Source organism: Medicago sativa, chromosome 5, assembly GCF_051527215.1.
Source record: "Medicago sativa cultivar Bolivia chromosome 5, Bolivia_mono, whole genome shotgun sequence".
NCBI lineage: Eukaryota > Viridiplantae > Streptophyta > Magnoliopsida > Fabales > Fabaceae > Medicago > Medicago sativa.
The window spans coordinates 16,739,605-16,883,783 of NC_140753.1; the positions used below are offsets into that span (position 1 = coordinate 16,739,605).

The window sequence follows — 144,179 nt, forward strand, 5'->3', positions numbered from 1 at the left end:
TGAAAGAGCTTGGTCCCCACAATGTAAAATTGGTATCATAGCTGCTCTGATCAATTTACTTAACACAATTTGGTTTGTGAGGAATGAAGCCAGATTCAATAACAAGTTAATTCACTAGAAGTCAGCTATTTCAATCATTATTGCTAACACATCTCTCTCTGGTAACTTCACTAGCAAGGCATCTAACAATTCTATCAGAGACTTCATAATTTTAAAAACTTTCAATGTCACAATTCGTCATCCAAAGGCTCCTACAATCACAGAAGTAATCTGGAAGCCTCCTTTGTTTCATTGGGTTAAGTGCAATACAGATGGAGCATCATTGGGAAATCCTGGTTTAGCCTCTTGTGGTGGTGTTTTCAGAAACTTTAAAGGTACCTGTATGGGTTGTTTTGCTGAAAGTTTAGGTATTCTCACTTCTTATCAGGCTGAATTATGTGGAGCCATGAGAGCTATAGAAGTGGCGTATCAGAAACATTGGAACTTTCTTTGGTTAGAGACAAATTCTATGTTGGTGGTTCAAGCGTTTAAGAACTCCACTCTGGTGCCTTGGCAAGTCAGAAACAGATGGAACAATGTTCAACTTATTTTAACTAATATGAATTGTATAGTTACTCACATTTTCAGGGAAGGAAACCTAGTAGCTGATTCCCTCGCAAACTTTGGGTTGTCTCTGGATCACTTTATTTTTTTGGATCATATACCTTTGTTTGCTAGGGAATCCTATGTTAGGAACATAATTGGTTTACCTGAATTTAGGTTTTCTTCCTGAGGGAGTTTTTTGGTTTGGTCCCCTCCCTCTTCTTTGTATCTCTTTCTCTTTTTATATATCCTTTGCGGGTTGCTAGCTTTTTGTTGCACCCTCTTTTGCTTAAAAAAAAAACTCAATGTTTTATTTAATGTTATAAATGTCTACATATATGTTGTCCCACTACGTAAAATTCTTGGATCTAGGGGTGGCCTTGAGGGTGGGACTGGGAGGATGGGTGTAGCAACTTAGGGTACTATTTTTTTTTTGCGTCACAATTTTTTTTACCTAATAGTTAGTACTATATAGATATTTTTTTTAATTCAATTTGATTAATTTTGTAAAATATATTTTTAGAGAACTTGATTATGAATGAATTCTTTTGCAATGAAAAATGCAAGAAAGACATTTGAAAAATTAAAAGGACACAACTTTATTGACTCACTCACAGTGGCGGAGGCAGGAAATTGAAGTTGTGGAGGCAATATTTACATGTAATTTTAAATTTTTTTAATGTGTTATGTAAATGTTATAATTACTATTATAAAAAAATGTTATTATTATTTTTTGGGCGCTTTTTAGTGGACGTCCCAAAATTAAGAAAATAAAGTAAGTATTTAAAAAAATACATCACCTAATTTTTTTTTGAAGGATTACCTAGAATTTTTTATTAACTAAAAAACATATAATAAACCAAGCAATTGCGATCAAGGGCTAAAATGAGTTTCATCAAAGATGAATCGTTTGGGAGATTTTAAGTTTGATTTTTTGGTGGAACAATTTTTTATCAAACTATCCTTACTTCACAACCGAACTCCCGATTATCAAGGCCCATTTCTTTTGAAAAACGTAGGGTTAACACCAAAAAAAATGTAATATTTTTATGGCATGTTCTCTCTAAAGTAAATTTAAATTAACACAAAAACAACACGGAGAAATGAATGGCTTTTTTTAGTGAATGAAATTAATGGCTTTAATGGGTAAATACATGCCGTTATAGTATCATTATACCTTATAAAGTTATAATACTTTATGCGAGAAAAGAAGTAGGAACCGAAGCAATTAGAGAGAAGAAAATTATATACATGTGGTATAGAGAAAAGTAAAATGAAGTGGGGACACGTGCCTGCAGAGTTGGCAACGTAGCTCCGCCACTGCTCACTCATGTCATTGAAAATTTTAGTAACGACTCTTCTGGATCCATCAATGTTGGGAGGTGATATCTCACCTTTGTCTCTAATAAGCCATTTAGCAGAGACTAATCGTTGTTAAACATTAACGATGGTAGATATAGTTAGTTAGTTATTATTTACTCCCTCCGTCCCTATATGTAAGCACCCTTTCCCTCTAATAAAATGGTGCTTAGATATAAGGACGGAGGGAGTAGTTGTTAGTTAGTGAACGTCTATCATTAGGCCTGAGTAGTCAATTGTGTTCAACTTTTCTCATTTGTAATATTTCACTTTGATGTTGAGAGAGAACAAGTCTTATTGTGCACAAATATAAATGAAATATGTTTGTACACACTTACATAAACGGAGAAAAATAAATGAGAAAGAATTTAGTCACATCTTAAATTATTTTTTCTTTTAATTTTTTTAACTTACATGTGTGTCTAACCATTTTTTACTTGTATTTGTAATCAATAAACATTTCTCATTGAGAGAAAGGCTCGAAAGTGCACTATGTTGATGAAAGTGAAATACTTGCTATGAAAAAACTTGAACACAATTGGCTACATCAAGCCTATTAATAGGCATTCACTAACTACTAACTAACTAAACCAAATAATTACTAACTAATTATATCTCCAATAAGATATTTGGTACATATAGTATAAAAAAAAATTTAATGAGATTCAGAAAGAAAATTATCCATTTTGAGCCTTTCTAGTAAATTAAGAATGTTGCATGGCCCATAGTCAACAGAATCTTGAGTGGAGAAAATTCTCAAAGAATCAACACAAAAATAGACTTGAAACTTTATTTGTTAGACCATACTACTCTGATGGTCCAGCACAAAATGAATAAAGTCTATTCCCCTAGTCTTTGAAGCAGTAGTATTTGACATATCGTTGTGACTTATGACATTCAATTTTAAGTACCGGTTAAAAAGTGGTGAATAGGTGCAAGCACACAAAGTAACAGTGAGATACTAATAGACTCTACAAAACTTGAAATCTAGGATTGGTAGCTAGAGCACCTTCTTTGCATGGAGGGAAGTGGAAATCATGCAACTCAAGATGGAAATTGGAAGTTGAGACATGTACAAAATGAGTGTTAGTTGTAATGTAACTCCAGGGGATGAGAATGGGCATGTCGAATGTTCATTCACTCTTCCAACCACATAACATTAAACAGTTACACCTGTGAAATAGAGACCCCTCTCTTCCACCAAATAAAGAAAAAAAATTCACCATTGAATCGCAACACATAAATTGGCCTTTGAACCCTTTAGGAAAGTATATGCGATCTTAATGTACGTGGAGGCCTAAAGCTAACAACACCAAACGAATAAGTGTGGATCTCTAGTTGGTTGAGACATGTAAATAGGCCGTGGTTGATAAATAGGCCTAAAGCTAACAACACCAAACGAATAAGTGTGGATCTCTATGAAATTGATTTTGACAAAAATCGTGTTGAAGGAAAAATAATTTATGGTTGGATACAATCGTGTAAACTTGTGTTTAACAATAATTGAGTGTAAAAATTCAATTAAAGAATTAGAAGCTAGAATATTTAACTTTATGTAGAATCAGTTCATGATGCAAAATCAGTTCGGGTCTTGAGGAGGCAAACATGAAAAGGTCAATTTTACACATTTACAATCAATTTTGGCTCCTTCAAAAGTGGAATCAAACATACAATAATTGTGAGCAATGAACTCTTGATTAATCACAATCACAATCAAAACCTATCCAAGATTCGTTTGATCCTCGACTATTAGGTCACCCTTATTGGACCACTCAGGTCAAACTGGATATTTGTGAGAGTGTGCATTAAGAATCCAAATTAAATGAGATATGACTTAAACATATGTTTAAAGGTGGAGACAATTTTCTAAAAGAAAAAGAAAAGGTGCGGACAATATGCACCTCAAAATTTGATTTTTGAAGGTTGAATTAGATTCAACATAAATTCTAAGACCTCACACAAGCCAAACATTTGAAACTCTAGCTAACTTTGGGAAAATATTTTTTTGTTTTTTTTTTTCCTTAAAATTTATTAATATAATTTTAATTGACATTTTTATATTAAAAACAAGAAAATAAAAAAAATACATTCGTAAATCAATATAAATTATAAAGCTAGAATGATATACATATTCAATGATAATGTGTTGTATTAAAAATATATTAAGTGAAAAATGTAAGTAACTTTTTTGAGAAATGTAGTAGTAAAAAAAATTATGAAATGTTTTTTACATGTAAGAAATATCAAAATACACCTGCTATTTGAAATGTATTTTTATCGAACAAAATCTTGTTCGCATATGGAAACAATGTAGGCTAACTTCAAACTTACAATTACTTATATTTAAATAGCTAAATAACAGACAAAAAAATAGTCAAATATAAGCAATCTTAATTGAACATTTACAGAGAAATCATATCATATAACTAACAAATAATAACATTTTGAGTAAGAAAACAAATAATTACATTTGATTTTAATCCTGTGGATGTAGCAATCAAGTGAGATTTGTCAAGTTGTTTGTTGTGCAACCAGTCATCATCAATATTTCAAATACTACTAGTAATACTTGTGTCTCAACTTTGCAAAAGGTAACAGAATCTGGCACCTTATTGCAACAATTACTTTAATTTGTAATAACGAACAAACATTTTGTTGCCGTTTGAGTATCCAGTATTTTCAGACCGTTTGAGCATCCAAAATGTTCTTCAAGTAATAATCCATTTATTTATGCACGCGTTACATCAATGAGTTTTTGTGCAATAAAGACATAAAGGGTCCAAAGGGACTAAAGCCCTAACAAAAAATTCTTATATAAAGATTAGACTAAAGCCTCAACAAATTAAAAAAGAGTAGGTTACATAAAATTGGCCTAACAAAATGTAAATTGTTCCTCTAAAAATAGTATAAAATAAAATTGCTTCTCTTAAGAAAAAAAGTTTAGCCAATGGGGTTCCTGTACCTCTAGACAAGCACCAGAGAGGCCCTAAAAAAAAGCACCAGAGAGCACGTAAGATCATTTTCAATCCAGCATGTATCTTTCATTTGTGTTCTTAATCACATTTGACATGTGTATATATCATTTACTCTTTTATTTTCTTTTAACTTTATCATATCGCTAGACTAACCCCCTCTATATCATTTACATGTGTATTTATCATTTACATTTAATCAACAAAATATTATTGTATTAAACACCCACAAATGAAACGTGAAAGATGGGAGAAACTCTTATGTGGACGCAAGATATTGGATAAGACAGATTAGAACACTCTCACTCAAAAGAGTAAAGGTAAAAAATAAATAATTAAATAATATATTTTTTTAAAATAATTAAATGATATATATTTTTATGTTGTTCATTCAAGTATTTTCCTATGCGTTAAGTGTATGGATGCCTATTAAAAAGTGTGCTCAAATTATACATATGCAAATGTGTGTGGTAAAATGGATTTACTATCTTAACACATTATTATGTACCCATGATGCGTGAAGTTTGATTTAGAAGTTTGATATTAAATGTAAAAGTAAATGTTTAATAACATATGAGTAATATGATTCATATGCACAATGTCTTTAAGTTTTTGGTGAAGATATACTATAATGTCAAATTCTCTGTGTTGTTGCTCTTAGTCGAATATCATGATCATTCAAGTTTCCTTCAAGATCCAACAATGATATTAGAAGTCTTCTTGACAATAGTGGTTACTTGGCTTCTTAAAAAAGTAGTTGAACTAGGTACTTCAATTTGCAGTGTTTATTTTTTAAATTAAGATTGTAGAGGTAACATTGAGAGGAACAATAGTAAACGATAAACTATTTAAAGTAGCTTATAAAAAAATACTACAAGTAAAAATACACAACAAGCTCGTGGGAAAATGAAGTTTACTAAAGAGCCTTTTATACACGTTTTTTTTAGTTATAGAGTTTATAAGTTATAGGGAAATGATAACTAGTGTCTCGAGGGCACTGATTAAGGAAACAAATATAGTAATATTTGCATTGAAAATTGTGTAATCAATGTATTAAAAACTTAAAAAGTATTTTTTTTAACTTACAATTTCTTCTTTTGGTTTCCTTAACCAGTGCCTCGGGGCACTAGTTAACATGACCCTAAGTTATAATTTACTCCTTCCGTTTCAAAATGAGTGTCGTTTTAGCCAAAAAAAATTGTGTCAAAATGAATGTCACTTTCAGTTTCCAATGTAATAATAATTTTTTCTTTTCAATTGTACCCTTCAATTAATATTATGTTACACTACTTCCAAAGTATTATTTTTTCTTTAATGAAAACAAACCAATAGTTGATTAGGATAATTTAGTAAAATTGCTATGACATTTGACTACTTTATTCCATTCCTTAATCTGTGTGCAATTGGCTAAAGCGACACTCATTTTGAAACGGAGTGAGTAACTTTTTGTGGTTGTCAAACATACTTGTAATACATTCACTTACTTGGCCGAGGCTTATTTAGCTAATAAAATTATTTTATTTAAATTGTTATATTTTTATTTTATTGAGTGCAATAGAAAGAGCTTAGTTTTTTTTCCCTAAAGAGTGGGGGGGTTATTTTAGTTCAATCAGACAATATTTATCTATTTACAGTATTTATTTAGTTTTTACAAAACGACACACACAGTTATGCTACTTTAAAATATAAAGAAATGAGTCCTTAATACTACCTCCGTCCCTAATTATAGGACCCTTTTGAAATATTTTTTTTGTCTCTTTTTATAAGACCCCTTTACTATTTTCAAGTACATTAATTAATTATTTACTAACATACCCTTATTTATTTCAAATCTTTTTCTTCAATTAGCATTAAATACTACATTGAAAACATACATTAACCCTCTCTTTTAAAGGGCAAATTTGTAAAAACAATAGTAATTACAAACAAATTTATTACCATTTTAAATTTTCTTAATTCCCGTTATTTTTCCAAAAAGGCCCTATAATTAGGGACGGAGGTAGTAATAAGTATTTTTTTTGCCTGAATACCTTGTCTTAATAGCTCGAGCTGACCTTGTCAAAATGTGGTTGATTAGAGTGGTAATGAATTCGACACCCTTAACCGAGTTGTTAGTGTTTGATCCTTGACTCTAGATATTGTGAAGACTTTATTAGGAGGACAAAATTCACCTTATGTGCACAACAAGTTTGTTAACATAGATTAGTCCATGTTAAATGATGTATACTTCACAGTTCATACACATGATTATTATTAAAAAAATTAACACATGTAAAAACACCTACTAAAAAGAAATAAAATATATCAAAATGGTAAAATATGACGTAAATATCGTTATACTCCTTGAATGTGTGAGAGGATATCACTATAAACACATCACAAAACATCTCCTTTATGAGAAAGTCTTAGTTGGTCACGCGACCAAAACATTGCATTTGGTCACAACCAACCAACACTTGACACCTCACACATATAGAGAGAGAGAAAATGAGATTAAAAAAAAAACAGAAAAGACAGAGGATGGATGCCTGCCACCGAGGGAGAAGCAGTGTGCACCAATGACCACGCCCGGACACGACGACGGAGACGGAGGCGGCGACATGATGGTCACGCCGGCAACGATGGTCATATCGGAAACAACTATGAAGGCGTCGGCGATGACAACGGCGGCCACTATCTTTGTCGCTGAAATACAGTCGATTCCGGATTCCCCCACAACTTGATCTCCCACCATATGATAATCCTAATTTGTTTGAATTAACCAAGAAGATTCAAATATATTTACTGAATCTATTCATCTTTCTCCATATTTTTTACATCTTTTATGTTAATGGGTGAAATAAAAGGACATGGAGAAAAAAGGGGAAAGAGATATAAATTTTCATTGCCATGGAAGAGAAACAAGGTTATGACCAATTAATCTCACTGTTGTTGTTGCCGCCGTCATCATCGCCGTCGCTGTTCTTCCGGCGAGGTCACCGTCCTCCTCTCTCTGTGTTGCATTCATGGCAGCCCAGTTTCTCTCTACTCTTTTTTAACACAGATTTTTCTTTTTCTTTTTTATGACAAATTCTCTCTCTTGTATGTTTATTTGGTGTCATGCCTTGATTGGTTGTGACCAAAATGACATTTGTTGGTCATGTGACCACTGAAGAATTACTCCTCCTTTATTACTAACTTTATGGACTAAATTGTCCAATAAAAGATGCTTTCAAGTACTAACACATGTACTAACATGTCTCTTTTGTTACTATCACATGTAGGAACACCTAACATAAATAAATAGAACATCCTTTCAAAAAAAAAAAAATAGAACATGTTGAAGCAGTAAAATATGAAGTAAATAATCATTTTTGTGACTAAATATGTGAGACGATATCACCGTAATCATTAAATATATCTAAATTATAAATACATCATAAAATATTGTTAGTATACGTGAAAATGAGTACATGGGATGCCTCAGTCAATACACACTCATTTTAGTTACTAGTTTTATGGACTGAATTAATTAACAAAAGATGGATACTAACTAAATACATATTGAAGCCTAAAACAACTTTGTGCCAATGCCTCATATATTTTAAGACCAAAACATTGTTAACCTTGTAAAATATAATTTGACATGTGTAAAATAAAAAAGATTTAGGGTGTAATACACCTTAATATTTAGTCTTGTTTTCTTTCAGTTGTTTTTGGAAAATGTTTGGTGAGCACTCGTTTAGAGAGAAAGAGATAAAAACGAGTAACATGATATATGTGATATGTTGGTGATGTGATAAAAAGAGAGATATAAAGATAAAATGAAATGTTGAATAAATGTATAAGAATATTGATTATACAAATATCATTGTCTTTAATTATTCATAATGAAAACATGTATAGTATAGACAATTGATATTTTTTATTTTTTTATTATGTTATTGTATATTATTTTTTAAACAGTAACTAGAATTATATTATTTCCTTTGAAAAGAAAAACTAATTGTAAAGGTAAAAAAAACAAATTTAATTTATTATTTTACACTCCCACATGGGTCTTATTTCTATTTTGGGGCCTGTTCCTATCATCATCATATTCTAAAAATTGATTCCACTTGAATTGAAGCAGGTAGCAGCATGCTTTTGCAAACAAAAGTGCATTGAAACGGAAAAGAAAATCAAAGAAATTAGTGTGAATGAAATCTATAAACCAGTTGGTAATCATCTTTTTAAATTTACACTAGTTAGGTAATTTAAAGAATAAATTATTCTAGATAATGTGTAAAAAGAAAAGAGACCTTACACTATAATATAAAAAAGAAAAGAGACCTCTTTACACATAGAAGAAACATGATCACACTAGCCGAAGAACGTTCCTTTCTTTGTAACGCCTTTAATAATGTCCCTACATTATATACAAATTTCCATGGGCCAAAAGAAGAAAATTAAAGTAAGATATAATGATGGTAACTACGTTAATAGATAAACTATTTTATTTAACATCAAAATACAGTATTATAAACCATATATGATAGTTTTTTATCTTCTATAATTTATACATGTTTTAAAATTACACACAAAAACTAAAAGATATTCTTGAATCAAAACGAGTGTGTATTCATTTTTTTTATAACTAAACTCTTTTTTATATTAAATAAAAAACAAGTACACGCTCATTTTAAGCCTCTAATATATATTGTGTGTGTGTGTGTCTATATATATATATATATATATATATATATATATATATATATATATATATTATAAGAATGTCTCTATTTCTTGTAAAAAAAAAAAAGAATGTCTCTATTTTTTTTTGAAGGAGTGTCTATTTTTTTAGGCAAAAGAAAGATTAAATTAATAAAAAAAAACAGATACATAGATTGGAGAACATTAGACCTAACCCAGGTACTCAAAAATGAATACATCGATAAAAAATATACCTAGTGGATCAACAACCTTAATCTATTCTAACAAAAGTGTCTAATGTTTTTTTTTTTGACAAGAAACAAAAGTATCTAATGTTGTTACTACAAATATTAAATGTATTGAAATTATAAAAACTTCTCTAAATATGTCTTCATTTAATAATTTGATTTTTATACGTGTCTTTTGTTTGTCAGTTTGATTTTCAAATATATTTTTTGTTAATGAGTTTAATCACATTAATTTATGAAATCACATATTATAAACACAGTTAAAGATGTTTTTATAATTTCAATACATCAAGGAGGAAGAAAATGACAACTCACTTGAAGAAAATAATTGCTTTTATTAAATATATGGTTAAATAATTACTATTAACCTCTACACTTTATCTCTATTAAAACTAAAGATAAAGGGTTAAATATGTTTTTGGTCCCTATAAATATGGCGAATTTTCGTTTTGGTCCCCCTAAAATTTTCCTTTGAATTTTGGTCCCCCTAAAATTTTCCATCCACAATTTTGGTCCCTGCTGTCAAATTTGGATAACGGCGCTGACGTGGCAGATGACGTGGCGATGACAAGTTGTCACTTTTTAATGACTGTACAGTGCCACGTAGGATAATTAAATATTTTAATTAATAAATATTAAAAAATTAATAAAAAATATTAAAAAATTATGGAAAAATGAAAAATTAATAAAAAAAATTTAAAAATTCTGGAAAATTGAAAAATGACAAAAAAATTGAAAAAAATGTTAAACAATTCTGGAAAATTGAAAAATTAATAAAAATGAAAAAAAAATATTAAAAAATTCTGGAAAATTGAAAAATTAATAAAAATGAAAAAAATATTAAAAAATTCTGGAAAATTGAAAAATTAATAAAAATGAAAAAAATATTAAAAAATTCTGGAAAAATGAAAAAAATATGGAAAATATTTAAAAAATCTGGAAAAATTAATAAAAAAAAAAATCTGAAAAAATACGGAAATTTTTTTTTAATCTTCTTTTTAAAAATTCCGTATTTTTTCAGAATTTTTCATTTTTATTAATTTTTCAATTTTAAAGAATTTTTTAATATTTTTTTTCATTTTTATTAATTTTTCAATTTTCTAGAAATTTTTAACATTTTTTTCAATTTTTTTGTATAGCCATACCCATAATCAATGAAACCAAACGGAATGAGAGAAGCAATTACACAACTCAATCCATCTATGCAATAAGCAAACTTGCAAATGAAAAATGTTGCACTATGGTTTTGCAAATGAAAAAAAAAAATTTTAAAAAATTCTGGAAAATTGAAAAATGAAAATAAATTGAAACAAAAAATTAAAAAATTCTGGAAAATTGAAAAATTAATAAAAATGAAATTTTTTTAAAAATATGGAAAAAATTAAAAAATTCTAGAAAAATTAATAAAAATAAAAAAAATACGGAATTTTTTTTAATATTCTTTTTAAAAATTCCGTATTTTTTCAGATTTTTTTATTTTTATTAATTTTTCCAGAATTTTTAAATATTTTCCAGAATTTTTTAATATTTTTTTTCATTTTTATTAATTTTTCAATTTTCCAGAATTTTTTTAATATTTTTTTCATTTTTATTAATTTTTCAATTTTCCAGAATTTTTTAATTTTTTTTAATTTTTATTAATTTTTCAATTTTCCAGAATTTTTAAATTTTTTTTATTAATTTTTCATTTTTCCATAATTTTTTAATATTTTTTATTAATTTTTTAATATTTATTAATTAAAATTGTTAATTATCCTACGTGGCACTGTACAGTCATTAAAAAGTGACAACTTGTCATCGCCACGTCATCTGCCACGTCAGCGCCGTTATCCCCATTTGACAGCAGGGACCAAAATTGTGGATGGAAAATTTTAGGGGGACCAAAATTCAAAGGAAAATTTTAGGGGGACCAAAACGAAAATTCGCTATATTTATAGGGACCAAAAACATATTTAACCCAAAGATAAATGCTCACATAGCCACTCACATGTAACTTAAAATCACATTTTAAGCAACTAAACACCACAACCATATTATCTTACATTTAATTTTTTAAAGTTTAAACACTATTTTTTAAATATAAATAAAACATTATTTTTTATATATTAACGGAATAACTTTTTTTTTTGTAAAAACAAAATTAAAAAATTACTATAATTTAATAAAAACCAAAATATATTTAACCCCTTAAATAAATGTACACTATGCCCTTAAGAAAAGCCCATTGACAGCCCTAAAAGGTTGAATTTACCCAGCTGTGTACAGTTTGCACATAAAAGTCACCCCACCCTACTCACTCTCACTACACTAGTGTCATATGCACCTTTTGTTGTTTTTCCTAAACAAAACACAAACACAACAAAACCCTCTCTTTTATTTTCTTTCCTCCTTCTTCTCTTACCACTGTCCTCTCACCATTACTCATTCTGACACCCCCCTTTTTCTTTCTTATTTTCTCTTTCTTCATCCCAATGAAAGAGGTAACCGTTGAAGCTGAAGGTGGTGTCCTTGGCCATGGACATGGACACGGTCATGGTCATGGTCAAGGTGGTGTAGCAGCTTCAGAAGTTGCTAAAGGTAACAACAACAATACTACTAGACCTGACTTACACAACAGAGCTGTGAAAATTTTGAGAGCTAGAGAAGCTTATAATGGTTATGAAGAAGTTGGTGAAAAACCTTCTAGATTTGAAACTTTTGGTTGGTATCTTTATGAGTTTTGCTTCTACTTTGTTCAAACTGTACTTGTTCCTGTTGTCTTTCCTCTCATTATCAGTCAGCTTCAAAGTCCACCTACTGTTTCACTTCAAGAATGGAACAAAACTCATCCTGGCACTCACTGCTCTCAAAAGGAATTTCATTTGTAAGTCCACATTTTTTCCCTAAGTTATGTTTTTTATATTTTTTTTTTCATTTTTCCATGACTAAATTCACTAGCACAAACCCTATTTGTAAGTTTATATTTTTATTTCTTTTTAACAATTTTGAATGTTAAGTTCTTTTATTATTTTCTACATTTTTTAATTGACCAAGTTCTCTAGCAAAAAAACCCACTTAGAGCATTCACAGTGATAGTTTCCTAAAAAGGACTCTTTAAATGGACCCCACGTGACACATCACTTATTTATAATTTTTTAATAAAAGTATCTATTAAGGACTCAATGACTCCAATGACAATACACTAATAAGAGCATCCACAATGGAGACTCTCATCTTTGAAGTCTTAAATGAGTCCCACATTGACACATCACTTTTAATAATTTTTTAATAATAGTACCTAATAGGTACTCAACCACTCCAATGGAGATCCTCTAACAAAATATCTAATTGAGTCCCACCAATATTATTTATTTAATAGACTCTCTATTTTATATTGTTAAAAAAAAACCATAAAAATTATTATTTTAATAAAATGGTGACGTGGATCCATTTAAGAATGAGGTCTTAATTTAGACCTTGCATCTTTTAAGACCCTTAATTTTTTTTTTCCTTTTTCCACAATGGAAGTAACTATTAGATACCAAATCTTAAATGTTCAAGACTCTCCCAAGATAAGGAGGTATGGTGTGACAAATCCAACATAGGGTTCCATAAAATAAGGTCATTTTTGTTTTAATTAAATTAAATTTAATGAGCCGTTTGTTCCACTATAGTTTGCAATCATGAAAAGGCGTGTCCTTTATGGCTTTGTTACAAACCAACTTTACTCTTACTCAAGGGTTAAGATTCCTTTTTTCAAAAACCACTTTCATTTACCCACCGAACATCAACCCTATTTATTAACCTTGGTACCATATCAACCATTGATATATACAACAAAAATTAAATTTAATATTGGCCAAAATATAAAACAAGAGAGAGAAAGATAGAGAGAGAAAGATAGAAAGAGAGTGATCTATGCTCACCTCCTAGGGAGTATACAAATGTTTGTCGGACTCTCCTGAAACTCCTGTGTCATCTTTTGAAAATTTAAAGACACTAGTATTAATATCAAGGGTTAATTAAGTAAATGGTCCTTATAAATATTCAGAATTTTGTTTTTAGTCCCTACAAAATAAAATCACACTTTTTAGTCCTTATAAAATTTTGAATCAACATTTTTAATCCCTATAAAATTTTTCCATCAACATTTTTAGTCCCTGTAAAAAATTTCCATCAACATTTTTGGTCCCTAAAATGGTTAAGGAAAATGTCACAGGGACTAAAAAGTGTGATTTTATTTTATAGGGACTAAAAACAAAACTGTGAATATTTATAGGGACTAAAAACTTAATTAACCCTAATATTAATATTATCCTCAACGGTTAAGTCTTTAATTAAGCACTAGTACTCCACTTGAGACTATAGTATTTTATTTTTTTATATTACTTTCAAAATTTTGTAATTAAATATTTACACTAGGTGTTTCTATGTTGCTTTTTATGTGATTTTTTTTTTTTTTTGAAGAAAATGCTTTTTATGTGATTTATGTACACAAAAAATGTACACAATAATTTTGTTACAAAAGTTTAGACCAAAATAAAAAAAAAGATTAATTTCTAATTAACTATATTTATTAACACATGCATTTAATCAAATCATGGGACGCGACAAAGATATTTTCTTAAGTTAGTTCCTTAAAGATCTCCAATAAATATGATTGGACCTATGTGTAAGAAACTTTTATGGTATAAATATATGTAAATATTTTTACACTAGGTGGTAAAAATTAATTATGTAAAAAGTGGTGTATACTTTTTTTAAGGCATGCTATGTAAAAAAAAAAAAAGGGCATGCTATGTACTTTTAATAAAGTGTAAATTTGAAATTAATTGTCGGCAGTTAGCACATCTTGGTAGTGATAGTGAGCCTAACGACAATGTATAGTGCCGACAAGATGAAGCTGTTTTTATATAAAAATAGATATGTTTTTAAACAATTATTGTCTAGGGAGTACATTTATTTTTCTTCAAGTACAATAATATAAAATGGAAATATTTCCAAAAGAAACCTTTGGAATTTTTATTTGATTTGTACCAAGAAGAATTATGATTTGATCAATCAATGTTTTGAAGGGTTTATACAGTTCAAAGTTTGTAAAACAACTGTTGAGTCCTTTCCATGTGCAATATGCTTGTTTTCTAAGTGACAATTAAAATCACCTCAGATATCCATTTAAAGGTCGTTAATATGCATTATATTTTGTGCTGTGAAAAACACGGGTCTCGATCGTCACATGTTAAGTGTCACATTTAAAATATTTACGTAAATTGCTTTGGGAACTATTAAACGATATGAAACGGATGGCGTAATGAAACCTACATTTATATTTTGTCATGATGTAACATTGGTATGATACTCTTTAGAATTGATTGAAATATAATGTAAAAGTTTAAAAAGTAGATCTTACTGTGTTGGTAATTTAAAAATTTGTATTTTTAATGCGTAAGTATATGTTTCATTTTTTTAACCAAAGTTTACATATGTGCTAATGTACTGGTGAATTGTGCAGGTATAACAAACTCACTGGACACACCATAATTTCAAAGTTTTCAGCATTGGAATGGACATCAATTGCTTGGGCTACAGGTCTAGCCATAGCTGCACCAATTCTTGGCTTCCTTTCCTTCCACCTCGACGGCAATTTCCCAAAACTCATCACAGTTGCAGCAACAGGTGTAGGAGTTTTCTTCTGTCTCCCGGCTGGATTCTTCAAAGTCACAGGCATCTTCATTCCCTACATCGCTGGCATCATAGCAGCCAGCACAGTCGCCAATGCAGCTCACACGCAGCATCTCGGCCTCATGATCCGCGCCTTCACCGGAACAACTCTCAAGAAAGCACAGTTTTTCATTAGACAAGGTGTTTCATCCCGCCTCTCACTTCATGCTACTGCTGCTGGTTGTTTTGGTGGTGCTTTGATTTCAGCTTTCACTTACCATATGATACACGAACTCGATGAAAATAAGAGCGATATTATGAGTCTTTGGGTTGTTTCGATTTTCAGTGGTTTAATTTGGCTTGTTGGGATCTTGCATTTAGCTACAGCTACAAGTAGAACCACTGATTCGATCTCATTTTCGTCGAGGCTACACCCTTTTTCCATCTTCAAATATCCTCATGCTATTGGAGGTCTTGCTAGTGTTTTCCTTGCATCATTCACAACAATGGCTATTTTCACGGGTGGTGTGATTTTCATTGTTGGACAGCTTTGCATTAGGCCATTGCATTTGCTTTTGTTCTGGTTAACCTATTTCCTTTTCCCACTCGTTTCATTGTCACTGCTACAACCTTTACTGCGCGTGGTTAAGATGAACTCGGTGAAGATGCAGATCGTTGGGTTCTTTTTCTCGCTTCTGTCTTCAGGGTTTGGATTCTATTACGGACACAGTCACTGGAAATGGGGACACTTGGTTCTTTTCGCTGCCATTCAGAGCACATCAACAGGGATTTTGCACGCTTTTGGAAGGGTTTTGGTGTTAGATTGTGCTCCATCGGGAAAAGAAGGTGCTTTCTCTATATGGTATGCTTGGATGAGAGCTGCAGGTTTGTGTGTCGGGTTCACAGTTGGTTCAGTTGGGCCAGGACGGATTAGGACTTCGTTCGGAGTTGCTTTTTGCACTGCTATTGCTGGAATTGTTGTGTTGCTATTTGGAAACATCAGTGATGCTGGTGGTGCTGTTGCTGCAGGGAATGTAAGTGACGATAATGAGAGAAGCTCTCCGGTGGTTTCTGGTTTAGATTCGAAAGAAGCTGCTCGAGTTTGAATAATAACTGCATTAATAAGAAGAAGAAGAAGAAAAAACTAATGAATGGATTGAGGGATGAATGGTGGTGCATGGTACATTGTCTATGCTTTATATGATTCTTTGCAAATGAGATGTTAATGCATGCAACAGTAGAAAAAAAGGGGGGGTTTATTTTGTATGATTGATTTTAGTTAGGTTTATTAGTTCTTGTGATTTACTGTTGTTGCAGCGTGCTTATGTTTTTTTTTCTTTTTTCTTTTTAATTTAAGTTGAGGATTTGGATTCTGACATGTGTAACAACTGTATTATAGTATTTTGTCATACTTGTTTCTCATAAACATCTTTTTGTACTTGATTTATATGCATAAAGAAAATGTGTTGGTGGAAGAGAAGTGTAGGAAATAGTGAAATTAAAAAAATCTGGAGATAGGTAAATTGGTAACTGAAAAAAGTGAAAATGTATAGATGACATGACAGTAAGGAAATAGAGAGGATGGACAGTAAAATGAAGAAATATGTTATCTGTTAAGCTAAAAGTAGTAGCTTCAGAAAAAATGCACCTCTATTGTCTCTTGAAGGTTGAAACAAACATGGTTTAATTGTGTATGTGACATTGTAATTTTGTTGAAGCTTAAAATGTAGTTTTTGTAAATTTACAATGTCCCACTTGATCCTGTGAAAGTTACAGTGACTATAAACAAACATTCATTAAGTGGTTGAATGCAACTTGAAAGTAGTTATGGCTGTATATTATCTCAGTTGTTCTGTGGCTGTGAAACAATTCTTTGTTGGAGGATTGTTTTTTCAAATTAGGACCAATAATTGAGTGTGATTCTGACAATTTATATACCAAATAGGCCAAACAGTCTGAAATGTTGTCTCCTGGGCCAAGTTTTTATGGTATTTAGAACTATTTTTATGTCCGGGTAATAGTCATTTTGATCGTCACTTGGTGTACCGAAATTTTAAAATAGTTGATGATTCTGCATTATGTTAATTAAAATAGTCTCTTACGTTAAATTGCTTTGTTAGTATTATCATGTTAGTCTTTCAATATACTTACTTTATTGTCATATCAGTTCTTATATGAAAGGGTTAAATATGTTTTTAGTCCCTATAAATATGTCAATTTTTCGTTTTAGTCCCTCTAAAATTTTCCTTCGACTTTTAGTCCCTATAAAATTTTGAATCACTACTTTTGGTCCTTATTTTTAATTTAATTTTTGTATTTTTTAATGAAATTGTGCAGAAATGTGTAAAGTATTCTAAAAGAATTTCCTAAAAAAATTAGAATTTTTTAACATAACACAAATTAAATATGAATTTTTAACCGTAAAAAAATATAAAATTCATATTAAATTCATGTTTTGTTAAAAAATTCTGAATATTTTTTGAAGTGATTCTTATAATAATTTGAATTTTTTTGGAAAATTTTATTAAATAATATGAATTCTACATATGATTTTACTTTAAAAGAGGGACCAAAAGTGAAGATTGAAAATTTTATAGGGACTAAAAGTTGAAGGAAAATTTTAGAGGGATTAAAACGAAAAGTTGACATATTTATAGGGACCAAAATCATATTTAACCCTATATGAAATGAGTTAATGTCAGCATCGATGAACTATTATTTTGACTAATGAAGTGCATAATCAACGACTCTTTCAAAATTTTGGTACATATATTGTGACTACTCATTACATATTTAAGGACTAAAATAACTATTATCTTTTTATTTTGAAAGTGTGTACACTACTTGCCACTTGTTGTGCCCTCATTCAATTCAAAAACAATTAAATTTTGTAATAAAGAAGCGGCAGGAAGGTTTGGTAAAGTTTCTAAAGCAAGGACTCACTTTGAGTTCTTACTATTATTAAACTCATGTATTCTAATCGATTAAATGATTAAGATTGAGTGAGAGCCTAAGCTAGTAAATATACATATCAATTAAGTCCTTAAATGATGATATATGATATCCCATTAAAACTCTACCAGCCCTAATGTTGAGTTCTTTACTAATGTAATGTTTGGTTTCGCGGTAGAATCACAATTCTCACATCCTGTGGCGGCTTATATCGTGATTTTATGAAGCTGAAAATTCTAGCTTCTCCTTCATCGCACTTAAAATCATTAAAGATACATTTACTTTTGTCTTTTAACTTACGGACATAATAAACTCTTTTTTAAAATCAATCAAATATGATTAAGTATTATGTTATCGTTTATCATGTTGCTCTTTCAATTGTTTTTAAATATCAAATATATTTTAAAATATAGATTTAGTCCTTCAAAATCTAATTCCCAAACATACCCTAAAAAAATTCAGCTCTAAGGTGAAATGATATGGATCATGTTGGAAAACTATAAGTCTCCTCCTGACACACATTCTTACCATGGTCAAAGGTACTACTATTGCTATAGGACTCGAAAATTGTTGTTGACACATTACATAAGGCTGGGACACACATGTAAAATACGCTTTTGCCCCCTCGGCAGTTAACTGCCGAGGAATTTGAAATCCGGCTGCAGTTAACTGCCGAGGAATTCCTCGGTAGTTAACTGCCGAGGAAAGCATTTATGCAGACAGCAGGTTCTACATTAATGCTAAGCATTTCCAAGCCATTTTTCGGCCAGTTTTTACCTGTAATTTTACCAGAGCATTTCCATATGCAATTCAAATTATACAACAATGAAACTCGGTCATAAACAAGAAAAATACAATATCTTTTACATATGTCCATAATTAAATCAAACCGACATTTGGTTCAAACCACACAAAAGTTTGAAATTCATCAAAACGGAACATAGTGTCCATAATCAAACAACACATTACAAGTCATTACACATCATTAAATTAAATCCCTACTTACATTCATTACAATTGCATATGGAACGAACATATATATATAATACATTATTTTCCACCATATTCCCAAACATAAATCCGACGTCGCTATCGTCTTTAATAAGCCAAGGCATATAGCTTGCCGTTTTCCATGTGAATTCATCTCTATCTTCTCCTAGGTCTATCATTGGCATTAGAGCAGACAAGTGACGTGTATATTGATTTTCACCAAGATGCTCAAAATAAGTGTTAAGTTGTGTCTTCAAATCATCAATAGAGTCCGTCGGTGTTATCATAACCTTAACCGTCTTTTTAAACGAGCAATACCTAACACGACCTTCAATTCTTGCAACCTCTGACATGTTTCACTTGACAAAAGCTTTAACAAAATAATCATAGATTAGAACAAAATTAAATGGAATGTAATAACGAATAAATCAAATGCGTAAACATTAATAAGCTATAAATAAGTATTGCACTAGTTTCAAGTCAATAAAAGTCATATTATCATATATATCAATATCATTTACATAATGTTACTTATATATTGGCCACAAAAAATTGGCATTACAATTTTGACCCCAAAATATACGTCGGTGTAATTTCTACCAAAAAAAAGGACTAACACCGACAAAAAAATCCCTAGTTAATTGCCAAGTGATTGGAGAAGATCAAGTGACATAAAATCTTCCTCATCTTCCGCAATAACTTCAAATTGTTGCTTTGGTTTTTCGGGAGTGTCCAACAAAATAGGCGCCGCTTTGTTTGATTCCTTTTGTGGTTTCGGCGGTTTGTTTCCACTTTCAATAGCCATGAGCTTTCGGAACAACTCATGTTGATCCAAATACTCATCTTCCCAAGTCACCGCATCTTGTTTCTTGTGATTGTGCCACTCCGTAGATGATGGAGGTAGTGGACAACCATTCCTCAAGTAAATAAGCACAAAGTGATTAGGAATTACCCCAAGGCACATGATGGGAGTTTTTTGCTTACCCGGCGGTGGTGGCCCTCTTAGTGGAAAAAAAGATTCCGAGTTACCAAGTTCAAGATTTGTCAACACAACCACACACCTTTTGTAATAATTGGCAACAATGTGCCCCATGTCCGGAAAAGTCAACCACTTATCAACAAGATGTGCACAACTTTTTGTATTTGCGGGAGGATGTAAGCCATTTAAAATGTAGTTATAACGATCCTCACCCGCAAATACTTCAACATAATCATCTCTATGATCTTTTAATTCTTGAATAAGATGTGTACGAATCATGAGATGATTTTGTTCGGTTAAGCCCATGAACTCGGCTATAGCCCGGAATCCACAATGTCCATCGCCAATAACATCCACCACTTTTTCAATAAATGGAAGCATGAAGCGTGGCATATAATCAATAGGCCTCATAACCGGGATAGCCTTAGGCTTTGGATACCGAGAAGGTGGTGGAAGTGGGGAAATTGGTGCTTTACCAAGACGAGCACCTTTTTTCCTTTTATATGATGATGTTGTTGGTGATGGTGACGGTTGACTATCCGGATTTTGGGAATCAACAACCTCCCAAGAAGAAGGGATCCGGCTAGTGGATGTAATTCTTCCTTTAGACCTCGCAATGTCCACTTTTTTCTTGGCTCCCTTGGTTGTTGCTTTTTGTGGTGGTGGAGACATCATGGTGGTTTCAGGAAATGCCAATTGCCGCAAAGCCTCCTTGACTTCAAGCTTCATTTGGAAAGGGAGTTTCTTGAGACGTTCTACAATACCCTTCAACTCATCATCCACCGAAAAACCAAGTTCATTACTTTCTTCTCCCATGCGTAACCTTTGCCAATGGTGGTGTATCTCATCCAATAAAATTGGCTTTTCTTCAAGGAGTTTAGTTGCAATTTCGCATGCACATGGTAAGCCATAAGATGTCCTTTGAGCACAACCACAAATTTCCTTGTTCATGCACAACGTTTCCCTACAACGTGACTCTTCCATAGCAATGTTGTCCAAAGCATATCTAGACACATGACCACCTAAGTCGGAGTACAAAGTGACATCTTTGAATCTATGTTCCAACACGGTAACGCTCTGACCAAAGGCTGTTTGTATCGCAGTGTGTTGAAGCAACAACATGTTATGTATTTTCTCCCAACAAGTACCCAAATCACCCACACTATTGTCTAAATATTTCTTCACCAAAGCATGAGCCGATTCTACCCTATTGGTGGATCTACAACCAAGATGCAACACACGGTCTGTCCATACCCTCACTATTTTCTCCTTCACTTCATTCAAGGTGGTCATGGCATAGGCTAGGAAAGGTGGGAAATCACTACAAGCATCTTGGAACTCCACTAATGCATTTGCATATAACTCTTGAGTGGACGATTCAACCATATCTTTCCATGCCCTCATGATCTTCTTGACAACATCGCGATTACTCACCTCTTTCCCATCCTTTTTTCCCATAGGATATTTACAATCTAAGACGCACCTTTGTTTAACATTTGCTTGCACATGAAAGTAACAATTCATACCATAACTTTCCGGGAAAACAATTCCAACCGCTTTCATCAAAGACCCATCTCTGTCGGTAACAATCACCTTAGGCATATTCATCTTTGAAGTAAGAAGTTTACGCAACATTTTTAAAACCCAAACAAAGTTTTCCTCTTTCTCATGCATCAAGAATCCAAACCCAACCGAATATGTCAAATCGGTCGAAGTTACCCCAACTACCTCAAACATTGGCATCTTATACAAGTTGGTTTTGTAGGTGGAGTCCATAACCAAAACCGTTGGAAAATTGTTAAACAACTTAACGGATGTTGGATGAGCCCAAAAGATATCTTCGATTGTATTACTTTCACCATGTGTTCTTGAGTAATAAGTATAGTTGTGCTCCTCCAACTTCGAGATTAGATATTGCAACGGCTTCTTGTCACCTCTATTTGCCTTCCATATTTTTTGACGTTCATTGTACACTTGCTTCACATTTGTCATGCAATGTGGTCTTTTGTTCTTCAAGTGTATCAAAATATTTCTTGGAAGCATCTTGCTCTTGGTCAAGTCATGTACAATCTTCTTGTCATCCTCCTTTAATCTACCGGCAAGAATGTGTCCTTCTAAAGCCGGCTCCATCGCATGGTTGTGAACTCCATTAAGAATGTTCAATCCCCATTCCTTTGTTTGCGTACTTTGATATCCACTAATCATGAACAAGCACCCGCATTTTCTTGAGCCCGTTGTCGCATGTTTTGGTTTTTTTTAGGCACTTTGTGAGCTCCACTCCTTTCACACACTAGGCGCAATATTGGATGGATCAAGCTTGATCTTTGTGTAACAATTGTAAATCCCGCCTTATTTGCTTGACACCGTACCCACCCAAGCAATTCTTCTCTATCTTGAAACTTAATGTCGTCAGAAAAAAACCTAGCCGTGTCCACTTCGTGGGCTTGAAGTGGGACGACACCGGGGCTAACATATTTAGAAGCTTGTTCAATGTTTGGTTTGACTTCAACCTTAGGCGGCTTGACATCTCCGGAAATTTGGACAAAATTACGTTTTGTCTCTTCCGAAACATCTTCCGCGTTCTCGGTCATTACTATAATTAAACAACACATAAATATGAATTAACAACTAACCAATGCATAAACATCAATGCCATAATGAACTAAAACAAAAAAAACAAAAAAAAAAAACAAAGAAATTTTTTTTTTGAAAAAATGGCAGTAGCTGCCATTTTTTCGCACCAAATTTTTTCCCTAAGTGTTCCTCGGTAGTTAACTACCGAGGTTTTCCTCGGTAGTAAGGTACCGAGGTTTTCCTCGGCAGTACACTACCGAGATTCCCCATGCCAGAGTTCTACGTGACTGACGTAGATACCCATACAATAACCAAAAAATAAATCGATTAAAATGCTCAATACCTGTTTTTTTTACGTCTAGAGTGTGTTGATAGCTCCTATTCTTGATGCTTGAATCATTTGGATGAAGATTTGATGAGAAAAAAATTATTGGATTTGGGGGGATTGGATGAAATGGTATGGAAGTTGATGAAAATAGTGTGTAGGGGGAGCAGGTTTCCTGTTTCATCTGACGAAACATAATCCTCGGCAGTTAACTACCGAGGAATTCCTCGGCAGTTAACTGCAGCCGCATTTTGAATTCCTCGGCAGTTAACTGCCGAGGGGGCAAAAGCGTATTTTACATGTGTGTCCCAGCCATATGGAATGTGTGAACAGCAATTTTCATAGGACTCACTTTGGGAGAAAAATGTGGGAAGTGAAATGGAAGTTTCTTAAAGATAAGACCAATTAACTTTGGTCAACATTGGAGATGTATATTGTATGTAGTTATGTCAATGGCCTTGGTTTATTTGTTCAAATGGTGGAGAAATTTCACCGGTAAGCTTTCATCTAAATTTTTTTCCAACCAATCATTCAATTTTAGAAATTGAGGTGAATAACATTGAAAATTTAAAGCAAAAATAAAAAATTGGAACGTTGCATTACCATATATTAAAACCTTTGATATCATATACTCCTATAAGCTTAAATTTTAATCTTAACAAAGAAGCCAGCAAATTTTGGATGACCTATAAATCAGTGCAAAAAACCTATTCAGACTTGCTTGATGATATAAACACTTATGCTAGTGTCTGAAAAAACTTACAAAAACTGTTTATAATATGTCCATAGGTGTTTTGTTTTTGGGTTTATTTTGTGGATAAGTGTTTCTGAATAAGTGCTTATATCATTAAGCAACTTACAAAAACTGTTTATTCAGACATGCTTAATGATATAAACACTTTTTTTTAGGGTAATGATATAAACACTTATTCTGACAATTTCACACCTTTAATTTCCTAGTATACAAAAATAAAATTTTCAAGTAAATTTAAGTAGAGTCACCATTGAACAATTTAAAAATATATATAATATTCTCATGATGACTAAATGTATATGTACATTCCCCTAAAAAAAATGTATATGTAGATTGTAAAAAGGCTACAAAAATATGCATATTCACATTGTCTAGTGTATAAAAATCAGATCTACCCTTCCCTCAAAAAAAAAAAAAATCAGATCTACCCGCTCAAAAAACAAATAAATGTGATTGACCAAAAAAATATGCATCAGCACATTATTCAATATGACACACCAACAAAAATAAGCTCTAAATTCAACGATTGAGATTTTTTTTTTAAATTTTATAAATTGAATGAAAATATTGTTGGATTTAGAAACGGGAGACCAAAATCTTGAATGAACAAAATTAATGAGATTAAAAGTAGATTTAAGCGTTTGTGAAGTTAGTAAATGTGAAAAATTAGACTAGATTAAGTAGATTTGGAGTATGAGAATTTGACTTCATACTCCATATTTCTAGAGTTTTAGCGGTACGTTATGAGGAGAATGGAGGTAGGATCGACGTAGGAGGAAGGTTTGATTCGGTTTGGTGGGAATTTTCTTTTGGCATTTTTGAAGGGGGTTGGTTTAGGTGTGGAGAATTGGTTCATGGATAACTTAGGTCGTTGCTTCGGTGATGGGTCTTCTACGTTGTTTTGGAGGGACCCTTGGTTGAATGAGGGAGTTTTAAAGGATAGATTCAGCGCCTTTTCGATTTAGCTGAGAACAAAATGGTGTTAGTTATAGAAATGAGTCATCTAGGACAGGGAGAGGATGTGGAGTAGTGGAAGCAGCGTAGGTGCTTATTAGCTTGGGAGGAGGAGCATGTTGAGGAGTCTAGTGCTTTGTTGAATAATATTATGTTGCAGGTTGAAGTGTCAGACATGTGACAATGGAGTATTCATTCATCTCAGTGATATACAACCAGTTCAACTTATCATTATTTGATAGCTTTGAAAAATGTTACAACTCAAGATTCTTCAGACATTATTTGGCACAAGACAGTTCCTTTAAAATTCAGTCTCTTTGCATGACGTCTTCTTTGTAACGGCATTCCTACTTATGATAATCTCTTGCAGCGAGGCTTACTTCACAATCAACAACACCTCTATGTGGGTGCTTGTGGATCTATCGAGGACATCAATCATTTGTCTTTGCAATGTAATTTTTCCGAACAATTTGGACTTTGGTTTCACACCGGCTAGGGTATGTTAGAGTGATTTAGGAGGATCATCAAAACACATAGTGAACTGGGCATCTTTTATGGTTATCTTGCGTTTAATTTATTTGGAACGAAAGAATCAGTCATATTTTCAAGCACAAGGATAACTCTTTACATCAATTGCTCAACAAATTTAAGCTACAAACGTTTTGGTGGTTGAATGCGAATTACGCTACTTTCTCTTTCGATTACCATTCTTGGTGGGCTTAACCCAATTATGCGCTTGCGACCTATAACATAATACTTCATTCCATCACTTTGACATTGTAACCTTTTGATTCTTGTCATTTCTTTCCGACAGACCTTATGTTAAAAAGTCTTTATATTTTGTTATTATAATTTTATTTTAGCTTCTTAAAAAAAATATTGTTGATAAAATATTATTTGTAAAATTATCATAAGTTAATCACATTTTGGACTTACATTTCGAAAAATAAAACCCCAAAGAAGTGAAAAAAAGAAAAAGAGTGAAAGAAAAGCACTTGAGAATCGATTATGCAAAAGCTGAAAACACCATAGCCAAAATCTGATTCCAACCAAAAATGATGCAGAGATTACTCCCAAAGCTTCGTTCTCTCGCCGTTCAATCTCTACAACCATCTTCTCGCCGTTTCCTCCACCACTCATTACCACAACCACTTCACTCCGCTTCCATTTCTCGCACTCTCTTCAATTTCTCTCCCTCGTCTCTCCACAAATCTCTCCCTTCTCCATTTTCTTCCTCCGTAAGGGTTACTTGCTTTCGATTTCGTTGTTTTAGTTGTTGAATTTTTGTTTTGTGATTGTAGTTAAAGTGTTTGATTTTTTTGTGTGAATGGATGAATAGTTGATTCTTCAAGTGAGGCATGTTTCGTCGAGGGAAAGGAAGAAGAGAAGAAAGCCAATGACTCCGGTTACGTCGAAGCTCAAGAAAACTAAAATGAAATCTTATTCGTGAGTTTCTTATTCAATTTCTTATAACTATGCTCTTTCAATGTGTGTGTGTTTTGTTTGGAATTTGGAATTGTGGAGGTTTAGTTTTGGGTCTATTTGGATTTACTTATTTGAGCTTATTCTATGAAACACTGACACAACCACACATTGATTAGACACATGATACGTCTTAGCTTATTTAGTTACATAAACACTTACAAGACTGTTTAGGAGAGCTTATGGAATTAGATGATGACATCGATAAGCGCTGCAGGATGGCTTATGAAAAAAACAGTTTGGTTTGAATTTATTGGTTGTTATAGAAATAGCTTTATATAAACATTTATATGATAAGCGCTTATGTTGTTAGCATGTAATGAGTCGGTTTTTCCAATTTGGGTCTATTTTGTTTATGAAGTTTGCTATTTAAACACAATTTTAGACACCGTATGTGACACCCTAATTTGAAGTTGTGTAGGTTTATTTTAGAATCCGTTTGGATTGGATTGGATTATTTGAGTTTAGACATTGATGATGTAAGAACTTGTGATACTTTTTGGGAGAGCTTATAGAATTAGCTTATGACATCCACAAGCTCTATGGAACAGCTTATAGCTTATACATAAACTGTTATATTTTATCGGTTGTTATAGAAATAGCTTCTATATAAACACGTATATCATAAGCGCTTATGCTGTTAGTGCTTAATTAGTCTGTTTATCCAAACATGTTCTATTTTATTTATGAGCTGTGCTATTTAAACACAAACCTTAGACACCATATTGCTCTAGCTCCATCTATCAGTTACTTATTCATCTTATACAACTTACACTTATTACACAAATATACACAAAATAACACATATTTTTGTCAATTTTGTGTGTCTATTTAACACTTTTGTTTATTTATTTTTGTGTATTTAGTTTGGAGTGAGTGATTTTACTGTATTTGGAGCAGGTCTTACAAGTCGAGGTTCAGATTAATGAATGATGGGACCTTTAGGCGTTGGAGGGAGGGCAAACGTCACAATGCTCATTTGAAGGTTTACATTTTTACTTTTCCTTAGACAGAATAAGGTTTTATTTATGGTATATGATAATGTCATGGTTTTGTTGCAATGCAAGTATATAGGTAGTTTTTCTCAATGATTCTTTCGTTCTGTTAGTGATAAATAGATCACACCATACTCGATCACTAATTACCATTATCCCCATCTCATCAATTCATGAGGTGTGAATGAACTGCCAAAACCCTTCTTTACTAAGCTATGAACTTGAGCATATTCACAATATGGATGCTTACCTCTTAATCAGGTTTCCTACTGCATTTATAGTAGCTAGCTTACATTCTGAATTCCTTAGATAGTTAGATAAATAGGTCAAATACCTTACAGGAAACAGTAGCGCGTTTCTGTCATAGTAGGCAAATCATGTTTATCAATTAATGAATGTTTCTAAGGTAATAGGACTAGTAGCTAAATTGTGAGTTTGGATTTTGTCATTTGCAGAAAATAGAACAACCTGTTTTTCCGTATGCACATACGTGAAACTATGGTAGACTTGTATTTGATATATTTTTTTTTGAAGAGGCTTGTATTTGATATATTAATTAGGGTTTGAAAACACCACATGCAAAATAGGGGTTACTGGTTAGTAGGCATTTGCTGTGGCCATGTACGCTGTATTGGATACACGTCAATATGGTAATCTATATTAATCTAAACATGATTTATCAAAGAGCACAATAATGCATTAAAGCTGTTGGGCAGATGACACTAACATGTTTGTGGGTTTGGCATACTTCTCTATTAGCACTTCCCTAATAACTAACTTGAAAATAACATTGTAAGATGGTATCAGAGATTCAAATGTTATGATATAAAAGCACTAGGATTGTGCATTTATTTATAAAAATATTTTTGGTCATGTTCTAGTGCAGTACAACTAGTACTCTGCGTGTTTCAATCAGTTAGCATGACATAGAAACAATTTATGATGGCTATGATGCAGAGAGAAAGCTTTTGGTGATCTTTTTTTGAGTCAAATTAAGCAAACTAAACATCTCTGAAGCCTATCCAATAACATTCCTAACATTAGCCAATGGGGCAATACATGTGATGTATTAAAACTGAATACTATTTAATTTTGTACAGGTGATATGAACACACAGCCACACACAACTAGTTTGCACATTTTCAAAGGAAAAGGTAGAAGCCATTATGTTGTATAAATTTCATACAAAGCTCTAAAAGTTTAAGATTTTAAGGAACATAAGAATTATTGGTTGGGATTAATGGTTAGGAGTTAGAAATTAGAAAGGACTATTTGTTAAAACTTAAAAGTCCACTAGTAAACAGACATTGCCTTTTAAATCCCGACTGGGTAATATATAATTCTGTTATATTTACATTTAAAATTATCAGACCCGTCTTATACCACTACAAGTTGTTTTGTGTGGCTGTTCATATAATTTAGAGCTGTATTTCTACCAAGTACGCAAATCACATTTTCCTAAGAAAAATTGAATTGATTTACTTTATTTATAATTAATTAGTTAGCATATGAAGGAAGTTCATGTGTGAATTTCTAACTTTTATCCATTCAATTTTCTGACTAATAAATGTTAGTGGAAACTATTCAGAATACTCTATAGACAATTTGGACTAGGTGTGGAAGCAAATTCAAAATTCATAGTTGGGAAACAAAAAAATACTCATATCTGTTATACTAAACTTGTAAACATAGTGATGGCATTTGGTCATAGTGATTTGCCTTTGCTTCTAAAAAAATAAGAATTATAATGCTGTTAAAAATGTATAGTTTGACTCATACCAGCCAGGCTTTCAAGGGTATGTTATTTCTTTAAAGGTGTGTTTGGATTGAGGGTTTAGGAGGGAAAGGGAGAGGAGGCTTACTTTTCTTTTTTAAATTACGCACAATATATATTTTTGGGAAAATTACACTCAACTTCCCTGAAGTTTATTAAAACGACACTGACACCCCCTCTAGTTTTAAAACTTACACTAACTTCCCTTAAGTTCTTGTATAATAGACAAGCGCATCCCTTGTTTGTTAACACCGTTAACTTTCCGTGAATTTCTTTAGAGAATTTTCCATTAATATTTAACAGAGGTTCTTCAATATTGTTTTACTTTGCTCGCTCTCCGGTGATCCTATTCGTGTTCCTTCTTCTACCGAAAGCTGCTTTTGATATCTTCCTTTATATTGTGGAGGCTTTTCGTTTGGCAATTTTTTTTGTCAAATTTCCCACCGCTAGTTGTGGCAGTTGGGGAAATTCCTGCTACAATACCCAATTTTTCCTTGGTAACCTTCTTTTGTGGTGTCTAGTTCTTCTTACGGGAAAAGATGTATCGGCTATTTGAATGTGGCTAGGCCAAGCCTCAAACTTTGCAGCATTTTTCAAATTATGTAGCTGATTTTTCTCCTGTTTATGAACTCTTTCGTTTTTTTTTTTCTTTTCTTTTGACAAAAGAATCCTAATCTGGATCATAGGTTTCACTTGCATAGTATAACATCTTCATCATTGGCACTATCATACCATGTATGCCTTTCCAAGTTCCACTTGTTAATTAAAAACAACTTTGTCCCTCAATGTAACAGAAGATGGATCAATATGGGTGAAAATTAACGGAAAAGTAACGGTGTTAACAAGTAAGGGATGTGTTTGTCTATTTCATGAGAACTCGAGGGAGGTTCGTGTAGGTTTTAAAACTAGAGGGGGTGTTTGTGTCCTTTTCATAAACCTTAAGGGAGGTGAATGCAATTTCCCCTATATTTTTTATTTATTTTTAAATAAATTAAGTGTGATTGAAGTATTATACGATCAATCGATCATTTATCATGTTGTTATTTCAATTTTTTAAAAAACATTTTATAGTGTTCCTATTTTAAAAAAGAAAATAAAGTCATCTTCCCTCCCCTTCCCCTCCAAAACCCTCAATCCAAATACACCCTAAAAGAAATGATACCATAGGAAAGTCTATATCAATGCTTTAAATGGATGTCTGAAGACATAATTGAATTTGAATATATTTAGAATCTTCAAATCAGTATTATAAGACCAACATGGTTTCTTAGCAAACACAAGGGGGGCTGCGACGGAAGGACCAAACAGTTAATTTTGATTCTTGGGTTTTCTTTCACCCATTACAGTATTTTTTAATTTCCATTTTATTTTGATTTATGAAATTTTTCTCAGGGCAGTGTACTATTCTTGTAATTGATGAATTTCCGGTATTCATTGCAGTCAAAGATAGCTAAACGTAGATTGAGAAAACCTGCTCTTGTCCCTGTGGCATATGCCAAAGTAATGAAGAAGCTCGGTTTTTGTGGTTAGAACATTGTAAGTTGCTGCCAGTTGCAGAAAGTGGACTGGTCAGGTTTTGCTTTTTAACTCTGATCATTTGTCCACATTCACATTTTAGAATCTGCAGAATGAGCAATTACAGAACTGTTTCTTTCTCTATTTGCGTGGAAGAGTTATAGGGCATAATATTTTGATGTTATGCCTCAAAGTGGCATGCTTTAGTGGGAAATGTATGCAAATATTGTTAAACATGCAGTGACTGATTAATCCTTTTTGTAGCACATTTGATTTTTCAATTAGCAGTTTGATAAAATATTGGAATCATGATTTGCTGAACTTTTAGTAATAATAATGATAAGGATTTAATTTATCTTTTGGTTCGTACATTTTTACTTCGTGTCCATATTAGTGTGTTTAAATCAACTTATTGTATATTCAAGAAAGCTTACAACCATAATGCTGCAGCTAGACGGCTAGACCTTTTAGATGATTGAATGTTGGGAAGAAATATAGTGAGACATTTTTTTATTTAGAAATAGGAGGCGAAAGAAATATAAGTGGGGAAATTGAAAATATTATACTCCTAACTAAATATAGGACTCCATTGACTAAATTATGATAATTAAATAAGTTAGTAATAATAATTCTTTTTAATAATTAGCACTATATACCTTCAAGTTTATCCTTCATAATATACATTGCTTTTGCTTACTTCTTTTTGCTAAATAAAGATAGCCACGTATAATTATGAAGATAAATTTCTCGAGATCTAGTTAAGGGCTGTTGACATCTTTCAACTGGGGAACGAACCCTACTAAATGATTAATAATCTAAGTAACTACCGTTTGTATTACACCATGTTAGTTATTCCGTACGTATTGGTTAAAAAAGAGGCAAAATAATTAGATGTTTAGATACAAATATTTTTTAATAGAACCAAACCATGAATTTCAAGTTAAATCACCATCCACCACCATGAATCTTAAACCAAAATATTTGAATACCAACCAAGCTGTATACATAAAATCTCCATGTGGCTGAGATATTAAATACCTATTGAAAAGGTGTGACATAAGAAGCACAAATAATATTATTTTCATTATAAATTTTACATATAACTTTTCTTGTGCATCTGCATGCATCTAGAGTTCAAAAGTAATTTCTCTAGTGCACATTCAAGGATCTCTTACCATACATGCCAGATTTTCTTCTGGATTTGTACTTCTGTCCCTGTTATTCATAAATAACTAAAAAGATAAGAACAATAGAAATTTTTATAACTTACTATAAGGACACTTTTTTTTCTTATGACTATTGAGACATAATTCTTCATTCCTTCAATAGCACTCATGACGCATGTACCAAAACAATCACATTTAACCAATTTCATGCTATGATAACCCCACTATGCATGCCTTAGAGTTTAGAAGGCAAGCAGTTTCTGAGTTGCTTTCGGAGGATCTTCCCAGTCACAGACCTTGGAATCTTGTCGGTGAAGACCACTTTGCGAACCTTCTTGAATGGAGCAACCTGCCAAGAAAAAAAGGGTTAAAATTTGAAAACCATTCCAATACTAACATTGATTCAAGTAGTAATATTAATTCAAATATCATAGAACTCATGTCTGTCTTATAAAGAAGAACCTGCTTAGCAACGAAGTCGATAACATCCTTTGGAGAAAGTACACTTCCAACTTTCTTGACCACAAATGCCACTGGAATCTCCCCAGCTTCTTCATCCTTGGCACTGATATATGGAAAATGATGAAACACTTAAGGTTATATTTAAATGTCTAAAGAGGCATCTTAGAAGACATAAATGAAGTGTTCATATACTTACCCTGTAACGGCGACATCCACTATTTCAGGATGCAAAATTAACACAGCTTCTAAATCAGCAGGAGGAATCTGTAACAGATCATGTGTGATATAAATAAGAACAATGCATACTAATTGAGTAAAAATAAACTGTAAAATAAAAATATGTAACATCACTATAAAATTTAAATAAACAAAAAAATTGATACCTGAAAGCCCTTGTATTTGATAAATTCTTTCAAGCGGTCAAATAAATATAAATATCCATCTTGATCAAAATAAACAATATCTCCAGTATGTAGCCAACCATCTTTATCAATTGTCGACATTGTAGCTTCCTTATTATTCAAGTATCCTAAGAAATTAAGGAAAAAGTTTGATTAATAATTTCAATTGGAATAGCAACAAGACAGGCAGAAAAGGTTCAAGTGGCTTGAGGAATAAGACAGAAACAAAAGTTACAGCAACAAAACAGTTGAAATCATTGAATCAATCTCATGCTAATGTAGGTTAAGATTCCACACAATAGACAAAACCTTTATATAACCATGTTATCCTTTTAGTATTTATATTTATTATCTATCCATAAAAAATGCAGATTTTTTTTACCTTTCATAATTGAAGGACCTCTCAACCAAAGCTCACCACTTCTGCCTGGGGGCAAAAACGCACCACTATTCCAATATACCACTTTTGCCTCCATGTTTGGAGCTAACAACCCTAGTGAAGAATAGTTGCGAAATTTTTCTGTATTGAAACCGCATGCTCCTAATGCACCCGACTCAGTCATTCCATAAACCTAAAAAGAAACAATTTTACATCTGCACATCCTTAAAAAAATCTAGGAAAACAACATTATTTGAATGATGGATCATGACTTGCATTCTTTAAATAAGACTATTTTATTCTGAGGTTTTTACCTGTATAAAATCAACATTAGGGAGAGCTTGGACAAAATCATTTATAGCTTTTGTGCTTAAAGGCGCTGCACTAGAGCCGACCTGTCTCAAACTCTGCAACTTACTTCCATTTACACCCTTTGCCTTCGCTGTCAATGCCGACAATATCGGTGGAACAAGATGAAAGTGTGTAACTTTATATTTATCGATCACCCTAATAGTCTCATCAATGTCAAATTTCCTCATTACAACGATTGAAGAACCCAATGACAATAATCCCGTAGCAAAGAGAGATAAACCATATAAATGGAACATCGGCAAAACAGCTAGATACACATTTTTGGAACTGGAGCATTCATATTTAGAAGTTTCAAACCTCGCCAAAAGCTCAACCATGGCAATAAGATTTCTATGAGTTAAAACAACTCCTTTGCTCACACCAGTAGTACCAGAAGAAAACAATATAGCAGCAGTGTCTTCTTGTTTAATAACCAGATTTTGAGGCAAAACAAAGTTACCAGAAATCAGGTTAAAAAAACATGAGAAACAATCATTCATCGAATCCTTTTCATTTTCTGGCACAGAAATAATAGGAATGCCTAATGGTTCTAATTTCTTAACATTTTCAGGTATAGTAAAAGCAAAACTCACACCACAGTCATTAACCTGCTTACGAATTTCATCAACACTACTAAGAGGATTCAATGGTGTAACAACAGCACCTAGGTACATAACACCTAATAGTACAATGGGATAGTAAATTGAATTTGGAAGTAGAAGCAAAACAAGGCCACCTTGTGAAACTCCCATTTTATGAAGACCAGAAGCCATTGATTTGACTAAAGGTAACAACTTTGAGTAAGAAATGGAAGTCCCAGAAGAGGAATCAATAAGGGCTAAAACCCCATCATGAGGGTGAGAAAAAATGAACGATACAACGTCGAGAAAAGGGTCGGTCGGAAGGCTCCTAGGAGAGTGTATACTATTGTAAATTCCGGTTTTTGGTGAATACCAAGAAGGGTGAGTGATGATATTTTGTGGCATGTCATAGTTTAAATTTGCAGCCATTGATTTTCAGGAAAGTGAATGGTACTGGAAAATTTCAAATGCAGTTATAGTTATGATTGAGTGTGTGAAATAAGAATGCTCTTATAAAGGACTAGGGTTTAGTGGAGTTTGGTTTTCAATTGAATTTGTGTGGTTGAATTGAGAAAACAAGGTTTAGTGGAGTTTGGCTTGCTTGAGAGTGAAGGTTTTGTGTTTGTGAACATTGGAATTTGAATTAGGAACATAACAGCTACCTCTTGGGACCATAATCTGTTTGGAAATATTTGGTGAGAAGTACTTAAAAGGAAACAAACAAAGGTTAAACAAAACTAAGGAAAGGGACAGGAAAAATTAATTTAATACATTTTTATTATTTTTTTGGTTTTTGACTGTTTTGTGGAAGAGGTATTTCTATTCTACGTTTGTCGAGCACTAAACGTGGGTATATTTCTAAACCGAGTTTTAGACTTTAATCATCACTAGACCTTGCACCTGTGCTGCCGCACGGGTCATATTGATGGCAAACAAAATATTCAATTATACCGTTAATTCATAATCTATTTGTGCAAATACAATGTTAAAAATAATAATACAACTTAAAAAAAGGGAACAAATCATGCTGGTACATTACGAAAAATTTCCTTGTAAACAACATTGTATTTAGGATGATTTGAATGATTAAAAAATTTGCCGCAATCTAAAATATGAGAACCATCTCCACCATATACTAACAGATACAAGTGTTTCATTTGTTGAAACTGACATTAAATATATTGTCGGTTGGTTAGTGATGACAGATGGATACGGCATGAAAACTTATTGTTTGGTTACTGCACTGATGGTGTGAATAATGAATGGTGATAGTGAACAGAGAAGTGAGAGAGAGGGAGATGGAACAATGAAAAAAAAATGGTGTATTGAAGTTGAAAAAATAGAGATGACATAGATAAAGTAACATTTTTGGAAAATGAAAAAGAAATTAAAGTGGGGGACACAATGGTAATTGTGAGATTTGAATTAGGTTTAGGGTTTTCATATTAGTGAGTACAAATAAATAAATTGTGATTCACTACATATCAGTTATTATGCTTGGAGTGGTGACAATTTTCAAGGATTCATCAGATGAGTGAATTATAAAGGGGGAGTCAGTTATGTAAAACCACCCACTACACATTAGTTATGCTTTGGAGCGTTACCTATTTTCAATGATTTATGAGATTATGGAAAACAGAACATGAAGGGCAACAACAAAGACACCTATTTATAAGAAGAGAGTGAGAATTTGAAAGTTATCATGAAAAACCACCCACGATGCTTGGAGTCGTGGCTATTTTCAAGGATTTATCTAAACCCACTACACATCAGTCATGGTTGGAGTGGCTATTTTCAAGGGTTTTCAAGCAACAACATTGTACGTGTTCAGGGTCAAGACTATATTTTCAAGGATTTATGAAAGGCCACTACACATCAGTCATGCTTGGCGTGGCTATTTTCTAGGAACAACATTTGCACGTGTGTTCAGGCTGAAAAAAACTACCTAAGCAGTGTTTAAGGATACAATAACAAAAATACGTTGAGGTGGCAATTTTCCCTATTTTTTAGGACTAAATCACTATTAGAAATTATAACCATTGCCAATCCTAACCTATATCAGAAAACATGAAGACTGTATATTTGAAAATTCAAGGATTGAGAAACAATCTTAATTGAATTGAAAAATCATAAAATCCCCAAATTTTGAAACCCTAATCACTATCCAGAAAATCAAAATGAATAAAATAATAAAATATCATTGATATCAAAATTAGTTTAGTGATCATACCATTAATAAGTTATCATGGACGAAATATGCATCAGAATCATATTTTTGCGGAGAAATCGAAGGAAAAGGGGGAAGAAAGGGATGGAAATGGCTGATTTCTAGGTTGAGATCACATGAATAAGGGGAGAACATGACTTTAGAATCGTATAACGTTAAAGTCAGGAAGGAGAGGAAAAGAGATTAATTGCCTTTTAAAATGTCTGTTTGGTATAGGATATGCATTAGTGGAAGCGATATTATAACACTAAAACAACTACTGGTCAAGTGGTCAAAGTGCTTGGATGGAGGCAATGGGTTGCGAGTTCAACTCCATGCAGAGACATTTTTCAGAAAGATTTTTTAAACCTCTCAAAAAAGGCAGGATTAGGGTTAATTAAAGTGGGGGACACAAAGGTAATTGTGAGATTTGAATTAGGTTTAGGGTTTTCATATTAGGCATGCATTGTGAACTTTCGTATTATATATTAAGATGTTGCGTGGATCTAGCAAGATTTTTTAAACCTCTCAAAAAAGGCAGGATTAGGGTTAATTAAAGTGGGGGACACAAAGGTAATTGTGAGATTTGAATTAGGTTTAGGGTTTTCATATTAGGCATGCATTGTTAACTTTCGTATTATATATTAAGATGTTGCGTGGATCTAGCACATTAAATTAGACCCAATAGTCGTTGGTGGGGCTGACAATGAACCGATCCAACTCAAAAATTGTTTGAAATTTGACTCGACAATTAACTCACCGTACTTGGTTCAAGAACCAAATAAGCTGAAAATTATGTTTGTTAACCAAAGTTGAACTTTATATGTAGTAGTTCGAGTCGTTTGGTTCACGAGTAGACTTAATAATATTTAACAATTTGAAATTTGAAAAGTATTTTGAGGATATTCTCAATTCTAGTTGTAGAATTTCGTTGGTTTTTGTTATATTGGTTTTGACGTGCTTTTGTATTTTTATTTTTGTATTTGTGTCTATCTAATTTTTTTTTAGAGTATCCGTGTCTATCTTTTAAGCACCTTATGTTGTGATATATTTTATTTTAATTCAATATGAGCACCTTTTTTTTTTGAAGAGGCTAAAATGGAATATATTAACACCACAAATTGTCCTTCCTAGCACAAGGTGTGCCAAGGAAAAACAAAAGAGTCTGAACAATATTTACAAACTGCGAAAAGAAAAAACAACAAAAATAAAACCGAAAGAAATAACAAATTATCCGGTACCCAACATTATGAGGGGACTAAGCCACCAACTATGGTAATTGAGAGAGAACCGAGCAAATTTCTCCTTCAACCACGAGAAAGAAAGTGAGTTTATTTTGTCCACAATTCGCGTAATCGAGCAGTCTTTAGCATTGAAAATTCTGTTATTTCTTTCTTTCCATATTTCCCACACAGTAGCAAACCAAATGGCGATTAAAATAGTGAGCCGCACCTGAGAACCACCACCACCAAAACAGAATTGAGTAAAATGATCTGATACATCTAACGAGGCGGCGGTGGAGACGCCAATCCAACGGAGAATATAGTTCCAAACCGTACTAAAGTAAGAGCAATGTAAAAATAAATGATTAACAGTTTCCGGAGAGCCGCACCCAGTAACACACAGACAAGAATCAGAATTAAGAACACTACGCCGCAGCAAGTTATCTCTGGTTGGCAGTCTATTCCGAAACAGACGCCAAGCAAAAACTACAACCTTCAAAGGCACATTCTTTTGCCATAGCATCTTCACATCCACCAGTGCGACAACAGGAAGTTGAGCAGTCTGACAGTTGTAAGCACTACGAACGGTGTAAGCATTAGATTTTTCCAAATTCCATATCCATATGTCCTCCTTGTCAACCTGCAAAGTCACATTTTGAAGTAATACACATAGTTCCCCCCACCTGTTCCTCTTCCCATGCAAACAGCCTCCGCCTCCACTTCCAAGCCTCACCATTCTCACCCTAACCCAGCTGAAACAAATCAAACACCGACACCCATTTAACCACCGAAAACTCAAACAATCTGCTAAACCTTTCCCTAAAGGACACCCCACCCACCCACACATCCGACCACAAATAAATATGTTTTCCATTCCCCACTGATCTACTGACATGAGTACTAAACCACGCCTCCCTACGCAAGGCAGCAATGGTACGCCACCAAGCCGAGGTTGTCCTCCCACCCTCCAACAACCTACCACCCTCCTCGCCATACCTCGCCGACAGCACCCTATACCACAAACTCTCCTTCTCAACCAACAACCTCCAACACCACTTACCTAATAAGGCCATATTAAACTCCCTAATTCTCCTTACTTCCAAACCACCAACCTCCTTATTTAGACAAACAGAATTCCAGTCAACCTAAGATATTTTTACGCTTGTTGAAATGTTGGGAAAATTTTCCAGGTTATAATAGCTTTGTTCGAGATCAGTGGCATTCCTTTCAGGTGGAGGGGTGGGGCGGATATGTTTTGAAAGAAAAATTCAAGTTGATTAAATTAGCTTTGAAAGATTGGCATCTTAGACACTCTCGGAATTTACCTGCAAAAATTTTGTTGTTGAAGGATAAAATTTCTTTGTTCGATTTGAAAGGTGAGACGGAGGACCTTTTGGAGAGTGAGCTAGAGGAGTATCACGGTTTATCTGAGGAATTGTTCTCTTTGTCTCGGTCACATTCTAGTATCTGTTGGCAGCAATCTCGGGCTCGTTGGTTGCGGGAAGGAGATGCTAACTCTAAATTTTTTCATGGCATCATGTCAAGCAGACGTAGAGGTAATGCAGTGACTTGTTTTCTTGTCGACAGTGTTTTGACTGAGGGGGTTGATAATGTCCGAAGAGCTATTTTTACACATTTTTCTACTCATTTTCAAGCGGGTGATGTCGAGCGTCCTACTATGGCAGCCCTTCAGTTCCCATCGTTGTCTCATAGAGAGGGTGCAAGTTTGGTTAAACCGTTTTCTGTAGAGGAGGTCAAGGCCGCGGTGTGGGATTGTGATAACTATAAATGCCCTGGCCCTGATGGTATTACTTTTGGTTTCATTAAAGACTTTTGGGACATTCTGCGGTATGATGTGATGCGGTTTCTGGTGGAGTTTCATAGGAACGGGAGGCTTACCAAAGGAATAAATAGTACTTTCATTGCTCTTATTCCTAAGGTTGAGAGCCCGCAACGGTTGAATGATTTTCGCCCGATATCTTTGGTGGGAAGTATGTATAAAATTCTTGCGAAGGTTCTTGCTAATAGACTTCGTTATATTATTGGGTCGGTTATCTCGGATACTCAGTCGGCTTTTGTTAAGGGTCGTCAAATATTAGATGGTATTCTGGTGGCAAATGAGGTTGTGGATGACGCCAGGAAGTGTAAAAAGGACCTTCTTCTTTTCAAAGTGGATTTTGAAAAAGGTTATGACTCTGTAGACTGGAGATATTTAGATGAGGTTATGCATAAGATGGGTTTCCCGGTTCTATGGCGGAAGTGGATAAAAGAATGCATAGGTACGGCTACAACATCAGTTTTGGTTAATGGGTTCCCAACAGACGAGTTTTCTTTGAAGAGGGGTTTGAGGCAAGGAGACCCGCTTTCCCCTTTTCTCTTTCTCTTGGCCGCAGAGGGTTTCAATGTTTTGATGAAGTCTATGTCGACTAGTCAGTTCTTTCACGGTTATAAGGTGGGTTCAAATGCTACTACGGTTGTCTCTCATTTACAATTTGCAGATGAAACTTTAATAATAGCTGATAAATCTTGGGCCAATGTTCGAGCGATGCGTGCTGTCCTTACTTTGTTTGAAGCGATATCTGAGTTGAAGGTGAATTTCACAAAGAGTCAATTGTTTGGTGTAAATGTTCATCAGTCTTGGTTGACTGAGGCGGCGTTAGTTCTGAAGTGTAAGGTTGGAAATCTCCCTTTTGTGTATTTGGGGCTGCCTATAGGTGGTGAGGCGCGTCGGTTGTCTTTTTGGGAACCTTTGATTACTCGCATAAAATCTAGACTGTCAGGGTGGAAATCTAAACATTTATCTTTCGGTGGTCGTTTGATTCTGTTGAAGTCTGTCATGTCATCTATGCCTGTTTATGCTCTTTCTTTTTTCAAGGCTCCTTCAGGTATCATCTCCTCTATTGAATCTATTTTAAATTCAATATGAGCACCTTAAACATATACTTTTGAATTATCTGATTCGTTTCAACGAGTCGAACCTAATGTACTGAGCCGAGTTGGGTATCAATACCGCATAGACAAAATTTGTTTCGTATTTAAATCTGTTTCAAAATAAATTAATATAAAAATATGATATAACATTGAATGATTGGATGAGAGATACATACCCAACTAAACTTCATAGATACCATTTTGTTATATATATTTTTTTTATATGATTTACTGAACTTTTAGTAATAATAATGATAAGGATTTAATTTATCTTTTGGTTCGTACATTTTTACTTCGTGTCCATATTAGTTTGTTTAAATTAACTCATTGTGTATTCAAGAAAGCTTATAAAAATAATGCTGCAGCTAGATGGCTAGACCTTTTGGATGATTGAATGTTGGGCAATAAAGAGCCAACAAAAATTAAACTTAATATCGTAGAATCAGAATGTTAAGATGGATGAGTGGTCATACAAAATCAGAATAGTTTAGATCATAAAATCTGAGGGACTTTGATTACATCTCGACTGAGATATAATTAGAATACTACAAGTGTCTAAGTGGACCTTATTGGTATGAAAAAACTAAGATGACCAATTTGTTACGAATAATTAACTTAAAAGATTTCAGTGGTACAAATAAACTTAAAGGACTAATTTATTACAATTAAATAACTTAAATAACTAATTTGTTATAATTAAATAACCTTTGAAGCACAAAAAATATATTTTCATTATAAATTTTACATATAACCTATCTCGTGCATCTGCATGCATCAAGAGTTCAAAAGTAATTTCTCTAGGATCTCTTACCATACATGACATATTTTCTTCTGGTTTTGGGACTTCAGTCCATGTTATTCATAAATAAATAAATAAAACACAATAGAAATTTCTGTAACTTACTATAATGACACTTATTTTTTTACAACTATTGAGGCACAATGTTCTTCGTTCCTTAATATCACTCATGCTGCATGTACCAAAACAATCACATTCAACCAATTTCATGCTATGATAACCCCACTATGCATGTCTACATCACACTAAAAGAAATGCCTTAGAGTTTAGAAGGCAAGCAGTTTCTGAGTTGCTTTCGGAGGATCTTCCCAGTCACAGACCTTGGAATCTTGTCGGTGAAGACCACTTTGCGAACCTTCTTGAATGGAGCAACCTGCCAACAAAAAAGGGTTAAAATTTGAAAACCATTCCAATACTAACATTGATTCAAGTAGTGACATTAATTCAAATATCATAGATCTCATGTCTGTCTTATAAAGAAGAACCTGCTTAGCAACGAAATCGATAACATCCTTTGGAGATAGTACACTTCCAACCTTCTTGACCACAAATCCCACTGGAATCTCCCCAGCTTCTTCATCCTTCGCACTGATATATGGAAAATGATGAAACACTTAAGGTTATATTTAAATGTCTAAAGAGGCATCTTAGAAGACATAAATGAAGTGTTCATATACTTACCCTGTAACGGCGACATCCACTATTTCAGGATGCAAAATTAACACAGCTTCTAAATCAGCAGGAGGAATCTGTAACAGATCATGTGTGATATACATAAGAACATATTGCATACAAATTGATTAAAAATAAACTGTAAAATAAATTGATACCTGAAAGCCCTTGTATTTGATAAATTCTTTCAAGCGGTCAGACAAATATAAATATCCATCTTGATCAAAATAAACAATATCTCCAGTATGTAGCCAACCATCTTTATCAATTGTCGACATTGTAGCTTCCTTATTATTCAAGTATCCTAAGAAATTAAGGAAAAAGTTTGATTAATAATTTCAATTGGAATAGCAACAAGACAGGCAGAAAAGGTTCAAGTGGCTTGAGGAATAAGACAGAAACAAAAGTTACAGCAACAAAACAGTTGAAATCATTGAATCAATCTCATGCTAATGTAGGTTAAGATTCCACACAATAGACAAAACCTTTATATAACCATGTTATCCTTTTAGTATTTATATTTATTATCTATTCATAAAAAATGCAGATTTTTTTTACCTTTCATAATTGAAGGCCCTCTCAACCAAAGCTCACCACTTCTGCCTGGGGGCAAAAACGCACCACTATTCCAATCTACCACTTTTGCCTCCATGTTTGGAGCTAACAACCCTAGTGAAGAATAGTTGCGAAATTTTTCTGTATTGAAACCGCATGCTCCTAATGCACCCGACTCAGTCATTCCATAAACCTAAAAAGAAACAATTTTACATCTGCACATCCTTAAAAAAATCTAGGAAAACAACATTATTTGAATGATGGATCATGACTTGCATTCTTTAAATAAGACTATTTTATTCTGAGATTTTTACCTGTATAAAATCAACATTAGGGAAAGCTTGGACAAAATCATTTATAGCTTTTGTGCTTAAAGGCGCTGCACTAGAACCGACCTGTCTCAAACTCTGCAACTTACTTCCATTTGCACCCTTTGCCTTCGCTGTCAACGCCGACAATATCGGTGGAACAACATGAAAATGTGTAACATTATATTTATCGATCACCCTAATAGTCTCGTCAATGTCAAATTTCCGCATTACAACGATTGTAGAACCCAATGACAATAATCCCGTAGCAAAGAGCGATAAACCATATAAATGGAACATCGGCAAAACAGCTAGATACACATTTTTGGAACTAGAATATTCATATTGAGAAGCTTCAAACCTCACAAAAAGCTCAACCATAGCAATAAGATTTCTATGAGTTAAAACAACTCCTTTGCTCACACCAGTAGTACCAGAAGAAAACAATATAGCAGCAGTGTCTTCTTGTTTAATAACCGGCTTTTGAGGCAAAACAAAGTTACCAGAAATCAGGTTAAAAAAACATGAGAAACAATCATTCATCGAATCCTTTTCATTTTCTGGCACAGAAATAATAGGAATGCCTAATGGTTCTAATTTCTTAACATTTTCAGGTATAGTAAAAGCAAAACTCACACCACAGTCATTAACCTGCTTACGAATTTCATCAACACTACTAAGAGGATTCAATGGTGTAACAACAGCACCTAGGTACATAACACCTAATAGTACAATGGGATAGTAAATTGAATTTGGAAGTAGAAGCAAAACAAGGTCACCTTGTGAAACTCCCATTTTGTGAAGACCAGAAGCCATTGATTTGACTAAAGGTAACAACTTTGAGTAAGAAATGGAAGTTCCAGATGAGGAATCAATAAGGGCTAAAACCCCATCATGAGGGTGAGAAAAAATGAACGATACAACGTCGAGAAAAGGGTCGGTCGGAAGGCTCCTAGGAGAGTGTGTACTATTGTAAATTCCGGTTTTTGGTGAATACCAAGGAGGGTGAGTGATGATATTTTGTGGCATGTCATAGTTGAAATTTGCAGCCATTGATTTTCAGAAAAGTGAATGGTACTGGTTCGCGCGAACCAATTCGCGGAACTTCCAAAAAATAGATCTAGAAACAAGGAAGAAAAGGTTTCTGAAGATGATGATGATATAAAGGAGGTAGCCGGTGTTACAGTTGATAATGCAGTTTAGAGGGAAGATCAAGTATTACAAACTTAACTATGAACTAAAATACTATGACTAGAAGCTTACAAAATCCAGGGAAGCTAGCAATGCAGGAAGAAAAGTCAGAAGAATCTTCATTATGTGAATCAATGCTTATGCTTCTTGCAATGTACTTTGCTACATGGTTGTTGAAAGGTGGTTGCAATGCAATGCAGACAAGAACATGAGAATCAAAGATAGACGGTGGCATTAAATTAAAATGACACAGAAACTGTTTCTTCTATGTAACTAACTATTATGGAAAAAATGTTGGTGAAGGCATTAAATGAGAAATTTAATGCAATAAAATGTTTCATGATTAAATCTTTCTTCCTTTAACCTCCATCTCCAATGGTCCAAGTCACAGTGCATTTCATTTTATTCATTAGTTCTTTTTTTTTTTTTTTTAAGTTGACGTATGGTTAATGGAGTTTTTTTTTTACTAATCATTCATGTGTTAAAACTCTTTCATAATCTCCATGCTACCTAAGATTATTTAGATTAAATGATTAGCGTTTTATTCAAATTCAATTTAACTAGCGATCTAAGTTTCATCTAGGTTTGATTCAGCTCTAAATTAAAAAATTTGTCGTACATTGTGATACTACTAATCGATTTAAGCAGTTAGTTTATTTAGTTGTTCATGGAAGATACCCGATTAAAAAAGATCTCCATTTCTGTTTAAGTGACGATATTGACACGTTGATTAAGAAATGACGATAATAAAGGTTTGGCTTGTGTTCCCTCTAGAGTGAAATAAATCATTTTGCCTGATTAGTTCACGTACCCGTGCCTGCTTGTTGCTCATGTGGAAACAGAAAATAATTAATTTTCATAATCTTAAGATGAAAAGAAAACTCAAGTTAGGTGGGGATCTTTAGAATTGAGGTAATGATATTCAAAGTGGATGAAACGTTACTATTCTTTACCCATCAATATTACAAGGTCAACTTTGGAAATTCACATTAATTAATATAACATTGTTATTCACATTAATTCAAATTGAATTCACTCTCTTTCATCTCTTTCGCACCCTTCGCTCTCTTTTCCAACCTCTCTTTCATCTCTCTTTCAATTTTCTCATTTTCGCTCTCAATCGATACCACCGCCAAACCCGAAATCGCCGTCAAATCCCAACTTTCCGGTGGATTCGCTGTCCAATCATTCAAGACACATAAAAAGAATGGAAAATGTTAACCAGTGTCCTGGGAGAACTAGTTAAGGAAGCAAATATAGTAGCTTTTGTATTGAAAATTGTGTAATCAATTTCTCAAAAGTCAAAAAAGTGTTACTTTTAAATCAAATTTTCCTTTTTAGGATTCCTTAACCAGTGCTCCGGGGGCACCGGTTAACAAGACCCAAGAAGAAAAGGTAACTAACTCCAAATCCCTAAACTTCTTATTTCATCACAATCATTTCAAATCGTTTTTTATTTTTCATAACGTGTTGAACAAGATGAACCAATAGTTTGAAGGTAAGTCTCTGATTATCTTTAGTTTTTATTTAATTAATATTAGTTTTTTTATGTAAAAGTGCTAAGTTCAATAATGTCAAGAATTTTGTGCAGCATATCAAATTCAATTCACTAATTCACAACCAAATAGTATTTGTATGCTTGATTCATTGGTCATTAATTAATACTCATTCCGTTTCAAAATGAGTGTCGTTTTAGGTGTTTACACACATATTAAGAAATGCAATGATTAAAAGAAAGTGAATAGTTATTTTACAAATTATCCTTATTAACTATTGGTTAGTTTTAAAAGTAATACTTTGGAAGTAGTGTGCAGAGTATTAATTGAAGGGTACAATTGAAAAGAAAAAGTTATTATTGCATTGGAAACTGAAAGCGACACTCATTTTGAAACAATTTTTTTTGGCTAAAGCGACACTCATTTTGAAACGGAGGGAGTAATTAATTATTAGCATTGGGGAGTGTTGATTTCTTTATTTCATGAGAGATTTTATTAAATAACCAAGTAAGAGAGAGAGCAAAGAAGAGCCAAGAGAGAGCAAAGACAATCTTAACAAAATTATCATAACCAAGTAAGAATCCTACTAGTATTCTTATTGTCATTTTTATTATTAAAGAATCAAAATCATCAATCACATTTTTGTAGAAAACGTAGCATGTAGAGTCCTTAAACTTTTTCTCTCTTACAAACCAATTTATTATTATTATGACCTTAAAGTAGTAATTTTGAAATGTAAATTGAAAGAAAAGATGGGGTTAAGATATCAGTGTTGCTTTGTTAAATTTTACTCCAATTTTCATTTAGATCTAAAATTTATATTTGAATCATTATCTAAGTATTTTGATGAAATTCTATTTTAACGGGCCATATTTTTATGAGTTTAACCATAAGCAAAATTAGCCCCTTGTTCTAGTAATCTTGAATGAGTTAAAATGGTTTATTAGTTAATGATTAATTAGTCGATCAAAATTTTATGGTTAAAGCAAGTATAATTTAACTTTTCTTAAATAACAAGACCTAATATGACAATAGAGTATGCTATTATCTATATGTTTGACTAGATGAATATAACCTTAAGTAAATTTTGAGTTAAAAATATAGTTTTATTTCCAGAAGTATACTTTTTGAACTTAAAAATGATTATTTGAAAGCTTTGTTCTTTTACGTAATGAGTTTTCTTGTTGAATTATTCTTGGTGATTTAGGAATTGATCTTTGGGAAAATTTTATTTGAAAACGTGATTGTTGGAGGTCCACTACTAACTGAGTTGAGTGAAACAAGTTTTATTATCAAATACTTAAAAGATTATCTTACATGTCTTTATCTTTTGGACTTAATTTTAAAGAAGTAGTCGTTGTGAGTATCTAAGTAAAATATTCATATTTTGATGAGAACCCTTAGCCAAACCCTTCATCCTTGAATGTTAAAATGTAAGTTAGTTTTGGCATTAAGAATTAGTGGTGAATTATTTTGTGAAGGTATAGACGTAGTGGAACAAACAAAGCTTCATGGAGATTTTAGGAGTTGCTGTTGCAAAGGTAAGGGCATCATTCCACGCGCTTCCGTACGTGTATGTGTGTATATATTTGTGTTGTGATGATTATCATAGTGTGTTGTTTTGAAATGAATGCTATGAGCTATATATTGGTGATGTGGTAATTATCTTGGTGTTGTTGTTTTGGCATGAATATTATGTGTATCATTTCTGTGGTGTTGTTTTAATATTTGTTTATGGGTGAATTATTAGCGCAGCAATTGGTTTCTTGGTGTGAAAGCAAACTAAAATTTGGGTTTCAATGGAGAAGATGAAGTTGGTTAAGGTGATGATGAGTTTGTTATGATTTTGAGAGAGAGAGAATATTGAAGAAAAATTGTATTCACATTATTATGGAAGAGTTACAAGCATTTATATATATACAATGACTTAGAGATTAAGTCTCTTGTAACTAACTATTAAATCTTTGTAACTAGCTGTTAACACTTTGTAACAAACTAAACAATCTCTGTAACAAAACTGATCTCTTTGTAACAAACTAAACTCTTAAGTGTTTGCTAATCATGATTATGGATTAAAACACACAAACTAATACACCCCTCTTAATCCATAATCCTAACATTCAATGAGACCCAGCTTGTCTCTCAAGCAAGTGAACCTATCAATCTTCAGAGCCTTTGTGAAACCATCTGCCAATTGAGCTTCAGTAGGACAATACTCCACTTCAATCATTCCTTTTGAGACTTGTTCCCTGATGAAGTGGAATCTGGTTTCTATATGCTTGCTTCTGCCATGTGCAATTGGATTCTTTGCCAAATTGATGGCTGACCTGTTGTCAATCTTCAATTTCAGTGGTTTCTTAACTTCACAGTTAAGTTCCTTCATCACATTGTCAAGCCATATTGCTTGACATGCTGCAAATGTACCAGCAATGTACTCAGCTTCACATGAAGAAAGAGCAGTGACTGGTTGCTTCTTAGTGCACCATGAGATTGCAGCACCATTGAACTTGAATAGGTAGCCAGAAGTGCTCTTCCTATCCAATCTATCACCACACCAATCTGAATCAGAGTATCCCTCTAGTTCAGCTTCTCCTTCTTTGTTAACAGTTGGAAATAACAGGCCATACTTTAGTGTACCTTTCACATATCTCAATATCCACTTTGCTGCAGTGAGATGAGACTTTCTTGGATCATTCATGAATCTACTGATGATACTTACTGCAAAGCATATATCTGGCCTGCTATTGCATAAGTATCTCAATGATCCAACTATCTGTTTGAATTCAGTGGACTCTACCCTTTCTTCACTACTGCATTCATCCAGTTTAGCATTTGTTTCAGATGGATTTGATGCAATATTGCAATCAATCATTTGAAACCTTTCAAGCAGTTCTCCAATGTACTTCTGCTGATGCATCACTATGCCTGCTTTGCTAGTTGTGAATTCAAATCCAAGGAAATATGATAGCTTTCCCAAATCTGTCATTTCAAACTCACTCTTCATAGTGTGTTTGAACTTCTCAATCTCACTTTGATTACTTCCAGTCACTAGTAAATCATCTACATATAGGCAGATTATAGTTATGTTCTCATCAGCTAGTTTCTGAACATACATACCATATTCTGCTTTGCATTTCCTGAAGCCAGTTTGAAGTAGGAACTGATCAATCCTCTTGTTCCATGCCCTAGGTGCTTGCTTCAGGCCATAGAGTGCTTTATGTAATTTGTACACCATGTGCTCCTTCCCTTTTACTTCAAATCCTGGTGGTTGTGTAACATACACATCTTCATCCAAAGGTCCATTCAGAAATGCAGATTTTACATCCAAGTGTGATAGTGACCAGTTTTTGCTGCTTGCAAGTGCCACTACCAATCTTATTGTTTCTAATCTAGCAACAGGAGCAAATACTTCATTATAGTCAACACCATATCTCTGTAAGAAACCTCTAGCAACCAATCTGGCTTTGTATTTAGAAACTGACCCATCAGGATTCAGTTTTACCTTGAAAATCCATTTGACATCTATGGTTTTCTTCTTCTCAGGTAACTCAACAAGTTTACAGGTGTTATTCTTCTCAATAGCTTTGATTTCTTCAATCATAGCTTTCTTCCAAACTTCAGTTTGAATTGCTTCTTTGTAGTTTAGAGGTTCTGCATCAGCCAATAATGCAAAGTGAATGAGTTCACCTTCATTATTCACTGCACTATCAGGCAATATCTCACAATCTTCTAGTCTTCTGGGAGCATGCATGTTTCTTTGTGGCCTCATAACTGGTGGTGTGGCTTGATCATCATTAGAATCAACTTCAGAATCAGCTGCAATCTCTATATCATCTTGAGCTACCTCCATGTCTTCATCAGATGCTTCACTCTGATCTGATTCAGTGAAAATATGTGAGTTCACATTCTTTATCTCAGTATTAGTCTCCCATTTCCAGGCTTCATTCTCATCTACTATTACATCCCTGCTAATGTGAACTTTCTTACTTATTGGATCATACAACTTGTATGCTCCAGTTGAATGATAACCAAGCAAGATCATTTTCTCACTTTTATCATCCAACTTGCTTCTCTTTGCATCTGGAATGTGCTTATAGCAGATAGATCCAAACACTTTCAAGTGTTTGACACTTGGTTTTCTTCCACTCCAAGCTTGTTCTGGCACTTTGTTCTTCAACTTCTTAGTTGGACATTTGTTCAAAATGTAAGTAGCTGTACTAACTGCTTCTCCCCAAAACATATGAGGCATATTCTTCTGTTTCAACATACTTCTGGCCATGTCAAGGATTGTTCTATTTCTTCTCTCTGCCAAGCCATTATGTTGAGGAGTATAAGGAGATGTCACTTCATGAGATATACCCTCATTGCTGCAAAATTCTTCAAAACTCTTAGAGGTATACTCTCCACCACCATCTGTTCTTAAAATCTTAATTGATTTTCCACTTTCCTTCTCAGTTAAGACTTTAAATTTCTTGAACACTTCTAAAGCTTCACTCTTTAACTTTATAGTGTATAACCAAAGCATCCTGGTATGCTCATCTACAAAGGTGATAAAGTACTTGCTTCCACCTATTGTAGGAACCTCAAATGGGCCACAAATATCAGAGTGAACAACCTCTAGAGCAGTTTTGGACCTCTTAGGCTTCTCAGACACAAATGGGAGCCTACTTTGCTTGCCCTTCAAGCATGTTTCACAGTTTTTCTTATTTGCATCCAAAACTGGTAAACCAGATACTAAATTCTTAGTGCTTAAGTATGATAAGCTTCTAAAATTTAGATGACCATACCTCATGTGCCATAACCAGTTTACACTTTCATCAGAAGCAGTTGACATACACACATCTTTGGCATTTTGAATGCTGCACAGAAAGGTTCTATTCTTTGTTAACTTTGACTTCAGTATCAGATTTTGTTGCTTATCATATAGATTCAAGGTGTTGCCATGCATAGTGACTGAAAATCCCTTTTCAATCAGTTGCCCAATACTCCATAGGTTGCATTTCATTCCTGGAACCAGTAACACCTTCTCTATCAATGCATTTCTTCCATCCTTCATCTTTATAGCAATGTCACCAATACCTTCTGACTCAAGATTTCTGTTGTCTGCAAGTCTAACATTTGTTTTCCTTAAGGAATCAAAGTTAATCAGCCATTCTCTATGTCCAGTCATATGATTGGAGCACCCTGAGTCAAGGTACCAATCCTCACAAAGTGGATTTCCTTCACATGTAGTAGCCATCAGCAAAACTACTTCAGAATCTGAACCATCTTGTGCCATGTTTGCCTTTTCTTCACCTTTCTGATTTCTCTTTCCATCTTTCTTGTGCCAACATTCATCAGCATAGTGTCCAAACTTATCACAGTTGTAACACTGAATCTTTCTCTTATCAAAATCTTTCCTTTTGTTCTGATTTTGACCAGAAGCTGCACCAGACTTTGAATTTTCACCCTTTTCATCAGGCTTACCCCAATTTCCCTTCTTGGATCTTCCTCTCCCTCTTTGCTTTGAATTCTTGTCACTTCCATCCTTCTTGATGGTTTGTGCTTGCAGAGCTTGTTGGGCACTTCTTTCTGAACTTCTTTCAATCACTAACATCTCATGACCTTCAAGTGATGATTGAAGTTCCTCAATCTTCAGAGTTTTCACATCTTTGGATTCTTGTATGGCAACTACTATGATATCAAATTTAGATGTGAGAGATCTCATTATCTTACCCACAACTTGCTGATCTGAAACTTCTTCTCCACATGCCTTCATCTGGTTCACTACAGATTGCAATTTGGAGATGTAATCATTGATCCTTTGATCTTCTTCCATCAGCATTAACTCATACTTTCTTCTCAATGACTGAAGCTTCACTTTCTTCACATTGTCACTTCCTTCATAGTATTTTGCCAGAATATCCCAAGCCTCTTTGGATCTTGTTATCTTTGAGATCTTCTCAAAGTGATTAGAATCCACATTCTGTTGGATGTAGAACAACGCTTTGCAATCTTTCTTCTTCTGTTCCCTGAACGCAGCTCTTTGAACATCAGTTGCGTTTGCAGCAAGATCTTCATATCCATTCTCAACCAATTCAAGAACATCTTGCGCGCCAAATAGCGACCTCATCAATGCACTCCACCTTTCCCAATTCTTCCCATCAAGAACCAGTATATTTGTACCAAAACCTCCATTGTTGGCCATGATTGCTTCGCACGAAACCTTTGAATCTTCACACTTCACTCGTGTTTCCCAAAAAAATCACCCCTCACAATGTCTCTCGTGTTTCCCAGAATGAAAAACCAGAGCTCTAGATGCCAATTATTAGCGCAGCAATTGGTTTCTTGGTGTGAAAGCAAACTGAAATTTGGGTTTCAATGGAGAAGATGAAGTTGGTTAAGGTGATGATGAGTTTGTTATGATTTTGAGAGAGAGAGAATATTGAAGAAAAATTGTATTCACATTATTATGGAAGAGTTACAAGCATTTATATATATACAATGACTTAGAGATTAAGTCTCTTGTAACTAACTATTAAATCTTTGTAACTAGCTGTTAAAACTTTGTAACAAACTAAACAATCTCTGTAACAAAACTGATCTCTTTGTAACAAACTAAACTCTTAAGTGTTTGCTAATCATGATTATGGATTAAAACACACAAACTAATATGAATAACCTTAAGTAACTAAAATGGTGATTCAAAACTATATCCAAAGGTGGGATATTAGACTTTTGATTTTAGGATATTACCCAACGATGTGGTATTTACGGAGACATTCATGCATTAGATGACTCAGACAAATTCCCAATGGCTGGGCACTGACCATCGAGTTTTAGGAGTTACTACCCAACGGTGGGGTAGTGGCGATTCATATGCATTAGGTGATTCAGAATAATGCCCAATGGTGGGGTACTGAACATTGAAATTTTAGGAGTTATTACCCAATGGTGGGGTATATTGTCCAATGGTGGGACATTTGGCTCCGTTTATAGGTGAAATCCGGATCATGAGCATTTTCATATAGATTGACCAATAGGGATTAACGCATTTTAGTTAGGTTGTAACTTAAGGCGAGGTGTGGTGATTATGGAACTGAGTCATGTGTCTTGTACGATCTATTTATTTATTTGGTTATCTTTTGTGTAAATTTATATCTGCATGCATATTTGAACTATGTTTGTTAGTTGGAGATGACCCTTACTTTTGGACAGATGACCATCAATCCGTCTTTCCTCCTTGGCGGTGACGCCGAGGAGGCAAAGTGATCTAGTAGATGAAGACGCAAGTAAAATGGTGGTGCACATTTGGAGGCTTGATATATTCCGACACTGGTATTAGCCTTGTTAAGAAAACTTTTCACAAGCATCCGGAATTATGACCAACTAGGTTTTGTCTTGGGTAGAAAAAGGCCAAGTGTCTTGTTCATAGGAAAATTATACTTTTGATGTACGACAACTCTGATTTACTATTTTGAAAATTCAAAAAGAAAATTATTTATTGTTTTATTTTACAGATGATGAGTTTCACGTTAATGATATTATCATTTTTTTTTAAAAAAATATTCATCTTTTCACTAAGAATTGTGCTAATTAACGTCCAAAAAATTCGGGTCGTTACAAAGTTGAACTTAAGCTATATGTAGTTCGACTCGTTTGGTTCACAAGTTTACTTAATAATATTTAACAATTTGGAATTTGAAGAGTATTTTGAGGATATTCTCAATTCTAGTTGTAGAATTTTGTTGGTTTTTGTTATATTGGTTTTGACGTGCTTTTGTATTTTTATTTTGGTTTTTATATTTTTGTATTTGTGCCTATCTTTTTTTTTTTGTGAGAGTATCTGTGTCTATCTTTTAAGCACCTTATTTTTGTCAAAAAAAATCTTTTAAGCACCTTATGTTGTGATATATTTTATTTTAATTCAATTTTTGCCATTTTTTTCTATAAAAAATTAAAAGGACAAAGATCTAATTTTTTTTGACAAAAAATATACTTTTGAATTATCTGATTCGCGTCAACGAGTCGAACCTAATGTACTGAGTTGAGTTGGGCATCGATGCCGCGTAGACAAAATTTATTTCGCATTTAAATTTGTTTCAAAATAAATTAATATAAAATATGATATGACGTTGAATGATTGGATGAGAGATATACCAAGTAAACTTCATAGATACCATTTTGTTATTTTTTTATAACATTACTAGTTTTTAAAGTACTGTATGTTCATTGACAAAATTTGTTTTACTGTGTGCTCAAGTTTTTGAAGTTTTGCTATTAGTTTTGGTACAAGGTTTTTGGCAAACATTAATTAGGTTTGACAAAAATTCTTCTTGCTGGTAGAAAATGACAAATTTCTATTTTTCCACTTTTGATTATGGTTGTACTAGGAAGAAATGGGCATGACATTTTGGTAGTAGGTTTGATGTAAGCAGTTGATTCGGTGCATGATGTTATTGATGGTGGACATAAGCGATGCTAGTTTGGTTTTGGAGAAAAATAAGAATTTTTAATAAATTAAATATGTTCAATTTAGGTTGGTAGATATTTCAAAAGAACATTTATACTTGAACACCTTTTATATTTTTGTAGTGATATTTGTACAATCATTTGTGTAACAATTTTTACGACAATCTTCTTTTCTCTCTAATTTTATTGGTAAAAAACAATAAATAAAGAAAATAAGAGAATAAAAAGATAATGCAAGTATGAGAGAGAAAGTTGTTCAAAAATTGTATAAAATGGTGGTACAAATATCATTTTTCTTTATATTTATATATGCATTCAACATATCATTTTCTCTCTATCTTTCTCTTCCTATCAGATCATCAACTTATCATATCTATCGTATGATTCTCTCTTGTATTTTTCTCTTTCAAGAGGTAGATTAAATTTTAGATGTCAAAAAATTATTTTCCATTTTAAAAAGCACAATGGCGGATGCAAACTAACCCAACATGGTCACATGTGAGTTTGTTTGAATTGTTTTATCATCAATTTCAATAATTAAATGATGAAAATCTTGAGATGATTAGAAGAGAAAAAGAGATTGGGAGAAACTGTGTCTTCAACTTATTGCTGGAGATCATCCTTGCTAGAACAATAAATATGTGTAGAGATAAATGGGTGTTCGTGGATTGGTTTTAAGAACAAAAAGTCCTCAAATCCAACAATTAGAATAAAGTTGCGGTATTTTTTCACTTTTGATAATGATGATATTTATTTAAAATCGACTTCAAATTTTAATAGTAGCTCGGATATGAACGTTGCATGTTATATATAAAAAATTACACCTGAATGAAAGGCAAGGAAACAATTAACTGGGTCGCTAACTTTTTTTAATGGTAAAATCAATTTTCTTAAACAACGTTTATAGACTATGAAACATAACATTACAATGTATGCCTTTGAGACATAACATTCATCGGTACCACATAATTTCTGTAACATTCATATGGAGTAATAAGTAATATTGTTTTTTTGTTTTGCCCCAAAGACAATCAAATGAATGTCCATCTTCACACTTTCGTTTTATGAGATGAAGCACACCTTCTCACACATTATTTTCTCATTCACATCCTTGTCATTTTTAATACCCATGTAAAGATGAAGATGAATAAGTGTGTTTTGTAGCTACTTTATGATATTCTCCTTTTTCTTCTTAATTTGTACATTAGCTTTGATTTATCTAATTGCATTGTAAAATAATTTCCCACCTCAGTGTTTGTGATATTGAGCAGCATGATCATTACACCCTCATTTTTCAATTTGTTCCATTAACATAGTTTAATAATAGATAGAAGTATACTTTCTATGATTATTAACAGTTAGTGCCTCCATTTTTTCGTTACATATTGATTCCATTTTTTCTGTTGACATTCATTCTTAGGTTATGTCATCCCTAACCCTATTGTAATCTGATATCTTAGTTACTTTCTAATTTGAGTAGGTTTTCACCAATATTAGATTATGTCATCCCTAAGTATTGTTTTTTCAAGGTTGGTTCGCTTCAGAAGAAATAAATATTTCGCATAGTAAAATTAAAAAGGATTCATAAAATAACTGAATAAAGAACTTAAATTTACTAATCCAACAAATAAAATAAATTTTCATCTTAGAACCCTACCTTAATAGTATTTAGTTACTCATGGTAACTAAAGACAAATTACAAAAGAAATAAAACATACCCTAGAGACTTAGAGTGAGGAGAGACTCATCCCTTGAAGCTCCTAGTGCCTGCATTCCTCTTGAACCGCTTCGTTCTAAATAAAAAATTATGACTAAAAACAATGCTAAGAATAACGTAAGATGGCCCGTTATCAATATCCAAAATTATAAGAAATTTTAAGGATATAAGAAAGTTAAGTACCTTGTGGTTTGTCAAAGAATGATGAGACTAAAACGATCTTTGAATAGCACAGAAAGAGAATATGAAAAAATAAAAATGCAAACATAAGGGGGTGCAATCAAGACCAGTGAATCGTTGGTAGTGGCTCTAGACAGTGATTCGATATTCCTAAGAGAAATTGCAACGAGAAATCATAAACTAGAATTTTGGTTAAGGATTAGGATTCTTCTATAAATTGTAGAAAAGACTCTATTTTTTTTTCCGGTGTTAAAGATTTTAGTTAATGATTAATGCAATTAAGCTTAGAAACTTAGATGTTTAAGGCCTAATATAGAGTAAAAAAAAGTCAATATACAATGTTGTATAAAGTTTATAAAAAATAAATATTGAAACCGAAAAGTATTATATCATATCAATATAGTTTTTTCTTTTAAAGTTTAGGGGGGGACCGTAGCCTTTGTTGGTCCCCCTTCTAGCTCCATCTCTGCTCAAACCTATCAATCAGATCATGGTCTGTCCAAGTCAACCAACACGATCAACCACATTCAATAACAAGACCATCTTAACTCATCCATGATCTAATTCAAGGCAAGTAATCAAGTGAAATTTTATTTTTCTTTCTAAAACCATGTTTGTACATTATTTTTCTTTTATCATTATTTTTCAATCTTATTTCAATCAACTTATGAGTCTTTTTATCAACTAACTTTCCATAACTAATATCTGCATGTACATCCAAATGTTCATGTGAAATAACATCTAGATTTTCACATTTATGTACACACGAGAGACATATTTGTAATAATTGTTGTTTTCCAAGCACTACGTTCATTTTCCATGCACCAGCACTCATAAGCCCACGTCATATTCAAAAAACTATGACAATCCTAACCTTATCGTATGTTTTCAAACTCATTTATAGATGATACATGGTGTGTCAATTGTATTTAATAATTTGGATCTTTTGCTCCCTCCATACATCGATCTTCTTACTCTTTTATCACCCCACTCGTGTCCCATATCGCTGTCCCACCAATGACCAAAGTGTGTGCGCGAGAGAAACAGATTTTTCTTTGTGGGTTGATACAAGAGAGAAAGAGAGTGATTTGTTGTGGAAGAAACATAATAAATTCTGCATGTTTTGCTTAATCTAATGGTGGATGAGGAGTCCTAGGAACACTAACATTTACTCCCTCCGTTTCTTTTTATAAGCAAATTTTACTTTTTAGGTTCATTCAATTAATGATGTATGTGGTTCATATGAACCACATACATCATTAATTGAATGAACCTAAAAAGTAAAATTTGCTTATAAAAAGAAACAGAGGGAGTACACTTTTATTAGGTCAAATCTATATGGTTCTTATACTTTTGGAATGAGTTCAACATAAAGTATCCAAATGGAATGAGCTCAACATAAAGTATCCAAATCTATGTAAATTTCACTCAATATATAAAAAATTAAGTAACGTTGAAAGAGTGTCCAATTCACTCATGAATGATGAATATTGAATGTAAGTGTGGTGTACAATCAAAATTCAAATTGTGAATCATATATCTAATATCTATATTAAGGAGACATGCATTATATTACACAGAGGAATGATATTTTGACATCCAATTTCCAACAACTTTTAGTGACAGCTTTTTTCCTCTCTTTTTATTGAACAATAACAATAGAGAGAGAAAAAGGAAGAAAAAGAATAAAAGTACAATGAGTGTATTTTTTTTTTTTGGTGGTGGCCGGGGTTCGAACCCCAGACCTTGCATATTTTATGCATTGTCCATACCAACAGAGCTAAGCTCACGAGGACAAAGTACAATGAATGAGAGAGAGGGTTGTCACAAAAGTTGTTAAAAAATGGATGTTCAAATATTATTTCTCTATTACATAATCCCTCCGTCCCTTATTGTAGAAACCTATAACAAAAATCATGGAAATTTTAAAAAATTGTTAGAATAATAAATTTCAAGCATGTGTTAGTTTTACATATTGACCCCTATAATTTTTTTGTTGTTGTTAACGTTATCAAGGGAAAAAAGACTATGATAATATAAAATTTTGCTGGGAGATAAGTAAAGTCTGGCCAACAATTGTTTCATCCAGAAATCGAACTCAATTCATTTTCTCCTGAACAATTCGTCGTTTATGGAGCTCATTAATCACTTGAGTACGTTTGTTTGGTTATATATATATTTATTTACCCCTATTATTATTAATATCATAAGAGGGAGAAGATGTATTTATGTTTTTCAATGCTAAATTAAATATTGACATCTATCTTATATCTAATCCTAATGTACAATGCTAACCTAATTGCAAAACCCTAACCTGATGATTTTGGAGGCAACTATTCAAATTTCAAATCTGATTTTCCCAACTATAATGATACTTATAATCCCTGCCATGTCATTGTTGATTACTTAAACATTTAAAGTATCACATATTTCTCATGCACATTTTCAATGACCAAAGTTGCAAACATGTGTGTGTATATTTCCCATACACATTTATATGGACGTGCATCAATGTGTAGGATGCAGTTCCAATACAAAAGAGGCGCCCCATTATCATTATTATATCACACGGCTCAATGCCTACAACAACAACTAATGACATCATTTAATTAGTTCACTGCAAAAATGTTCACCTTTCATTTGTAATTGGTCATCATAAATGCAATATATCTATAAAAAATGCAAGTCTCCAAAACAGTGATACGAGTTGTGCACAATAACTTCAATCATTTTCCATTGCTCCATCTCTCATACTTCTCTATGAGGAAATAATCTGTTCATATTAGTATTGGTGACTATATTAGTTTATCTCCCTTTGTTTCTGAAATGCATAACCTTAGAACTGGTTGTTAAAAAGGCCAACTCAAGGAGCATAAAGGCTGGTCTTTGAATATCTGAACAATGAGGTAATTTAAGCCAATTTTTTTATTTTTATTTTAATATTTTGGGATGAAAATTGAGCCTTTGGTTTTGCTTCAAGGAGTTCTAAGTTTCTAACTAAAATGTGATTTTAAGTGTTCATTTGATAGAAGATTACAGTCAAGTTGAAGCTTTTTCATTGCTGGAGTGTAGGATTCACATTATAGTATATGTTGATATTATTTGTTCTTTGATATACATTCTCTTAATGACTTACATGTTGTAGCTACTCCTTGCAGTTTTCTATATGCATCTCCCCGAAATTGGTGCAAATTTATCTTGGTGGATGAGGCTCGAGAATTGGTTCCTTGCACTTGCAGCGCTCTTAACATTTGGGATATGGCTCAAGTTTAGCAAGCCGACAAGGTTAACATAGGAATATATGGTCAATTTTGGAATTGTAGAAATAACCCTAAATTAGCCGGGACATTACTTTATGGGATACAACATTATAAGAGGTTTTCCATAAAAAAAAAAAAAAAAGAGTATAAGTTACAATATTATATGAATACTTTGTATTTGTAACATATAATTTTAAGTCCTCTTAGTTCATAATTTTTGCATGTATCGAATGCTTATAATACAATATGAATATTTTGTCCTTTTTACAATGATTTTAATGGATAATTCAATGGGTCATAGATAGTAAACAAGAATTGAATCAAAGGCTGGTCTTTATAAATATTTGTTTTGTTGTAGCTCTTCTACCTGTTGAATAATTTAAGGAGACACATGATCTTTCATAAAGAATATGATGACTGTAAACTATGTTCTCGCAATTGCTTCGGTCAATAAAAATAGTATAAAATTTTACTTTTTAAAGATTATTCATGGCTATTTCGATGTGGCTATTTCAAGGATTTTGTTGCAACTAAACTTGATTTAGAGAAGTTTATTTATTTTTTTATCAGTTTTATTCTACAACGATTTTTTATCAATTTGAATCAATTATACAATTTCGCTTTTCAATGGTATAGCAAGCTAAGGTCTGTCCCTCAAAAAAAAAAAAAAAACCAAGGTTTGATTATTTTAAGTGTGAACTATTTTTTTTGAACTATTTTTTTTTAAGTGTGAACTATTAACTTCCAAAGTAATTTAATATAAGTATATGTTTAAGTAAACTTATATTATTTCAATTTAAGAAGTTTGTTTAAAAATACTACTCATAAAAATATTATTATTTTTTGTTTGTCATTGCCCTTCAAAGGCATATTAGGAGAATTTTAATCATAATATTGTATATTTGTTATGTTTTTTCTTTTGTGTTTTTTAAGTGACCCAATATTCTAAATTCGCTTTTCAATGGTATAGCAAGCTAAGGTCTGTCCCTCAAAAAAAAAAAAAAAAACCAAGGTTTGATTATTTTAAGTGTGAACTATTTTTTTTGAACTATTTTTTTTTAAGTGTGAACTATTAACTTCCAAAGTAATTTAATATAAGTATATGTTTAAGTAAACTTATATTATTTCAATTTAAGAAGTTTGTTTAAAAATACTACTCATAAAAATATTATTATTTTTTGTTTGTCATTGCCCTTCAAAGGCATATTAGGAGAATTTTAATCATAATATTGTATATTTGTTATGTTTTTTCTTTTGTGTTTTTTAAGTGACCCAATATTCTAAATTTGTAGGCATAAGAAACTTCGATTATATTTGTACTCAAAATGATGACGTAAAAATTATAAGTTGTAATTGTGTGCTATTAAACTTTGTTTTTGTCTACTATATTTACAATGTAAATGACCCGTGCGGCAGCACGGGTGGAAAGTCTAGTTTTTGTAAAACAAATATTAATGCATACGAAAATTTGTAAAGGTAGTGGTTTGTTAGTTTGTCTTTGGATTCTAAGACTGATATGTTTTTCTTGAGTCAGACAGGGCTTTGAGGTAAAATGAGATTTATAATAAACTGAATGAAAAGTATCCAGTTTTTATGAATAGCAAAATATATTTTAATTTGTGGTCATCACAAGTCACAATCTGTGCAAATAAGACTTGGACAGTTGTCCTTGAAGAGTAGTAGTTAGTAATTGGACCGTATAAAACCCACTTGGGGTCGGCTTAGTGGTTGACTTGGGATCTTGGAGTGTGCTCCTCTCAAGGTCTCAGGTTCGATTCCCTCTGTGCCAATTTCGGTGTACAAGTCCATACAAAGCTTTGCTTTGGTCCCCTCAGATTAGCCGGTTGTTGGATCAGATACGAGTTTTCTTAAAAAAATGGACCATATAAATTATATGTTTAGAATTTGAATCCTGATGATGATAGATAGTAAACTATTTTATATAATCTTATGGCTTTTTACATGAAAGATTGTAAGGTTTATAATAATGAGAAAGATAGACTAGTTTGAATATGTGAATATAGTAGCTCTTAAAGTCAATATTAATGCTAAAATATCTTCACAAGTAGGTACACTAAATTATTGTTGATTTCTAGCAGATACTCCTAAAGTCAAAAACTCATGTTGAAATACACATGGTCACAAAGTAGATACTCTAAAAGTGAAAGCAATTTCTAATCACAACATAGTCTGAAAGAGAGAACATGAAAGAAGCCACTCTCATCCAAATTCAGAGGTGGCTGATGCATAAAAAGGTATGGAGATTTGTTGGATTTGCTTCATCTGTTGTTGGATTGCTTTGTTATGCTCTAAGCTCTTCCTTCAACCATCTATTTGGAAATTGGAATTTGTTGAAGATATTTCTTTACACTGTTTTCAGTTTCATAATTTGTCTAATGCTTTTGTATGCAACAACATGGCAACACTCGACAAGTCTTCGATTCAAAGCTCATTCGGCATTTTTGTTACTGACAATTACTTCTGTCTATTCCTTTTTCTCTGATAAAATTATGAATGGAAAACCAGATGCATATAGTCTTTTTTCATGTGCTGCCTTTGCGATCATGTCACTTAGCTTGTCGAGACAAATTCAGTGTGGATTTGAAGTGGACCTTATGTACTTTTATCTAGGATGTTTAATCGTACAACTCATGAAGATTAGTTTGTTGTTAGGTATTGTTGGAGCCTGTTACAGCTACTGTCTTATCATTATTCGGTCTTCTTTCTCTTCGTTAATTGTTACGCAAGAAACTCAGTGTCTTGGACTCGAAGAACAACGAGTAGTCATTCAAGTTGATTCACAACGAGATGAAAATACTAATGGTGGTAGCAGCATCATGCAACAATTTATGACTTGTATGAATGATCTTAAGCAGAACGATTCAAACGTTAACAAGATGTTTATGGAGAAGGTTAAAGGTAACTATAAATTAGTGGTGACTGATCACAACTTCATAATCGATGCCCTGCCGGATGAAACAATCAATCATCTTAACAAAACCGCGAAATTGATGGTGGATGCTGGGTTTGATAAGGAGTGCTATGACTTGTACATTAGTTTGCGTAAAGAATGGTTGGAAGATTTGTTAATAAATAAATTATTAGGTTTTAGAAAGATGGGATTTCAGGATTACATGATTGGAAGATGGATTAAAGCTTCTAAGGTTGCTCTTAAAATACTATTTCCAAGTGAACGGCGACTCTACAACCGTGTCTTTCCGGAATCAAACTCTGAATCATCTGATCTTTGTTTTTTAGAGGTTTGTGATGGAGCGACGCGTCAACTATTGAATTTTGCAGATTCATTTGTGAATCGAAGTCCTTCAGCGTGGCGTTTGTTTAAAATTCTTGACTTGTTTGAGACGACGTGTGATCTTATTCCCGAATTTGAATCCTTGTTTACTGATTCGTTGGTTAACGAAGCACTGAAATTCAAGAATAGGTTGGGTGAAGTATGTAGAAACATGTTCATGGAACTTGGGAAATTGATATTTCTTACGCCGGATGCAGAGTTAGATTGTTGGGCTGATGGCGGAGTTCATCCTATGACATGCGAAGCCACCAGCTACATCGTTTTGGCTTTCTGGTCAAGGAGGAACTTGGAGAAAATCTTACAAGAATACCCTTTGGTTGTTGCTGATGGAGTAGGAACATCTTTATTCTATTCACAGATAGAGCTTATAATGGAATTTTTTCAGATAAATTTGGAAGCTAAGTCACAAATATACGAGGACCCTGCTTTGCGTTATTTTTTCATGATGAATAATCTAAGTCACATTAAGTACCTACTTGAAACCTTTTGGGATGATGGATTTTGTAAAAACAAGGAGCAATATTGTGAACTCTATTTTAGAAGCTCATGGAATAAGGTGATAGATTTTTTGAAGATTGATATCGACGAGTCAATGACGCCAAATTCTAAAGCAGATTCAATGAAGGACAATCTCAGTTTTTTCAATCAGAAGTTTCGGGAGATATGTGGAATTCAGTCAACATGGCGTGTTTTTGACGAGCAACTAAGGAAACAAATAATAATTTCCTTAGAAAACATGTTGCTGCCGGCATATGAAAACTTCATTGTTAGGTTGCATGATGTTCACGGTAAAAATTCGGACGAGTATATAGAGTATGGAATGTCTGATATTCAAGATCGACTAAACCAGTTGTTTTTGTTAAGAGGATGTTGATTGTGTAAGAGGATCAATTAGGATTCAGTTGGTTAGTTAGTAAAGGTCGATTATCGTTAGAGTTCAAAAGTAATTTCTCTAGTGCACTTATAAGGATCTCTTAATATAATTGATTAGAGGTGTACATGGCACAGTAATTGATAGTTTTTTTTTCTTCTTCTGGGTTTTGGACTCTAATCTCTGCTATAATTCTATTTACAAATAAATAAACAAGATATGTAGAATCGAATTTTTTAGAGACATTGTTCTTTATTCCTTTAATAGAACGAATGATGCATGTATCAAAACAATCATATTCAACCTATTTCATGCCATGATAACCCACTATGCATAGTCTTTGGTGGTTTTTCAGGACCACTCTCTAGATATGTCCAAAAAAATGCCTCAGAGCTTTGAAGTCAAGCAATTCCTGAGTTGCTTTCGGAGGATTTTCCCAGTCGCAGATCTTGGTATCTTGTCTGTGAAGACCACTTTCCGAACCTTCTTGTATGGAGCAACCTGCCAGAAAGAAATAAAGGTTTAATATGTGAAAACCGTTCCAATAGTAATAGACACTATGACATCGATTCTAGTACTAATATCGATTCAAATATCATAGAACTTCATGTCTGTCTCATAGAGAAAAACCTGCTTAGCAACGTAATCGATCACATGCTTTGAAGAAAGTACACTTCCGACTTTCTTGACCACAAATGCCACTGGAATCTCCCCAGCTTCATCAACCTTGCCACTGATATCGAAAATGATGTGATACTCAAGGTCATATTTTAATGTCCAAAGAGGGACTTTAGAAGACAAAATGAAATGTTCATATACTTACGCTGTAACGGCGGCATCAACTATTTCAGGATGCGAAATTAACAAAGCTTCTAAATCAGCAGGAGCAATCTGTAAAAGATCATGTGTCATACATAAGAACAATGCATACATATTTAGTAAAAATAAATTGTATAAGAACATTTTCTTATAGAAGTTTAATAAACAAAAAGTTTGATACCTGAAAGCCCTTGTATTTGATAATGTCTTTCAAACGGCCAGACAAATATAAATATCCATCTTGATCAAAATAAACAATATCTCCAGTATGTAGCCAACCATCTTTATCAATTGTTGACATTGTAGCTTCCTCATTATTCAAGTATCCTACGAAGTATGAAATAAAGGAAAAATTTTGGTTAAGAATTTCAAATGGAATAGCAAAAGAGACAGGCAAAAAAAGGTACAAGTAGGCTAAGGAATAAGACAGAAACAAAAGTTATAGCAACACAGCAGTTGAAATCATTGAATCAATCTCATGCAAATGTAGGTTAAGATTACACACAATAGACAAGACCTTATAAAAATACAGATTTTTTTACCTTTCATAATTGAAGGCCCTCTCAACCAAAGCTCACCGCTGAGGCCTGGGGGCAAAAACTTACCACTTTTCCAATCTACCACTTTTGCCTCCATGTTTGGAGCTAACAACCCTAGTGAGGAATAGTTGTGAAACTTATCAGTATTGAAGCCGCGTGTTCCTACTGCGCCCGACTCAGTCATTCCATAACCCTAAAAAGAAACAATCATACAGCTTCACATCCTTAAAAATCTAGGAAATCAACATTTTTACCATAAACAAGTGAAGTTCAACTATTATGGTCCAGAACATGTTGTGAATATGAATACCATAACGGCGAAGAAATAGTGTTTAGCATCTGCTATTAACAATTATTTTAGTTCACAAGTTCTCTCATAACTAAATGAAACCAGCATTTATTTAGCTCCTAACAGCAATTACAAAGAAAAATAACTCAATCAATTATATAAATGATGTAGCATGACTTGCGTTCTTTAATTAAGGCTAATTTTCTTTTTTCTCCAAGGTTCTTTACCTGTATAAAATCAACATTAGGGAAAGCTTGGACAAAATCATTTATAGCTCCTTTGCTCAAAGGCTCAGCACCGCAAGAGACATGTCTTAAACTCTGCAACTTACTTCTATTACCATCCTTTGCCTTCGCTGTCAATGCCGACAACATCATTGGAACAACATGAAAGTGTGTAACTTTATATTTATCAATCGCCCTAATAGCCTCATCGATGTCATATTTCCTCATTACAACGACTGTAGAACCCAATGACAACAATCCGGTAGCAAAGAGCGATAAACCATATAAATGGAACATCGGCAAAACAGCTAGATACACAGTCTTGGAACTAGAGTATTCATATTGAGAAGCTTCAAATCTCACAAAAAGCTCAACCATAGCAATAAGATTTCTATGAGTTAAAACAACTCCTTTGCTCACACCTGTAGTACCAGAAGAATATAGTATACCAGCAGTGTCTTCTTGTTTAATAACCGGCCTTTGAGGCAAATCAAAGTCACCGTAAATAAGATTCTTCTTTATTGAATAGAATTTACCATAAGTAAGGTTATAAAAACATGAGAAACAATCATGCTTCAAATCCATTTCATTTTCTGGCACAGCAATAACAGGAATGCCTAATGACTCTAACTTCTTGATATTTTCGGGTATAGTAAAAGCAAAGCTCACACCACACTCTTTAACCTGCTTACGAATTTCGCTAACACTACTAAGAGGATTCAATGGTGTAACAACGGCACCTAGATACATAACACTCAATAGTACAATGGGATAGTAAATTGAATTTGGAAGTAATAGCAAAACAACATCACCTTGTGAAACACCCATTTTATGAAGACCAGAAGCCAAGGATTTGACTAAAGTTAACAAATTTGAGTAAGAAATGGAAGTCCCAGATGAGGAATCAATAAGGGCTAAAACCCCGTCATGAGGGTGAGAAAAAATGAAGGAAACAACATCGATAAAAGGGTTGGTCGGAAGGTTCCTAGGAGATTGTAAACTGCTGTAAATTCCAGTTTTTGGTGAATACCAATGAGGGTAAGTGATAGTGCTGTTGGGGAGAGAGAAAAAATTCCAGTTTGCAGCCATTGATTTTTAGAGAAGGAAATGGTACTGCAAAAATTTGAATGAAGTTATGAGTTATGATTTTGTGTGTGAAATGTGAATGCTATAATAAAGAATTAGGCATTGCCTAATTTGGTTTAGAATTGAAATTGTGTGGTTTGAATAACAGGATTCATGTGGAGTTTGGCTTGCTTGAGAGTGAAGGTTTTGTGTTTGTGAACATGATATGAATTAGGAATGTAACAGCTAACCTAAGTCTTGGGACCATTGTGTTTGGAGAATTGTAAAGATAGGGATGGAAATTTCTGCATGCATTTGTGTTATATGCAAATTTGAATATTTGTTTTCGAGTAGGACGAACAGAGAACTTTAAGGTGTTCCTCAACAGGCAATTGACGCCACGTTCAGCAACCACCACTTGCAATAACTTAAATCAACTGATATTTAAAAAAAATATCTTAATATAATCTCTTAATAAAAAAATCGTATTTTGTAAGAGTAGGTTTGATGAACTAAAGAGCATGATGGGAATGAAGGCTCTATCCGACATGAATTAGGCGGTGTATTGTGATATAATTCAATGTTGGTTCGTTAAATAATAGATAGAGTAAGTTTTGACAGTTACTTGCTATTCAAGTAACTAGTTTGTTAAGTTTGTTTTGAAAGTTAGTTGAGCTACTTGCTAGAGAATGTAATTGTAGTGTTGTTGAATAATAAAACCATTTGATTCTTTCACATGGTGTGAGATTATCTTTTTCATATTTTATTCCTTCCAAAATCACCAAGTATTCCAACAAGTTGGCCAGATCGAAGGACAAGATCATCGCCTACTTGATCATGGCCTGCGCAAGTCAACTAGCAGCATCAACACCATCTAATGACAAGACCATCACTAGCTCGATTCAATCACGACTAATTCAACCTCGATCATCAGCTGCAATTTTATTTTTCATTTTTCTTTCTAAACTTCTTTCACACTCGATACCAACATAATCTTCCATCTAGCTAGGTGCAACATGGTATAACCTGATAATAACTATGACGAATCCTAACCTCATATAGACGGTCCATGGTGCACCAAATGTATATTCACTATTGGACACTGTTGGATCACATTACTTAGACCACATTAATTTTGCAAAGATAATAAACCAACAAAAATGAGAGACCTTTCAACTTTCCACCAACTTGATCAAGTGAAATCTTCCTACTTTAACCACCTCATATTTAAAAGAATCCAAAACATTTACATCAAGAAAAAAAATATTGATAATTTACAATTGCAAGAGGTAAATGGCCAAAACACATATCTAAGTCAATATATATTAAAAACAAAAACACTAATAAGGGTCTCAAGAAACTTTGTAACTGATAAGCATTAGCTCAATTCAAGGTTGATTTTGATATTGATAGGCATAATGAGTAGGGGAGGTAGGATGGTAATAATACTCAGGAGGTAAAGGGTAGTCATTGTAATGAGGTGGTGAAGGTTGATGCTGGTGCTGATGGACATGATGTGGTGGTGAAGGTGAACCAGGCTCACTCAATATTGGACTAGCAACATGATGAGTTTGGTGTTTATCTACTCTGACTTCAACCGTTTCTAGCTCGACCAGTTCCTCTTCTTCAACTTCGAATGATCTTAAGATCGGATGCAAGTAAGAATCTGCTAAATATGCCTTTATGTTTAGGTCCGGTTCTGTGGTTTTCTCCAGTATATCCTTAGCCATTGCTTCCTGAATAGGTCAAGAGAAAAATCAGTTTACGATACAACTGCTAAATATGAGCAAGCAATTACATTAGTATGGTTTGTCACCCTTTCCAAACTGATTCTTTCTCCAGCTGGCGTTGATTATAACTTATAAGCAAAAAATTAACTCACGCTAATTAAAAATATTAGTTAATCGCATCCAACCTTTTTCATATAGTCAAAGAAATAATTGTGTTTCCTAAACTTTTTTTCATGAAAACTCATTTTCAGGACACTCGAGAATTGGGTGTAAGTTCTGAATAGCTTAAACGATTAGCTCTCAGCTTGATATTATTTATAATCAAAACTACACAAGGAGAGTGCCTTAATTAAGAAAATAAATCTGGACCAAATCAATCCTAATAAAAACATAATCATATACATATGGAAGGAAGTAATATATACAAGGAACAACATATCTTAATAAAGAACTATATTAGTGCAAATCTCTTAACAATGCAAATAAAAATGTTATTGGAATTTAAATTCTAATCAATAGATATTTAAAGAATAATATCATGAAAATCATTAAATAAGATGAAATTAGTTAAGATTGCTTATATTTTTTTTTTTTTGAAGATCGCTTATATTTTATATCACCAAAAATGAGTTTATTAATTTTTATTTATATTCAAGACTGGAATAATAATCTGTAATATTGGCCTAATACATTGCATGTTAACATCACATACCTCAACAGGGTACTTCCTAAATGCTGGCTCAAAACGACTCTTGCAGTACTTGTGAAATGCAAATGTCAATATTGGTAACATTATAAGCAAAGGTGTAGACTTCACTGCCTTTTTTGTGCTAAGCAAGCCAAACAGAAGAATCTGGGATAGTATTAAGCTTGCGATGATGCGGCTGTGAACTTGTGGCCAAAATGCAGCAGCACTTTCATATCGTTGATGGTAGACATTGATTATCTACAAAGTCAAACATCATCAACAAATTATATTTATAATACAGCATCGTTGAATTTTCAGACAAAAACGTTATAGGCACTGACCTGATGACGATAAACCAAATATGCAAAGGCAAAGAACACAAGTATGAAAGGAAGAAGGATTGGAGTCATTACAGCATACACAACACCAAGAAGGAAATATAGTTGAAGACTCGGAAGAGTTTCGGGAAAATCCACACTCCCTGGATCCATGGCCTTTCCTCGATCTCTCTCGGTTTTAACTATGAACAGGTTCTTAAGATGATATATAACCAATGGCTTTAATCTGAGAATCTCACCAGCAATTCCAGCCCAGCCATCAACCATTATGTAAGTTATAAAGAAGGTAGCCTTCATTGGAATGGAAACTCCAATTGTTCTAGGAATTCTATAATCAACAATAAAATCCACAAAAATCTGTCACATGGAGGCAACCGAAAAAACATGGAAAAAATTAACAAGAAAAAACTAATAACAAAACATACTGTGTAGGTGACTGATGAAGAAAAGCATGCAGTTGTTCAAATGCAGTTCCAGTTATAATGCTTCCCAAGAAAACATTCACCAGCATAAAGTAATAATATTTTGCTGCTGTTTTCCGCTCGAGTGTTGATAATGCAATATATCCCTCAATTTTTGACATAATCATCAGAACTGATGGTAGAATATATAAAAATATTTTAAGGGCCAAACCGGGAAGAAAACCTTGTAGAAAGGACTTGATGAATTTCCTGCCAAAAGCAAAAGAAAATGAGTTTTAACTACTAGACAATTGTATTGAAGGCCATAATATTAAACTAGAGTTTAATATTTGATAGAATCAGGGAATCATATTCATTTACTTCTAGAATTATTAACTTCTCTTCAATATATTCAAAAGCACATTTAAGTTCACTTACAATTCTATTACTGGTCTGAGGAAAGGAGCAACTCTTTCAAGACCATCCAAATTTGCAAGGGATTGAACAAAAGCAATGGGAATCATGTAGAAGAATACCAAGGCAAACACTGACAACGTTATTACAAGTTTCCGGACAGTTAAAGAAACAAATGGTATGGACAAGTTTCGCCAATATATGTCACGTGGCTCTGGAGCCCAATCAGTCAACCAGAGTGTAGGATTTTTGCTTTGTTGGGTTTGTGCACATACTGATGCTGCCCAACGTGAGTTGAATGAAAGAAAAGCCACTGGCAAAATAGATTTAGGATCTTTTATAATTTTCTGGCGCTCCAATGACATCTGCACAATACATGTCAAAGTACCCCCAAGTAATAAGGAAAGTGCATGCGTTACTGTTTACTATTATTAGCATAAGGACAAGGAAAATTACTTTACAGAATTTTAGTAACAGAAATATTCAAATAACAATGAGGAGTTAGACCCTGTCTGGATAAACAATTTAATTAAGTGCTTATAGCATAAGTGCTTATCATATAAGTGTTTATGTATAAGCTTTCTATAACGAAAGATAAAATAAAGTCAAACTGTTTTCAAAAGTTATCTTGGAGAGCTTATAGAAATAATATGAAACAGCTTATGGACATGTCATAAGTTGTTTCCATAAGCTCTCCAAAACAGTCTCATAAGTTGTTTCCATAAGCTCAAATAAGTCAATTCAATTTCAAACAAGCCCTTAACATATTGCATAGAAAAACAAAAAAAACTTACCAGTTTATCAAGTTCCTTAACATGTTTGTCATAGTACTCGATAGCATCAACTTTCCTACCCCAAAGCCCTAAACATCCAGTCTACAAAATGAAAAGAGAGAACACCATCAGATTCTGGATTTTAATAGATTTTTGTTAAGTCGCATACTGTACTTCTTGTATTCATGGTAATTACCATTAATGTTTTAAAAATCAGACCGAACTGGATGGTTCAACTGGGAACAGGCAAGTTTGCCGATTGGTTTGGTCCTAGTTGAACCGCAGTCTAGTTGACCAGCATTAGGTTCAAGTTCAACAAGTTTTCATTTTTTGTGCTTGTTTATTTATTTATTTTACTTATAAACTTTTTTATATTATTTAACCGTGGCTAAGCCGATTGAACCATGACACAAAGGGCTCACCAGTTCGATATTCGGTCCAATTTCTAAAACATTGGAAAAATTACATACCTTGACAGTTGGCCTTGTATCCGGATGCTTCTGATACTTGATCCGGTAGTAGTCCAGCCAATTTTGAAGTCTATCTCTTTTTCTCACAAATTTAGCGAATCTATTTGCATTGTAGACAGCCTGAAAGGGAAAAATGAATTTGACAATAGGAACATGACGATAATATAATGCAAAGAATGTTCTTCTGAATTAAAATATACGAATGCCAACATCATGTATAAATATTATACTTATTTGAAACGGTTTCATATGTGTGTTCAATCATAGATCTTGGAAAATAGCATTTGTGTTGCAGGACAAAAGTGGTTTGTGAAAATTCTGCTACACTAAAGCGCTATAGCCACTATTTGATCACACTGTTTTACATTAGTTTATATTTCAGATCTCACTAATCAAGAATGTCGTAAAATTCATACCTGCTGTCCAATATAATGATCTGGGTGGTTTGTTTTAAAGAAGCTGTCCACACTATCTGATACCGAGTGACCAGAAATACGAGGGACATTCCTGACAACTACCTGCAGCAATCATGAAAACCATGAGGATTTCGAAAAGAGAATTTAAATGAACTAGAAGGGGCAAAATCCGCAATTAATGGGAGGAACAATTCATGCTGAATTAAAACTTTCAGCTCACCGTAAATTGCTCTACACGCCTGCGCTGTGAGGCCAAGAAATGCAATCTCATTAATGCTACATTGTCATACTCCTTGTAGAGCAGAAAACAAATCCATATTGTTAACATGTATTCCAATCCTATGTGAACAAAAAATCTGAAAATTGATAATTACAGCTGTTAGATAACTAAGAGAGGCGGTAGCACAAACTTATCATCATGGAAATATAATGTAGCTACAACCATGAAAGGAAAAGCTAGAAACATGAAAAATGTAATGCAGCTATATCATATGCCAATGTACAGTATGAAAACCAACTTGGAATGTTGTGAACTATTCATACCTTAAAGATTTAGGCGGAACATTTGATATCGAGAGTTTATCGATATCACTCACGACCAATTCTCTTCTTAGGAAAAATAATGTCCCACTTGATACATTGACTGGAATAAGAATGAGGAGTGCCACAATTGTCACCGGAATAAACATCTTTAAGCTGAAGTGTAACACATAAAAACTAGTCAGAACAATCAACAATATATAAAATAATTTCAAAATTAAAGGTAAACTGACCATATACTATATGAGTGTTGCTAGCACTCCTCTTCTAACATAAGGATTGTACTAATAATTCAACTTAGCCTATGTTTGTTTCCACATTTTTACCTACCAGAATCACGTTTTGGTTAGTCAAACGTGATTTGACCATAAATTGTTACGTTTGGCTTTTGACTTTAGAATCAATCCTAGTCCCGAAGTCAATTCTATCTAAAAGCTAATATTTCTAGTTTCTGTGGCATAGAATCAATTCTCAAGTTTATTGACATACATACACGCGTAAAAGCAATTCTAATCCAAAATATCCAAACATAAATTGTTAAAGAAAATATGTTTTTGTGAATGTATCCAAACATAAGTCACTTTTTTGTTCAACTCAATTTCAACCAAAATCAATTTTATCAAATTAATTTAGTTAATTTATTTTTGTACAATGCAAAACCAATCACATGCTCAATATGATAAACAGAAAAATTGAAGCTTTTACACGTAACAACAACAAAATTCACACACATATAACATAAATTGAGCAAGATTGAAGGAAAGAAGAAAATACAGCTACACCCCACATGGAACAAAAACACCAAAGCTTAAGCTCACACGAAAACACCTCAAGCAAAAAACAAAAGCTGACATTAACAAAAAAGAAAGTTGAAAACTACACGGCATGACTCTTAATTGAATCTCTGATAACAAAAAATTCTTAACATCTTCACAAGGATAATAAAACCAGACATTATTGTTCCTTCAACAATTTTCACAACACAACCATCTTAAAAACAATGTTTCACATCTATTACACAACTAACACATCAAAAAGTTAAATTTTTTAATAATTTTTTTTTTCAATTATGGATTATGTTGAAAATTATAGACTAAAAATAAAATTTTAATTCTCATTAACACACCTAAACAATGTGCCTAAAAATTAAACCTTTTTAACATAATTAAAACAAAAAACTAAACAGAATTGAAAATTCTCAGAACCCATTATGAGTTAAGCTAAAAACTATAGCTGCAACAAGAATTAAGCAACAAAGAGTAATAAAAATCAAAACTTTATACTAAAAAAACAACAAAAGAGAAAAAAGAACCTTACCCAAGAGTGTAAATTCTGAGAAAAACAGCAGAATCAAGACCAGCATGATTAATAATTTCAGTTTCACTCATTCTCAAAGCTTGAGGCATCCAATTAAGAAAAGTCAAATAAGTCTTGAAATTAAGATTAACAAATTTGCCAACAAAATTTGCAGAGCTTCTTGGATTGCTTCTGACACCACTAATATACCATTTAGGGAAATAAACTCTGTCATTGATTGGTTGAATTCTTAGCAAAGCAAATGCTAACAAGAATGCAAAGGCTGAGAGTATGTTGATTGCTGCTGAGACACCAATGTCTTGAAGAGTTGCCATTCTAGAGAGAGAGTTTTTAGAGAGAGAAAGACAGAGAAGTGTAACTGATTTTTATTACATTAATAACTTGTGTTGTTTATTATAGGAAAGAGTGTTTGGACTTTTTTTGAGAATATATTAATGGAGTTTGTGATGAGTAAGAGAGCACTATAGTTAAGAAAATTTTGGGATTTGCATGTGCTAGGAATGGAAGATAGAACAAGGTGGCATGTTCTGGTTTGTGTTACTTGTGTAGAGTTTGTTTGTACTTGGGTGCTGTTTTTTTTGTTTATATATATATATATATATATATATATATATATATATATATATATATATATATATATTTGAGCAATTTTGTTTTTATAATATAATATATTTTTTCAAGAAAATATGATAATATAATATATGAAGAAAGAAAATTGGGTGTTTATAAAAATTCTAATAGAGGGTTTATGAAGATATGTAAATTATTTATAAATTACTATAAATTAATGGTAATGATTTCCTTATATTGACAATAGAATTTCAACTCATATCGTTAAGATATTGATTGCATTCTTATTAATTTCATCCTTCTTTAGTGGGATTTAATTTAGATACATGATTTGTTTAATTTTAATTTTATACAGGTATCTAGGAAATATTTGCAAAGATATTTTAGAAACAAATATGATAATGTGATTTTATTTTTGTATGTGTTAAAAAGTTTTAAAATATTGTACCAAAAAAAAAGTTTTAAATATTTTTCTAATATTTCTTTTTAAATTATAAAACTAATCTCTTAGATTTCGAGTAACACGGATTGGATCATCTCAATTATTAAAAAAAAAAAAAAAATTGAGAAAATTATGTGAATGATCTCACTATTAGAATACATTAGACTCCACTTATAATTTTTTGGGTTAAATATGTTTTTGGTCCCCATAAATATGTCAACTTTTCGTTTTAGTCCCTCTAAAATTTTCCTTCAACTTTTAGTCCCTATAAAATTTTCAATCTTCATTTTTGGTCCCTCTTTTAAAGTAAACTCTTATGTAGAATTCATATTTTTTAATAAAATTTTCCAAAAAGATTCAAAAATAATTATAAGAATGACTCCCAAAAAAATTTAGAATTTTTTTATAAAACATGAATTTAATATGAATTTTTATACTTTTTACGGTTAAAAATTCATATTTAATTTGTGTTTTGTTAAAAAATTCTAATTTTTTTTAGGAATTTTTTTTAGAATATTTTACACATTTCTGAACAATTTCATTAAAAAAAATTAAATACCAAAAGTAGTGATTGAAAATTTTATAGGGACTAAAAGTTGAAGAAAATTTTTAGAGGGACTAAAACGAAAAGTTGACATATTTATAGGGGCAAAAGATATGGTGCATAAGCCATTTCCTTACGCACCATGCATAAGGACTTCACAACCATTAGATTTATTGGACACTTGTAATAATCCTAGCCATCTAAGCTCACACCCCACAATTAAACTTCATTTGCTTCTCTCACCATTTCTCTCACTAAAACACAGCGCCGGCCACTCCTTCTTCTCCGGCGAGCAAAACGATTCCGGCACGGTGGCCGGTGGTGCACCACCGTGCCGGAGTTTCAAAACAACTCTGAATCCAATTTTTTTCCATATTTAGATATCCTTTTTCATGTAGATTACAGATCCGGCCTTAGTTTTTCAAAACAAAGCTTCACAAGTTCTAGATCTAACAAACAAAGAGACGAAAAAGAAACTACGATCTGGCCTCAGCTTCTTCTTCTTGTTGCTTGAACGATTCAGTTCTGTGTTGTTTGTTGTTGAAAACCTTGTTCCTCTTGATTTCGGTTTGATTTTCGTTGAGAATTGCCGGAAAATGAATTTACTATTCAATTTCGGTTTGATTTCACCACTGGAATTTACTATTTCGGTTCTGTGTTGTTTGATTTCGGTTTGATTTTGGTGGTTTTGGAGTACAACTCACAGAAACCATTTCCACAGCAAAATGGTTTTGGAGTACAACTCGTAGAAACCATTTCCACAGCAAAATGGTTTGGCATTCCGGTACAGTGATGATGACGGTGATGATGATGAACGACGGTTTTGATGATGAGATTGAAGATTCTGGAAACCATTTCCACAACAAAATGGTTTTGGAGTACAACTCGCAGAAACCATTTCCACAGCAAAATGGTTTTGGCATTCCGGTACGGTGATGATGACGGTGATGATGATGAACGACGGTGTTGATGATGAGATTGAAGATTCCAGTAGTGATGATGATAAACGACGATGATGATTCAGTTTGTTTCCGCATTTTGTTTGTTTTGTTTTGTTTTGTTTTGGTTGGTTCCTTTTGGGGTGTAGTAAGCAATTATGTTGGGATTTATGCACGGTGCATAAGGATTTCCTTATGCACCATAACCACTCCCATTTATAGGGACCAAAAACATATTTAACCCTAATTTTTTTTATTAATTATTGAGTTCAATATACTTTAGTGTGAGGTTGTGTTGAACCCTCCCTTTGGTTATCCAAACCGTTAAACTTTTTAATTTTATTTTGTAAAGTCCATACTGTTACTTGATACAGCACTAATGCGAGTGTTAGCACTTAGCATAGTCTAAGATCTTCTAAGAATAAAGTGTAATGTTTTGTTTTTGTGATTGTCTTTGTCAATGTTCATATGTCATTATCATGTCACGCGTCAAAGTAATTAAAAGGTAATAAAATTAAGGGAAATGTTAACTAGTGTCCCCGGGGCACTGGTTAAGGACCATAAATAGTAACTTTTTATAAAAATTTGTGTAATTAGTGCATTGGAACTTGAAAATTTTGACATTTAAAAAAAATAATTGCTTAATTTAGCATGTTTAAAGAGTGCCCCGGGAACACTCGTTAACAAGACCCTGAAATTAAAGGGGCTAATCTTTTTAATTTGTTTATTTATTACTTTCGGTATCTTTTCCACGCGGCGGGAAAGTTTGCTGAATAATGATGTAAATCACTGGGTTCGCGGCGATAAATGATGATCCATACGCATCAACAATTTATATCCTTTTTTTCTAAATTTCTAAATCATAGAATTTGATTCCTTTTTTATTTTAAGACTAAAAATAATGTGTTTCCTTATTCCCAATATACGTAGGCGTGAGTCATGTTTAACAAAAATTAAAAAGATCTTCCAACAAAATTTATAATTCTTTAACTTGAATGAACTTTGCGTATAGAAAGAAGAAAATTTCATGATTTGCGATTTGCGATTTGCGAATACGATTTGCGATTTGCGATTTGCGAATACGATTTGCGATTTGCATATACGCTCCAAGATTCCCTCTTGATTTTTCATCGCTCTTTCTTTCCAACCTTGTTTTCCTTCATCGCTTTTGCTTCTCCTCAGTGATGATAGTTGCCCAGTAGTTTCACATCCTTTGATGTTTCCTTAATTCCCCTTAGTTTCTCTTATTCTTCATCTTCCTCATATCCTCTCTCTCTCGTCAAATTTCCTTCCTTTTTTTTGCTTCTGAACCCCTCTTCCCCTCTCTCCTTGATCTCCTCTCTTTTCCCCTCTGTTTCGATCCTCTCCGTTTTCTCCCATCCCTTCTCTTCTCTTGATCCTCCTATCTTCAACCTCCTCCAACATGTCAACCTCAAACAACAATGGAATCTCCTCTGATTCCCAAATCTCCTCTGATCCCCAAAACCCTAACCACCAACCTGCAAACAGCCCTGTTTCTCAAAGACCTGCAAAAATCCAGAAGACCACTATCATTACTCCAATTATTACCAATTTCACAGAAAAATTTACTTCTACACAATCCTTTCAACAAATAAATCTGGAGCCCCATGTTGACATAGGAGACAACAGTGGAATTCACATGGAACAAGAACAGTTTTCACAATATCAACAACCTGGTAATCAAGAATCCCTTAATCCTGAGATGGAAGATGAAGAACCTTTCTGTTTCTATCAAGAAACTCATGTGGAAGACAGTGTCAGGGTTTGCAAAAATAGCATGATAGGAAAGATCTTATCTGATAAACCTATTCCCATCCCCACCCTGCATAGCACTTTGTCTGGTATTTGGTGTAATCCTCTAGGCTTCAGGATCACAGAAATTGAGGGGAAACTATTTCAAATCTCCATGGATAGGGAGCAGGATCTTAACAGAATCATCAAAGGTAGCCCTTGGATTATACGAAATTGTTGGCTTGTGCTTCATGCTTGGGATAGAAAGATTAATCCTAATGAGTTAGAGTTTACAAAGGTTCCTCTATGGGTTCAAATATGGGGTCTCCCTCTGCATTGCAAATCTATCATTATGGGGGAACAGATTGGCTCTCAAATTGGTCAGGTTCTTGATGTAGGTACCTATGAGTATCCTGAAAATGCTAAAATTGTTAAGACTAAGATCCTGTTTGACATCTCCCACCCCATCAGAGCAGGGCTCTACATAGGCAGTGAAGTGGATGGAATAAATTGGGTCGACTTTAGGTATGAAAATCTCCCAATGTTCTGTTTTAAATGTGGATTGGTTGGGCACAATGAAGAAAACTGCATTTCTCTGTCCCCTCAAGTATATCAAGCTGAAGAGGGCTCCACTAACCCTAGAGGTGCATGGCTAAGATCCAGAATCTATGGAAGAAGAACTCTAGAGAAGAAAGACAAAGTTTTTAGCAGTAATCCCCTAAAGTCTCTAAGTGGAAAGCAATTCAGTCCTGTGCCTAAAGGTCAGCTGGGTAAATTTGCCAACTTATCAGTGAATCAGCATCAAAATTCACCAACAGAAAGAAGAACACAATCCAGGCATGTCCCTAACTCCTCACAACTAGCTAATCAATGCAGAAACCAACCTGTCAGGACACTCTGGTTTAATCCAGCAGAGAAAACAACTACTCAGCCGACTGAAGAGCAGAAAACTACCAAAAGGAAACTCCTTATAGGAGAAGATAGCTCAAGCAACTCAGGAATCAACAACAGTCAAGTGTTTGGAATGGCAGGCCTCGATAAAGGGGCCAGCCAAGCACCATGAAAATCCTTTCATGGAACTGCAGAGGGTTGGGCAACCCTGCTGCAGTTAGAGCTTTTAAGAAGCTCCTTAGAGTCAATTGCCCGGATGTGGTCTTTCTTAGTGAAACAAAGTTGTCTGAGTCTGATAAAAAAGCTAAGTATATCCTGTCTTGTGGTCCTATTTCTAATAGGTTTTTGGTCAATTGTGATATTAGTGATAAAAATAGATCTGGAGGTTTAGCTTTACTTTGGAACAACTCTGTACACATCAATATTCTCCAATCTAATAAAATGCTCATTGATACCTATATTACTGCTTGCAATTCCAATAATCAATGGTTTGCTACCGGTTTCTATGGTTCCCCTTATCATCACTCTAAACACCTCACTTGTAACGCTATATCTGACCTTTCTAATTCCAGAATGCATGAAAATTGGATTATTTTTGGTGATTTTAATATGATAAAAAATAACTCTGAAAAGTTGGGGGGTAATGGGGTGGATTTTAACATAATCAATCTCTTTAATGATACTCTCAATCAATGTGATCTGACTGATCTAGGCTTTAATGGTTATAAATACACATGGGCTAACAATCAGACCAATCTTTCTCATATACAGGAACGCTTAGACCGGTTTTGTGCTAACTCTAACTGGATTTCTAATTTCCCTAGGTATATCAATTGGCATCTCCTTAGATACACTTCTGATCATGCCCCCATCAGCCTGGAATTTTTTGACTATGAAGACAGCAAATCCATCTATCATCAGCCTAGAATCAAACGGTTTGAAAAGCTCTGGACTGAAGATAAGGAATGTCACCAGATTATTAAAGACAGTTGGGACTCTTCCCTTGAGCCTTGCAATATCAAACTTAATAAGACTTTGTCTAACCTTGATATTTGGGGAAGGAAAAAATTTGGTGACATACCTAGAAAGGTCAAAGAGGTCCAGGAGAACCTAAACTACCTCAAGCATAAAATCCCTGATGATGACTGCATACAGAAAATTAAAACAGAAGAAAAGCTCCTAGATGACCTTTTAATTAAAGAGGAGCTTTGGTGGTCACAAAGAGCAAAGGTCCAATGGCTCAAATTTGGGGATTTAAATACCAAATACTTTCACTACAAAGCTAATCAAAGGAGAAGAAAAAACTCTATTTATCAAATATCTGATCCCCTTGGCAACACTTGGAGAGATGTTCAACATATACATCAAACTTTCAACAACTACTTTCAGGGCATTTTTACTAGCTCTAATCCTGTTATTAATCTTGAGGATCTTAATGTGGTTAGCAACAGACTACACCAAGATATGAAGGTCTATTTAGAAGGTGACTTTACTCTTAATGAGGTTACTGAGGCTGCCCTACAATTAAAGAGCATGTCTGCTCCTGGGCCAGATGGCATTTCTGCTCTTTTCTACCACAATTACTGGGACATTGTTGGTCCAGATGTCATTGACTACACCCTTCAAATCCTCAACACTAATATCAGCCCTGCTCCTATTAACTATACTTTTCTCAGCCTTATACCTAAAATTAATAGTCCCTCTACCCCAGTTGAATTCAGACCTATAAGCTTGTGTAATGTTATCATGAAGATAATCACCAAGGCTATAGCTAATAGAATTAAAAGCATACTGCCTCACATCATCCATGAATCTCAAAGTGCCTTCCTTGCTGGCAGAATGATCACAGATAACTCCCTCATTGCCTTTGAATGTTTCCACTACCTTAAAAAACCAAGGAAAAGTAATAAGGGCTATGTGGGAATCAAGTTAGATATTGCTAAAGCCTATGATAGTTTGGAATGGGACTTTATAGAGAACACTCTCACTGTCATGGGGTTTCCTAACAGAATTGTCTCTCTCATTATGAAATGCATCAGATCTGTCTCTTTCTCTATATTAATTAATGGTCACCCTACTGAAACTTTTCATCCCCAAAGAGGTATAAGGCAAGGGGATCCCCTATCCCCATACCTTTTCATTATTTGTGCAGAAGTTTTGTCTGGGTTAATTCTTGCTAGTCAGAATCAAGGTCAACTTCATGGTATTACTATTGCTACTAATGGTCCTTGCATTACTCACCTCCTTCATGCTGATGATAGCTTGCTTTTCTGCAAAGCTAGACCTGAAGAGGCTCTTATTATCCTCAATATTCTCAAAAAATACCAACAATTGTCTGGACAAAAGGTCAACATGGATAAATCTGAAATGGTTTTCAGCCTCAATGTTGACCCTCTCACTAAAACTTTGTTCCAAGCTAATCTCCCCATCAAAGTCAGTCAAGGTATCACTAGATACTTAGGCTTACCCACTCAGTTTGGGCGTTCAAAAACCCAGGATTTCAAGTATATTATGGACAGGGTTTGGAAGAAACTCAAGGGTTGGAAAGAGAAGAATCTCTCTTTTGAAGGAAGAGGGGTCCTAATCAGGGCTGTTGCTCAAGCCATCCCTGTGTATATCATGAGCTGCTTTCTACTCCCCCAATCTTTATGTGACAACATTGAGAGAGCTGTCTGCAATTTCTGGTGGGGAGGGAATGAGAATACTAGAAAAATTCACTGGGTGGCTAAATCCAAGTTATTCAAACCTAAAAAAGAAGGAGGTATGGGTTTTAGGATTCTTAGAGACTTTAATCTTGCCATGCTTGCCAAACAAGCCTGGAGACTCTACACTAACCCCAATTCGCTTCTAGCTAATTGTTACAAGTCAAAATACTACCCCCAAACCAATGTCCTTAAAGCAACTCCTGGTTATAGCCCTAGCTATGTTTGGAGAAGCATTCAACAAGCCATCTGGATTATTAATAAAGGTAGCTGCTGGACTGTAGGCAATGGTCATAAAATAAGTGTGATGGAAGACAATTGGCTTCCTCTCCAGAATGGATACAAACCCTTGACACCTAATAATAATTATCTTCATTCTCTCAAAGTCAAGGACCTTTTGACTAGCAGTCCTTTTGATTGGAACTATGAGCTGATCACTGATAATTTTCTTCCTATAGATAGTGCCCAAATCTTTCAGCTCCCTATTATGCAACACAACAAGGAGGATTCCCTTATGTGGATGTTTGAAAAAGAAGGTAATTACACTGTTAAAAGTGGATATGAGGCTCTACAGATTTGGAAGAGCAGAGCCAACACTGAGGCCTCTACCAGCTCAGTTAACAACACAGTTTGGCAAAAGATATGGGCCCTTAAAACTATTCCACGCCACAAAATGATTTTATGGCGTATTATCAATGGATCCTTATCAATCAGAGCTGCTCTTAACACTAAGGGTGTTAACTGTCCTTTCTTATGTCCCAGATGCAACTTAGCTATTGAAACGGTTAATCACCTATTCATGAATTGCTCTAAGACAGAGAAGATCTGGTTTGGTTCTCTCCTCTCGCTTCGCATGAATCTAATACATAACAGGGACTTCTCAGATTGGCTTATTGATACTATTAGTACTAAGGATGATGACACATTAATTAAAATTGCAGCAATTACCTATAGCATCTGGCATGCGCGCAACCAAGCTGTGTTTGAAGACACGTTTATTCAGGAAAACGTCATCATTCAACGAGCCCAGACCAGCCTCAATGCTTTCCACCAAGCTACGGTCTCGCAACCTATTGGTTCTACTTCGACGCTCCATTCTGAATCCTTCTTACACAAAGCTCAACACAGAAAAAGTCATAATCAATCAACTAAGTGGAAGAAACCAGATCACAACACTTATAAAGCAAATAGCGATGCTAACTTACAGCAACCAGGTAGATGGGGGTTAGGTTGTGTCATTCACAATGATGAAGGGCTTGCTATGGTTTCAGCGACTTGGGAACGTAATGGTCTTGACAACGCTGCTGTAGCTGAAGCTTATGCCATCCTCGCAGCCATGCATCTAGCCCAAAATTGTGGTCTTCGCAGATTAATCTTTGAAAGTGACTGTGAAGTTGTGGTCAACAAGCTGCTTCGGACAACTGAAGTTGATAGAACGTACTTAGGTGCTATCCTTAATGAAATCTGGTCCACCAGTAAAAGCTTTGACAGCTGTAGTTTTTCTTTTATCCCTAGGAAAGGAAATCAATTGGCCCATTGTTTGGCCCAAATTGCTCATTCTGAGCCCAATCGTGTTTGGATGGAGGATGTTCCAAACCAAATACAAGCTTTGTACTTTCATGAATTAATTCATTAATAGAATATCCTTTTATTCAAAAAAAAAAATATACGTAGGCGTGTTTCTTTCTATATACAAAAATATTTTTTTTTTAAAGAGGAGACTGCACAAAAATAATGTTTTGATATCATACTTAGAGCATCTACAATGGTGAGGTCTTCACCATTTAAGACCTGGTACCTAATAGGTACTCCCATTGTGGAAAAAAAAATTGGAGGTCTTAAAAGATCCAAGGTCTAACTTAAGACCCCCATTCTTAAATGGGCCCACATCACTTTTTATTAAAATAATAATTTTCAAGGCTATTAAATTATATTTGTGGGACCCTATTAGACCCTTTGTTATAGGATCACCATTGGAGTGGTTGAGATCCTATTAAGTACTATTATTAAAAAATTATTAAAAAGTGATGTGTCCATGTGGGACCCATTTAAAACCTCAAAATTGAGGGTCTCCATTGTGGATGCTCTTATTTCTAATCTTTGTTAACATTGCAACAATCCTTGCAAACCCTAACCCTACTACATTTGGGCGCCAATTCATGTCAGCCGTTGATCTCCAAACAATTTGATCTGCACCATTAATTCAAATTTGAATCTTGGTTTATCTCTCCCTTAAACTCTCTCGGCCCCACTCTTTTTACTTAACACGTTTTTTTTATCAACTAGCCTTTAATTTTCTATGCATGCATCAATTGTCAAACACTTATGGGCACCAATGAACTCTGAACTGTGTGCCTACATTTTTCTCCTCATTGCATTAATTAGCTAGCATATTTCCAATGAAAACTACCTTTTAAATTGTTGGGCTATTTGACTATATATTTCCAATGTATGCTGTTCTCCAAAAAAAAAAAACAAATGCATGTACTAATTGCACACGGCTCAACCATTTCCAATTCCATTTATATAGAGATAAAAAAACTGTACTATTTCCGATGGCTATCTTCATTCAAATTTTTTCCTCTCTATATGCATTTTTTATTCCGAGGTGAGAAACAACATCAACAAATTGTTTGTGATTTTGCTTCCTTTGTCATAGAAATCGATATTCCAGTGTATTCGTGAACTTGAACCTGACCTGTCTTAATAAGTTCCGTCCTCAATATCTTCGTCACCTCCGAGATGGTTTAGTGGTTGGTTCCGCTGCTGTTTTGGAGAATAAAGAGAATGTTGCGGAAGGTGCGGTTGACGTCGATGAGTGTACGGTGAGGTTCAGTTGTCCGAATCTCTTTTCCCATTCACTTCTTCTAACCATTCTTCATGTTTGTTTGCTATTTACATTCATGTATTTGTTTTCCAGCCTTGGTTGATCTCAACAACCTTTATGATTTCTCCATTGTAGGATCATCAATTTTATAATTGCATTAATGTACGTATGATTATCTTCTTCTCAATGGTTTCATATTCAATCCTTTTTTTTTACTTTAGGTTGCCAGAAAAAGATGAAGGAAAGGGAGGCGTTGAACACAATCCAGTTTCCTTTTATTTTGAATACAAATTCATTGTATGGAAGCATTTTTCTTCGTTTATATTGCTTTATGTAGATCTATTTTGCTTTCTATTTATTCTTTCTCTTTGATTTTCTTATATGATTTAGGTAATTTCATAAAATGGCAGTAAATGAGGCACAAAGGAACAATTAACTGTATTTTTAAAATGAAGTTTTAGTTGTTGATTTTGTATGTTCCAAAATTTTCATTGGAGATCTGTCAAACTAGATGAGTTTATGTTGTTCGATTGCAATCAATTATATTATTAAAATGTGTTCTTACCTTCATACTCACATCTTTTTTACCTGTTAGGTTTGCAACATGCCTGATAATATCAAACAAAACAAGAGGTTCAGCAGTCAGCCGTGTAGGCTCCCTCAATAAATACATCAATCTTCATGATTGTGTGGTCTTTCAAACAAAGTTTCGATAAAAATTAAGTTATATGGTCTTCATAAAGGATTATCCATCAGTGTTATTTGTGTTCTCAACCATTTGCCTCTATAAGCTGCCACTGCGCCACAGTTTAATAACTTTAGAAACGACAATGATTATGAAATTCCATTACGCAAATACTTTCTCAGATGCATGCTAATTAGTTGATTGTCTTCATATATGCAATAAATAAATATAACCAAATACTTATGTATCTCATTATCCACATGAATTTTACAACAATTATTTATTTATCATATTACCTATGTTTTGGTTTGAATCAAAATAGGTGTAGAATATTAAAGTGACTATTTCAAAGGCTAAATATCCTTAAAAAAAAATCTCAAAGGCTAAATTTGATAATTCAATTGTACCTACAAATATTAAAGCTAGCTTAAGTGAAACGATATTTTGTTGAATAATCTATTTAAGTTTATTTATGTATTAATTTGTTTTCTATTGGGTCCATAGTCTATCAATTCGTAAATTTCTTACTTGCTGATGTCTTTAGGTTCCCTTTAAGCTCCTTTATGGTGCCTTCAATTTCTCATTGCATTTGTTTGTTTGGTTTGGTTGCTATTTAATTTCATCCTTTTCCTTCTTTCCTATATTGCTAATTTGTGTATTTTTTCCTATTAAATTTAACTTGAGTTTTTGTTTTATTCATTTTGCAAAGGGATGTTTGATTCGAAATGTATCCTTTGCTGATATGAATTCTTTTTTAATCATTCTCCATATACTATTTTTAATGAAATTTTTTTTAACATATTTGCCTCCCTTTTTTTTTCTTTTTCTTTTATCCTTCAATCCAAAGACTCAAGGATGTCTTTTTCTAACGTTTACTATTCAAGAATTATTAGTTTAGATAATTTCTAAGATTTTTCTTATAAAAAAATCTATTTATTTTTACATGTAGTTTTTTCATATTATATCACGAATGACATGCATAATCCTACTATTTAATATATATGGTGAATTCGACTTTTTTTTGTTGGTTCTTTACGGCTTATTGTTTTTTATTTGGAGATGCAGTGCCTTCATCTTCCAAGTTTTCACAAGTATCCATCGAGAAATGGTCTTAAAATTTTGTTGACTGATGAAAATTGTGATTACATCAATACTACATCAAATGTAGTATACAAAGAGATTTTTTAAAATGTGTAGACGTCCATCGTTGAAATAATAATATACTGTTGCGATTTATAGTATTGTTTATTCAAAATAATTAGTGAAATAAGTGATGGATTGTATTGCAGTATAATATTTTGCAAAGATGTATATGTCCCGGGCGGTAGCACGGGTGAAAGTTCTAGTAATGAACAAAACGAGTAATATTTTTAAGAGAATACTGCACAAAAATAATTTGATTCCAAGCTATCGAGGATGCTATTGGTTTGAATAGTGGTGATTGATTTGATGATCATGTTTTGAGAGTGGTGGGTAATGGTGAGATGACATCTATTTGTCACGACCTTGGTTGGAAAGTGAGAGAAAGTCTAACTTGGTCACAAACATAAATAAAAATGACTTAGACACACACACATATAAGAAAAATTTAAAGATAAAAGTAATAAATGATGTAACTATATTTTTTTTTAATTCTCTTCATTTATGTATGTGTGCCAAATATTTTTTATTTGAGATTGTGTCTAGATAAGAATTGCTTTGAGAAGTGATATGGCAATGGTAAGTTGAGAGAGATATAGTAGGCTCTTTATCATATGGTACAATACTAACGTGTTGATGAAAAATATGTTTAGATTAGGTTGGTGGCTTATGGAGGTGCTTGGGTTTGGAGGCATCGTTTATTTGTATGGGAAGAGGATTTGTTACTAGATTGTTGTTCTTTGTTAGCCAATGTTGTCTTGCAAGACAATATTTTAGATTGGTGGTCGTGGAGGTTTGATTATAAAGAATGTTACTTTGTGAAAGGTGCTTATCATTTGTTAAATCAAGAGAAGGAACTAGTGGTCCATTCTAAACTTGGTTGAAATAAACTGGTTATGCTAAGAGTGGCATTATTTCTTTGGTGATTATGTCTAGACTATATCAAAAGCACGCAACAATCGTATCTTTGGTTATAAAGAATCTACATACGATCATATTATTTATTGATCGAGTAAAAAATCAAACGTGATGGTGGATTACGAATCATAACAAAAAATTAGGTTCAATTTGAATTAGTCGTGGGTTAATCTTTTAGTTGTCTTGGTATTATGACTCGATAAAGTAGTAGCTAGCAAGTTTTATCTTAATTCACTTTTGTATTTTTATCGTTCTTGTAATTTGGTTGTAATGACTTTGTTGTCCTATTCTTCGCACACATTGTGCTAGAATAGTGTTTTAATATATTATTATTGGTTTGCCTTTAAAAAAAAAATGAGCAAATTGAACAGAAGGAGAATTGAAAAAAAATAATAAATTATAATGTCAACACAAAATTATGACTGTCAGGGTCTGTTTGGTTTGAGGTGAATGAGGGGGAGGAGGGAAAGAGAGGTTTTTTTTTATTTTTTTTATTTTTAATATTCGGTGTTTGATTCAATTTATTGGAGGGGAGGGGAGAAATATCTTCTGAGTCAAGTTTAGTCATGTCTTCAATATCATTTTATTTAAGGTATCATTTGATTTTATCATAAGAAACTAAAGAATTATTAGCAAAGAAGTGAATTTCATCAAATCTAGAAGAACATAATTGAAAATAATCAAACATAGTAAGTATCCTAAAGAATGCCTCCATTTTCATAAACTTTCTTTTTTTTTTTTGGTCAAGATTTTCATAAACTTTCTAGTCATTAACAAATTAAATTTGCATGAACCCGTGAAAATATCTATCATATTAAGTTGTGTAGTATTCAAATCATTTATGGCTTCCTTATGTAAAACTAAATGAAAAGAGTAATGCAAGATAAACCTCTCAACAAATGAAATTATAAAACCAAACAAAATAGAGGAAAGGAACAGTCCAAGAAAGTGAAGAAAATGATTTGCAAGAATATTTAAAACAAGAAACCAAACCAAGAGGTTTGCCTTGATGGGTACGACCTTGCAAGGAAGGGAACACCACGTGGGTTTCATTGCGACCAAAAATTACACAATCCAAACGATATACTCCATCTTCTCTAAACATCTTATTGATGGAAACAACATCCAGAAATTCCTTGAAGAAACAAACAACATAAATAGACAATGCATTAATATGGTTAATAGTCCAACAAAAATCATTATAGTAAAGAGAATACATTGGTTGTCTAGCAACTAAAGTTCTCTTTGCTTCTCTTTTTCAAGAACAAGTTATTATATATAATAAGTAGTGAGTATTTTTATTAAACATGGATGTACTCATGTCCTTATGTCGCACGACTATATTGTTTTATTTAGAATTGTTGTAGAATAAACTAGACTATGTGTTTTGTATTCAGATCATCCAAATAGTATGTGTCGTCTTGCATTTATTATTATTAGAAAACTGGGAAGATTTATCATTTGCATTTATTATTATTAGAAAACTGGGAAGATTTATCATTTTTTCCAATTATAAATAAATTATCACAAAAAAAAAATTCTTGGCAATTATAATTTTTTCACACACGAAATTTTTCTTATATTTTTGACACTCTTTTAACTCAATTATTTTCTGTCACACTTTCTACTTTTTCACTCATTTCTTTTTTATTTTGATATTTATGTTTTGCTTTTGGATGTCTCCACAAGCAATAACTTTGGCCTTTGATTAATTGGAGATTTCAAACCCCACATGTGAAAAAGGATAAAGTCGCTTTTGGAAGTCTCCACTATATATATAAAAATGGTAAACTTTTTTTTTGAAGGAATAAAAATGGTAAACTTGATTACTATTATTTGGGCAAAATGAACTACCGATCAGTATGCCATATATGTGGAGTTGCTTAATCTTCACTCCACATTTTCTAAAAAATTACATATTATTTCAAAAGCGTACTTTTAGACAATACTTGTTAAAAAATACATTTTCAAACGAAAAAACAATTTTTTTCTTTCTATATTTATATATTTGAAGTCATGTAGGAGCATGGAAAAAGTTTCTTCTCACACATACTTTGTATACAAGAAAGTAAACACCAAAAGGGAAGAAGCAAAAGAAGTATTGAGAAAAAAACTATACATGTGGTGGTATGGTGAATAATATTAGACGTGTTGGAATGAAAGAGATGGCATCTCACCCGTGACACTATCGCAAGATGCGTTTCGTTCTTCTTTTTTGTTTTATGTACTCATCATGACCCTTAGGTACTAGTTTGCTTAACTAAGCAAAACGACAAGTTCAAATGTAAACAAATAAAATTGACCCTTTTTCTTTGCCTGTTTACCCATAACTAGGGCTATTGGTTGCGGCCGGTGTGTTTGGTAGATATCTAGATTAATAGATTTAAGTGTGAGGTTTGAAGGAGATTTGAGTTATGATATTTCAATTACCTAAAACATAAGAGAATTGAAAGAAATAAAATTTGAACTCAAATGTCATTCTTTATTGTCAAACAAAACAACCTGTCATGCTTTGGTTGCTTACTAACTTAATCCACGTTAATGTTATAGGACAAATACAATAATCATTAAGTCTAATCATTGAGAATGGTGGTGGGAAATGTTGTGTCTGCTTCTCAGTCTGCTTTTATCAAGGGCAGACAAATTCTTAGTTGATGATGCGAAGTGTCAAAAGAAAGATTTACTTATGTTTAAAGTGGATTTTGAGAAAGCATATGATTCAGTTGATTGGGGTTACCTAGAGGAGGTTGTGGTTAAAATGAATTTTCCACGTTTGTGGCGTTCTTGGATAATGGAATGTGTAACAACGGCAACAGCATCAGTGTTAGTTAATGGGTGCCCAACTGATGAGTTTAATTTGGAGTGAGGTCTCCGTCAAGGGGACCCTCTTTCTCCGTTCTTGTTTCTGTTAGCAGCGGAAGGTCTTAACGTTATGATGTCTGTGGTGGTTACAAACGGTCTTTTTACACCATATAGTGTTGGGGTGCAGGTACCTGTGTCGGTGTCCCATCTTCAGTTTGCAGATGACACTTTACTGATTGGTATTAAGTCGTGGGCTAATGTTCGGGCTATGAAGGCAGTCCTGTTGTTATTTGAAGCTGTCTCAGGGTTGAAAGTTAATTTTCACAAAAGCATGTTATTCGGAGTCAATGTTAATGATTCTTGGCTTCATGAGGCAGCGGTGGTAATGCATTGTAAACATGGTCGGATCCCTTTTATTTATTTAGGGCTGCCCATTGGTGGAGACCCACAGAAAATTCATTTTTGGTATCCGTTGGTAGAAAGGATACGTTGCCGGTTATCAGGTTGGAAGTGTAAAAATTTATCTTTGGGTGGTCGGTTGGTTTTGCTAAAGTCCGTTCTGTCGTCCATTCCGGTTTATTTCCATTCTTTCTTCAAAGCTCCCTCAGGTATCATTTCTACCCTTGACTCTACTTTTATTATTTTTTTTTGGGGTGGTGGTGAGGATTTTAGGAAACTTTCTTGGATCAAATGGGACAATATTTGTTTGAAAAAAGAGAATGGAGGTTTGGGGGTGAAAAGGCTACGGGAGTTCAATATTTCTTTGTTGGGGAAATGGGTGTGGCGGGTGTTGGAGGTTAGGGAGAGTTTGTGGAATGTGGTGCTGCGAGCGAAGTACGGAGAGGTTGGAGGGAGGGTGCGGTTTTGTGAGGGAGTTGGGTCGATTTGGTGGCGTCACTTAAACCAAATTAGATCAGGTGTGGGTTTGGCAGATGCTTCGTGGTTGGTTGATAACATAGTTAGGAAGGTAGGAGATGGGAGCACCACCATGTTTTGGGAGGATCCTTGGCTGCTAGATGTTCCGTTAGCTGTGTCTTGCTCTAGACTTTTTGAGTTGTCGGAAAATAAAGAGATTACGGTGAGGGAGATGTTTTTGTTAGGGTGGGGGGAAGATGGGGGAGCGTGGAGGTGGAGGCGGAGTTTATTTGCGTGGGAGGAAGAGTTGTTGGGGGAGTGTGTGGAGCAGTTGGCTAACATTGTTTTGCAGGTAGACACTTCTGATAGGTGGGTGTGGAGACTCCATTCGTCACAAATATACACGGTGCATTCAGCTTATTCTTATTTAACAACGGTGGACTTCAACATCAATGCAAATTTTGCTCAATTTTTATGGCTTAAAGCGGTTCTCTTAAAGGTTAACATCTTTGTTTGGCGTCTCTTTCTGAATAGACTTGCTACAAAGGACAATCTTCGCAAGAGGAATGTCCTTGAGGCTACTAATGTTTCTTGCGTGGCCGTGTGTGGTAAGGAGGAAGAAAGGGACCATTTGTTTTTTCAATGTGATCATTATGGTCGGTTATGGCTCTTGATATCGAATTGGCTTGGTATAGTTACGGTGTTTCATGGCAATTTAAATACACATGCTAATCAGTTTAGTGATCTTGGAGGTTTCTCAAAGAATTCTAGAATAGCTTTTACTATTATATGGATTTCGGTCTTATTTGCTATATGGAAAGATCGCAACATGAGGATTTTTCAAAACCACGGTGATCAACTGGAAGCTCTTATTGAAAGGGTTAAACTTCAAACATATTGGTGGTTGAAAGCAAACTATATCACTTTTGTTTTTGACTATTCATTTTGGAGACAAAATCCCTTATGTTGTTTACAGACATTACTGTCATGTAATGTCTGTTTTGTCTTTGATTTATGGTTGTTTTAGCCTTGCTGTATTGTAATTAACTTTTTTCAGCTCCCTCCGGCACACCTTGTGCTTGAGGGACTGATTGTTTCTTTAATATATTTCATTTAGTTTCTTCAAAAAAAAAAAATCATTAAGTCTATTTGAATTTGTGGTTGATCCTAACGGAACATAAATTTGACTTGTACGTAAAAATGGTACTGTTCACTTATAAACACAAGTTCAAGTTATCTCGCATTCAATGTGTGATTCTTAACACACTTTTTCATGCTCATGATTGAACATCTGGAGCATGATTTGAGTAAACTGATAACGAAAACTTTGATAGCAAGTGTCACAACCGATATTGGATAGGCTTTGATATTATATTGGATTTTAAAATTGGTCTAACTCAATCAATTTATAAGGTGAGAAGTAACTTCACTTATAAATATATGTTCGATCATCTCACATCCATTCTGAACAAATCCCAATACCTTGCTAAACATAACACCTCCTCCCTTGTGAGACTATCTTTAGGAAAAGGAAAATGGCTAGAGTAAACTTGGTCTCCTGAAGAGGATTACTATGTAGACTCTCAATTTTCACCTTAAGGACAATGTGTTTCTTAGATTGGCCCCCCTACTTTAGTCAAACTGCAATTTCGGTTCCCTCTATCCACCATTTCATAAACTTTGAACAAGTCACGATTTCGACAATCCAATTTGATGGCGTGTCAATAAATTATGTGACTTGACATGAAAACTAAGAGATAAATTACTTAAAGTCTTAAAAAAATGGGGTGTTAAATTGAGTTGTGATCAAGCATACGAAGTCAAAAGAAGATCAAATTGAAATGATGCAAGAAGATAGTAGTGAATAATTTATTGTTACTTCATCAAATTAAATGGTCAAAATTGATCAAATTTTTTAATCTGTGGGTCAAAATTATGGTTTGGGAAAATAAGAGGACTAATGCTACATTTATGTAAAAAAAAAATATCAATACGTAAGCGAGAAAAAGATGACATCGTTGTCCTTAAACAAAAATTTGAGAATAAAAAAGTACATCATGATATATCCAACAAAAAAATTGAAGATGTCCCAAATTCTACATATTAGAATTGAACATGCAACAAGACACAGCAGCAGATGGTATAGGTCTGGCAGCCACCGAACGAACATTATATCAAGTGTAACGTTGACGCGACATTATTTGGTGAACAAAGGTGCTTTGAAATTGGTATGTGTCTCAGGAATTATCAAGGCCATTTTATTAAAGCATTAACTAAATAGTATGAAGGCACTCCTCCGCAAGAAGCTGAAGCATTGGGACTAAGAGATGCTATTATTTGGCTTGGTCATTTGGGTATGTCAAAAGTGCATATTGAGTTTCCCTAATTTTTTTTTCATATTGAGCTAGATTGTAAGTTAGTGGTAGAAATCATTGTTGACAGAACTAATAACCAATCTGAATTTGGAAACATTATAGCTACTTGTAGAGATTTGTTACAACACTTTCCAAACTTTAAGATAAGTTTCATCCGGAGACAAACAAATTATGTCGCCCATAGTCTAGCTAGGACGGCAAAGTTGGTTGCTAGTCACCAAGTGTTTAATTTGATTCCATCTTATATTGATACTATTTTAAAGAATAAAATAATATAAGATTCTTGTGATAAAAAAGAAAAAAAAAAGAATTGATCACTAATATCTTCATATTTTAGATTTTTTGGTGTTTTATTCATTTTCAAACTACTAAAGTGATATATTTTTCTGTATATGTGACCAACCTAACATTTAATAGTTTATTTCTCACATGATTGTATTTTTAATTTTTCACAAATTGGGTCAAACATGTTCTTCACAGATAAAATTATTCAATAATTTTTAGTCGAATCAATACTTCAATTTTCGGTTGAAAAAAATTATTAACAAATATTTTTTTTATTGGGGGCATGTGCCCCTAATGTGGCTAACTTAGATTCGTCTATGTTCTTATGTATAATCATGTTTTTATAACAAAAGATAAAATAAAGTTAAAATGCTTTTATATAAGTTATAAGTTGTTTTCATAAAAAATCTTAGAGAACTTATAAAAATAACTTATGAATATTTTATAAACTATTTTTATGAGTTGTTCAAAAGAGTCACATAAGTAATTATGTCTTCAGATAAGTTAAAATAAAGCAATCCAAATAGATCCAAAAATGAAAAGGATTATTGTTGGAATTTCTAAAAGACAATTTTTTTTCTCACCCTCTATACCTTTACACCTGCTTTAGATTATATAATTCAAAATATTTAGGGTGTTGGAGGGTGTTTTTAACGTATTTTTTACAGCTTTTGGATTATATAATCCAAAATGTTGTATTGTAGGATGTGCGAGAAGTTAGTAGGGTGTGATAAGAAACTGTCTTTTTAAAATAGAGATTTACTTTTCCCACCCTGCTGCCTTCTCACGCGCCCTACAAAAATTCCACAAATACCCGTGGTCCGAATTACGTTTTTTGAACTAGATTGTTAGTGTTTCCGGAAACAACAATCCGGACGCATACGATATGAAATTTTGTGTCTTTCTTTGATGTCAAGGGTCTCTGTTGACCGTTATACGACCCCCGCATAAGCTGCAATGCAATTGCAGGGGTCGTATGAGCGGTCAACAATGACCATGACACCACAAACACTCCTAAAAGCTACCTAAAAAACTTAATTTTTTTTTTGAAGAAAATGCAAGAAATGAGGTGAAGAAGAATGAAGGAAAATATTGAAGATCCAAACCTTTTTATAGACTAAAACAAGTCCTAGGGCATTTGAAAGTCAAGAAAAACGTGTTTTTCATTCAAACCGTCCAAAAAACGCGTTAAAACTCCACTAACCGGCCAAACCTTTGGTGAAACGGCACCAGCCAAAATTTTACTGAGGTGTTCCGGAATATAAAATCCGGATTGCATGTAGATGTTCCAGATTTTATAGTCCAAACTGCACCAGACCCTTTTATTTCGAGCATTTCTTGGTGAATGGCTTGGAAAAAAAATAGAACAACGGTATATAACATAAAAAGAAGCAACATAAGACAAATAAAAAGTTAAAAAAAACCATAATAACATAAATGATGAATCTTTTGGGAAGGTGATCGAAGAGGAGCTTTTGAACTCGATCCTGCCGGCCTGCCAACTGACATGTTACGATTGGCAGGCCAACGTGATCGAGTTCATAAGAACCTCTTCTTTGGAGTTAGATCTGCAATACAATGAAGAAAGGCAAGGTGTTTTCAAAAGGATTTCTTTGAGTTAAATCATGCTGCCTTGTCAAATGACATATTCATCTGGTAGGCAGCAAGATCTAACTCATAGAAACCTCTTGATATTTTTGAGTTATCTATCTATCAAGGAGGCATCAAGGACTATCTATATATTTTTGACAGCATGTTAAGGATCTTCATCATGCCGTTATACAGAGATCTATATATTTAAAACAGCATGAGAAAGATCCTCAGCACAATGACAAAAATCTGCTCTGGTCTCTTTGGTGTGTTTGTTTGTATTTTTGACAGCATGCTGAAGATCTTCATCACGCAGTCAAATAAAGAACTATCTATTTGCGACCGCGTGAGAAAGATCCTCAGCTTGATGACAAAAATTTGCATGGTTTTCTTTAGTGTGTTTGTGTGTTTTGTTGGTATTGAAGATCAAACCGGATAGAGTGTATTTATAGAGGTCCTTGGATGTTGTGGACCACATAAACTCTTGGTGCAATGTGGATCACACAAAAGAATCCTATGTTGAGGTATTCCGGATTTCGTTTTCCAGAGCACACTTACGCCATAGGTGAATCCGGATTTCATAATCCGAAAAACATATCTTTGGTTATTTTATCGATTAAATGAACATCTTTGACGTAAATTAAAACATATTGAAAGTTATATATATATATATATATATATATATATATATATATATATTATTCAAAACATAATGCAACAGCTTAATTCAACAACACATAACTAACACGCAATTAAAACAACATAAAACACGCGATTAATTAAAACATAGCACATTATCACGGATCATCTAAACTGACTTCTTCCTCCTCTGGTACCTCCAGCAGGGCCCTGATCTCTTCGTAGTTCCTGGGCTGGTGCAAACTTTTCAGAATTTGTTTAGCAGATCTAACCAGCGAAGCGTCCAACTCGATCGGTCCTCTAGTGCTGTGCTGACCAAAGACAGAGAACATGGTTCTCACGTCGTTGTCGTTTGTGAGTTTCATCCGGCTGAAGCGTGAGAGATCCGGCCGAGTCGGACAATGGACATCGATATTCGACACCGACCACCCTCCTCGTGTCTCTGCGGTTGAGTTGACGATTGATTTGATCCAGCTCATCCTTCAGCCCGGAGAAGGTGACATCGTTGCGAATCCTAAACAGATGGGGGTGGTGTTCCACCGTTGTAGTACACTGCCGCTAGCTTGGTGTTCGGATCAAAGCCAGGGAATTCCATGTTGCAGAGGTATCTAGGCGTTGTAGTTTACTTGTAATGAAAACAGGGACCCCTATTTATAGAGGTATCTGGGTGTTGTGGACCACGAAAATTGTCGGTGCAATGTGGGACACACAAAAGAATCCAATGCTGAAGCAATCCAAATTTTAAAATCCGAACCAAGCATCACCATACACAAAATCCCAAGTTTCCCTTTGGTTCACGCCATGATCGTATCTTTCCGGAATATAAAGTCTGAAATATATGTGTATTCCGGATTATATTTTCCGAACTATACCAGAAGCTTTTGGCCGGTGGTCTGCACCACAAAGAAAACGTTTTTCAAACGTTTTGGGCGGTAGCCAAGTTGAAAAACACGTTTTTTGACCGGTTTTAATGCATTTCCCACCTTCTTTTCATCCCCCTCCCCTATAAATAGGCTTCATTTTCTTAAAAAATTTCACACCTTCTTCTTTCTCCTCTTCTCCTCTACAACGATGTGTTTCCATCTTTGGCTTTTCATAGAAAGAGGCCTCTTTGAAAATCCATTAGGGGTCATATGATCGGTCAATAGGGACGGGGTCAGTCTGGGTGCGAGGTTGGTTTGTCTGGGTGTCATATTGACCATCATGGTCTCTTGTTCCCTAGAGTCCCCTGTGCCCCCTCTCTCTCCCCTCCAACATCAAAGCTACTGGTATGTCCCATCAGGCAACATTGGTTTCTTCTTCCCCGCCATCTTCTTTCCTCCCACCCTCTTTCCTCTCCACGAGTCACTGGAGCCACTGGTATAACTTATGTAATAAGATAAGATTAGAAATAGTTTTAGGATGTAATAAGCTTAAAAAGCTTCAACATTATTGTAATGTATTATTCAAATATCAATAAAATGATTTGTTTTTATCTTTTTGTCTTTTTATTTCTGTTTTATATGTTTATTTGCATTTATTTTACGAATTTCAAAGCTTAAAATTGTAAAAGTTCTGGAAAAAAATCATTACGTAGTTTAAAATCCGGATAAGGCTGGAAATCCCTAACAATGCGTTTCGGAAAACGAAATACAGACAAAGGGTAAAAATGAAAAAAAATAAATAGGGCGCGCGAGGAAAGCCATAGGGTGGGAAAAGTAAATCTCTTTAAAATATGGAGATGAGGGAGTAATTAGAGGAATAGGCCCATCAAATTTTTGATAACCTCAGTATCAAGAAAATTGCTCATTATGCACCCATGGTTTGCTCTCAGGCACCCCAAACTTACGATTTTCCTCTAACGACGGTTAATTACTTTTGTTGGTATACGGTAGTTAATTGCCGTTCACTACTACCACACTTTGTCGTTCCAGACCTGGTGATATATCAGGCAACTCACTTGTGCTACACACTATTCACTCACCACCTTCCATACCTAATTTTGCTTATAACATTGAGATGGAAATAACACACAATTATTTTATTTTTTATAGAAAAATACACAATTTTTGTCGCATCCAAATAGGTGAATTCGGAAAATAGTGTTATTCTTTACCCCGATATAATTTCAAGTTGTTGTGAGAGGGGGATGGTTTTTAAAATCAGCTCACCGATATTAAACCCAAAAAAATATTCCTTCAGGTTAGTGGAATGGAAAGTTAAACCAAAAATGATTTATTAACAAAAAATAATTTGATGGGCGTTAATAATTATTTTAAAGCAACTTTATGGCCATTTTGATGTATATATTTTTATCAACAAAAAATTATTATAGATTTTATTGAATATTTTAACTATTTTCTTGTAGATAGATAATATGACAATTGTCATTGGAAACTCACAAAAGTAGAAGAGTAAGGGATTAAACCCTGATTACCACGTCCGACCTAACAATTTTAGTATTTTTATCAGTTGAACTATGACTTGTGGATGAATATTTTAACTATCTAATATGTTATAAGCCAAATACCTTCCGCCGTCATTTAAGTTAGATGTTTGTAACGAGTTCGCCCTTTAAGTATTTTTTGCAATAAGTTGGTCCTTTAAGTCATAAAATACTTTCAAAATTACCCTCTTTTTATCAAACTCAGTTAAAAAGTGTTTAGGTGGAAGTTCAATGATACATTTGCTGGGAGTAAATTCATTGCTCTTAAAACTAACGTTCATGTATGTATTATTCAGTCTTGATTCGAACAAAATTATTCAAGTAATTGATTATAATGTTGTTTATGAAACATTTATCTATAAAATTATATTTGAATTTAGAAACAACAAGAAGAAAATGTGAGTAAGTAATCATGTTTGATGTCATAACTCATAGACACTTTTTAGACCTACCACCTCAATGTCAAATGACAATGTAAACACTTTTTAACGAAATTGGATGAAAAAAATGGTAACATTAGAAATATTTTATGATTTAAAAGATCAATTTATTAAAAATAGTAATTAAGGATTGATTTATTATAAAAAATTAAAAGAAATGCGAGAGATATTTGACATAGTTTATAGCTATAAGATTTATAGTTATATTTCCTTTCGATTTTCTTCCTTCCCCTTATCTCTTGTTTTTATTTTTCCTTTTATTAAAATATGGGTTAATAGTGTTTTTCACCCCTGTAATATAGGTCATTTCCGGTTTTCGCCCCTGTAAAAATTCCGGTTTGATTTACGCCCTTGTAAAAAAAAAAATTTCCGGAAAACACCCCTCCCCCCTCCAACTCAGCAGATTCAGTGACGTGGCGCTGACTTGGTTTTTTTTTTTTTAATGCCACGTGTAAAAAAAATTTCCAGGTCAGATTTTTTTTAAAAAATATTTAAAAATAAATTTTAAAAAATAAAAAAAATCCAAAAAATAATAAAATATTCAGTTTTTTTTTCCAGAAAATTAAAAAAATCGAAAAAAAAATTATAAAAAATAAAAAAAATCCAAAAAATCATAAAAATAAAAAAGTTTTTTTCAAAAAATTTAAAAAATCGAAAATAATTTTTAAAAAATAAAAAATCCAAAAAACATTCAGTTTTTTTAAAAAATTTAAAAAATCAAAATATAAAAAAACAGAAAAATAGTCATATTTTTTTTCCAAAAAATTTTAAAACCGGAAAAAAAAATTAGATTTTTTTGAAAAATTTAAAAATTAGAAAAAACCTATTAAGATTGTATTTGGAAATTTAAAAAATCAGAAAATATAATCAGATTTTTTTAAAATTAAAAAGATTTTTAAAAATTCTGGAATTTAATTTTCAAAATACAAAAAAAGTAAATTTTCAAAATTAAAAAAAAGGTCAGATTTTTTATAAAACATTCTGGAAAAAAATTAATTTTTAAAAATCTGAATACAAATTTAGAGGTTTTTATAAAAGTCATGGAAATTCCATTTTTCCTATAATTAAGCTCTTCCATAGAGGAGGTAGAAATCATAAATCATAAATCTCATAAAATCTTTTCACGACGATGGCAAAACCCTTTGATATTATTTGAGAATAAAAAGTCTTACTATAGCCCCAAAATGGATTTTTGTTAGAATCATTAGGCAAAAAAAATAATTTTTGGAATGAAATGATTTTTTTCGAAATATTTTATTAAAATTGTGGTATAAGATTTTCGAATAAAAAATCTGAATTTTTCTATATTTGTATTCAGATTTTTAAAAATTATTTTTTTTTCCAGAATGTTTTATAAAAAATCTGACCTTTTTTTTAATTTTGAAAATTTACTTTTTTTGTATTTTGAAAATTAAATTCCAGAATTTTTAAAAATCTTTTTAATTTTAAAAAAATCTGATAATATTTTCTGATTTTTTAAATTTCCAAAAACAATCTTAATAGGTTTTTTCTAATTTTTAAATTTTTCAAAAAAATCTATTTTTTTTCCGGTTTTAAAATTTTTTGGAAAAAAAATATGACTATTTTTCTGTTTTTTTATATTTCGATTTTTTAAATTTTTTAAAAAAACTGAATGTTTTTATGATTTTTTGGATTTTTTATTTTTTAAAAATTATTTTCGATTTTTTAAATTTTTTTTAAAAAACTTTTTTATTTTTATGATTTTTTTTCGATTTTTTTAAATTTTCTGGAAAAAAAACTGAATATTTTATTATTTTTTGGATTTTTTTATTTTTTAAAATTTATTTTTAAATATTTTTTTAAAAAAAATCTGACCTGGAAATTTTTTTTTTACACGTGGCATTAAAAAAAAATAAAAAATGAAAAAAAAACCAAGTCAGCGCCACGTCAGCGAATCTGCTGAGTTGGAGGGGGGATGGGTGTTTTCCGGAAATTTTTTTTTTTACAAGGGCATAAATCAAACCGGAATTTTTAAAGGGGCGAAAACCGGAAATGACCTATATTACAGGGGTGAAAAACACTATTAACCCTTAAAATATCTTCTTTCATATGCATGGCCTATGAATACTTTTTTTTTTAAGAAGCTAAAATGAAATTTATTCAAAATATAAAAAATTCCAACGAGCATAAGAAATGTTAGGCTAGGAGTCTTAAAATAGCAACACACAAAGAAAAAATGTGTCGTATATATAGAGCACCTAAACACACAACCAAATATCAAATACAAACTTCTACAAACAAACCAAAAACACGCTCCACCGATGGCCCACTTGAAACCAATAAAAACAAAACACCAAAGCCAAAAAATCATCTAAAAAAACCAAAATCAAAACTCCCGCGCAATAGCAGAAACAAATCTTGTGTCAAACTGTTGCAAAACCCTTCAAAATAGCTATCAAACCTACCGAAAACCCGTGTAACCACACATTGCTTCTCTTCCGCATTTTTTTTTGATAAGGCAAGAGTCCAAAGACATAAAAAGGAATAGAAAACAATCCAAAAGTTGGAATGTCTTGCAGATTCCAGTTTATGTCAGGGGCTCATATATATTATTAAAAAAAGGAAAAAATAAATACAAAAAATAACTAGGGGGACATAAACATAACCCATTCAATCCACACAAAGTGTAAGTCAACCCAATCGGGTGATACAAAGAAATAAAAACAACACCAATGAATTTCTAACATGCGGTGTATGGACAAACCGTCAACACGGAATGGATCCAAGAACCAACAACTCCTTGCAACAGCAACAAGCATGACGTCTCTTTCGAGCCAAACAGTCCAACATCAGGTAGACTGGTGAGGATTTTGAAACCTCCTCCAAATTATATAGAGCCAAACTTCGTGAAGATGAAAGATTCGACCGCCAACACGGATACAGAACATAAGCAAACGCCCAAAAAATCACCACCTAAAAAACAAGTACACCCTACAAAATCGCATTGGACAAATAGTCAATTCTTAAAACAAGTTACACCGTCTAACATCCATGTATTTGAAAACCCTATCAAGAGCGAATCAATAGAAGGAAAGAACCACATAAATCAAAACCCACAACCAGACGAAACATAAGTTGTCCATATTATCTCTAATTACTACATCTTCCTTGTGGATCAACAACACTAGCTGTATGGTCATAAGTTGTCCATATTATCTCTAATTACTACATCTTCCTTGTGGATCAACAACACTAGCTGTATGGTCCAATTGTTCAAAGTTCCAATCTTTTAAAAACATTTTAATTATATATTAGTTTAATTATCTTTCTTTTCTCTTTTGTATTTTCCTCTTTCCCCTTATCTCTTGTATCTTTTAATTTTTTTTTATTTTTTTTTTGAGGGTATCTTTTAATTTTTTTAATTTCCTATTATTGCAATATATTCTTTCATAGAGCAAAGCTTGTACGATCATAAACTTGTAAAATATTATTGAATATTCTTTCATAACTCTCATTCTCTTCCTCTCTCCTCCTTACACTTTTCACTTGCTTTTTCAATATATATATATATAGGGTTATGTTACAAGACACCTTCATAAAAAGTAGTGTGGTGTCTTTTATCAAGTCACACCTCAAGGTGTGATTTTCACTTTTTTAGTTATAAATTTGATAAAAGACACCTTCATAAAAAGTAGTTAGTGTCTTTTAACAAATGCTCATAGAGTAACTTGATAAAAGACACCTTCACAAAAGGTGTCTTCTATCATAACCCTATATATATATATATATATATATATATATATATATATATATATATATATATATATATATATATATATATATAGGGTGTATCAAATGAGAGCACTATTTATAATGAGAGATGAGAGGAATTAATATTGACCATTGGATAAAATTATAGACGGCTTCTAACATGGACCACTATGGCAATATGTTCCACCATGGACCATGATGGATGGGAAATTTTAGATGGTGATAGATCTAAGTCTTATAGTAATATGGTAGACTATCTGTATCAAATTATTTCTCATCCCACTTTATCAATTCTTTTTACAATATTGTCAAACTTAATTTATTTAAAAGTGTTTTTTTTTATCTTTTTTAAACAATCTCAGCTATATTGTAACAAAAAAAAAAAACAATCTCAGCTATTATCTAAAAAACAAAACACGTTTCCAATTAAGTTCAAAAACAAAATCTTAATATTCATCATCTTCATCAATCTTGTTCATTTTCTTCTTAATATTGAACCTAAACAATACAAGTCAAAATTAACACTCATAAAACCCAGAATCCAAAAAATCACACAGTGAATTGGTAAAACAAATCTGAGTATTTTAAAGTTTGACAGTTTCTTGATTTTCTTATTATCTAACCCAGAAAAATGGTTGTTTATTATTTCTTTCTTCATCTTAAATCATGGTGGCTCTGTTTCTTTTTGTACCTATTATTTTTCTCTATAAATTAGATGGGTTTGAATTGCACAACCCATGTGGTAAGGAAATGAATAGGAGGACGAGAAGACACTGGTATTTGATATGATTTGTATAAATTTTTTGATTAAAATCGTCATTTTCGACGTTGAAATGGTGCAGATCTGTTGGGATTGTTCGGGTTTCGAGGGTATGAACCGGGTCAACGTGACCCGGTTGGAGGTTGAAGATGAACTGTGGTGACTTTAATTTATTTATAATCAATGTTTTTCTTATAAATATCAATCGCGGAACTTATAATCAAAAGGTTGTACGCGTTGCAGCGGTTTATACTTCTTTTAACCGAATGAGGGTCGCGGGTTCGATTCCTCAGACTATCAGCAAAACCTTTTTACCAACGCGCTGCAGAGAATATTTTTACAATATTTTGTTACGTCTGCTATATATAATGTACTCATGAGCTTAGCTCAGTTGGTATAGACAATGCATAAAATAAGCAAGGTCCGGAGTTCGAACCCCAGCCACCAAAAAAAAAAAAAATATATATATATATATATATATATATATATATATATATATATATATATATATATATAATGTACTCATGCTGAATGAAAACTTTGTTAATGTGTTTTTTTTTTTACTTTAAACTTTGTTAATGTGTTGGTTTATTTACTTCAGTAATTTAATTTGCATAAATTATTTCACTTAATGTTATAAGTTTAAATGAGCTTTTATAATCATACAACTTACTCTCTCTCTCTCTCTTTTTTTTTTTTTTTGTCAGCAGTATACTAATAAGCAGTAAAAAAATCTATTGATTAATACATTATATTATTGTTGAATGCTTGCAATTATGTTGACTAGGTTTTTAAAGGAATAGTTTATCGATTGACTTATATGAAAGATTTCGATTGCCGAAATTCTAGTTCTTACTTCGTTGTTAATTCAATTAGATCATATTCAACTGACCGTTATTCGAATAGATCCGTCTTGATCATCAGTTGAATAAGGTTTTCATTTACAATTGAATGTATGATAATTTATAGTGCAAATTCATAAGGATTCAATCTTGGTCGTCTGTCGACTAGTTAGGTCCGTTATTTATATTTTTTTTACAAACAAATATTGCAAATGCTAACATTTATAGTGTGCCCGGCTAGTTTAGTCATTTTTTATGATAATTTAATCAACATTCAATGCATGGTTATTGTATTATATACATTAGCATATAAAGGTCCAATTGATCGCATTATTTATTGTTATAAAATATGTTTCTTTTTTTAAGAAAAATGCTTATAGCATTTCATTAAACAAAAAAAAAAAACTATTAATACAATTTGCATATTTTTATTTAGTACCAAAAAAAAAAAACAATAACATCAATTCACTAAAATGTGAAAATATCACCGAAACATAAATTTGTTCTTGACCACAATAAAATTATAGTTAACCAAAATGTGAAGAAAAAAATATCAATGCAAAGGGCACTCATCATCTTCACCCATCTCATTAGCACTCTCACTCTCACTTATACTTTCATGGGAGGAGGTTCTAAAACTACTTTGTAGCATGACACTTTAACAGTCGATCCCATTCTTCCATATTTTGCTTCATTCTTTCTTGGTCATATCATTTTCATCCCTTCTATGCTTCATTTTTTTCTTATTCAATATTCTTTTCTCAAAGTTGTAATGTCACTGCCTCAATTTTAGCTTCTTCCGATGATACACATCAATGGAGATGGAGAGGAAACACTTACTCTACCTTTGCCTTTTCCTCTACTATCATCAATAAATAATAGAGATAAATCAAATATTGTTAAGTTCAGAAAAAAAAAAACCTGCATAATTTTGCAGGAAAAAACAGCACGCCCCCGTGAAAGAAGTTATACAAAAAAACATGCCGCAAACAACTTAGACTCACTCCCTCCGCTCTCAGCCGATCCAACTTACACTATTACGATAAACTTACATTAGAGCAGAAAGGATGTGAAAGTAGGCACGGATGTGGATTGGAAACAAATCTGCTAATTGTGCTTTTAAATATAGCATCGGTCCTCCTTAACCGTTTCCACGAAATTAGTACTAGTTATAGCATCATTAATCATGTTGACACTAACATAAAATTAATCATGTTGACACAAACACAAAATGAAGATAATTTTATATATAGCTATCAAATCCTGGCGTGATGCTAGTTTATGTTTCTCTCACATTATTCATGATATAGTACTTAATCAAAACAAAAAACCAAAATGACAGATGAATATGTTAAAGAACCAAACCTGATACATCTTTCATGTGTCCAACATCCCTTCACTCTCACAAGCTGAACTTTCCTTTTCCCTGGGTATCATTTCCACTCTCTTACTTTGTGCCTTCATCTTCTTTGCTTTCAGTACCTTTTCAACCTCTTCAAACCAGAAAAAACGAACAATTTTCAAAAAATATTGTTGTTAAATACGGTTATAAGCAGTGCTCTAACGCAGCAGAGTTCAAAGAAAATGGTATTGAACCATGATGCACTATTTAGTACAAAATATTGTAAAATAACGACTGTAGTAATAGCAGAACAACACGTTTGTTAAGCAGAAATTGAACTGACTACTATTATCTACAATTCGCGATTGACAACACTCGAAACATGAACAGAAAAAAATACAATGAGAAAACAAACAGACCCTTCAAAATAAAGAAACTACCTTGGGTTGTGATGAGATGTAAGTATGGCCTAAAGTGATGAGCTATACCTGACTTAGTCTTCAACTCAATGAACCATTCCTTCCTGATTCTCTCCATAAAGTTGTTTCCGAGACGATCTTCAAGGCCTACCTTTAGATCATAGTGGCCAGAGAGGTTGGCAACTATTTTAATATCATGATACTTTGAAGCATAAAATGCAAGAATATATAACTACAAATTACTTAATTTCATTTATATACATCATTTAAGAGTATCAATGTTGATCCATACATTGAAATTAATTAAAACTATAAATAAAGTAGCTTAAACATTCAAAAACCAAAATACTAGTGGATTTCAGTGCGACCATATGAAAAACTACATCATAATTAGCTCATAATATATCTACATATCCATAACGACGTTGCTAATGATTCTCAAGGTGGTAACTAGACTCAGAGGAGCACACACCATCTCTTGGCGATTCTAAGTTTGTTGGCTGAAAAGAAAAAGAAAACAATGATTAGCAACATCAAAGTACTCATTAACACTCAAAAAGAGCAAAGACAATGTTCAAAATGGATAATAAAATAAAACAACCAAGTGAAACGGGCCTTATAAAAATAACACCTAACAACCAAGTAAAAACGCTCAAGCTCCAAAGAAGTCGACAACAACAACCTGACCAACCCCAAAAACTTAACATCCTAATCCAAGCAATTAGAATGCAACTTGTGAGAGTACAATTTTACCTGTTTTTCTCTAGAATTCAGCATTTGCATCAAGAATGCAACTTGTTCCTTCAATATATCAACTTGTGAAGCCTTATCCTTAAGTGAATCAATTTCGGCTTGCATTTTCAACATCTTCTCATTAGCCTCAAAGGATGACGCCGTTCTAGCACGGTGAGAAGTAGAGATTTGAGATGGTGTTATCCCAAGTCCCATAGAACGCACATATCCAGGATGTTCTTTTCCAAACACTTTGACAAATGCTTCATTCTCTGAATGGGTGTTTTGCATTTCAATTTGCAATTGTTCCTGCATATATTATCAAATTATCATGACTAAATTTTTTTCATATTATTGTGATTAAAATGAGAGGAGGACCATATGGAGGTGTGGATAGAAAACAAAACTAGAAAGGCCTTTACATAAGAAATATATTTTCTTCCCTCATATCATTTATATTTTACGTATAGATATGAAGCAATACTAATTACAGGTGCAAACAAAGGCAATGGAGTGGAGATATTGCAAAAATTGGCATCACAATTGTATTACATGCATACATGACTATTACTGTATGAAAAATATCAATGATTGATTGAGTGTTTAAACATATAAATGACTATAATTGCACTTACAGCTTTTTCCTTGGCCTCTTCATTGACATATGACCCGTCGGACTTCTTACGAGAAACTGAAAACATTTCTTCCCTGCTGTATTCTCGACCATCTCTTACTTCCTACAAATAACCACATATAGTAAGTACTTGTGCAATTAAGTATTAATAAATGACAGATTGAGTGAATCATACCAACTCATCTCTCTTCCTCGCAAGAGACATTTTTCCTAGTGTATGATGGGTCGTTAGTTTTTGCCTATTTGCTGCATTTTTTCGTGCCTTCTTTTGCGTTTCTGGCTTCCGCCTATATGCTACAAAAACAGCCCAATCGGTTGCGTCAATAGAACGTGGATAATTCGCAAGATTCACTTCTAATGGGAGCCCCCATTTATGATGTGTATCGAACAATCGACATCTTGCATCCTTCCATTTCCTTGCAATACTTGTCAAAATATATTTTTTGTTGTCTCCATCATCAACAACAAATTTTGTCTTGAAACATAAACATAGAAAAATAGTTACTAAACAAAAGAAACAATAAATCAAAAATATCTAGTTGTATATCAATGATACCTTTATTTTTTCATCATAAACTTTAGTTTTTGTTTTCTCTGAAATTTGGTCCCAACTTTCGAACATTATCGGAAAGTCTCTATACATTCTTGCAAGTCTACCCAAAAAATCCGCTAACAAACCAGCTGCTAATCCTACAGGTTGACGATCCTTCCATCTTGTTATTATCCTTGTTCCATTAGGAGATTCTAGCAACACATCATCCACCATTAAACGCATGTTTGAAACATGACCTGCCCCATCTAACATATAAGAAAGTAAGTGAAATATGACATAAGTCAATGATGTAAAACAATTAAATTATTTAAGATAATTTGGAACCAGATTACTTACTTATAACTTCTACATCCCAATATTTAGATTTCTTTTTTTGAGTAATATTCGGCTCATCATCTAACATGTCATCTTCAGAATCAGGGAATGGAATAGAATGATGATGTGAGGTGGCCTGGGAAGATGGCAGTTCAGTCAACTGGACTATTGCCGGCGGTGTTGTCACCTTGCTAGTTAGTGGATATGTCTCTTGGATTGGTGCAGGTGGTGGTGTCACATGTGTAGGTGGTGGAGGGGCTTGTGGTAAATCATGCGAACGGAGACGCTTCTTGTTGGCTGCCTCAAGAGCTCCAGGTTGTAGAAACCTTGAACGACCCTTCACAGACTAAATAAGATCACAGTCATAAATATGGAGGGATTTGATTGGTCCAAAAAAGAAAAAATAACTATAGGAATCAAAAGTAAAATTAAGATCACAATTTCATGTGCATAATCACATTATGCCTTCAACAACATCTGACATCAACAATACATCATGAATATATAGATAATTCTCAAACTATTTGAAACCATTACGAATAAACTACTCACATACATGGTACTATTTTCCATAACATTAGTATAGTCTTCTACGAGTCGGTATGACTAAACTTTTTGAAAATCGTATATAAGAAAAAAAAAATTGAATCTTGAAAAGACAGAATGTTTTAATCATCCTATACATGCAGCAGGTAAGAATGCAAACAGCTCACTACAAAGTTAAATTTAGGTTCTTTAAGTTTCGAGAAGTGGTTGAGAATGAGTTTATAATGGATGTCTATAAAACAGTTAAACAGTATCATACATTTCTAGCTAACGCATAAACTATCCTTTAAACACCAAATATAAATGTCATAATTAGTTAAGGAAAATACTCTTCTAAGTCTGAAACATTTTTGTGATAAGTGAGATAATATTACTAACACCGATGAGATCAAAATTAAACAAGAAAAATAAATCAAATAATGTTCCTTTAAACATATCTAATACATTATCCTTTAAACACCGGTGCGATAAAAAAGGTTGAGAGACAGGAATCAATAATTAAAAAAAAAGGTTCTAAAGCTTCAGAATCAATAAATCATACCGATGAAGGTTTTTTAATGGTAGAAGAGGATTCGACAAGGGATTGGGAGAGAATTGGCAGATTGAAAGTGTTAATCCTTTGATTATTATCTTTCATTCTTTTGCTCCGCGCATATTCATATGGTGTCATCTTTTTCACAAGGTTGAGACTCCAAAAACACTTACACTGCAAGCATTGATGATAAACAAGTCAAAACAATGCACAAGACAAGTAAAAGTATCTTGTGTAATACAAAATTGGCAATAAATTAGATCATCGATAAATTTTCTTTCCATATATTATCAAGTGTACAAGTCCTTCAATATTTAAGAAATGGTTAAAACAAGAATAGGCACATGTGGTCCTCAATGAAAACTACAATATTCAAACATTTGCATATCATTAAACAAAGATAACCATAATATGTTTTGTTTCTAAAAAGCATGAACTCTGCCGGAACAAAATAAAATTAAACTAACTAATGCAATGATGCAAGTAACTCAAATACAACAAATATTTCTACATACCAGAGTTATACTATCATCATATAATTTTATCATGTTATAAACTATGACACTTATTGAAAGACAATAATGAAGTAATCTTCTTGTAATTCATTCCCTCAAAATAGTGCTGCAACAAAACCCAAACTAGAACAAACCAGGAAGACAACTAAAACAAAATAACTAAAACAACAAAAATACATTGTCAATTTTAGAAAATAGAATGAATTTTTCACTACACGAGTTGTACTTTCCGTATATTTTTTGGTGATTTCACAACCCAAATTTTTAATGTTCATAACAATAATAAGATGCCACAACTTGGTTTTCAAGGTTACAGCAAAAAATCAAAACATGTATGTACCAAAGTTTCAATCAAAACAAAATAAAATAAAATATTACTATATATTTCTTGAATGATTGTCAAGTTTTCATAATTTCATAATGAAAAAGAAAACATGATGTCTTCGTACATTGTAATTGTTCATACAGTTCTTTATTTAAATTCTTGAAATTGCACACAAGATAAAATAAAAAATATAAAAAACCTAAATTCATTACACACAGAGAATTGAAAAGAAGACCTTCACAATAGTGCAAACTTCGAACCGGACTGCGACCGTCGTAAACAAAGGGGGTTTTATGATTTGGGCTTTTGTGAGAGAGAAGCGATTTGCAATCTGGAGTTTTGCTAGAGAGAATCGGCTTGGCTTTTGGAGGAAAGTGAATTAGGGATTGAAACGATTTAAGATAGTGTAAGATAGAACACTTGCGATTTGGGGTTTTGTTGAGTGAGTGGGTGAAGGATTTGGGGTTTCGCTGAGGGAGGGAGAAGGATTTTCAATGAAACTTAGAACGTCAAATCCGAATTTTCTGAGTTGAATCAATGGCGGAACAAAGTAATAATGAAGAAAAAAATACACAAATCAAAGCATACAATGGGAGAAAATCAACGAAAGGAAAAGAAACTTACAGTGAGAAAGCGAGTTGAATTGGAACGATTTGCTAGTGAGTGAAGAACTGGAACGATTTGGGGTTTGGCTGAGAGAGTGTGCTTCGATTATCACAGAGAGAAGATTTGTGAGTGAGAAGGATTTGTGGTTTTTCAGTGTCATGGATTTATGATGTTTTGTTTTTTATTTTTATTTTTCTGAAAATAAAGAGGAGAGGGAGCCAATTTTTTGGAAGAAGCGCGCTCTTTATTTTCATTTCCCGCTGAAAGTCATTCCCTCTTTAAAACTAAAATATTACGACAGTTGACCAACCAGTCGTACAAACAGTCGCAAATATCAATAAAAAAACAACTTCTGCGACAGTTGTGCCAATATGCCACAATATGAGTGTCGCAAAATGACAATTTTTGTGTAGTGTTTCGATATAAGTCAAAATCACGAGCATCCACAATGGAGACTCTCATCTTTGAGATCTTAAATGAGTTTCACATTGACACATCACTTTTTAATAATTTTTTAATAATAGTACCTAATAGGTACTCAACCACTTCAATGGAGATCCTCTAACAAAATGTCTAATTGGGTCCCACCAATATTATTTATTTAATACACTATCTATTTTAATACACTTTTTAATTATTATTTTAATAAAAAGGTGATGTGGGCCCATTTAAGAATGAGGTCTTAATTTAGACCTTGCATCTTTTAAGACCCTTAATTATTTTTTTTCCCCACAATAGGAGTACCTATTAGCCACCAGGTCTTAAATGTTTAAGATTCTCCCATTATGAATGCTCTTAGACACACTCATGCACCATAGAGAATGCTCACCAAATACAGTCACTTAGACACACACTCATTAAAATATCTATCATTTAATTATTTCAAAAAGATATATTTTTTAATTCCTTTCTCTTTCATACTTTTCCCTTTTATGTGTGTGCCTAAATGACACATATTTATGCTTGTGACAAGCAAGTGTTTCTCATTCAAATGATGACCAAATCGGACCCAGCCGATAAACGGTATCAAATAAAACAATTTCGACTGTTGGTTGTAACCTAAATGAGATAAGGTTGAAGTAAGTAACAGAATTTAGGCGATCGGAATTTTCGTTATAAGTAAATCTGATAGACTATCTCATCAAAATAACCTTCTTAGACCTAAAAGGATATAGAAACTTGAATTTCTCAGATCGGGTTCCCGGAGGTATGTCTATCAGAAGAACTATCCCCTCAGAAACTAGTAAACTTAGGAACTAGTTTAGTCCAGGGACCTAAACGTGGCTATCATCTGAACGACAATAGGTAGAATCAATCCCACCGTTCAAAATAACCTTCTTAGACCTAAAAGGATATAGAAACTTGAATTTCTTAGATCGGGTTCCCGGAGGTATGTCGATCGGAAGAACTATCCCCTCAGAAACTAGTGAACTTATGAACTAGTTTAGTCCAGGGACCTAAATGTGCCTATCATCTGAACGGGAACATGTATAATCAATCTCACCGTTCAAAATAACCTTCTTAGACCTAAAAGGATATAGAAACTTGAATTTCTCAGATCGGGTTCCCGGAGGTAAGTCGATCGGAAGAACTATCCTCTCATAAACTAGTAAACTTGGGAACTAGTTTACTACTGGGACCTAAACAAGTCAATCATCTGAACGGCAAATGGTACAATCAATCCCACCGTTCAAAATAACATTCTTAGACCTAAAAAGATATAGAAACTTGAACTTCTCAGATCGGGTTCCCGGAGGTATGTCTATCGGAAGAACTATCCCCTCAGAAACTAGTAAACTTAGGAACTAGTTTAGTCCAGGGATCTAAATGTGCCTATCATCTGAACGGCAACATGTATAATCAATCCCACCGTTCAAAATAACCTTCTTACACCTAAAAGGATATAGAAACTTGAATTTCTCAGGTCGGGTTCCCGGAGGTAAGTCGATCGGAAGAATTATCCTCTCATAAACTAGTAAACTTGGGAAATAGTTTACTACTGGGACCTAAACAAGCCTATCATCTGAACGGCACATGGTACAATCAATCCCACCGTTCAAAATAACCTTCTTAGACCTAAAAGGATATAGAAACTTGAATTTCTCAGATCGGGTTCCTGGAGGTATGTCGATCTGAAGAACTATCCCCTCAGAAACTAGTAAACTTAGGAACTAGTTTGGTCCAGGGACCTAAACAAGTCTATCATCTGAACGGCAACAGGTAGAATCAATCCCACCGTTCAAAATAACCTTCTTAGACCTAAAAGGATATAGAAACTTGAATTTCTTAGATCAGGTTCCCGGAGGTATGTCGATCGGAAGAACTATCCCCTCAGAAACTAGTGAACTTAGGAACTAGTTTAGTCCAGGGACCTAAATGTGCCTATCATCTGAACGGGAACATGTATAATCAATCCCACCGTTCAAAATAACCTTCTTAGACCTAAAATGATATAGAAACTTGAATTTCTCAAATCGGGTTCCCGGAGGTAAGTCGATCGGAAGAACTATCCTCTCATAAACTAGTAAACTTGGGAACTAGTTTACTACTGAGACCTAAACAAGCCAATCATCTGAACGGCAAATGGTACAATCAATCCCACCGTTCAAAATAACATTCTTAGACCTAAAAGGATATAGAAACTTGAATTTCTCAGATCGGGTTCCCGGAGGTATGACTATCGGAAGAACTATCCCCTCAGAAACTAGTAAACTTAGGAACTAGTTTAGTCCAGGGACCTAAATGTGCCTATCATCTGAACGGGAACATGTATAATCAATCCCACCGTTCAAAATAACCTTCTTAGACCTAAAAGGATATAGAAACTTGAATTTCTCAGATCGGGTTCCCGGAGGTAAGTCGATCGGAAGAACTATCCTCTCATAAACTAGTAAACTTGGGAACTAGTTTACTACTGGGACCTAAACAAGCCAATCATCTGAACGGCAAATGGTACAATCAATCCCACCGTTCAAAATAACATTCTTAGACCTAAAAGGATATAGAAACTTGAATTTCTCAGATCGGGTTCCCGGAGGTATGTCTATCGGAAGAACTATCCCCTCAGAAACTAGTAAACTTTGGAACTAGTTTAGTCCAGGGACCTAAATGTGCCTATCATCTGAACGGGAACATGTATAATCAATCCCACCGTTCAAAATAACTTTCTTAGACCTAAAAGGATATAGAAACTTGAATTTCTCAGATCGGGTTCCCGGAGGTAAGTCGATCGGAAGAACTATCCTCTCATAAACTAGTAAACTTGGGAACTAGTTTACTACTGGGACCTAAACAAGCCCATCATCTGAACGGTAAATGGTACAATCAATCCCACCGTTCAAAATAACATTCTTAGACCTAAAAGGATATAGAAACTTGAATTTCTCAGATCGGGTTCCTGGAGGTATGTCGATCTGAAGAACTATCCCCTCAGAAACTAGTAAACTTAGAAACTAGTTTGGTCCAGGGACCTAAACAAGTCTATCATCTGAACGGCAATAGGTAGAATCAATCCCACAGTTCAAAATAACCTTCTTAGACCTAAAAGGATATAGAAACTTGAATTTCTTAGATCAGGTTCCCGGAGGTATGTCGATCGGAAGAACTATCCCCTCAGAAACTAGTGAACTTAGGAACTAGTTTAGTCCAGGGACCTAAATGTGCCTATCATCTGAACGGGAACATGTATAATCAATCCCACAGTTCAAAATAACCTTCTTAGACCTAAAATGATATAGAAACTTGAATTTCTCAGATCGGGTTCCCGGAGGTAAGTCGATCGGAAGAACTATCCTCTCATAAACTAGTAAACTTGGGAACTAGTTTACTACTGGGACCTAAACAAGCCAATCATCTGAACGGCAAATGGTACAATCAATCCCACATTCAAAATAACATTCTTAGACCTAAAAGGATATAGAAACTTGAATTTCTCAGATCGGGTTCCCGGAGGTATGTCTATCGGAAGAACTATCCCCTCATAAACTAGTAAACTTTGGAAATAGTTTAGTCCAGGGACCTAAATGTGCCTATCATCTGAACGGGAACATGTATAATCAATCCCACCGTTCAAAATAACTTTCTTAGACCTAAAAGGATATAGCAACTTGAATTTCTCAGATCGGGTTCCCGGAGGTAAGTCGATCGGAAGAACTATCCTCTCATAAACTAGTAAACTTGGGAACTAGTTTACTACTGGGACCTAAACAAGCCCATCATCTGAACGGCAAATGGTACAATCAATCCCACCGTTCAAAATAACATTCTTAGACCTAAAAGGATATAGAAACTTGAATTTCTCAGATCGGGTTCCCGGAGGTATGTCGATCGGAAGAACTATCCCCTCAGAAACTAGTGAACTGTGGAACTAGTTTCGTCCAGGGACCTAAACGTGCTTATCATCTGAACGGCAACAGGTACAATCAATCCCACCGTTCAAAATAACCTTCTTAGACCTAAAAGGATATAGAAACTTGAATTTCTCAGATCGGGTTCCCGGAGGTATGTCGATCGGAAGAACTATCCCCTCAGAAACTAGTAAACTTAGGAACTAGTTTAGTCCTGGGACCTAAATGTGCCAATCATCTGAACGACAACATGTATAATCAATCCCACCGTTCAAAATAACCCTCTTACACCTAAAAGGATATAGAAACTTGAATTTCTCAGGTCGGGTTCCCGGAGGTAAGTCGATCGGAAGAATTATCCTCTCATAAACTAGTAAACTTGGGAACTAGTTTAGTACAGGGACCTAAACAAGTCTATCATCTGAACGGCAACAGGTATAATCAATCCCACCGTTCAAAATAACCTTCTTAGACCTAAAAGGATATAGAAACTCGAATTTCTCAGATCGGGTTCCCGGAGGTAAGTCAATCGGAAGAACTATCCTCTCATAAACTTGTAAACTTGGGAACTAGTTTACTACTGAGACCTAAACAAGCCTATCATCTGAACGACAAATGGTACAATCAATCCCACTGTTCAAAATAACCTTCTTAGACCTAAAAGGATATAGAAACTTGAATTTCTCAGATCGGGTTTCCGGAGGTATGTCTATCGGAAGAACTATCCCCTCAGAAACTAGTAAACTTTGGAACTAGTTTAGTCCAGGGACCTAAATGTGCCTATCATCTGAACGGGAACATGTATAATCAATCCCACCGTTCAAAATAACTTTCTTAGACCTAAAAGGATATAGAAACTTGAATTTCTCAGATCGGGTTTCCGGAGGTAAGTCGATCGGAAGAACTATCCTCTCATAAACCAGTAAACTTGGGAACTAGTTTACTACTGGGACCTAAACAAGCCCATCATCTGAACGGCAAATGGTACAATCAATCCCACCGTTCAAAATAACATTCTTAGACCTAAAAGGATATAGAAACTTGAATTTCTCAGATCGGGTTCCCGGAGGTATGTCGATCAGAAGAACTATCCCCTCAGAAACTAGTGAACTTAGGAACTAATTTCGTCCATGGACCTAAATGTGCTTATCATCTGAACGGCAACAGGTACAATCAATCCCACCGTTGAAAAAAACCTTCTTAGACCTAAAAGGATATAGAAACTTGAATTTATCAGATCGGGTTCCCGGAGGTATGTCGATCGGAAGAACTATCCCCTCATAAACTAGTAAACTTAGGAACTAGTTTAGTACAGGGACCTAAATGTGCCTATCATCTGAACAGCAACTTGTATAATCAATCCCACCGTTCAAAATAACCTTCTTAGACCTAAAAAGATATAGAAACTTGAATTTCTCAGATCGGGTTCCCGGAGGTAAGTCGATCGGAAGAATTATCCTCTCATAAACTAGTAAACTTGGGAACTAGTTTACTGCTGGGACCTAAACAAGCCTATCATCTGAACGGAAAATGGTACAATCAATCCCACCGTTCAAAATAACATTCTTAGACCTAAAAGGATATAGAAACTTGAATTTCTCAGATCGGGTTCCCGGAGGTATGTTGATCTGAAGAACTATCCCCTCAGAAACTAGTAAACTTAGGAACTAGTTTAGTCCATGGACCTAAACAAGTCTATCATCTGAACGACAACAGGTATAATCAATCCCACCGTTCAAAACAACCTTCTTAGACCTAAAAGGATATAGAAACTTGAATTTCTCAGATCGGGTTCCCGGAGGTAAGTCAATCGGAAGAACTATCCTCTCATAAACTTGTAAACTTGGGAACTAGTTTACTACTGAGACCTAAACAAGGCTATCATCTGAACGACAAATGGTACAATCAATCCCACCGTTCAAAATAACCTTCTTAGACCTAAAAGGATATAGAAACTTGAATTTCTCAGATCGGGTTCCCGGAGGTCTGTCGATCGGAAGAACTATCCTCTCAGAAACTAGTAAACTTAGGAACTAGTTTAGTCCTGGGACCTAAACGTGCCTATCATCTAAACGGAAACAGGTACAATCAATCCCACCGTTCAAAATAACCTCCTTAGACCTAAAAAGATATAGAAACTTGAATTTCTCAGATCGGGTTCCCGTAGGTAAGTCGATCGGATGAACTATCCCCTCAAAAACTAGTAAACTTCGGAACTAGTGTACTACTGGGACCTAAACGAGCCTATCATCTGAACGGCAACATGTATATTCAATCCCACCGTTCAAAATAACCTTCTTAGACCTAAAAGGATATAGAAACTTGAATTTCTCAGATCGGGTTCCCGGAGGTATGTCGATCGGAAGAACTATCCCCTCAGAAACCAGTAAACTTAGGAACTAGTTTAGTTCAAGGACCTAAACATTCGTATCATCTGAACGGCAACAGGTACAATCAATCCCACCGTTCAAAATAACCTCCTTAGATCTAAAAGGATATAGAAACTTGAATTTCTCAGATCGGGTTCCCGGAGGTAAGTCGATCGGAAGAACTATCCCCTCAAAAAATAGTAAACTTAGTAACTAGTTTACTACGGGACCTAAACATGCCTATCATCTGAACGAAATCATGTACAATTAATCTCACTGTTCAAAATGACCTTCTTAGACCTAAAAGGATATAGAAACTTGAATTTCTCAGATCGGGTTCCCGGAGGTAAGTCGATCAGACAAGGTTGGGTCTTTTTTGATCGTCGGAGTAATGTCGTTCCATGTTGACTAGATTTCTAATGCGATATTTTGTCAGATCGACTTACATCGAAGATACCGATTTTTGGAATTTCAGTTCTTTGTACATTCTTATTCGATAAAGGTCATATTCAACAGTCTGATTGATTATATTTAATATCGTTATGAAAAGTAACAAATAAACAAAAAATAATAATGCGTTGGTATATTACACGTTCTTCTCAAGTGTAGTGATAAATATTTATTATATAATCTTTGACTCTTGTTAAAATCATATTGGTGAAATGTTTTAAATTTAATTTAATATAATTAATGCAACTTAATGTGCAAATTTAATAAAAATAAAAACACTATCAAAAATTTTATAGAGCAATGTTACTATATATATATATATATATATATATATATATATATATATATATATATATATTACGGTGGTTTAAAATCGCAATTGAATTGCAGCTTAGTTGGTTGGGTATATCTTACTGAACCTTACTGAACAATTCATTGAAGGAGGCGTGGTTCGATTCTTGTAGTAGAGGCGTTCGATTCTTGTAGTAGACAGTTTCTAAATTTTTGTTGTTTTTCATTTGCACCTGGACCTTTGTTGACCGACACGTGACAGTTTTTTATTGGGCGAAAATTCATTACCTCCACTCAATCTGGTGGTATTAAAAAAATTAAAAAGAAAAAAGAAAAAGTCAAATCATGGCAGGTTCTGTCTATTTAGTATTTATCAAAAAAAAAAATTAAAAATGAAAAGTCAAATCATGGCAGGTTTGGCAGGTTCTGTCTAGTCAGACAGTAGAGAAATATTTAGCTTATTAGTTTTTTCACCTGTACCGTACTGGAGTGTCTAAGCAAGCTTACAAGTTTATAAAATTTTCGTTCAACATAATTATAGTATATAGAACTGCCGTAACAAATAGTGAACAAGAAAATCACTGTGCTGCGATGGTAAAAAGGCTTTGTTGTTGGCTTGAGGAACCTGTGTTCGATCCCTGTTGATCCTATTCTTGTGTTTTTTAGTTCCTTTTTAATAATCATTGCTATTTTTCAAAAGCAGAACAAAAATAAAAACGTTTGGAGGTATCGAACTCGTGACCTCAAAAACAAACTTATAAAATTTTCGTTCAACATAATTATAGTATATAGAACTGCCGTAACAAATAGTGAACAAGAAAATCATTGTGCTGCGATGGTAAAAAGGCTTTGTTGTTGGCTTGAGGAACCTGTGTTCGATCCCTGTTGATCCTATTCTTGTGTTTTTTAGTTCCTTTTTAATAATCATTGCTATTTTTCAAAAGCAGAACAAAAATAAAAACGTTTGGAGGTATCGAACTCGTGACCTCAAAAACAAACTTATAAAATTTTCGTTCAACATAATTATAGTATATAGAACTGCCGTAACAAATAGTGAACAAGAAAATCATTGTGCTGCGATGGTAAAAAGGCTTTGTTGTTGGCTTGAGGAACCTGTGTTCGATCCCTGTTGATCCTATTCTTGTGTTTTTTAGTTCCTTTTTAATAATCATTGCTATTTTTCAAAAGCAGAACAAAAATTAAAACGTTTGGAGGTATCGAACTCGTGACCTCAAAATCAAAACAAAGTAAATCAAAACAAATTCAGCCGCTGCGACGCGAGGAAATCTTTGTTAATGTTTTCCTTTATTTATATTTATTAGAAGAGAAACGATTAAAAATACAAAAATAACAATCACTCATCATCTTCAACCTCCAACCGGGTCATGTTGACCCGGTATGACCCGGTTCAGACTCTCGAAATCCGAATTAAATTTTTAGACCAATTTCAACGTCGAAAACTATGACAATTATATAGAAACTTTATACAAATTGTTTTCAATACTAAACTCTTGTCATCCTCTTTTTCATTCCCTTCTTCCCAAATCTGGGTTTAATTGTAGATGACAATGAGTTTTTTTTAATGGCTGAAATATGATTTTTTACCAGATCTGTCAAAGAAATGAGTTTTGGTTTGAGATAAAGAAATTCAATTTGTTATGTTAAAAAAACGATTTTAGACGGTGATCTCACAATGGAGTTCCATTTTTAATGGTCAAAATGCGATTTTTTTTCCAGATCTGTTAAAGAAATCGAATTTTGGTTTGTGCAGAAGATTTATCTGGTTTTACATATAGATCTGGAAATTTTAATTTTTGATTTTGTGTTACTGTTGACAATAATTTTTTTTAGGTTGTGATGTTTGTGGTGAAGAAGTGATGATGATGAACAATGATATGTGATGAAGATGAAGAAAACCAGTAGCAAAAGAAATCAAGAAATTTTGTGCTGGAAAAAAAGATGATAAAAAATCAAGTATATTGAATGCTGATTTAATAAAAATAAATTTGGATGAAAGAGGATACGAATAAATAAAGAAAGAAAAGTAGAGAGGAGAGAGAATTTGAATTAGAAAAAAAATCATGTGCAGAGGGTGTACCATAATAACATAGAGACTATGTAAATCTAACCATTAAAATTATAAAAAAAAACTGATCCATGGTGGAACACATTGGCAACTGGTCCATATTAGAATTTGTCTAAAATTATATGGTGGAGATTCAAAAACTCAACATAACAGTAATTGCACAAGTTTCTTTCTCCTATTCCCTTCTCCGTCCTCTCTTTCTCCGACTCTTTCAATTCTTTTCCTGCCATCGACCAAAATCATCTTCTCCTTCCTCTCTGAAGCCTATTCTAACTCTTATACAATTAACCTACCTCTTAAATTCTCCTTTTCATCTCTTTATAGCATTTCGTTTATATATTTATTTGTGCACCCATCATAAGTTCAGGATTCAACAAACAGATTTAATAGGGAATAAAATTAGTTTGAATTATTCATAGAAAGGGGAACTTTTCTTATTCCTAAAAAAATTGAACCAGTCATCAAACAATAATCCAAAGAAAACGCAAGCTGTATTTACCATCAAACCTCACAACAGCGCTGATTGATTCTTTTTTTTTCTTACATGATTGTGAATTAATTTGTATTAGGAGCGGTGAATCAATTTCTGGGTGTTTTTTAACAACTCAAGCTTCATTACATCTCAATTCCTTTAGAAAAAAAATCTGCATATTAACAACAAATGTGAGAGTGAAGAAGATGCAGGGACAAAAGGCATGCAATTGTCCTCATGCTTCAATCGATGCTGTTCAAAGATGAAAAACCATCAAACAATTAAACTAATACTTCAAAACTATCTCTAACTTATTTTTCTGATGTTTGTTTGATTAAAAAGGGTGTGATCAAATTGTTAGATAATAAAGTATTGGACTTAAGTTATTGGGTTTTTATATTAATAAGTTAGAGTCCATTAGGTTTTATTATATATTCTCTTTTAGCCTTTTGTAATGTAATGCAATTGACATTCTATGAAACCCTAGCAGTATTTGTTAGCCTCTTTGTTCTATTCTCTCTTTCTCTATCTTGTATCTATATTGTTAACATGGCATCAAGAGCATGGTTTGATCCTCCTTGAATTGTTCGTCGCTTCCGCTGTTGAGTTCCCTAAAATTTGGGAATATTGTGTGATTGACTCGGTTTAATTTCTGGCCTTGGTCTTTTGAAACTTGTTGCTGGTCATATGTTGTTCGTAAAAGAAAAAAAAAACGATTGAAAAAAAAGCATGGTTTGTTCTGTCGATTGCTTGGAAGAAACAAAAGATTAGAGAAATTGGGAAGATGATGTTTACTTCGATATGGTAATTTGCACCGTTCCACTAATTAGTATTATTTCTTTGGGTTTTGAGATTCACGGTATGGATGGTTTTGAGCATTTTGAAATTAATTGCATTACTCATCAATAATTTGGATTTTAGAGACATAGAAGTTATTCTTCTACCATGGTATTTCCTTGTTTCTATGATACTTGTCGTGACTAGTTATTGATTGTTGGTTGATATGTAGTTTTGTTTGAGTTTTATGTTTGGATTAGTCTTCTTTTATTTTTGGTTTATTTATTTTAGTCTACTTCTCTGTTTGTGGGTTTGTTTGTTCTTTTAGTCTTCGTGTGTTTCTTTGTATTTGTGTTTCGTTAATTGGTTGTTCGTCCATGTTTGTCTTTGGTTGACTTGGTTCGTTTGGTTTTGTTCGTTTTGGTTCTTCAAGTTGTCTTGATTTAGTTTTGTTCGGCTTAGTTTGGTTCATTTTGATTTGGTTTCTTTGGTTCAATTTGTTTGGTTATTGGGTGAGTCAAAATAGTGCTCACAATTTGGTTGTTTGGTGAACATTTGGTTGTTTGGTGAGTCGAGTGCTCACAATTTGGTTTATTCTCCCCCTTTTTATTCTTCAATGTGGTTGTTTGGTGAGTCGAGTGCTCACAATTTGGTTTCTTCCCCCCTTTTGATTCTTCAATTTGGTTTTTTGGTGAGTCTAGTTCTCACATTTGGTTGTTTGGTGAGTCAAAATAAAAACCCAATAACTTAAGTCTAGTTCTCACGTTTTTCGTATTTTGTTTAGCAAACTCACAATGCTTCTTGTTGACTCATTATGAGTTTGAGGGTAGATGTTAGATAATAAAGTATTGGACTTAAGTTATTGGGTTTTTATATTAATAAGTTAGAGTCCATTAGGTTTTATTATATATTCTCTTTTAGCCTTTTGTAATGTAATGCAATTGACATTCTATGAAACCCTAGCAGTATTGTTAGCCTCTTTGTTCTATTCTCTCTTTCTCTATCTTGTATCTATATTGTTAACACAAATAGCCTTGTCCAAGAAATCAAGTGGAGATGCAGAAGGTTTTTTTTTTTTTTTTTTAATGAAGAAAGCAAAGGTCAGAGAAGGGAGAGGGACGGATGTTATTCTGTGTGGTTATCAAATTTAATTATCATGCTAAAGATTAATCTAAGGGTCATGGTTTAACCCTCTCATCTCTCACAATAAAACTCCTCTCACTTGAAATGCCCTCTATATATATATATATATATATATATATATATGGGTTATGATAGAAGACACCTTTTGTGAAGGTGTCTTTTATCAAGTTACTCTATGAGCATTTGTTAAAAGACACCAACTACTTTTTATGAAGGTGTCTTTTATCAAAGTTATAACTAAAAAAGTGAAAATCACACCTTGAGGTGTGACTTGATAAAAGACACCACACTACTTTTTATGAAGGTGTCTTGTAACATAACCCTATATATATATATGGGTTTGCTACAATAGACTCACTCATTTTCATGAAGGTTTATTTTAGCAAGCATCACCTTTTGATTTGGACCAAAAATCCAATTTATATTTTTTTGAAAATATGAAAACTGAAGGATAAAACTGTAATTAACCTTCAATCATTAATTGTTTTTTTTTTATTTCCTATTTTTTTCTTTGTCTCTCTCCTTCATTCTCTCTCTCTCTCTTTCGATTCTCTTTTTCACATCCTTTTCCATTCTTCCATTATCCTTTTCCATTCTTCTTCCATTTTGTTTCAATTTACCAACATATATGATAGTCCATGAAATTAAATCATAATCTTTTGCACTCAATTCTCTAATGCACAGCCATGGTAAATTATTCTTTCAATTAACAATACAAAAACAACACAATCAATGGCCTTTGAAATTGAAAAAAAAATAAAAAAAACGTAATTCAATGAAACTTAGAACAAATCAAACAACACAATATATAAATTCTCTCCTTTTCCCTTTTTAAGATCAACAAATCGAACCACCAAACAATAGCAACAAATCCAAATCCTTCCAATGATCCTTGAGAGTCAGGATTTAAAGGGGAAATCGAATCTTCGTTCCTTCGATGACTACGAGTTCGAAGTCAGAGAAAAGCTCTGTGATCAACGATGAAAGCTTTAAACGTGAATTGGAGTAATCACTTCTTCAGAGAAAATGGAAAAGGAAACTGACAGAGAGAGACCGAGAAGAAATTAAGAGAGAGAATGAAGGAGAGAGACGAAGAAAAAAATAGGAAAATAAAAAAACATTAATGGTTGAAAGTTAATTACGGTTTTATCCTTCAGTTTTCATATTTTCAAAAAAATAAAAATTGGGTTGTTGGTCCAAATCAAAAGGTGCTGCTTGCTAAAATAGACCTTCATGAAAATGAGTGGGTCTATTGTAGCAAACCCCATATATATATATATATATATATATATATATATATATATATATATATATATATATATATGAGTTATGATAGAAGACACCTTTTATGAAGGTGTTTTTTATCAAGTTACTCTATGGGCATTTGTTAAAAGACACCAACTACTTTTTATGAAGGTGTCTTTTATCAAAGTTATAACTAAAAAGTGAAAATCACACATTGAGGTGTGACTTGATAAAAGACACCACCAAAGGGTGGCTTGTAACATAACCCTCTATATATATATATATATATATATATATATTCTTGGAAGAAAAAAAAATATTCATATGCATGGACTATGGATAACACTAGAGCCAGTGATGACAAATTGTTCAAATCTTTTTATCAACATAACTGAAATCTCAGTCCTGCTTTTTCTCCTCTATATTATTAATACAACATATTACATAAATAAGTACATGCAGAGTATTTTCATACACAAAATAACATACAATACATGAAATGTGGAAAACACAAAAATAAGAAAATGATTTTGGGATAGAATTCAATGACTGCCTTGTCCAATATTATGTATATATATGTATAAGGCAGGTTGTTCCTAAGCTTTAGCTGCTCCTACTGGAGTCTCAGCCCTGCTTGCTACTATCTGCTCAAATAAATCTCTTATCTTCAAACCAACTATGGTTTGGAAGAGACCTGTTCCATTGTTGCTACCAGGGAAATCAGCATGCTTCAACATTTGTTGAGTAACTTCTCCATAGAATTTGGAAGAGAGGTTGCTTAAGTGGCTCTCAACATATATTAGTTCATCTAGTCTGTCAAATTGTCCATCCATTTCCACAACTGACACCTATTGCACAAAGTTTAAAAAAAGAGATAAAGCAAAAGTTAAATATGGTCTTATAAATGACACAATAGTTAAATATTTTGGTGAAGTGAAAACAAAATTATTTTGGTAAATGCTAACAAGTGCCTTTAGAACATTTGTTAAGAAGCTTAAAAGAGTACGTTTATCTTAAGAATGATGTATTCAACACTTTGAAACTTTAAAAATGAACTTTTTCTACATCTAATTTATAATTTAATTCTATTTTTGAGTTCTTAACTAGTGCCGCACTTGTTAGCATAACTTTTTAACTAAAGCAAAATATTCTCTCAAAATTTGCTTTAAACAAGTAGCCCTACTTGGTAATTGTGTTATTGGTGCAAAGTAACTATCGATTTTATCGATGATTAATCTATGATAGGGAACGTGGTTGGTCATGTTTGGTGGAGTCTGCAATCACATTTTCCCCATCTACATGGCTAAAACCCGAGACATTGCTTAAGAGATTCGTGTCCAATTCCATTCGGACCAATGTGATGTCGGTTAATACATAAAGTATTTTAATTCTATCCGAAGGAAATAGCTCAACTTGGAAAGTTAGTTAAGCCTTTTTTTTTTTTTGGTGGTGGCCGGGTTTGAACCCCAAACCTTGCATATTTTTATGCATTGTCCATACCAACTGAGTCAAGCTCATGAGGACAGTTAGTTAAGCCTTTAACAATGCGACACATTTAACAAATAGGGTAGAGTATTAATTAAACAGCCAACTTCAACTCTTTGCAATAACACAATTCATTCAAGTATTCAGGTTAGTGAACTTTTTTATTTTATTAAAAAAAAAATTTTCGGTAGAATTTATTTCTTTTTGTTCAAAATATGAACAAACTAGCTTGAATTTGTGGTAAGAAAATAATAGGCTTATTTGATCCAATAGTCCCTTAATTAATTTCAAGTTTTCATTTTGGTCCCACAATTAATTCCAATAGTACCTTTGTATTTTTATTTTATTTTTTTTATATAAAACCATGGTCCATTTATTTAATCCTAATCCAATGGTAACCTTTTTTTAATCCAATGGTAGTTGTTGTTGGCTCATTGTAAGATAATCATGGTCCATTCAATCTAATGGTAGCTTTTTGTTTTAAAGATCAAACAGTTAAAATTTTAAAAATTAATGAAGTCTATGGTAAACCACTCTTAAGGTTGGTCCACCATAGGCATTTGTGGTTAAACTTAACAGCGAAAGATTTATTTGGCAAACGGAGGAAAATCTAAGGGACCAAAAGGTACTTTTTATTAATTGTGGGACCAAAATGAAAAATGGAAATTAATTGAGGGACCAATGGATCTATTAAGCCAAAATAATATTAAAATCAAGGGTTAATTATGTTTCTAGTCCCTATAAAATAGCGACCTTGTAAGTTTAGTCCCTACTTAATTTTAATAGCATTTTTAGTCCCTAATTTTGTTTTTCTGCACTGAGTATTAGTCCTTACTCAATTCAAATTTGTTTAATTTATGCTTAAACTCTTAAATTTTTGAACAATTTTTTGCAGACATGTTTAGAACATTACTAAAAGTTCGTCCGCAAAAAATTATTGCAAAATTTGATTTCTACATCCAGATTTTATTACTTTTTATCTTTAACTTTTGTCGTTTTAAAAAATTCATATTTAATTCATTTCATGTCAGAAAATTCTAAATTTTAGTAAACGAACCTTTCATAGTGTTCTAATCTTGTCTCAAAAAATTCGTTCAAAAATTTAAGAGTTTAAGGATAATTAATCAAACTTTGTTTTAGCAGGGACTAAAATTATAAGTAAATTTTTTTTTATAGGGACTAAAAATGCTATTAAAATTAAGTAGGGACTAAACTTACAAGGTCGCTATTTTATAGGGACTAAAAACATAATTAACCCTAAAATCAAATAGTTGATAGGATATTTGAAGGGTAGATTAATTGATACCTCATTTCCTTTGTAAGTCTCTGGTCCATAGGAAAATTTAATGCCAGGATAAGAGCATGTAAGTTTCCTTCCACATGGTATCCATGAAATTGTAGAACCGTCATCAAACAAGTAAACTGGGCTAAAGTATTTAACACCCTCTTTCTGGATCAACCTCACTCTTAAAATCTTTCCTTCATTATCATCTGGAATTAGTTGGGTTGGCAACACTTCTATCACTGCATCTGCATATTGCTTTTGTGGATCTGAGAAAAACAAATGCACAAGTTATTAACACATGCATAACCAATGAATAAGTTGTACAAGTATTGCTGCATATAGATACCGGACACAACAATGATACAGAGACACACATGCTGTGTATTTAAAAAATTGAAAGTGATTGAATGTAACCAAATACGTCTTTGAGACACGTTTTAGATAAAAATTGTCGGTGCTACATAATTAAAGACAAAATAAATATATTTTTCCCATCGTAAATTGTCAAAGACGACATACATATTCTTAAGCTATTTTCAGCTACTATCAGTAAACTCTTTTGGATAGCGGTAGTAAAACAACTTATAGTTTATATGAAAATAATTTGACTTTATTATATCGTTTACAAAAACAGTTTATACATACGCACTTACATGCTAAACATTTATGCTATAAGATGTTAATTAAACTGTTTATCCAAACATGACCATAGTTTTTTAAGATTATTTTTCTTTCAGGAGTTGGAATCTTAAATGATTACCAATATAAGCTTCAAAATCAGGCTTCCTTGCTTCAATGCTAGCTTTGATACTTTCAAGACTGTGTCCACGTTCTGCCATGTCTCTCTGAAATATTTGCCAAATAATTGTTAGGCCAAAATGAATGAGAAGCACAAAAAATTAACCTTATAATTGCACATGTTTTTGAACTCTTGAATTATAGTAGTGTCATTACCTGAATTTTCCAAGCAAATTTCACCTCATTGCTAATGTCTAGGTAGATACTGAAGTCCAAAAGATCTCTAACTCGAGAATCATACCTACATGCATGGAAAACGTCTCAAATTAATAATCAAGGTGAGTGGAATAATATTATATGAAATGTCCCAAGTTAAAAAGATTTTATGCCCATGAATTGAACTATCTATTTTACTATAGAGTAACAATGGACCCACGTATGCATGTTGTTTGTCCACATACATTAAGGAAGATTGAAAAATCATTAGCAAATTCCTTGTCCACACAATCATATAAAATAGATAAGGTATATCAACTTATCATATGAGAGAATTTCAAAAAACTATAACATCCCCACATCTTGATTCTCAAGATTCACGAAGACAATTAACTAATGTTCCTTATGTATGTAAAAAATAAAAGAGTAATGATATTTTGACATCCATTTGATGACAACTTTGTTGACAACCTTGTTTTTCTCACTTCTTATTGATCAAAAACAATGGAGAGAGAAAAAGGAAGAGACAGAATAACAACATCATGTGAGTATGAGAGAGAAAATTGTCCAAAAGTTGTCAAAAAGTGGTTGTCAAAATATCATTTCTCAAAATAAAAACATTAGAATATTTTTATATGGTTACTAAAAAAATTAACATTAATAAAATTAGAGACGTAAAAAATGAATTTTGTGACAAATTAATTTATTCATCACTAAATTTAGTAACGAGATTAGAGGATGATTTGATATTCTCCGTCCCTAAATTTCCGTGGCTAATTTTGAATTTTATCTAGTAATATGGACATGTATAATATATTACTTACATTGGGTGAAGACCTTCAATGACCAAGATTTTGGGTGGTTTAATAAGCTCAGGAGGATCCAAAAGACCAGTAACATGATTATAAATAGGTTTTTGAACAGAAACACCCTCTTTAATAGCTTTAACTTGTTCATACATGAGATCAAAATCATTAGCTCTTGGATCAAGTGCAGTAACACCTTTCTCTTTTCTACCAGTTCTATCCAAAGAATGGTAATCATCCAAACATATCACAGTGGTTGTGTCACTGATAAGTGTGTTTGAATCAGGATTTCCACCTTTTGGTGGCTCTGCTGCACCTCCAAAAACACTTGTGAGTCTTCTCATGAAAGTACTTTTTCCACATCCTGAATCAGCTGCTAGACCAATCACAATTGTCTGTGAGTCACCTGCTCCACATGTTATCAAGTATCTTCTGCTGTTACTGTTAGTTCTTCTGTTGTTGCTCTTTTTGGTTGTTGTGTAGAACACTACCTGTTTTTGATTAAAACCAACATGTGTTTTTGATGATGTTGGAATTGAGATGTTTGTTCTTAGAGGTTGTGTTGAGTAGACAGTACATGCTGCCATTCTCACTGAATATTATTGTTCTCTCTTTCTCTCTAAGGTAAAGAATTTTTTTGAAGAAGAAGTGAGTTTAAGTTGGATAGAGGATTATTTGGGACATATATTCTAAGAAAAAGTTTGGAACACATAAAATATATGAGGTGGAACTTTAAATCAAAACAAAGGGAGTTTAGCAGGAAAATAAATAGTGAAAATAGATATTTTTTTAAATAGGTAAACAACAATTTTGATTTTGGTTCCTAAATGTGCGAGGTTGTATAGTTCTCAAGCATATTAAAATTACAAATATTTTTCAACTGTTTATTTTTTATTTGTATGTATTAAATTGACAAACGAAAAATATATTTACAGACTAAACTAATTATACAAATTTAAAGACATGTGCGAGGAACAAAATAACTAACAAAAAACACATTTAGTTATGTTTTTGTAATTTTGATACATTCAAAAATTAGATATAATAATAATGTCTCACACGTTCAGGAACCAAAATTGTTGATTAACTGTTTTATTTATTGTTTAGTGTTTGTATATTTCTGTGACTACCCTTTGTTTTGTCACAAGTTTGGAGGTAATAGTAATGTTGTAAGGAAAACAGGAATTTGAGTGGTGTTAGTCCATTGGAAAAGGGTATAGTTGTCATTTGAGGATTTTTTTCATTAAGAAAACACAAAAAGGACAAAACAAGACTAGATATTTTAACCTTTATTATCAAGTTGTTTAAAAACTATGGAAATGATGAGGTTATGGCATATGTGTGATAAAATGAAAACAAAGGGAAGGGTCTTGTGTGGTTAGTGCATCTTGGATATTTGACATGCCACGTGGCATAAATATGGTGGATATTTGAAGATGAGGGATAAAGGGTGTAGAGTGAAGTAGATCACCCGATTTCATGGGGAGGGTATGTCATCCAATTCTATCTTGGACTTTAATTGATTAATTGCCCCAATTTTTAGATCAAATTGTAAGCTCTTACTGTTGAAAATGAAGAATATTATTCACACTTCACTCAATGTTAGGAAATACTAGTAATTTATTAATATAACATCATCGGTTGTTAACTGCCGATGAATTTTAACAGGCAGCAGCTAACTGTCGATGAACATTTACGTTTTTTTTTTCTGGTATGTTTCAACCTTGTTTGAAGTGTGAACAACAATTTTCTTTGAAAACTTGGAAGCCACTATGTTGTTTTAATTAGAGGACCACATTTCTTAATCCAAAACAGTGTCACAAAAAGAGGTGGAGGTTGGTTCCTAAGGTGCATATAGCATATTCCATATGAGCACAATAGTGAAGAACCGTGTGGTCAAATTAATACAACCAACATAGTTAAAGTAGCATTATATAATTTTTCTATAAAAATATTACATACTATGCGATATGTTAAGTCTATCAAAGAACTTTTTGCAACGGTATTAGAAACCAGAAAGGGTCGCGCACAGATAGCAAATAAAAAAACATTATTTAAACTAATTATAACTAGTGGAACCTTGAAAGGCTTTGGCCAGAATTTGGGGTCTTACTCGGTGGTAATGTCCGAACTTTAAGAATATACAATTTAATTTGTTTGGGGTAAGAGATGGACTTAATTGCACTTTTGGTCCCATATATTTCCAAAACTTGCGGTTACAGCCCCCTAACTAATTTAAATACAAAACAGCCCCCTAAGTATTGAATCTTTGACAGTTTTGGCCCCCAACGCTGACGTGGCACCCTAAATGAGGTGCCACGTGTCATTTTTTATTTTTTTTGGCATTGGGAGGCCAAAACTGCCAAAGATTCAATACTTAGGGGGCTGTTTTGTATTTAAATTAGTTAGGGGGCTGTAACCGCAAGTTTTGGAAAGATAGGGGCCAAAATTAAGCCTAAGAGATATCATAGACTTTCTCTTGAGTCTGGTTCGGCAATCACGATGTTCTTGTTTACTAAGAGGTGTCCATCGACACACCCTTGTTCTTTGATTGTCTTCCTCGTTAATCGCATTTTGATGAAGTATTGGGAGATCGTTACTCATACTTATAGGCATGTAAACCATGTGGCTAACTAGTGTGCGAACTACACCCTTTATTTATTTATTTATTTATTTATTTATTTATTTATGAGTGTTCATTACCTAGATCATCATTCGTAAGTTTGTGTTATCCTTTTATAACAGGATATAGCTGATGTTTATTTTTATCACCGTGGTCCCTTGTAAGGACGGATCCAAGATTAATATTTTGATGTGCCTAAAATAATAATGTCAACAAAATTTGGCCAATGAAATTAAAGAATATGCACTATTTCACAAAGAATAACAGTTTTAGTAGTTTTATTTGGGCCATATTTTTTTATTCAAAGTTCATTTGTAACCTTAATAATTGCTAATTAGAATAAGAGAAATGATATTTTGACAACAATTTTTTGACAACTTTTGGACAACTTTCTCTCTCATACTCACATGATGTTGTTATCCCCTCTCTTCCTTTTTCTTTCTCCATAGTTTTTGACTAATAAGAAGTGAGAAAAACAAGGTTGTCAACAAAGTTGTCATCAAATGGATGTCAAAATATCATTACTCTTAGAATAAAATGAGTCGTCAACCTCCTCTAACATTTTAATCTTCTTATTGCTCTGAAAAATGTTCATCCTTCATTAGTTCTTATAATAGACATTTTTCGTATGTAAAAAAAATTAGGAAAAAATTGGTGTGTTTATAACTACACCATGCCCTACATTGCATCCGTCCATGGTCTCTTGTAATCTGGTCTAACAACACCCTTATATTAAAAAACAAAGAAACTTGAAAGGTACCTTAACGAACATCTATCTGTTTTTCTATATTGTATATTTTCTTAAAAAAAAAAAACAAAACTCATATTATTAATTTTCGAGATTGTTACGATGTAAAATATGGATTGTTGCTTCTTCCAACCAAACCCTATTGGGCTCAACTAACTACTAAGGAGCATCAGGCTAAACTATGGGGAAATTGCTCTTCTCTCAAACAGTTTTGCTCATTCCCACCTTAAATTTCCTAAAATAACTTCAGCGTAAGTTAACTCGTATTGACCCTCAATGTAAGTTAACTCACGTTGACCCCCAACGTGAGTTAATTCTTGGGATGGTTTTAGGTACACTAACAAACCATCAATTCTTTATATTGATGTTGTTTTTTAAGCCCCTAAACGTGTATTTTATAGAATATGTTATGTTCATTTATTCATTCATAATACCTATGTTAATTTTTTAAAAAACATTCGCTAAATTTTTAAAAAGCATGATCCAAAAAAAAATCATAGCTTAAAAATACACAAGTACACAAAATTTATTTAGTTTTAATTTGATCTCCGTTCAAATGGGGCAACAAACAAAGCGCAGTGTTACACTACATTCCATTCTCCATAAGGATGTTGTATCATCATCATGTTGGGTTTAAATTAAATTCATGGAAGTTTGCCAAAAATGTTGGCATTGAAGTGTGTTATACTTAGTGTGAAAATTTGCTAGTCTCTTTGAAAACTCAAAAGAATGAAGAAAACACATCACATGTATTCTACTGAATCAACTATATACGTTCTTACATCGAATTCCTTCGTATAAGATGAGTAGCGACGAACACGAATGCAGTCTAATATATTCTTTTGAACTTAATCCTACTGTTCTGCCAACTGACAAGTTTCAATTGACAGAGGAGCATGATAAAGCTCAAAACAACATGTTAGAAATGCATTCATGTTTGTCACACTCATCTTATACGAAGAAATTCAATGTGAAAACCTATATCGTTGATTCAGTAGAATACAACATGCGTTTTCTCAATTCTTTCGAGTTTTCAAAGAGACTTGCAAACCTTTCACTAAGTATAAGACAATTCAATGCCAACATTCTCAACAAACTACCATGAATTAAACTTAATTCTAACAAAATAAAGACACAACATAATAATATAACCAACTAATGTACCATTTTCTACACTTCCCCTGATCCACTGCCTCCTGACCACGATCAACGTGTCGAATGACATGGAGCAGAAAATCTGTGAAGGCCACTACTATATCCTCTGACTTAAGAGCTACAAAGACAGTAAGATATCTAGGAATGCTCTGCATATAGCCGCAATTCCTGAGAACCCGCTCCTGCAAGTGAAGGCACATTGTCGATTTGTTGGCCATGATCCAACCGGAGTACCAGCAAATATTCTGAAAAGGTATAATATCTCGGGTATCCTCGTACAACCTCTAGCTGACATCATCATTCACCATCGGATTTATGAGGCCTTTAATATGACAATTGAATCCTAGAAAAAACAATAATTAAAATAAACATATAAACATTTTAAAATATCAATTGAACCGTAAAAAAGACAAAAATCAAAATAAACATTTTAAAATATCACAATTGAACTGTTAAAAAGATAGTAATTAAATAAAATTAAACAATTAAACTTACTGCGGCATCCCTCCAAAGCTTGTATGTCATGTGTCTACCGAAATTCGATAGAAGCGAGATGTCTCTAGGCCCCCCAGGAAAACCATCCAGTCTGGCCTCCTGCTAAGCCTCCCCGTCCCGTTGAGCCCCACCCTCTTGATGTTGAGGCTGCTCATACTGAGGCTGATGCTCCTCATGCTGCTGTGTGGGGTCCACTACCTGGGACATACTCGTCTGGGACGACGACCCCTCCCCACTTTTACCGTCGCGTCTTGTTCAAACAAAAGGGCGTCTAGCCTCCCTATCTGCTCGTGTGCTCCCAGTCATGGTCTCCTTGCCGAGTCTCAGCATGTCCGGTCTCTCATACATATCTACACAACATAAAACAATGCAAAAAATCAATGATTGTTTCATAGGGACATTGTGTCATTTCTAACTTATCAACATCAACAATTCACATTGCACTCAAACTACCACATTGTGTCATTTCAATATCTAAACTATCACATTAACTCAAACTCATTATAATCAATATTAACAATCCAATTTCTAACTAATTTCATCACTAACATGCAAAATATTAAACAATTTTTCATTGAAACATTTTATCAAACACCTAGAGTTCAATATTAACATTATGAGTTCATTGTGTCATTTCAATCTATAAACTAGCACATTTGAGTTAAACTTACTCTAATAAACATCTAAACTACAATTTCTAACTTATTTAATCATTTACAATAAAAAAAATCTAACATGCAAATCAACCCTAAAAACCTAAAATTTCACAATTTCATCCAAAAAAAATCTAACATTTAAACCAAAAAAAATCCAATGGAAAAGGATCGTAAACACATACTTGATGTTGGGGTAGAAGTTGACGTTGATTTGCTCAAGGTTGATGAAAATTGCACTTTTGAGGGCTCAAAATCGCACATGGATGTTTTAGAAATGATATGGTAGAATGGTTGTTGTTCTGATGTATAACATAACGCAACATGATTTAATTCATGTTGGTGTTCCGAACGTGCCTTAACTCATGTTGGATCAACGTGACTTAACTCACGTTGGTGCTACCGAAAGTGAGTTAGCTCAAGTGTGGGGTTATATTAGGGAATTTGAGGTGGGAATGAGCAAAAATGTCTTGAAAAAAAACCTCTAATAGTCAATATATATATATAGTTTTCTTTTGTTTTAAAATAATCAATTTTCTAGAATAATTAGTGTGTTTAATGAAAAATTAAGTGTGACTTGATTGTGAGACCCTCATTAAACATAAGAATATTATGTTGACTAATATTTATACACAAGTATAAATATTATAAGTGATATTTATACTGAATTGATCCATCATGAAAATACTACATAATATGTTATGCAAGTGTAATAAGTTGTTCTCATAGTGAAAATGATGTATACCGCTCTTAGACTTGAAAACATTATGATCTATAGATATGAACTCAAACGCTTTATTGTCATTTAAATGTTTTCTGGAACATATATCTATAAAGTTGGTTAATATGTACTTGACTAGTCATGTTGAGGGACATGAGTAAGCTAAACGAGATTTACCCCTCCTGCATAACAAGAGAAATATATTTAGGCATCTTGATGAATATGTATGTAAAAGATACAAACATGCTGAACTAAGTCAATATAAGATATTGAACTTTTTTTTACAAGAATAAGATATTGAACTTATTCGTTACTTTATATTCCAAAATTATGAAATATAATTGAACTATACAGATGCGACACAATGCACGCCTTGTGTTCAATATAGATATAAGGAAAAATAGGTAATTATACACATGGTAATCATCGCATAAAGGTTTTGTCATGTAACATAAAGGTTTTGCTAGATGCCTATATCACTTTTTATAATATTAAATATATATGATTTAATATTACCAACGTTACGAGAATCTAGTCACATACAAATGACATATAGATAAGAGAAAATAAATAAATAACTAACTAAGTAAGACTTTTTTTTTAGGGAAACTAAGTAAGACTTATTATTATAAATTTATAACAAAAATATAATATTAAAATTGTATCAAAACATATATTTTATTTAAACTGAATTTAAATAAAATTAATGATATCATTTTGAGACTGTATAAAAAAAATATTTTTTATTTACATAAAATCAAATTTAAGGTTTTGAAAGTTTTTCAAAAATAAAATCAAAGATATGATTTTGAAATTGTTTCAATAATATATATATTTTTATTTAAATAATACCAAATATATATTTTGAATGTTTTAAAAGATATATATTATTTAAATTAGATTTTAATAAAATAAAAGACATGATTTTAAATTGTTTCAAAAATATTTATTTTGGATTTAAATAAAATCAAACATATAGTTTCGATTTTTTTCTTTCAAAAAAGAATATATATTTTTATTTTGAAGGAAAAAAAGAATATATTTTTTATTTAAATAATACCAAATATATGATTTTGAATGTTTTAAAAGATATATATTATTTAAATTAGATTTTAATAAAATCAAAGACATGATTTTAAATTGTTTCAAAAATATTTATTTTGGATTTAAATAAAATCAAACATATAGTTTCGATTTTTTTTTCAAAAAAGAATATATATTTTTTATTTTGAAGGAAAAAAAGAATATATTTTTTATTCAAATTAAATCAACGTTATGATTTTGAAATTGTTTCAAAGAGATATATTTTTAATTTAAATAAAATTAATAATATTTTTTTGAATTCATTTCAAAAGAGATATATTTTATTTAAAAATATCTAAGAGGTGCACATAAGTAAGTCTATAAAAGAATATCATAACACCTTTCAGAATCCGTAACTGAAAAGATACCCTAGTCTCTCTTAAGCTCTTATTCACTTGGCTATTATCCGTCAACGAAGAAGGTTTGTTCGTTTGAACCGAGTAGAGGCATCACAACTTTTCCTTTCTCTTAATCTCTTATTCACTTGACTGTTATCAGTCAACAGAGAAGGTTTGTTCGTGTGAGGCATCACAACTTTTCCTTGCTCGTGATAGAAAGCGTTTCAACGACAAGATTTCTGCACTTCAAGAGGTAATATTCTAATCACTAATTCATGACAAATCTGTATTGATCCAATGAAAGGAAAATAAAATTTTAATTAACCACTCATTTTATATCACGATTTCCCTTCATTTTTATATCATAATTTTTCTTTTATTTCACACTTGAAACTTTTAACAACGTCACTTATCTTATTTTTAGAATTTCAACTCTGTATAAAAGCATTATTATAAAAAATTTGTTTCAAAGAAGTTTAAACTTCCGGATAACAAAAAACAAATCTATTCTTCTATTCTCTATATATGAAACTTAATGTCTACCAAAAATACAATCTCACCCCTTCTTAATTTTTTGACACGTCATCAAAATTATATCCTTTTGTGTCTTTTGCATCAACTTCCCCCTATTTTTTCTTTTCAAAAAACAAATTAAAACAAACTTACTCGATAAAACACACTAACTTAATCTTTTTTTAAAAAACAAACAAACTTAATCTTAATCTCATTCAAAACAAATTTTCCCATAATTCAACTTATAAATATCAAGAGTTAAAAAAGAATACAATCTTCTATTCTTTAATTATGAAATTAATGTCTACCAAAAATACAATCTTACCCCTCTTAAATTTGACACATCATCAAAATTATATCCTTTTGTGTTTTTTGCTTCAACTTCCCCATATTTTTTTTCTTAAAAATAAATTAAAACAAACTCACTCGGTAAAACACACTAACTTCATATTTTTTTAAAGAACAAACAAATTTAATCTTAATCTCAATCAAAACAAATTTTCATATAATTCAACTTTTAAATATCTAAATAGTTAAAAAAAATTACAAAATATTTATTACAAGGCATATACCTACTTTTAAAAAAATTACACATTTTCAAGTTTGCTTTTTTTCAAAAAATAATTTGCCTTTGTTTTATTTTTTTATCTTTTTATTAGTCAAAAGAAAAAATATACTAAATAAATAAAAATAGATAAAGAGACCGAAGGCATTAGACCTGACTCAGGTACAACAAAAAACGGGGATACCACATAATAAATCAGACCAAGTGGATCGACCCAAATTTATCGTAACAAAAATTCACTAATCAACAAGCAAACCTGTACACGGGCGCGAAACCATGTTACAAAAAAAAAATGAAAAGTGGACCTCTGCGAAAAATAATTAATGGATCAACCGTAAACACAATATCAAAATCCAAGTGCCAAGAACTCCCTAAACAAATCAACAGGCATAAAAACTCTTTCGAGCTTGAAGAACCAAAGTGTAGACAAACAAGACACTTTGAAACCTGCATATCTCAACATATTTGAAAACAACAAAGAATCAAAGAAGTCAGGCCACCATGTCATTATAAAATATTATTTTTTTATTGTTGTAAATTATTAGTTATTATATCTTTTAGAAAAATGACTATAAAAAACAATGAAAACATGATAAATGAGTCACAAAATAATATTGTTGTACAATTTATACACGGGACTCATAACGACATTTTTATCAATAATGAAATATTTACTATTTTAAATATTTCTACATAATATTACACTAACCTCCCTTAAGGTCTTCTTAAATAACACAACACCCGCTCTATTGTTTAACTAAACACCAAGCTCTCTTATTTTTTTTTTATCAAATTGACAAGCACTTTTCTTATAATATAACTCGGTTTAAACTTTGTTATTTTCATTTATTTTGAGCAATTAACTTCTTCATTTAATTTTCAACAATTTTTTCTTCCACTTTTCACTTGGTGATTTTTCTCAACTTATTGTTCCTTAGTCAAGGTGGTTTAATTTTTAAACTCTAATGTAATAAAACAGATATATCGAAGATTATTTTTCTTTTCATTGATCAACCATAATGTCCATCCACCAAAATTCTTCTCATCCCTATATTCTCCTTTGATCTCTTATGTAATTGTTGATGTTTATTCTATTTGGTGGTAAAAACAAATGTTGTTATTGTTTCTCCATTGCGAGAAAAAAAACCCTCATTTAATTTAATTTTGAAAAGAGAAAAACAGATACAAACAAATCAAGAAAAAACCTCATTTAATTTAATTGTGAAAAGAGAAAACAGATACAAACAAACCAAAATAACGGAAATTAAATTGTATATTTACAAAGTTATTGAAATGGATAAAATGATGGGAGATTGATGTGTTTGAAAATTAGAAGGTGTGCTTGTATTATTTAAGAAAATCTCAAGGGAAGTCAAAGTAATTTGCCCTTTTATCGTTAACGTCGGCTTTAACATTAGTATTTTTTCCTTATTTTCTCTATTCATATAGCATTGCAATGCGCTTTGATGCATAGCCCCCCACTTTGAATTAACCCGTGCGGAGCACGGGCCCGTGCTTAGCACGGGTCTGTTGCTAGTTTTATTTAAAAAAACTTGTATTTTCAAATAATTGCAATAATTAGATTTTTATTGAAAAATTGTAAGTATATGTAATTGAGGAAGGGTATAATTGATAAATTATATGGTTAAACTATGAAAACGACAGGTAAAATGAAGATCCATACCAGACGCTCTTGAAAAGGAACATATGGCAGTACAAATTAATATATGTAGAGATTTGTTATAAGAAAAATTGCGGTCATCCAACAAAACCCGGATATAGAGATAAGTTTGTTACAAATTATTGCTATCAAGAGGTAAAACACAACTGTAATTGAAAGAGTAATTTTTCAAAAGAAAAAAAAAACAAAAGATTGATTAAAGGATAAACACTTTTTTGACAAAATTAAAGGATAAACCCTAACTTTATTAAAAAAACAAGATATGCGAAAAAAACGGAGTAAAAGACTGATTAAAAGTTAAAACCCTTTTTTAAATTAAAGGATAAACCCTATGTTCTTCCTTAAAAAAAAACCCTATGTTCAAAAAATAAATAAATTAAAGGATAAACCCTAACTTTATAAAAAAAAAAGATATACGAAAAAAACATAAAATGATTGATTAAAGGATAAACCCTAGCTAGTAAAAAAATATACTGTAACAAATTCCTGATGCAATATAAAAGTAACTGCATAGATCATATATAGATACATTCCTCGTATAAATCAAGATCGTATAAATCAAGAGATCAAGAGTTGTGACTTAACGTCTTCTCAATAATCCGGCAGACAAAAAACAAGTGTCTTCTTAGTTACGAGATTACACGTAGTAAGTTTCTAAATTATTTGATTATTTTTTAATAACACTCTGTTTTCTCTCTATTGAAAATTCTCTTTTTTTCTATTTTCAATCTGCAACATTAATATACAAAAACCAATATTCTTTTCTTTCAAAAAAAAAAAAAAACCAATATTCTTTATATATTAATTCTCATTTTCTCTCTCATGTCTGGTTGAGATTCCAATAATTTTGAATGGAGTGTATCTAACAATTGATTCAATTGCTGCTTTTTTCCAATCTTCCTCCTCCTTTTTTTTTTTTTTTTTTTTGTGGTTTTACCTATTACTCGTCCTTTTTGCTTTGATGTATGGTCTCGAGTACTCTTTTTCTCTTTTGATTTTAGTATATATCATGGTTTTAATTTGTGGTTGCAGTTGTGGTCGGCAATTGTGGTCATTCAGTTGTGGTTATCGCGGCTTTCAGTAATTTTAAATTTTCACAAACTAATAAATTGAATTGCACATACACACTTAGATACTATTAATTTATGTTTTTTCATTATATCAAAAACATATTTGGATTTGGATTCAAAATTTTAATTTTTGTAGAGAAAATTTGAACGAACATGGTTGAAATCGTTTTATGCAATTCCTGCCGATTGTAGACACACCGCAACTGCGCGCGGTAGCAATTACATATGTGGACCACAATTTACATAAACTATCTAATTGTTGAACTATGATGTATATGTAATCCAAATTTGATGAAATTGGTTTTAAGTTCTTATGGTTGTTTTTTGTTACAGGAATATGGAAGGAAGAAAAGTTCAACAATTACCTCATCATATTGATCTAAATGAGAGGACTTCAATTCAAGATCCCCCTGAGAATAGCATGGACCAACAACAAGAGAAACTTGACACTGATGTCGTTGAGTCGGGTTGTGCCGTCGCAATTCCAAACTCTAATGATGATAACATTGCGACTCTAAACTCTAATGATAATAACTTAGTTCAAGCTGAGTCAGTACCAGAAGGAAGTCATGAAGCAAAGAGAGGGCGTAAGGAAAGGGTACATTGGACGGAAGGTGAACATAAGTAAGTATTCAATCTATCCTTGGAATATATACATTATAATTCTATTTAGGGTTAAATATATTTGATCAATTGAAGTTATTAGATATGTATTAAATAGTTTTTGAAATTTTATAAAATTTGTGGGGAGTTGATATATACTCGTATACCCGTTTGGGTTAATCCTGGGTCAGGTCCAATGTCCTCCCAGTCTTTGTATCTGTTTGTTTTTATTTATTATATTCTCTATTTGGCTTAAAAAATATATATATACTTAATACTCAACAGTGATGAATGAATCATATGTTTACAATGAATTTTTCTTTTTTGAAATGTATCTTTACGATGTAACTCTATGCAAATTTAATCTTAGAGTAAGGTGACTTTTCTCCGAATAGAGTAGGGATGAGTTGACTCAGAAGTAACTCTAAGATAACTTCTCTTTATATTTTACTAAGCACAATAACTCAACTCATCTTCACTCTATACTAAGGAGATACTCACCTTACTCCAAAATTGATACTCACTCTGTCCCTTTTATAGGAATAATCTACAAAAATCGAGGTATTAAGAAAAATGTTTGAAGTAGTAAATATTTTATAAATGTATGTTACTATTACCCAATTACCTTTTATCTATAGAGATATTTAATGTTAACTTTTCAAATTTCAATGTATATTGATAATATTAATTAGTGGTGTATTTAAAAAAAAAAGTAATAAATGCATCTAAAAATTTGTAGATAGTGTATTTAGGAACAATTTTTTTTTTTTTTTGCAAAGTAGACTTATAAAAAGGGACGGAGGAGTGAATCATTATAAATATTGAATTCATAAATTCAACATCACATCAAAAGTTCTTATTAAATACTATATCAACTCCACATTTTTTGTAGTATTTAGATTTTAGAAACTGTTTAATATTTCATCAAATAATTTCGATGAGTAAATACCAATTGTCATCACATAGCTAATGACTAGACACTCAAGGGTGGAGAACTGGAAAATCTCCAATCTAAACCTAGACACATGTAGAACAACGGATAAAAAATCACACATATACTCCCTCCGTCTCACAATAATAGTCTCTTTAACATTTTTTCTTTTTCTCAAAATAATTGTCACTTTAGAATACCAATGCAGCATTTATTATTTTTTCCCATTATTATACCCTTATTTATTGAATTTCATCCAACTTAACTACTCCACTAACTACAATTAATAAGGGTATTTTAGTAAATGATATTAATTTTACCATTGAAATCAACACAATCAATCATTTCCTTAATAACCGTGCACAAACCTTAAACGACAATAATTTAGAGACGGAGGGAGTAGCTTTTTAGAAAATATATTTTTGTTCATATAGGTGCATATTAATATTTCTATGTTGAATATCAGTAAAGTCAGAGGAAAAAAAAATCAATGCAAGTGTTTGCATTGTTTTGGGTACATATACCAATATATAGTTACTTCATTTTTCTTCTCTTGTTATTTAATTGAATTTATATTTTGTGATATGTAGGTCGTTTCTACAGGGGGTGAAAAAACATGGTAGGGGACGTTGGAAAGATATTTCAAAAGAATTTGTGCGAACAAAAACTCCAACTCAAATTGCTAGTCATGCTCAAAAATACTTTGTTCACCACCAAACTGCCAAAGAAATAGAGAAGAAGAAAAAGAGAAGAAGTATTCACGACATAACCTTAAACAACAATGACACAGTAGTCACTCTCCCTCTTGAAAAACAACATGAAATTCCTCCTCAAGACACAGCTACCTTAAATAACAAGGACAATGACAACTTGCAACAAACCCAACAAATGTATCAGTTGGCCTTGCTTTATCCAATCGGTACTGCACTTCCTGATATGAACAAACTTGAGAAGATGCGCAACTTGTTTAACTTGTTGGCAAAAGACCTTTGAATCTAAATGTGTAGATTCATTCATATTAGTCCAATAGAACAAGTTCAAAGATAATTAGGCATATTAAAAAATAGGTAATTTTATTTGATTTTTTTTTTATTTTTAAATTTGACAATTTGATATAGTAGAACTCATTCATTCATCCATTCAATCAAATACTATATATTTAATTTTGTTCTCTAAAATAATATATGTTGTCTATGTATTGTTCCCATATTCTCCATGTTATTCAACATCGTACCTCGTATATATGTTTGAGGGTGTATCTAGTATAAATTTCTTAAAAATGGTTTAAAGATGTACCTTTACTATTTTTAGTAAAAAGATCTGGAAAAATGAATGTTAGTAAAAATAACTTTTTTTTAAACTGTAAAAATAACATTTTATTTCTATTTCCTTTAAAAAATAATATTTTATTGAAAACTTCTAATAATAGGAGGATCCAACTTAGGACGGCCAAATTGATGTTTTTTGAAAATATTTTCTAAAAACTAATTACAAATCGTCGCTACAACATATTCTAGGTTTAGTAACATTTACATTGAAAAATGCTACTATATTAAAATAAAATACTACTCCCTCTGTTCCTTTTTAATTGTCACATTTTTACTTTTTACACAAACCAAGACAACAAATACTTTTACTACTTTTGATACAACAATTTATCTTTTTCCTATAATAACCTTAATCATTTAATACTTCATTTCATATATTTCCCTCTCTGCAATAAATATATAAGGGTAATATAGGTTAAGTCACATTTAATGATACATTGAACTTTGAAAACGACAGTTAATTAGAAACAAATTTTTTTATGCAAAAGTGACAATTATAAAGGAACGGAGGTAGTATTTAAATTTAGTAACAATTTAACAATTGTTACATAAAGTCTGTATTACAATTTTTGAGAGGGATAAAGTCTGTACTACTGAAAGGCTTTAGTTAATACATTAGAGTATTATTTGTGTCAAAAGAAAAAACTTGAGTATTTTTTTTTTTAAGGGAAAAAAACTTTAGATTATTATTAGTAACTTATTTATGTCAAAAGAAAAGACTTTAGAGTATCCTTTAAGAAAAAACTTTAGAGTATTTTTTTTTTTTGAATGCAAAAAATATTTGAAGGAAAAACTTTAGAGTATTAGTAGTAACATTTGATAAATGTTATTAATTTATATTTGTTTAAACACTTGAGCTGATGATTAATAATATGAAATAATGTAACCAAAGAAAAGTAATATGAAATAAATATTGCTGATTTATATTTCTTGTAACATGCCAAAACCTGGTACTAATTTATGAGGGAAGATAATTGAACAACTTAAATGTTCATTTTGCTGACAGAACAACTTAAATGTTGTTCAACATTGTATTTCTATACGTTTTTCATCTATTCACAGCTAAAATAACTAGAAATAGTGACGATTTTTATTAACAGAAAACAAAATTTCATCCATAAATTCTCGGTTGCAACCTTTAGTGACAAAATTAAATTCGTTTATATTTTTTAACATTTGTTCATATAATTCTAATTTATTTTCTTATTCTAAAGGGATGTTCTGTGTATTTCATTATTATTTTCTAATTTAATATTATAATCTAAATTACTGTATAACACATTTACTATATCTCTTGTTATTTTAATAAGATCCTTAAGTTCAAAAGTCTTGTATTTTTTTTATGTAAAATATAAATTGAATTTAAATGAAAAGGAAGTACAAGACTGGAGGTATGAACCTGACCCATAAAAACCACAAACTCAAGCCCTAACAGGTGACACAACAAATCAGTACACAAGTGGTATAAAAAAAACAACTCTAAACAACACTATCAGAGACAATCCAGCAAATCCACGTGTGGACGCAAAACCGAATTACAAAAACAAGAAGCATAGTGAGTGTTCATAGCATCAAAGTAGGCGTATGAATCGTCTGCCAACACAAAAACGATCCAAGATCCAACAACTTCCTTAAAAACATTAGCAAGCCATAAACGCCCTTTCGGGCCAAACGAATCCAATCGTAATCCAGATGAAGGGATAAACACACGTTGGAACTTAGTCCACTAACGGCACATGAAACAACCGCAATAGAGGATGCAGTTCATAAGGTATGACAAATTACCGTCAACTCGGAGCGTCTACACACCTAGCACTTTCGAACAACATCTAGCGAATCAAGTCTTGTTGAATCCAGATCGTGGGAAGCATCCAACAAAAACACAAACAAATGAACATATCTTTTAGAACTATATCTTAAATCTAGAAAATCCAGATTTAAGATTATCAACAAACAGAGATCCAGAACATCGTGTTTGTTACATTTTT

The 144,179-nt window shown here is 32.9% G+C and overlaps 10 protein-coding genes, 2 long non-coding RNA genes and 1 pseudogene across 15 annotated transcripts; 6 read left to right on the plus strand and 7 right to left on the minus strand.

The window, feature by feature from the left end:
- Positions 1-12,136: 12,136 nt before the first annotated feature.
- Positions 12,137-16,898, plus strand: LOC146920579 (uncharacterized). The gene is made up of 2 exons (XM_085713997.1): positions 12,137-12,695; positions 15,324-16,898. The coding sequence occupies exons 1-2, from the start codon at positions 12,304-12,306 to the stop codon at positions 16,576-16,578; spliced, it is 1,647 nt and encodes a 548-aa protein (XP_085570123.1). The 5' UTR covers positions 12,137-12,303; the 3' UTR covers positions 16,579-16,898.
- A 9,014-nt stretch (positions 16,899-25,912) lies between these two features.
- On the plus strand, positions 25,913-31,121 carry LOC146920580 (Ribosomal protein L35). Of its 2 annotated transcripts, none has more exons than XM_085713998.1 (4): positions 25,913-26,238; positions 26,340-26,446; positions 27,383-27,467; positions 30,692-31,121. In XM_085713998.1, the coding sequence occupies exons 1-4, from the start codon at positions 26,056-26,058 to the stop codon at positions 30,779-30,781; spliced, it is 465 nt and encodes a 154-aa protein (XP_085570124.1). In that variant the 5' UTR covers positions 25,913-26,055; the 3' UTR covers positions 30,782-31,121. The 2 variants fall into 2 exon arrangements, with proteins under 2 accessions (XP_085570124.1, XP_085570125.1); XM_085713999.1 differs by lacking the exon at positions 30,692-31,121 and adding an exon at positions 28,578-28,631 and having other exon boundaries at positions 25,938-26,238.
- Positions 31,122-31,818: 697 nt separating this feature from the next.
- Positions 31,819-34,599, minus strand: LOC146920581 (4-coumarate--CoA ligase-like 6). Its single transcript, XM_085714001.1, has 6 exons — positions 33,489-34,599; positions 33,178-33,367; positions 32,778-32,923; positions 32,591-32,658; positions 32,395-32,497; positions 31,819-32,281 (listed from the first exon to the last, which is right to left on the minus strand). The coding sequence occupies exons 1-6, from the start codon at positions 34,533-34,535 to the stop codon at positions 32,168-32,170; spliced, it is 1,668 nt and encodes a 555-aa protein (XP_085570127.1). The 5' UTR covers positions 34,536-34,599; the 3' UTR covers positions 31,819-32,167.
- Positions 34,600-37,542: 2,943 nt separating this feature from the next.
- LOC146920582 (uncharacterized) lies at positions 37,543-38,271 on the minus strand. The gene has a single exon (XM_085711164.1). The coding sequence runs from the start codon at positions 38,269-38,271 to the stop codon at positions 37,543-37,545; it is 729 nt and encodes a 242-aa protein (XP_085567290.1).
- Positions 38,272-41,172: 2,901 nt separating this feature from the next.
- Positions 41,173-44,242, minus strand: LOC146920583 (4-coumarate--CoA ligase-like 6). The gene is made up of 6 exons (XM_085714002.1): positions 42,807-44,242; positions 42,496-42,685; positions 42,096-42,241; positions 41,947-42,014; positions 41,751-41,853; positions 41,173-41,638 (listed from the first exon to the last, which is right to left on the minus strand). The coding sequence occupies exons 1-6, from the start codon at positions 43,851-43,853 to the stop codon at positions 41,525-41,527; spliced, it is 1,668 nt and encodes a 555-aa protein (XP_085570128.1). The 5' UTR covers positions 43,854-44,242; the 3' UTR covers positions 41,173-41,524.
- A 1,766-nt stretch (positions 44,243-46,008) lies between these two features.
- On the plus strand, positions 46,009-63,518 carry LOC146920584 (exocyst complex component EXO70B1-like; annotated as a pseudogene). The gene is made up of 3 exons (XR_015011834.1): positions 46,009-46,061; positions 46,969-47,028; positions 61,195-63,518. The product of XR_015011834.1 is annotated as an exocyst complex component EXO70B1-like (transcript).
- LOC146920585 (uncharacterized) lies at positions 58,404-59,365 on the plus strand. The gene is made up of 2 exons (XR_015010724.1): positions 58,404-58,741; positions 58,994-59,365. It is a non-coding gene; the product is annotated as an uncharacterized LOC146920585 (long non-coding RNA).
- On the minus strand, positions 63,356-66,617 carry LOC146920586 (4-coumarate--CoA ligase-like 6). The gene is made up of 6 exons (XM_085714004.1): positions 65,154-66,617; positions 64,641-64,830; positions 64,280-64,425; positions 64,103-64,170; positions 63,910-64,012; positions 63,356-63,780 (listed from the first exon to the last, which is right to left on the minus strand). The coding sequence occupies exons 1-6, from the start codon at positions 66,237-66,239 to the stop codon at positions 63,667-63,669; spliced, it is 1,707 nt and encodes a 568-aa protein (XP_085570130.1). The 5' UTR covers positions 66,240-66,617; the 3' UTR covers positions 63,356-63,666.
- Positions 66,618-67,392: 775 nt separating this feature from the next.
- On the minus strand, positions 67,393-73,662 carry LOC146920587 (early-responsive to dehydration stress protein (ERD4)). The gene is made up of 11 exons (XM_085714003.1): positions 73,303-73,662; positions 71,989-72,141; positions 71,666-71,801; positions 71,446-71,547; positions 71,030-71,149; positions 70,581-70,661; positions 69,811-70,151; positions 69,397-69,642; positions 68,975-69,299; positions 68,658-68,891; positions 67,393-67,951 (listed from the first exon to the last, which is right to left on the minus strand). The coding sequence occupies exons 1-11, from the start codon at positions 73,614-73,616 to the stop codon at positions 67,604-67,606; spliced, it is 2,400 nt and encodes a 799-aa protein (XP_085570129.1). The 5' UTR covers positions 73,617-73,662; the 3' UTR covers positions 67,393-67,603.
- Positions 73,663-83,522: 9,860 nt separating this feature from the next.
- On the plus strand, positions 83,523-84,943 carry LOC146920588 (uncharacterized). Its single transcript, XR_015011835.1, has 3 exons — positions 83,523-83,966; positions 84,190-84,265; positions 84,564-84,943. It is a non-coding gene; the product is annotated as an uncharacterized LOC146920588 (long non-coding RNA).
- Positions 84,944-105,446: 20,503 nt separating this feature from the next.
- On the minus strand, positions 105,447-110,195 carry LOC146920589 (uncharacterized). 2 transcript variants are annotated; one of them, XM_085714005.1, is made up of 8 exons: positions 109,994-110,195; positions 108,539-108,703; positions 107,473-107,797; positions 107,140-107,381; positions 106,759-107,058; positions 106,585-106,686; positions 105,971-106,258; positions 105,447-105,717 (listed from the first exon to the last, which is right to left on the minus strand). In XM_085714005.1, the coding sequence occupies exons 2-8, from the start codon at positions 108,665-108,667 to the stop codon at positions 105,646-105,648; spliced, it is 1,458 nt and encodes a 485-aa protein (XP_085570131.1). In that variant the 5' UTR covers positions 108,668-108,703; positions 109,994-110,195; the 3' UTR covers positions 105,447-105,645. The 2 variants fall into 2 exon arrangements, with proteins under 2 accessions (XP_085570131.1, XP_085570132.1); XM_085714006.1 differs by having other exon boundaries at positions 107,473-107,788; positions 109,994-110,126.
- Positions 110,196-123,530: 13,335 nt separating this feature from the next.
- Positions 123,531-128,340, minus strand: PRK (phosphoribulokinase). The gene is made up of 5 exons (XM_085714007.1): positions 127,703-128,340; positions 126,879-126,963; positions 126,685-126,769; positions 125,946-126,190; positions 123,531-124,002 (listed from the first exon to the last, which is right to left on the minus strand). The coding sequence occupies exons 1-5, from the start codon at positions 128,269-128,271 to the stop codon at positions 123,751-123,753; spliced, it is 1,236 nt and encodes a 411-aa protein (XP_085570133.1). The 5' UTR covers positions 128,272-128,340; the 3' UTR covers positions 123,531-123,750.
- Positions 128,341-139,666: 11,326 nt separating this feature from the next.
- Positions 139,667-141,898, plus strand: LOC146920591 (uncharacterized). The gene is made up of 2 exons (XM_085710733.1): positions 139,667-139,953; positions 141,454-141,898. The coding sequence occupies exons 1-2, from the start codon at positions 139,667-139,669 to the stop codon at positions 141,854-141,856; spliced, it is 690 nt and encodes a 229-aa protein (XP_085566859.1). The 3' UTR covers positions 141,857-141,898.
- The last annotated feature ends 2,281 nt before the right edge of the window (positions 141,899-144,179 follow it).

Coding starts and splice junctions, on each gene's coding strand:
- LOC146920579 (XM_085713997.1), top strand. CDS start 12,304: ATGAAAGAGGTAACCGTTGAAGCTGAAGGTGGTGTCCTTGGCCATGGA. Junction 12,696..15,323: donor TCTCAAAAGGAATTTCATTT/GTAAGTCCACAT, acceptor TGAATTGTGCAG/GTATAACAAACTCACTGGAC.
- LOC146920580 (XM_085713998.1), top strand. CDS start 26,056: ATGATGCAGAGATTACTCCCAAAGCTTCGTTCTCTCGCCGTTCAATCT. Junction 26,239..26,339: donor CTTCTCCATTTTCTTCCTCC/GTAAGGGTTACT, acceptor ATGGATGAATAG/TTGATTCTTCAAGTGAGGCA. Junction 26,447..27,382: donor ACTAAAATGAAATCTTATTC/GTGAGTTTCTTA, acceptor TATTTGGAGCAG/GTCTTACAAGTCGAGGTTCA.
- LOC146920581 (XM_085714001.1), bottom strand. CDS start 34,535: ATGGCTGCAAATTTAAACTATGACATGCCACAAAATATCATCACTCAC. Junction 32,659..32,777: donor TCAAATACAAGGGCTTTCAG/GTATCAATTTTT, acceptor GATCTGTTACAG/ATTCCTCCTGCTGATTTAGA. Junction 32,282..32,394: donor TCGACTTCGTTGCTAAGCAG/GTTCTTCTTTAT, acceptor TTTTCTTGGCAG/GTTGCTCCATTCAAGAAGGT.
- LOC146920582 (XM_085711164.1), bottom strand. CDS start 38,271: ATGGTGAGGCTTGGAAGTGGAGGCGGAGGCTGTTTGCATGGGAAGAGG.
- LOC146920583 (XM_085714002.1), bottom strand. CDS start 43,853: ATGGCTGCAAATTTCAACTATGACATGCCACAAAATATCATCACTCAC. Junction 42,015..42,095: donor TCAAATACAAGGGCTTTCAG/GTATCAATTTAT, acceptor GATCTGTTACAG/ATTCCTCCTGCTGATTTAGA. Junction 41,639..41,750: donor TCGATTTCGTTGCTAAGCAG/GTTCTTCTTTAT, acceptor TTTTGTTGGCAG/GTTGCTCCATTCAAGAAGGT.
- LOC146920586 (XM_085714004.1), bottom strand. CDS start 66,239: ATGGCTGCAAACTGGAATTTTTTCTCTCTCCCCAACAGCACTATCACT. Junction 64,831..65,153: donor CTAATGTTGATTTTATACAG/GTAAAGAACCTT, acceptor GTTTCTTTTTAG/GGTTATGGAATGACTGAGTC. Junction 64,426..64,640: donor AGGGCCTTCAATTATGAAAG/GTAAAAAAATCT, acceptor CATACTTCGTAG/GATACTTGAATAATGAGGAA.
- LOC146920587 (XM_085714003.1), bottom strand. CDS start 73,616: ATGGCAACTCTTCAAGACATTGGTGTCTCAGCAGCAATCAACATACTC. Junction 71,802..71,988: donor GTTCCGCCTAAATCTTTAAG/GTATGAATAGTT, acceptor ATCAATTTTCAG/ATTTTTTGTTCACATAGGAT. Junction 69,300..69,396: donor CTTCATCAGTCACCTACACA/GTATGTTTTGTT, acceptor TGTTGATTATAG/AATTCCTAGAACAATTGGAG.
- LOC146920589 (XM_085714005.1), bottom strand. CDS start 108,667: ATGACACCATATGAATATGCGCGGAGCAAAAGAATGAAAGATAATAAT. Junction 106,259..106,584: donor AAGAGGCCAAGGAAAAAGCT/GTAAGTGCAATT, acceptor TAATATATGCAG/GAACAATTGCAAATTGAAAT. Junction 105,718..105,970: donor TGAATTCTAGAGAAAAACAG/GTAAAATTGTAC, acceptor TTTTCTTTTCAG/CCAACAAACTTAGAATCGCC.
- PRK (XM_085714007.1), bottom strand. CDS start 128,271: ATGGCAGCATGTACTGTCTACTCAACACAACCTCTAAGAACAAACATC. Junction 126,964..127,702: donor ATTGAAGGTCTTCACCCAAT/GTAAGTAATATA, acceptor CCATGCATGTAG/GTATGATTCTCGAGTTAGAG. Junction 126,191..126,684: donor TGATTTTGAAGCTTATATTG/GTAATCATTTAA, acceptor TGTTTTTCTCAG/ATCCACAAAAGCAATATGCA.
- LOC146920591 (XM_085710733.1), top strand. CDS start 139,667: ATGGAAGGAAGAAAAGTTCAACAATTACCTCATCATATTGATCTAAAT. Junction 139,954..141,453: donor TGGACGGAAGGTGAACATAA/GTAAGTATTCAA, acceptor TGTGATATGTAG/GTCGTTTCTACAGGGGGTGA.